This window comes from Gasterosteus aculeatus, chromosome 16 (genome assembly GCF_964276395.1).
Source record: "Gasterosteus aculeatus chromosome 16, fGasAcu3.hap1.1, whole genome shotgun sequence".
NCBI classification, from domain to species: domain Eukaryota; kingdom Metazoa; phylum Chordata; class Actinopteri; order Perciformes; family Gasterosteidae; genus Gasterosteus; species Gasterosteus aculeatus.
Window position 1 is genome coordinate 19,906,231 of NC_135704.1, and position 121,896 is coordinate 20,028,126.

The 121,896-nt window shown below is 46.9% G+C and overlaps 5 protein-coding genes and 1 long non-coding RNA gene across 35 annotated transcripts in view; 1 reads left to right on the forward strand and 5 right to left on the reverse strand.

The window, feature by feature from the left end:
• ttn.2 (titin, tandem duplicate 2) overlaps positions 1–47,503 on the reverse strand; it is a 171,725-nt gene extending 124,222 nt beyond the window's left edge. Inside the window, exons 1-55 of the mRNA XM_078091002.1 lie at positions 47,332–47,503; positions 44,201–44,304; positions 43,737–43,940; positions 43,348–43,635; positions 43,197–43,264; positions 41,155–41,366; positions 40,735–40,810; positions 40,460–40,651; positions 39,757–39,942; positions 39,586–39,666; positions 38,836–39,072; positions 38,505–38,564; positions 37,855–38,113; positions 37,372–37,441; positions 37,094–37,291; positions 36,220–36,362; positions 35,948–36,096; positions 35,634–35,861; positions 35,203–35,444; positions 34,887–35,119; positions 34,639–34,803; positions 34,348–34,516; positions 31,484–33,180; positions 31,105–31,386; positions 30,762–31,028; positions 30,180–30,452; positions 29,825–30,088; positions 29,478–29,738; positions 29,064–29,324; positions 28,696–28,959; positions 28,360–28,620; positions 27,957–28,217; positions 26,716–26,976; positions 26,298–26,442; positions 26,054–26,222; positions 25,726–25,957; positions 24,961–25,245; positions 24,746–24,871; positions 23,869–24,057; positions 22,381–22,431; positions 7,597–11,400; positions 6,655–6,933; positions 5,776–6,339; positions 5,319–5,600; positions 4,945–5,223; positions 4,581–4,862; positions 4,208–4,486; positions 3,683–3,970; positions 3,309–3,587; positions 2,948–3,229; positions 2,380–2,658; positions 1,739–2,017; positions 1,098–1,376; positions 713–1,000; positions 324–602 (exon numbers count right to left, since the gene is read on the reverse strand). Coding sequence (XP_077947128.1) covers positions 324–602; positions 713–1,000; positions 1,098–1,376; positions 1,739–2,017; positions 2,380–2,658; positions 2,948–3,229; positions 3,309–3,587; positions 3,683–3,970; positions 4,208–4,486; positions 4,581–4,862; positions 4,945–5,223; positions 5,319–5,600; positions 5,776–6,339; positions 6,655–6,933; positions 7,597–11,400; positions 22,381–22,431; positions 23,869–24,057; positions 24,746–24,871; positions 24,961–25,245; positions 25,726–25,957; positions 26,054–26,222; positions 26,298–26,442; positions 26,716–26,976; positions 27,957–28,217; positions 28,360–28,620; positions 28,696–28,959; positions 29,064–29,324; positions 29,478–29,738; positions 29,825–30,088; positions 30,180–30,452; positions 30,762–31,028; positions 31,105–31,386; positions 31,484–33,180; positions 34,348–34,516; positions 34,639–34,803; positions 34,887–35,119; positions 35,203–35,444; positions 35,634–35,861; positions 35,948–36,096; positions 36,220–36,362; positions 37,094–37,291; positions 37,372–37,441; positions 37,855–38,113; positions 38,505–38,564; positions 38,836–39,072; positions 39,586–39,666; positions 39,757–39,942; positions 40,460–40,651; positions 40,735–40,810; positions 41,155–41,366; positions 43,197–43,264; positions 43,348–43,635; positions 43,737–43,940; positions 44,201–44,291 — 17,122 coding nt within the window. The 5' untranslated portion in view covers positions 44,292–44,304; positions 47,332–47,503. The remainder of the gene's footprint in view (positions 1–323; positions 603–712; positions 1,001–1,097; positions 1,377–1,738; positions 2,018–2,379; positions 2,659–2,947; positions 3,230–3,308; positions 3,588–3,682; positions 3,971–4,207; positions 4,487–4,580; positions 4,863–4,944; positions 5,224–5,318; positions 5,601–5,775; positions 6,340–6,654; positions 6,934–7,596; positions 11,401–22,380; positions 22,432–23,868; positions 24,058–24,745; positions 24,872–24,960; positions 25,246–25,725; positions 25,958–26,053; positions 26,223–26,297; positions 26,443–26,715; positions 26,977–27,956; positions 28,218–28,359; positions 28,621–28,695; positions 28,960–29,063; positions 29,325–29,477; positions 29,739–29,824; positions 30,089–30,179; positions 30,453–30,761; positions 31,029–31,104; positions 31,387–31,483; positions 33,181–34,347; positions 34,517–34,638; positions 34,804–34,886; positions 35,120–35,202; positions 35,445–35,633; positions 35,862–35,947; positions 36,097–36,219; positions 36,363–37,093; positions 37,292–37,371; positions 37,442–37,854; positions 38,114–38,504; positions 38,565–38,835; positions 39,073–39,585; positions 39,667–39,756; positions 39,943–40,459; positions 40,652–40,734; positions 40,811–41,154; positions 41,367–43,196; positions 43,265–43,347; positions 43,636–43,736; positions 43,941–44,200; positions 44,305–47,331) is intronic.
• A 9,910-nt stretch (positions 47,504–57,413) lies between these two features.
• LOC120834351 (uncharacterized) lies at positions 57,414–76,371 on the reverse strand. Of its 26 annotated transcripts, none has more exons than XM_078091028.1 (26): positions 76,006–76,371; positions 74,587–74,757; positions 74,311–74,448; positions 74,168–74,233; positions 74,007–74,077; positions 72,276–72,441; positions 72,094–72,200; positions 70,733–71,545; positions 70,246–70,273; positions 70,076–70,167; positions 69,433–69,532; positions 69,257–69,358; positions 68,499–68,576; positions 68,045–68,191; positions 67,159–67,268; positions 66,946–67,087; positions 66,677–66,870; positions 66,466–66,593; positions 62,172–65,629; positions 61,323–61,739; positions 61,162–61,248; positions 59,018–59,170; positions 58,793–58,945; positions 58,650–58,706; positions 58,488–58,547; positions 57,414–58,404 (listed from the first exon to the last, which is right to left on the reverse strand). In XM_078091028.1, exons 2-26 carry the CDS (start codon positions 74,725–74,727, stop codon positions 58,177–58,179), a joined length of 7,236 nt encoding a protein of 2,411 aa, XP_077947154.1. In that variant the 5' UTR covers positions 74,728–74,757; positions 76,006–76,371; the 3' UTR covers positions 57,414–58,176. The 26 variants fall into 26 exon arrangements, with proteins under 26 accessions (XP_077947154.1, XP_077947152.1, XP_077947150.1 ...); XM_078091026.1 differs by having other exon boundaries at positions 70,619–71,545; XM_078091024.1 differs by lacking the exon at positions 70,246–70,273 and adding an exon at positions 70,463–70,546 and having other exon boundaries at positions 70,076–70,153; positions 70,619–71,545.
• LOC144388806 (uncharacterized) lies at positions 76,185–86,283 on the forward strand. The gene is made up of 3 exons (XR_013453067.1): positions 76,185–76,344; positions 85,247–85,430; positions 85,617–86,283. It is a non-coding gene; the product is annotated as an uncharacterized LOC144388806 (long non-coding RNA).
• Positions 76,557–93,628, reverse strand: LOC120833693 (thrombospondin-type laminin G domain and EAR repeat-containing protein). 5 transcript variants are annotated; one of them, XM_040201063.2, is made up of 16 exons: positions 93,176–93,628; positions 92,420–92,618; positions 91,509–91,573; positions 91,265–91,426; positions 90,952–91,184; positions 90,472–90,562; positions 88,341–88,494; positions 86,520–86,651; positions 85,795–85,912; positions 85,598–85,712; positions 85,222–85,402; positions 84,669–84,727; positions 84,351–84,527; positions 82,878–83,056; positions 78,542–78,643; positions 76,557–78,374 (listed from the first exon to the last, which is right to left on the reverse strand). In XM_040201063.2, exons 2-16 carry the CDS (start codon positions 92,493–92,495, stop codon positions 78,221–78,223), a joined length of 1,998 nt encoding a protein of 665 aa, XP_040056997.1. In that variant the 5' UTR covers positions 92,496–92,618; positions 93,176–93,628; the 3' UTR covers positions 76,557–78,220. The 5 variants fall into 5 exon arrangements, with proteins under 5 accessions (XP_040056997.1, XP_040056998.1, XP_077947169.1 ...); XM_040201064.2 differs by having other exon boundaries at positions 91,265–91,420; positions 93,176–93,455; XM_078091043.1 differs by having other exon boundaries at positions 91,265–91,420; positions 92,558–92,618; positions 93,176–93,316.
• Positions 93,629–94,500: 872 nt separating this feature from the next.
• ube2g2 (ubiquitin-conjugating enzyme E2G 2 (UBC7 homolog, yeast)) lies at positions 94,501–100,206 on the reverse strand. The gene is made up of 6 exons (XM_040201066.2): positions 100,013–100,206; positions 99,244–99,279; positions 99,092–99,137; positions 96,503–96,621; positions 95,527–95,667; positions 94,501–95,433 (listed from the first exon to the last, which is right to left on the reverse strand). Exons 1-6 carry the CDS (start codon positions 100,053–100,055, stop codon positions 95,321–95,323), a joined length of 498 nt encoding a protein of 165 aa, XP_040057000.1. The 5' UTR covers positions 100,056–100,206; the 3' UTR covers positions 94,501–95,320.
• Positions 100,207–101,509: 1,303 nt separating this feature from the next.
• mylkb (myosin light chain kinase b) lies at positions 101,510–121,641 on the reverse strand. The gene is made up of 19 exons (XM_040201062.2): positions 120,840–121,641; positions 118,334–118,450; positions 117,935–117,994; positions 115,777–115,824; positions 112,758–112,885; positions 112,221–112,374; positions 111,806–111,996; positions 111,622–111,733; positions 111,282–111,314; positions 110,910–111,000; positions 110,625–110,828; positions 108,708–108,925; positions 108,345–108,468; positions 108,072–108,224; positions 107,781–107,904; positions 107,439–107,529; positions 107,240–107,368; positions 104,415–104,527; positions 101,510–104,255 (listed from the first exon to the last, which is right to left on the reverse strand). The coding sequence occupies exons 1-19, from the start codon at positions 121,273–121,275 to the stop codon at positions 104,115–104,117; spliced, it is 2,667 nt and encodes an 888-aa protein (XP_040056996.1). The 5' UTR covers positions 121,276–121,641; the 3' UTR covers positions 101,510–104,114.
• Between the last annotated feature and the right edge of the window lie 255 nt (positions 121,642–121,896).

Below are 121,896 nucleotides of genomic sequence, written 5' to 3' on the forward strand. Positions count from 1 at the left end.
TGGACCATTTGAAAAGAGTGGGTGTGTTTCTATTCTATTTCTATTCTGTTGTTTTGTCAATATCCTGAAGCAAAACAAGATGCCTTGTTATGTGGCACATTAGCCTCCCAAGCTAACTAGCACAAAAATCCATAATTAAATGCCACTTTAGCTTCCCAACAATCACATTTTAATGAAAACACTAATAACTGTGAAGTGAATGCTCCATCAAAAGGGGGTCCCATCGTCAGGTCAAAGGAGAAGGACCCAATTCTGGATGCAAAATTCTGATCGAGAGATGGATGGGACATATTTACCGACTCAGACATAAAGCATATATTGACCTTTGACAAAGAGCGCTGCCTGGCATGAGGTGGAGCCCACGTCGTTCCGTATTTCACAGACATAGTCTCCAGAATCAGAGGTCTTAGTGAAGAAGAGCTCCAGTGAGCTTGAGGTGTTGTCTTTGACCACAGAGCAGTCGGCACTGGATAAAATCTCTTTCTTGTTTTTAAACCATCTGGTGGTCAGCGGAGGCGTGCCACAGACCAACACGTTAAACTGGACTTTGGAGCCAGGCAAAACGTTCATGGAATCAGGCTTTTCAAGAATGCATGGTGGTTCTAGGAGAGAAAACAATGTAATGAGCTTGTAATAGCTGCATATATAACAAAGGTCCTTTACAATGTGTAGCTGAACTTTGATGAGAGCCATCCCAATAAATACCACAAACCTTTAACAAACAAGTTCCCGGAGCACTGCACTGTTCCTGCTTGGTTTCGAGCGATGCACGTATAGCTGCCGCTGGCTTTACTGTCCAGATTGGAGATTTCCAGAAAAGCGACATTCTCAAAGAACGTGCATTTGTGTTTCTCATCAGTCTGCATCTCTTTCTCATCTTTGTACCACTGAATGGTTATCGGCAGGGAACCGGAAACGAGACACTCCAGATGAGCGAACGATCCTTTGATACCTTCCGTCGGCTTCAGTTTTCTCGTAAAAGATGGTGGAATTATTTGATCTAATATTATTGGGAGAGAATTAGGTAAGAAGCGACGTTCAAAGCATGCTGCATTTAAACAAAACCTTTGTTCCTGGCAACAGCATCAAGGACTGACCCAGAATGGTGACTGTGGCCTCGCAAGAGCTTTGTCCAACATCGTTTGACACCTCGAAGGTGTAGTCACCACTGTCCCTTTTCTCAGTTTTAATAATCTTGAGCACCGAGCTGGTGTCCGTGCCATGTACTTTATATCTCTGGCCTGATGTCAGCTCCTTGCCAGCTAGAAGCCATCTGGCCTTCAGCGGCTTTGTGCCCAAGAAGCGGGTCTCCAGCGTGGCCGGATCCCCCTGAGTCACACTGATGGACTTAGCCTCCTCCGTCACCTTGGCCGGCTCTGAGACGTCAGACAACACAGTGAGCACAGATTCTCTGATCACGTTTACTAACTAACGATGCTAAAGATGCGTTCGGTCATTATCAACTCATGAAAGGATCACGTGACAGTTGAGTCCCACGCTTGTGTTGAGGTGACCGCTGTTCGACGCTGAATCCATCCCCAAAGAGACACTGTGAGGAGCAATGGAGGCCAAACACTCCACGATGGACACATCACTGGTGATGAAGAGAACTAAGCCTTGTGGCCATTTGACTCACTGACTTCCAGGAATCCCACAATGTTCCATTTCATGAGTTGATAAGAATCGCCCGAACACCCTCCAGGAACTAGTCCTGAGTTCTCAAGGTAGCTCAACCAACCTTTGACTGTCAGCACTGCGGAGCACGTCTGGCTCCCGGCCTGATTCTGGGCCTGGCAGGAGTATTTGCCTCCGTGTTTGCTCTGCAAGCCGGTGAAGTGCAGCAGAGCTGCGTTGTTCTCGTACGTGATCCGAACGTGTTCAGCCTCTTTGACTTCGTGGTTGTCTTTGGTCCAAGACACGGTCATGGGCTCTGAGCCCTTCAGAGCGCACTGCAGAGAAACATTGCTGCCAACCAAGGAGCTGAGGTTCTCCAGTTTTCTCACAAATGACGGTGGTTCTACAGAGAGACATTTTGTATGAGTATTATTGGCATCTCTGTGAAGGTTAAGTCTCTACTGCAAGAGCGGTGCTCCTAAGAGACTTATGGAAACATTTTAGAAACAGTGCTACCGTGTTCAGCTGGTGAACAGCCAATGCACCAAGTCAAATTCCTTTATGTCTAACATATGTGGCAATAATAATATATGTGGCCGCTTCTGAAAAAATAATTTGTTATCAAGGAACTGAACAATCAGAAAGATTGGCTCCTATCAGCGGAATCAGGGTGGAATGGGGGTGCTGTTTTGTGTCGTGGTTTCGTTCCAGCTTCTAGTTTCAATGTAGTGTGTTCAGTGGGGGGTTAAAGACATGTAAACCAACCTTTGAGTGTTACTTGAAAATCACAGGAGGACTTCCCCACTTCATTCTCAACAGTGCACTGGTACAAGCCCACGTCTGCTGCCTCAACGGCTAGCACCTGCAGAGCTATGAGGTCGTCCTTCACAGTGATCCTGTGTCTCTTGTCGTTTCTGATCAGCTTTGTGTTCTTATAAAACAACACGGTGAAAGGGGAGGAGCCAGAGACCTGGCCCTCCACCATCATTTCGGTGCCTTTCACCACATCTCTGGGCTCCATGCTACGCACAAACAACGGCGGCTCTAGAAAAGATCAGCGGGTGTGTCAGCTTGTTACACTGGACCGCACGAGAGGGATCAAAAAGTGAAAGAATGCACTGGCATTTCACTGTGACGTTGAAAATGCTTGTGTTGATTTAGTTTTCAGCGCTAATGACGGTCAAGACCTCCGCAACGTTTACCCAACGGAGAGGCAAGTGGCATTCATGTCTCATGACAATAAATGCTGATGATTTGTCATTTAAACCAAAGCGCAGAAAGTGTCTTCAATGTCACAGTAAAAGTGGGAGTAGACTAAATCACAGGGACCAACCTTTGACCGTGACTGTGCTGCTGCAGCGGTCACTACCGGCCTCGCTGGCTGCCACACAGACGTAATCGCCACTATCCTCCACCGCACACTTCATTATCTCCAGAGACGCCACTGTGTCAGTGGAGGCCATTGTGTATTTCGGACTGGAGCTGATCTCCCTCTCGTCCTTGAACCATTTGAAAGTGACCACGGGGCTGCCCGTCGCTTTGCACTCCAGCTTGGCGGAGTCGCCGGCGGTGACGAGCTTGGTCGCCTCGAGCCTCGTCACAAACAAGGGAGGTTCTGAGAGAAGAGGTCACCAAGTCGTTATCAAAAAGAAGACATGTGTTAGTATCAAAAGAGTCATTTTCAGGACAGGCACCTTTCACAAAGAGGACCGCGGTGCAATCCACCTTCCCGGCATCATTGGACACTTGGCAAGTGTACTGGGATGAGTCACTGGGTTTCACAGAGTTGAGCTCTAGAGAGCTCGAAGAGGCATCTTTCTTTATGAAATATGAGCCTCCGCTTGTGATCTCTTTCTCCTCTCTGAACCACCTTACAGCTAAAGGAGCCGTTCCAGTGAAAGCTGTCCTGAAGGACACGGTGGTTCCCGGTATAGTATCCTGGTTCTCAGATGTCACTGTGAACACTGGCGGCTCTGGAGGCCACGAACGAAAACAGAGTGCATTTAATGTTAGCATGCAATCGGTGACACAAGAAACTGAGGCACAACATAAGCAGAGCATTGGTAACCTTTGACATAGAGCGTGCCGCTGCTTTCCTTAAAGCCGGCTGAATTGGAGGCTCTGCATTTGTAAACTCCAGAGTTGGCCTTCTCCAGCCGTGTGATTCTCAGCGAAGCAGAACTGTCTTTGAATTCAGGCTGGAATTTGGATCCTGGTGTGACTTCCTGGTCATCTTTGAACCAGGCTATGGTCATGGGCTGGGACCCAGACACTTTACAATCCATGGAGACGTCGTTACCAAGGTTACCGTCGACCCTTTTCAGGGACTTGGTGAAAGTTGGAGGCATTATCCGATCTGGTTGTTAAAGAAAAAACATCTCATGCATTAACATTTTCACTCAGCTAAAATCCAGAAGGAAACATCTTTAACTGCAATTAATGTCCTCTGCAATGTTTAGATGAAAATACTTTATATTAATGTTGGTCCCAAAAGGTGTGTTGAAGTTGATTTCCTTTTGGTTAGCAACATAAATAACTAGAGAATGTGGAAGTAAGATGTTCAGGTCCTAAGACTTGTCATGGCATAACTAACCCAAGATTGTGACTGAGCACGTGCACTGGTCTTTCCCGACTTTATTCGACACCTCCATCCTGTACTCTGAAGTGTCTCCTCTTTCTGCCGTTAGAATCTTCATGGTGGCCACATTGTCTTTGAGACTCATCTTGTATTTACGGCCGCTGATCATCTCCTTGTCGTCTTTAAACCACTTCACTTTCAGGTCTGGGCTTCCTGAGATAGTGCACTCCAGCGTGGCAGAATCCCCTGCAGTCACACTAATGGACTCTGCTGGTTCTAGGATTTTGGCGGGTTCTGGGATAAGACACGGTTATTATATTATGAGAGAATAGACACGAGAAGCTACAGAACTCCACACAGCATCTACGCATCAGAGACGTTAACTGACCTTGCACGGTCAAGGACGCTTCACATTTTTGCTGGCCGGCCTCGTTCTCAGCCTGGCAGCAATACTTGCCGCCGTGACTGATGGCCACTGTTGTTACGGACAAGCTAACAACGTTGTTCTCAAACGCAATCTTGATGTTTGGATCGTCGTCTCTGAGTACCTCAGAGTCTTTTGTCCATTTAACAGAGATGGGAGCCGAGCCCTTGACGGTCCCCTGCAGTTTCACTGTATTTCCCACCACGGCCGTGGCACTCTCAACCCTCTTTGAAAAGGTTGGTGGCTCTACAAGTTCATTTTGAGAGTTAAAAACCAGAGTTTGAAGAACAAGATTAAACCTCAGTGAATAACATAAACTCAGGTTTACCTTTAAGCTTAGCTAGGGCCTTAGTCGTGACTTTGCCCACATCATTGGATACAACACACTGATAATCTCCAACATCTGCACTATCAAAGGTCTGGATCTGCAGCCTCAACGAGGTATCCTGGACGATTATTTTATACTTCTGGTCGCCGGAGATGGCTTTCTTATTTTTCAACCAGCTGATTTCAAAGGGAGCTGTTCCTGAGATATCACACTCCAGTTGAGCAGCAACTCCCTTCACCGTCTCTACGGTCTGCAGCTCTTTCCTAATGGATGGTGGTTCTGGGTGTCAAAACAGTAAGTGAAGCGTATGAAATATGAAGCGTATCAAGTTCTTTGAATTGATCAGTTAGTGTAAGCAAAAACGTTTGACAAACCTTTAACAGCTATAAGAGTGTTGCAGCTCTCGCTGCCGGCATTATTCGACACCTCGCACGTGTAGGTGCCGCTGTCTGTGACCACAAGGTTCTTAATCTCCAAAGAGCAAACGCCGCTTTTTAAAGAGGTTGTATATTTCTCTCCATCGCTGAGCACTCTCTCATTCCAGAACCAGTGGATGCGAAGTTCTGGTGACCCTTTAATGGTGCACTGTAAGCGTGCAGCTATCCCTTGTTTCCAGGTAATCTTAGGTTCCAGTTTCCTAACAAAGGCAGGGGGCTCTGAAAGTGTTTAATACAGTGTCAAACGAGAAACAGGGAAAAAAGAAACCACAATAAGCAAGACAGAAAAGGGGAAAAAAGAAATTCAAAAGAAAGACGTTAGAGTAAGCTGGCAATCAGCTAAGAACAGCTGTTATCCATTTGCTCAATGGAAAGATCTTCTTGAGGATCTTACCTTGAACAGTTACCACAGCCTCACAGGACGAGCTCCCGGCCTCATTTGTGGCTGTGCACACATATTTCCCAGAGTCCTTCAGCTTGGACTTGGGAATGTCAACAATAGCCACCTTGTCCTCAAAGGACAGCTTGCAATCCATGCTCTGGTGGACTTTTTTGCCATCCCTGGTCCAGGTAATAGTCACACCGGTGTCCTCGTCCACCTGGCCCTCCAGCCTCAGAGGGTCGTTGACGGCAGCTGACACCGGCCCAACGGTCTTAACAAAGCTGGGCTTGTTGATAACCTTGAGCTCTGTGGTAAAGGTAGCAGTGCCAACGCTGTTGGATGCCTTGCACAGGTACGCTCCCTGGTCAGCCAGTTCAAGACTCTTAATGAGAAGGGAGTACTTGTTCTTTTCACATTTCATGACATAGTTCCCTCCCGAGGAGATGGCTATGTTGTCCTTGTGCCAGACAACTTCCATAGGAGAGGATCCAGTGAGTGAGCACTGCAGCACGGCTGGTTTGCCCACGTATAAAGTCATTGGGTCTGGATTTGATACAAATACCGGCGGGTACATTTCTATGGAGAACAGGTAGAACATACAAATAAGTTCAACAAATATAAAAAAGGGGACAACACACCAACCTAAAAAGTATCTCGAGCAGCCTCAACTTGATGATCAATGTAGGTTTAAACAAAACGTGATCCTCAACCTCTTCAAATCTCGCCCAACTTGACACAAGATCCAATTCATGTACAAGTCACCGCTTTTGAATTCCACTATCATGATTCAGGGAAAAACACATTGCAAATATATAATTCTCTCTCTCTCAAACATACCCATTTGTGATGCCAAGCTTTAAAGATAAAAACAATTGTCCCACTGGGTCTTACCGGTGACGATGAGCATGGCGGTGCAGCTGTCAGTGCCGTGTTGGTTTGTAGCCTTGCAGCTGTATTCGTTGCTGTCGGCTTTGATCGGGTTTAGGAGCTCCAAGGAGGAACTGGTGTGGCGGCTGAGGATCCTGAACTTCTCACTCTGCTTGATCTCGATGCCGGACTTGTACCATTTGAAGGTCACACTCGGAGCCTCCTCGATTTCACACTCGAACTTGGCGTGACCACCGATGTTTATCTCCAGAGGGATGATTTTCTTCCTGAAGACGGGCGGCACTGAGGCACACGCGGACAGAAAGGGTTAAAGTTACTCACGGAATCCACAAAGCTCATGATAAAGTGAACAACTGACAGGAACTGCAATGGTGAAATGTACAGCAATGGTGGAAATAGGAGTGACTGTGGAGGAGGAAGTAAAAGCAAGAACATTAGCCCCGTGGTTTCACAAAAGTCTGGTATCACTGTACGTGATTATCATGGGGCTAGGGTTCAGGCTAATAGGAGGAGAAACAAAGATGTGAAAGATGAAGCATTGTCATTCCCTGGAAGCATGCAGAGAAAGAGATGTGGGGAGGAAATGGACCTAAAGAAATGTGACAGACCATGAGTTTATCCATTAACATCAACATGCCAAAGTGACCATGAAAAAGAAACAAGAAGGTTGCCGTAGGACCAGGATCATGACAACCATTACTGGCTATGAAGGTCCCAGTCTTCGGCCAATATTTAACCACACAATGATGTGGAACAAACAAGACACAGTGAGTTAGTACCATCCGGTGCCCCGCTCAGGGGGTTCATGCCGATCTATGAAATGAATAAAGACACCAGAACGTCGGACGTCTTAAATGAACCGATTGGTGTGAATGATTAGTCATTCTCAGAGAAAGTGAAAGTGAATATGGATGAATGACATACTAAGTTTTACTGTTGTCAAACCTCTTGAGACCACAGTGAGTCTTGAAGACGTTGAAGTCCTGCCGGCATCATTCTCAGCCTCACAAACATATTCTCCTTGATGTCTCTCCTTGACAACTTTGTTGATAACCAATGTGTATGTGTCGTGGTCTTTGGAACACTTGAACTCTTTGCCAGATTTCACCAATTGCCCATTGAAAAGCCAGTTTACCTTTGCGACGTACTTAATGGTGGTACTAAAAGTTATCTCACTATCTTCCTCAATGGATAAGTCCCCGAGAGACGTGACTATTACAGGGTATTTTCTCTGCTCTGCTACGGTGATCTCCTCTTTAAAGGTGTCCTCCCTGTGCTCCTGCTGGATGCTCACATCCACCACCTGGGGGACAGTGGTTGGAGGCAAGATGGCCGTAACAACGGCCGCCCCTACGTCTTTCTCGGTGCTTTTCACCGCCACCGACTTCATTTCCTGCCTTGACGACTGCTCAAAAGACACACGCGACTCTGTGGAGACTTTGACCTGTGACAGAATGCATTGTTCCATCGTTGCAGCCTTAGATTCCTGCACCATAACCTGTTGCTCAGCTGCAGCACTTTGCACTGGCATTTTAGACTCTATCTTTAGTGCAGCAGACAGAGATTTGACAGCCGTAAAGTCAACCACACTCTCCGCCACGCTCACAGTCTCTACTGTGGATGATAGTATTTGCTTAGAGTGGGCCGAGGTGACCTGCGCCCTCTGAGGTCTGTCTAGCTGCATAGTGCCCGGCTGCTCCGAGGTAAGAACATGGGCTTCTTCATAAACCATAGAGTGAAAAGCTGCCTGCAGTTCGGTCCGAAGATCAGCTGTCTGGGGGTATTCACCCTCAAAAGCCAGAGTGATCTCCACGGGCGCACTTGTTGTTGTGATGAGGTACGTAAACTTGGCCCACTTGGGCTCCCTCTGAACCTTGACTTCTAGTACCTCTAACGCCTGTATCCTTCCCACCACGTCAGCGAGCAGCACTGGCTGCTCGCTGGCCGTGGCGGACTGGAGTGCATCTCTGAGCTGACGCCGAATATTCAGACCTAAGGGTTTGGGGATCTGAATGACAAAGGTCATCTCTTTGGGAAGAGCGGTACTGTCTTTCGATTCCGATGCGCCGAGGGAGAGTTTTGGTTGCGTAGTGACAACGACTTTGGAGGAATCACACGTGGCGATTTCCAGAGAGAGCTCACCGGTAAGCACTCGCTTCTCGTCCATTGCTATGGACTGCCTGATGGACTGTCCCTCCTGGATCTGAACAGCAAAGTCCTGCTCTGCAGCCTCTAGAACGACACTACTCTCGGTGGAAATCTCCTTCTCCTCCATCTGCACCGGCTCTGCAGGGAGTTTTGGCTCTACCGCCATCTGGCAGGTGAAATTATCCACGGCCATGAGATTCTCGGCGTGGCCCTCCTCTAAGGCCCGGCTGTCGGCCACACTGGGGACAAGCATTGCGTTTGAGCGATCCTCCTTCTGCACCAATGCTCGCTGCGGCTTGAGGTCAGCGGTAACAGGTGTCTCCTTTGGCAGCTGCAAGGGCTGGAAGGAGAGCTGGAGAATGTTCTGAGGCCTAGGCTCGGTCCGAAGTTGAGACTGAATGCCTGTCACGGACTGATCCAGCTCTGTGTGATAATCCGCCGTGAGCACCCTCCTTTCCTCCGAGGTGGCCGCAAGACTTCTCGTCTTTTCTTGTTTCTGTGCCGCCACCTGTTGGTCAGGCTCCTCAGTCACGAGGATGCCCTCCTTGGGTAGTGCCTCCACAGGTTGTGATAATTGGAGATGCAGTAGAGTGGGATCCACTTTCTGGGGCTGGATGGTCATGGTGCTGGCCTTGGCCTCAAACTCTAAGGTGTCCTCGTAAACCATCGTCGTCTGCTCATCTTGGGTGACAGTGTGCAGCAGTGTTGGACTCTTTCTGGCCCCTGCCTGCTCTGGTGTTGGTTTCTCACAGGTGAAGCTCTTCTCAGATGGGAGTAGGTCCTGGTCTGTGATAACCTGCAGGTGCAGCAAATGCTCTTCTTCTAGGTGGGACTGAATGGACATGGCGCTGTCCAGACTTGGCAGCTGCTGAGAAGGCTCAGCCTGCAGCATTTGCATCTCTTCAGCGGTCAGAGCTGTCTTCATTGGTTTGTCCTTACAGACATGGGCCGTCTCCTCACTTGGCCTGGTCATGGAGAACTTGATCTCCTTAGAAAGAGTCTGTTTGGACTCGCTGACTGACGCCAAGACGAGACGGTGCTGCTCTTTCCCTGCAGAGGACTTCACAGCAGAGTCTGCTGTTGCCAGTTCAGTTGTGTGGCACTCTGCGAGCACCCTTTTCTCTGCCGACTGGAGTGAGTATAAGATCTTAACGCCTTCTTTAACCTTATAACTCTTCTCCTCCTGTTGTTTGGGGATTTTGAGAGCCTCCTCTTTTAGAATGGGCAGCTGTGACTCAACCTGATGCCCGCTGACTAGATGTTTAGGCTCTGAAGTGGGCCTGACAGCGGCAGACTTCCCGGCCGCCAGGGGCTCTGTGCCGGCAGTAGAGAGTGAGGTGATCTCTTCGGCGACAGCCGACATCAGCACTGACCTCTTTTCTCTGACTGCCCGCAGCTCAGCGACCTCTGGGCTCTGAATGCGATCACAGTGCTGCTCCGTGAAGTCCAGGCTCTCCTCAACGGACGACGTAAATGCCGCCGCGTGGAGCTGTTTCCCTGGAACAGCCGAGATGTGAGGGGGGCGTGTGGGAACCACTGAGACCCTCTCCTCCACCTCGTGAGTCTGAAGCACCGCCGCCTGGTGGGTCAGCTGCTCGCGATGAACGGTGGCGGCGGAGATTTCAAGCTCTCCGATGGAGCCCACCTGCTCGCTGGGAATTATCTGCCGGTCTTCGGTGCCGATAGTGTAAACCATTGGATCCGACTTGCTTCTGTCCTGGCCCGGCAGGCTGACTTGGTACAAACGAGACTCTGTTGCTTGTTCCGTCAAGGAAACCTTATAGCTCTTCTTCTGAACCGTCGTCAGCTGCTCCTGTTTGTGAGAAACTGAGATGGACGCTTTGAACACATCCAACTCGGCACTGCAGGAGGCCTCCCCGAACTGGTTGGAGGCCTTGCATGTGTACAGGCCACTGTCCTCCTGTTTTACACTCTGAATATTGATGATGCCGGATCCATCCGGGTTGGCTGTAACGACACAGTTTCTACTTGGCTGGATCTGAAAAGCTCCCTTGAACCACTTCACAGCAGGTATCGGATCCCCGCTGACTTTGTAGTTAAAAGAAACCGCCCCTCCTTCTGAGCACCTGGCAGGCTGGATTTGAACTGGGAAAGTAGGAGGCTGACCTGTGACCTTAAACATCTTCTCTACCCATTTCTCTGCCTGGCTAATGTCTGACTTTTTCACCTCGAGGTACGCGGTGCACGTCGTCTGACCAAATCGGTTGGAGGCGGTGCAGCAGTACTCGCCCTCATATTCCGATGTGACCTTTGTGATCACTAGCGAGTACTCCTCCTTCTCCTCTATCAGCTTGTAAACGGAGGAGGTCTCGATGACCTTCCCGTCGCGAGACCACCGAACGGTCGGCTTCGGGAGGCCGGACACTCTGACGGTGAACCTGGCCGTCTCCCCAGCGGTCACAGCCGACGGGGAGAGCTGGCTGAGGAAAACTGGCTTTTCTTTTTTCTTCTCTAAAGAGGAAGAGTAACGTTTTGACTCTGACTTGAGCTCAAGTGTTTTAGTTGTCTGTGGTAACTGGACACCGGTGAAGTAGGTTTCCTCTTGTTCCTCCACAGTGGTGACGATGGTGCTACAACGTTCTGTCAGGAAATAGTGAGCGAGACTGATAACAATGTCCACAACATATAAGCTGTAAAATTAACATTTATTGATAAAAGCAACACTTGACGGCCGTCTTTTCCCACAAAAGGTCGACAAATAGACATCAGGTTTTCTCCAATCAATAATAAATGTCAACAAAATAGATCAATTTAATCTAGTTTATTTCTTATATTACTTAAAAGCTAAATGACCTGTAATGTAAAATAAACTCATCTCAGTTTAGTCCCAGATTACCTATTAGTTGACTAGGTGATTAAGAGATGACAGCGCTAATACATGTATATTAGAGTTTGTGTGAAGAGATGCTTTGATATAAACATGTTATGAGAATATAATTGGGGTTTTTCCCCCCAAATGTATAGATCCTTTTGTATTTTCTTTCTGGTAATATTTCAGAATTTAACTATTTTGCTATTCGATTCCCTTAGTCACCAATTGATTCAAATTAATTTTAGGACAAATGTTTGTCAAGTAGCTTTATTTCCCAAAACTGAAAGAAAACTAAATCCGCTAATACAGAGGTCTTCAACGTTTTTCACGCCAAGGTCCCCCAAACTGATGGCGAGATGGAGCAGGGACCCCCTATTCTACGCCGTTTGGTTCGCCATCTTTTATTTTTGAACTTCGCTCTTTAGACGTGAGCATGAACGCGATCTGATTGGCTGGTGCCTGTGATGTCGAGCTGTGAGTGAGCCGGTGTCCAGCTTGAGAGCTGCTGTGGGACTGAAGGACAACGTCTCCTTCATCAATTTATCCGTTTCTACAATATGTTATGGATTCATGTTAATATTAATGTGGCGACGGTGGTGCATGGAGTAGAGCGGGTGCAGAATTAAAAAAAAATAAAAATAGTCTTATCAACCAAAAAATTCGCAACCCCCCTGCAGTACCTCCGCGGACCCCCTGTTGAAGACCTCTGCGCTAATATATTGATGCCGGTATGAACAATGATATTAAGTCTCTTACAACAGTGGTAATTTTTGACACTTGCATTTTGTCTGTAAATACATCGCAAACTGAACACAATGAAACGGGTTAAACCATGTAATTTTTTTAACAAAAAAACATCAGACTTCAGCTTCTAATTATTCATATTTTATTGTATAAACTCTGAGACAAACTAACATGACGTCTGTACAAATAAACCATAAACTTCTGTCTCAATGGCATTGCTCAGTCAACTATTCCTACACTCCTAAAATTACACATATTTACAAGACATCAAGAAACATAAATCGAAAAGTATATTGAAAGTTTCACAGTATTATCAATTTTTACTAGTATATTATTAATTACCAGCTTGCTTTATGCTAATCCTAAAAATGGCATAAACACTTAAAACAATAAAGCCTTTCTAAAACACAGAAGGAACAATAAACTGAGCAATTTATGACGATAAAATCAGGGTTTTTAGATATACGATGACTGCTTTATCTTCCAATTATATTTGATAATTACTGCTTTGGCTCTCTTTCTTAATATATAAACACGGCAGTGACTTGTTCATTTAGAACTGATATTTGTTCCTTCTGCAAGCTCAAAGCTTTCTTTCACTTCCAATTAGTTTTAGTTTATTAGCGGAGTTTGTTACATAACAGTTTCTACATGGTGCACTTTTCTTTGCTGAAGAAAAAAAAATCTCGCCTAACTAACAAAAAGAAAAAATCTAAAATGTCAACGATGTGTATTTCTGTAAAGGTGTTTTTTAAAGACAATGTTGTGTCTAACATTCCCAGTTGTTTCTGTTACAGACCAGTAAAGGCATGTAAAAACATAATGTCATGCAAGTCAAAGCAGCTGGCACTTAAAGGGTTACCAGTCATAAGATAAAAAACAAATTTCCAACCAAAATAAAACTGTTATAACAAAACAATAATATATAATGTCAAACACAAACGGTTTTCCCACGTTATGAGGGCCCTGTTGCATCAAGACTTTTCCACTGTGTTGGATAAGCCTCGTTTTTGCTTTTAGACAAATACCTGCAACGTGTAAACAAAGTAAAGGTTTAAAGGGTTAATAGGAGTGACAATAGTTTGTTTTATTAAAGGTGTTGCCTATCTGTTGGCCAGTTGAGCATCTTGTAGAATTTTATTGGTCTTTGGGGATTTTTCTTAATCTCAAAGCAACATGAAAACAACCTTAAACTAGTGAGAATTGGCAACAGCCAAGTATCTTCGTTTAACCCGCCCCAAAACCTCTAAAACACCTTCAGCAGCGCCGCGGTCTCAATGCAACCGGCTGAGTTTTGGATCACGCACTTGTACTCGCCGGCATCACTCTGGCTCACGTTGGTAATGAGCAGATTAAAGTGCCCAGGGGTTTTCTCCTGGATGATACACCTGCCGTCAGTGACGCGGTCTCCGTCTTTGAACCACCCGGCGGTGGGACTTGGCTTACCGCTAGCCAGACACTGGAGGACAACCGGCGTCCCCGCGGCTGCGGCGACGTCGGTCAACGGGATGACGCACTTGGGGGATGTCTCGGTCACCTGGAACCGGAAGCTACACACGTCAGACGACTTCCCCTTGAACTCTATCTTGTTGTCTTTTGCAGGTTCAGCAAACACGTCGAAGTTAACGCTGACGTACCGCTCGCCCTGCTCACTGGTCTCACTGTCGGTCTTGGCCACGAGCCGGACCGCCCGCTGAGACTCCTCTGCCTCCTGCTCAAACTCAAACTCAAGCTCGATTTCCGACACCTGCTCACTGTCAAACGCCGTGTTTCCGACCACCAGGTCAAACTTCTGCGGCTGGACCTTGGCGCTCCCCAAGGACACTGCGGTCAGCTCCCTGCCTCTGGTCTTCCCGGAGAAAGCTTTGCCGTTTAACACCACCAAAGAGGCGCGACACAGAGTCTCACCGACCACGTTGATCGCCCTGCAGGTGTAACCCCCCCCGTCCTGTGTTTCCACTTTAAAGATCTTAAGGAAGTGGTTGTCTGCGTCTGAGAAGTGAAGGTATTTTTGGTTGTTGTGGGGTATTTTTTTGTCGCCTTTGAACCAGGACACAATGGGAGAAGGAATCCCCATCAGCGAGCACTCGAACATGACGGTGGTGCCTTCGGGACTTTCCATGTCACAGATGGGATTGATAAACCTCGGAGGCATCTCGGTAACCTCAAAGGCTATTTTCAAGTCGTCATGCTCCTGGGTGACAAAGTCCACGGCACATTCCTCGTAGATACTTGGCAACACATCCAAAGATATGATCATGCTCTTGTTGTCGGCCGTGTACTCTGGGATGGTGATGATCTTAACCTGTCGCTCAAATTCCTTCACCTCGTTTTCATCCAATTCCACTTCCAGGAGGATCTCCTGAGGGGAAGTAGAGCGAGAAGAGTCATCTTCCTCCACATTAAACTCCATCACGTGCTGGTGGGTGACGGCGGGTAGAGCCGGCATGAACCGCACTTCCTGCGACACAACCACCACTAAAGCAACACTCCTGGCTTCCCCGATGTAGTTTACTGCCTCGCAGATGTACTCCCCCTGGTCAGCCTTTTGGACCTGGTGAATTGTGAGGGAGATGCTGTCGCCGTCTCTCTCTATTTTGAGTCTGCTGTCTTCCACCAGCTGCGTTTTGTTGCAGAACCACTTCACCTCGGGGGAAGGCAGACCGAACACCTCGGCATAAAACGTCAGCGAGTCACTTTCAAACACTCTTTTCTTAACCAGAGGTTTGAGGAAGGCGGGGGGGATTCCCTGCACTTTCTCCTGAAGGGTTGCCAGGCCCAGAGACCCTATTCCTTTGGCATGATATCGGTTATCATCCACGTTCATACCAAGAGGTGTTGTTTCAACGCCCTCATCGCAGGCGGATGACAGGAACTGGACGGGAGAAAATAACCTCTTGCTAGAGTCTCCTGACGAGGGTCGTTTGTAATCTGCAGGCGAGAAGGGGAATTCCTGAGGAGTTATGAACCCACCAGGGATGTCAGAACTGGGGGTGTGGAAGGACATGTGGGATTTGGGAGTGTGGAAGGACTGCACTATGTGTTGTGAGACCTCGCTTGAAGAGCCCGGGGTGTAGAACCTCTCAGCTGCCTCGGCCAGTTCTTCGCTCACTGTGCTGCCGATCTCTATCGACATCTCAGACTCAGGGGACAGTGGCCTTCCCCAGTCCGCTGGAGGGTTGTAAAAGTCATACACAGTGTCAAAGGTGACCTCTTCTTCCTCCATGTAGCCAACTGCTGCTGCTGTTCCTCCAGCTTCAGCCGCTATGGCCTTGTCCACACCACCAGCTTCCTTTAAAGATGCAACCAAGCTTTGACTCTCTTCAGCAGCATCCTTAAAAACAGCTTCAAATTTGCTGTCTACTTTGGTGTTGACAAGAAGCGGTTTAGGATTTGGCTTCAGGTGGACCTCAATCCTCTCATCTTCACCCTCGATTTCGTAAGGCACATCACGAGCAGTGTCCTCTGCTACTTCTGCCCAATTGATTATGGACTCCGGCATATTGAGAAAGATACCGCTTTCCATGGAGGGCTCCGGAATTGAAATGAGCTCCTCCCCTGCAAGTACCGTATCTTTCGGTTTAACAACTTCTTCGGCCGGAGCTGATGTTCTAACAGAGCGTTTTATCGCAGGAACTTTTTCAGACTGGAAAGGAATGAAGCTGCTAGTTCTGTCAAATGTACGCAGGGCGTTGTCTCCCACCTCCACTTCAGCGACCCCCATTTGTTCAATTACAGTAGGTTTCAGTGCTTTGGGCCTGACCAGGTGTGGAGACTCTTGCACTTCTTCCACAAACAGTTTAATAATTCCATGGCTTGCAGCCAAAACTGGTTCCTCTTCAAAATCACCAGACATTACAGAGATTTTGCGGTCTCCCTCCTGAGAGGAAGTGGTCTGGGAGGTCACGGCAGCTACGGGACTCTTGGAGCAAACAGATTTTTCTGAAGCAGGAGTAGCAGTTTGGGGGAAACTCAGCAATGCAACTGGTGAATCCGGTTCAAAGGCTTGTTTGATCCGAGAAACCTTTATCACAGCGGAAGAAGCCGGCAGACCGCAGCCCGAAAAAGTTGGTGGCTCTTTCGAGATACAAGGACTGGCTTTAGAGGCTTCGGCCAACTCCGTTGGAGCTTCTAAACTCAGGGATTTATCTCTTGGCCCAGTGACGCCGTCTTCAGTGTGAGCGATGGCACCTTTGTGGAATGCAGCAGGATTCATAACATCCTTGGTTACGCCAACGCCGCACCCCCTCACTCTACCGCCCTCTGAGAATTGCACAAGCTCAGAGTAGGAGGTATTCTCTAATTCACAGGCCATCTGAGGAGCTTCACCAGACACATCAAAAGAGAAAGTAAATTTGTGTTTGACAGTCTGAGGGGCTCCTTCGTCACTCTGCACATCTGAGGTTTTCTCCGTAGGTTTGGCCTCACCAGCTTCCTCTCTTATCTCAGGCAGTGGAGTGGCAGCAGTGATTCTTATCTCCACGGGTGAGGAATCAAAAGATTCATCCGAGCAGCGGCGTCCGTGGATCCCCACCTGAGGAACCTGTAGAGTTGCTTTGGATGAATCCATGTAGGTGTTATGCTCAGCTTCAACCATGCTCGCCGGATTTTCTATACCTTTATCTTTCTCCGCTCTAACGATGACCTTCTGAGTGGAGACTGATGCTCTTGACACCTTCTTGTCAGAGATTGTCAGAGAGCCGTTGCATACAGATTTTCCGTGTTTGTTAGTAATCACACAGTCGTAAGATCCCTCGTGGTCTGTTGTTGGATAGAAGACAGTGAGCTTTGAGTTGTTGGATTTGCTCATGATATCATAGTCGGGGTTGTGGGCTAATGGGTGACCATTTTTAAGCCAGGTGACTGTGGGCAGAGGGTCCCCTTGGAATTGGCAGGTAAACTCTGACATCTCACCGATTTTTACTTCAAACGAAGATATTTCTTTCACGAATACTGGACGGGAGCCTCCAGTAATCCCTTCTTTCATCCACTCTGGCTCTTCCATTTGGGGAACTCTCTCTTTTGGATTTGACTGCTCTGGGACTTTCCCCTCCTCCTTCTTTTCTGCACTAATTTCACCATCCCATTTTGACCTTAATGAATCTCCACAAATTTTCTCCTTCCTCACACCTTCAAAATCCTTCTCTTGTTCCCATTCATTTCTCTCCGTAGTTCCCATCTCCTCTCTCCTGTCTACTCTCTCTGACTGGAAGCGTTGGCTGCTGAATTCATCTATCGTCACTGTGTGTTCATCTCTGTTTCGCCTCCCCTTTACCTTCCCTCCCAGATCCTCCTGTGGACTCCTGACAGAAGAACAATCTCTGGAAGCCTTGTCATCAAAGGACGAGGCAAGTCCATATCCCTCAAAAGGAACGCTACTGTGTAGGGTTGGAGAGTATCCCTTAATCTGCGAAGCTTCACAAACTAGTTTGTCTTTTGCAGAAATAGATTTGTAATCATCCGAACTTTCCATCGACACAGCGGCACAGTGTGGTAATCCGCTCTGTGTGGGAGAAGGCTCGTACCCAGAGGCGTGTGGAAATGGTGAAGCTGTTTTTGTTTGCGAGGCTCTACCAGCAAGATCAGCATGCGGTGGTGGAAGGTCACTGAGTTGGGCTTTGTGAGAAAGTACATCACGGTGGGGACCCTGCTCAGGAACATAGGACTCAAACAGAAACCCGGGGCAGAGCTGTTTGCATTGATTGTCCAAACCCCACTGGGACTCCAGTTCAGCTACTTCCTCCGGTTCGACCACATCTTGTTGCCATTTCAGAATGCGCTGGGCCATCGCTTCCTCCTCGCTTACAAAGTACTCACTGTCCCTCTGCAGCCTTGTCTCACGGCCCTCCGTCAGCGGGTCACCCTCCTTATCACGCCGCTGACCTGGAAAACCAGGAGGAACTGAGTCGCTTAGAAGGAACATCTCCTTGGCTGTTTTTCCTGAGATGCTCTTCTTGCTGTGGCCCACTTCGACATGTGGATCTGACTCTAAAGCAGACTGTTCCGGGACATTTCTTCCATCTTCCGTGGTCCTGTCTGCCCGGACGTTTGAGTAACCCTCCGCCCTGTCGGCCACTGGCTTCGCAGCTTGCTCTTGTTCAAACTGAACATTCTCTTGCCACTTCATTATCCGCTGGGTCAAGGCCTCCTCTTCGCTGACAAACTTCTCACTTTCATTTTTCAGCTCTGAGATATTCTCTCTCGACAGCTGCAGCTCACGCTCTTTGCTCGTCTTCTCAGACAACATCTTCTCTGCTCTGGCTTTTGTTCTAGGTGATGACTCAGCTTCCATTGCTCTGGATTTTAGTCGAGATGTGGGTACCTGTATTTCTTTTTCCAATTCTATTTCCGGTCTGGCTTTTATTCTGGTCTCGGGCAAAGGGGCAGGTGTTTCGTCCTGTTCTGCTCTATCGTTGGATTTGAGTGACTCTGCCGTTGAAGTGGTACCAGCGACCACAGTTGCTTTTTTCTCCACCTCCTGTTGGCTGAAAATGTGACCGTCAGGCTCCATGTACTGAGTTTGAGCTGCCGTGGGCTGATCAGCTTCGGGGTGGGGCACCTCCTCTTCTGACATCCGCATACCATGCTGCCATTTCCTGATCCGCAAGGCTAAGAGCTTTTCCTCACACTGCATCCGTTCGGCTTCCAGGCTCTTCTCGTACTGAGCCCTCAGAGACTTCCCTGCTCCCTCATCTTCATACGGGTCAGCTTGATCTGGTGTTACAGCCTCACCCAGGAACCTCTCTTTGTTGGATTTGACTTGTCTTGGTCTGGGGCACTCTTTCAGTCTTTCCTCTGCTTTGGCCTCTATGGTTCTAAGAGAGAAGAATGCTTCCACTTTTGCCACCCTAGGTTTTTTTCTGGGGGATTTTTGTTCCGGCATGAGCGCTGCCTCAACCTCCATTTGTTCCGATGTGGCTTCCACCAAGTCTGAGTTTGGAAGTAGTGAGGCAGACACTTTAACTTCTCCTCCTCTATCTTTTACCTTCCCTGTTGACACATTTACCGCTTTCTCCATTGCTTCCTGTTGGGGGTAAACGCGCCCCTCCGTCTCCATGTACTGCATCTCTGTTGACATGGGCAGATCCGCTTTGGGTTGAAACGTGTCCTCTTCCGACATCCTACTCCCTTGTTGCCATTTCCTGATTCGCAGAGCAAGGAGTTTCTCCTCACACTGCATCCGTTCGACATCCAGGCTCTTTTCATACTGAGCCCTCACAGACTCCCCGGCTCCCTCCACTTCATACGAGTCAATGGTTTCTGTTGCTTCTTCTTCTCTTGTCACTACTTCCCGGAGGAACTTTTCCTTGGTAGATGTAACCAGCTCAGGCGTGGCTGACTCCATCAGAGATGCCTCCTCTTCAGAGAACCCCACTCCATCGGAATCTCTGCTCTCAGGGCGTTTTGCAGTTTTGGGGTATGCTAGTGTTTCAGAGTATGCGACTTCAGGGTGACGCAGCTCAACCTCAACCTTTGTAGCCGCCCTTGTTTGGTCGGACACTACACTGTGATGTTCACTTACCGTACGCTTGAATCCATCATCTGCCCGAGATTCAACAAAACTCTCAGCTTTTTGATGCTCCAGTGTATCGGAGTATTTTACATCTGATTTCCTTTCTGTCTCAGGCACCAGTGTGTCAACCAGCTCCCCTCTCATGATCTGGATGGCCCTGGTTCTGGACTGAGGCTCAAACAAATGCCTCATATGAGGCCGAGAAGGATCCCTCTTTGAGCTCGTACCTGGAAACTCCCTGTGACTCTCCCCTGAATCAAAGGCTCGATTGAACTGCTGGACATCGGGCAGAGAGTCGGGCTTGACCCTGAGTCTCTCCACGTAATCTGCATAGCTCGACTCGCTGGCAACCGATTCTGATTCCATCTCAGAGGACGACATGGTGGAGATAGAGAGCCTCTTCCTCTGTTTGACAGCTTTTTGGAGTGTGGTAAGTTTAGTCCTCACCTCGCTGTGAAGGCTCTCTGTGTCACTGAACCTCTCGCTGTATCTGTCACTGCACCGGTCACTGAATTTGTCACTGAACCTGCCATTAGTGCGCTGGTCACAGTAGATGTCACTGAATCTGTCGTTGAAGCGCTCAGACCGGTCAAACATTGGGGGAGGCGACAGAGCGCGCTCAGACGCCGTCTCCAAACGTTTAGACTCTTTCTCTACCTCTTTTTCTCTCGCATGGGAACCGGACTTGAAGTACACGGTACGCACCAGAGAGCTCCTGGATCGAGACCTTCCCTGATGAACTTTGGACAGCTTGTCAAATGGTGACCCTACACACCTGAGGTCCACCCTGAACCTCGTCTCCTTCCTCTGCTCTGCCGTGGTGTCTATGCTTTCATTGGCTTTGGCAGAGCATTTCACAAAGCCTGGGAAGTTAGCCGACTGCTCTTCCCTCAGTGAAACCAGAAGTGAAGCCGTGGACTCAGCAGAACCCTCCGTGTTTATCGCCATTACCTTGTAACTGCCCGAGTCTTTCTCTTTGATACTATCGATAACCAGACTGGTAGCATGCAAGTGCATCTTGCTATTACTGGAGATCCTACGTCTACGCTCTTTGGAAATAGATTTATTATTATGAAACCATAAGATAGTTGGCTGAGGACATGCAACCAGTTTACACTTTATCTCTACTGGTTCTCCTTCCAGCACCGATTGGAACTTAAGTTTTTTGGTGAACGAAGGTTTGATGTTCTCCGTCGAGGAGCTAATGGAGGCGGTTCTATCGGAACAGCGATTGGCCGACACCAGGCTGTGATCGAGGAGGTCCTCAGTGTTGGATCCTCCCAGCTGCTGTGTGCCGGTAAGTTCTGTGCTGCTTTGCTGTGTTTCTTCTTTCTTCTTCTCTTGGTAAAACATTTCTGAGAAGAGAAAAGGAGAACGTCAACCTCCAGGGGTCAAACAGAAATAAAAGGATTTAAATGAATCATTAATAGAAATATTAAATGCATGCTGGGAGTCACAATGCCGTAAGAAGTAATTTCACTCACCATATTTGTTCGAATAAACGCAAGACTTGATTCTTTTTATTAGAAACCTGCAGGAAGTTTTGATCCTCGTCTGTGGAAATTTCTTCAGAACATAAATTATTTTATTATCATTATAAACGCAATATGTTTCCAAGATGGGCTGCTAGCATTCACTGGTTTTGCTTTGGGTAGTTGCTTGATACTTTAATATTCCTTACCTGACTTGCAGACAGGAGAATAAACGCCCTTTCTGATCCTTAAACTTAAGAGGAAATAAACGATGCAGTATCAACGAGAGGTGAAGCTCTCGTTGCTTGTACTCTAAATCTTAGACAAATGAAGCTGTAAGAGTCGGTGAGAAGGCGTTTATTCGAACTAATATAGTTTACTTGTGTTATTTAGTGCAAACCACAGGAGTCACATCCCACTATCTGCAAGCCAGGCTAAGAAATATTTTGCAGGAGGAGGGGCATCAGTTCTGGATGCAGCGAACCTCTCATATCTTTTAAAGGGAATTTCAAATCTGGAAGCTTTAAAAGATACGTGACCTGCGAAAAAAAAAGACCAGAAGAACCTTCATGCCAAAAAACAACAAACTGAAGTTTGGGATGCAAACCGTGTCAAAAGCAAAGTTCTATGAGTTCTCGCTTGAGGGGGAAAACCTTTGAACATTATCAGAACCTGAGCAGGAAGGACAATACAAAGAGTACATGAACCTTCTACTGAGACACTTAGAGATGACATGCTGCTGTGGAGAGACAGTTGTACCCTAAAAGCAGTCTGCAGGAGGACCAGAATCCAAATAATCCACCGAACATGCATCCGCACGGCTGATGGGTCACTTAATAAAACAGCTTCTTCACTTAAAAACCTCCTGCAGGGACTCAAGGCCTGCTGATGGACTCCTTTCAAATGGAAACATTTATAAGCTAAAGCAGATTCATTAAACTGTCCATTTTCCATCGGCCCAATTCTCCTGTGTAGAAACAATCATCTACACGATGGTCAGAAATAAGACAAAATGTTACCTTTGACTTCTTGCTCGATCTTCGCTTCAATGTGTTCTCTGACGTGAGTCACTGTGGAGCAAAGGGCAGACATTAGCTCATGAATGCTACTAACAATACATTTTGAAAAGTGCTAAAAAACAGCAACAAAAGAAGTGAGATAAAGATGATTCAACAAAGAGAATCAAACACGCGGTTTGGGTTTCCTTCAGGAGGAAGGAGAAGAGATGAGAGAGGAAGATAAGTGTGACGTGGAGATGAGGAAGGAGAAGAATCCCAGGGGTTTGTGAGTTTAGTTGTGCAGGAGCGAGGTCCCGACAGAGGGCGAGATAACCAAGCGGTTTCTCCCAAGACACCAGGAGGAGGTGGAGGATTAATGTCGCAGAAAGTGAGGCGTCTGTTTTAGAGCGCGGTTTTCAGCCGGCGGATCCAGCTGTTACCTTCTTCTCCCTCTTCCGCGGTGACGCTGAGCGTGGCGGAGCAGGAGGTCTCCCCGGCGGCGTTGGCGGCCCTGCAGGTATACAGGCCCGCGTGCTCGGGGAAGGCGTCGACCACGATGAGCACGGCGGCGCGCGTGGCCTCGTCAAAGTGGAACACCACGTTGCTGCTGGGGCGGAGCGGCCTCTGCTCGTGGAACCAGCTGACCTCGGGCCGCGGCGAGCCAGACACCAGCGCCTGGAAGCGAGCCACCTCGCCGTGCCGCACCGAGCGGCTCGCCAGCGGCTGGAGGAAGGCGGGCTTTTGGCCAACGGGGGGTTTGTGGATACCGGTGGAGCTGGTGGGGACGCGTCTTTCCTCTGTGTGTTTATGTCCTGAAAGGAAGCGTGTGCAGTGACTTCCTGTCCTGAGGGTCCTTAAGGTGAGAAACCTCCTCATGAAGCCAAACGAAGACTTCAGATTTCCGTTCTTCCGACATGTTGTAATTGATTATTATTTATTTATTACAAGAACATAAAAGAACATAACCCTGTCAATGAATCTAAATATACCAGCTCAATCCTGAAAACTGGATTTCTGCTGTGTTTTTCTGATATTTTATGTTGGGGACGTTGATGATTAAGTCCAGGACCAGACAATATTTTCTTCAAGAAAAATAAAGTATAATATAGTAAAATAATAACAATAAAATGAAAGAGAACTTTTAGTGAAGAAGAAGACAAAAATGAAAGGAAGAAGTAGGAGAAGAGACATGAACGCAGCGTCGTTACCATGGAAACGGAGCTGTAATTAAACCTTTGTTATAAATAAATCAACACCATAGAAGATACGTTGTATAAATATTTGAGGTCATGTTATCGATATCATGGATTATGAAATATTTTTAAAAAGGGTCACAGATCCGATTGGTGTCGCGCTCCTGTTTGTTGTCTGAGTCCTTAGTTTGTTCGCTCATAGATCCATCATTTAAAATACATTATAATATTCAAATTTCCTCAACCAGATAGTCGTACTATTGTTTTATATTTAATATGAGCGGCGTCTGGAGATGAAAATGTTTGGTTGTCTCACCGTCCAGGCTGAGCGTGGCGGAGCAGGACACCGTCCCTGCGCTGTTGGCGGCCACGCAGGAGTACTCGCCCTCGTCCTCGGGGTAAACCCGGGAGATCTCCAGCTGGCAGCTGTCGACAAACTGGGACATCCGGAAGAAGTCTGACTGCTTGATCTCCTTCTCCTTGTGGAACCAGCTGATCTTCACATCTGAAAGATAAGAACGCCGTCATCAGCGGTCAGACCGGCTCCTTTTCATTTCATGTTAAATTGTCGGGTTTATTTTGTGAATTGTGAGCATTTCAAAATAAAGGTGTGACTGATTGAGTTTAAAAAAATACTCAAACTGTGATGATAATGATGAGATGAGCCGATCAGGTGATCAATGAGCTGATCAGATGATCAATGAGCCGATCGGGTGATCATTGAGCCGATCGGGTGATCAATGAGCCGATCGGGTGATCATTGAGCCGATCGGGTGATCATTGAGCCGATCGGGTGATCAATGAGCCGATCGGGTGATCAATGAGCCGATCGGGTGATCATTGAGCTGATCGGGGGATCATTGAGCCGATCGGGTGATCATTGAGCCGATCAGGTGATCAATGAGCCGATCAGGTGATCATTGAGCCGATCGGGTGATCAATGAGCCGATCGGGTGATCATTGAGCCGATCGGGTGATCATTGAGCCGATCAGGTGATCAATGAGCCGATCGGGTGATCATTGAGCCGATCGGGTGATCAATGAGCCGATCGGTTGATCAATGAGCCGATCGGGTGATCATTGAGCCGATCGGGGGATCATTGAGCCGATCAGGTGATCAATGAGCCGATCGGGTGATCAATGAGCCGATCGGGTGATCAATGAGCCGATCGATAACCACTGGAGTCTCTCACCGTCTCCTCGGACTCGGCACTGGAAGCGAGCCACTTCCCCCTCGCGGGCGGACGTGCTGGCGATGGGAGTCATGACGACGGGAGGGGCAACGGTGGCAGCCGAATCCGGAGAAACCACCTCGGACACTACGAGACACACACACACCTCCATCATCTCCAGCCCTCGCAGGGTCCCGCCGGTCTTTGAGCTGCGCAGGTGTAGAAACCCTGCCTACCTTCCACGTGGAGCGGCGCGGTGCTGGAGGCGGCGCCGTACTGGTTCTTGGCCTCGCAGTGGTACCCGGCGGCGTCCTCGGGGAAGACCTCGATAAGCAGCAGCTGGTTCTCCTCGCCCTCCTGGAGGAACTTACACTTGAAGCCTGGAGTCAAGGCTTGCTGGTTCTTGTACCAGGACACCTGAGGCCGCGGGACGCCCGCCACTCGAACCGAGAAGCGGGCGGGTTTACCGGCCTCCACCGCCTGAGGCTCCATGTGACGGAGAATCTGAGGAGGCTCCGGGACTGAGCGGAGAGGAGAAGCGACAGGAGAACAGTGAGGAGAGAACAACTGGTTGTTGTTAGTTTAACCTGATGATGTCACAACATGTCATCACCCTGATGATGAGGGGGAGTGGCTAAGGGAGCTGTGTCAGGTGACGTTAATGGTGTGTCCGCAGAAGGTGGACTCACCAGGGCCAATGTACTACATTGTAACCACACTGGTTACTATGATGCTTTCAGGCTCTGCTCAGTGAGGATGAGAACATTATCACGTCATTGTGATGTGTTCACAAGTATTTTATCTAGATGTTTTCACATAGATAGAAAATAGATATTACTAAACTAAGCACATGATTAAAAACGACAAGATGATGATTGATGATGTCATGTGACCATGGAGGACGGCCAGGAGCTGGACGTGTCTGCGGAGAGGTGAGTCGCCAACCCTTCCTCCTCAGCGGAGCACCACATATCTAACGTGAGAAGGTGGTTCTGACTCACTGTTGACCCGGAGGTTCACGGTGCTCCGGTTCTTGCCGGCGATGAAGGTGTACTCGCCGGCGTCACTCCGGTAGGTCTCGGAGATGCTGAGGCGGTGCAGCTTCCGGATGGTGACGTAGTTGAACCTCTCCTCCGTCGATAACTGGATCTCCACCCCGTTCCTCAGCCAGCGGCCCTCCACCTCGTCCTCGTTCACCTCGAACTCCAGGGTGGCCCGGTGTTTCTCCAGAACCTGCCGGAGGAACAACGAGGAACCCGCCGTCACCGGACTTTGGACTGGCTAGAAGCCCGCCTGTTAAAGTGCTTCCTCGTTAAAGCGCCTCCTCACCTGGAGCTCCCGCTCGGCGGGCTCGGCGATGCGGACGTCGCGGCCCTCCACAGTCAGCTGGGCCTTGGACGTGCTGGAGCCGGCCACCACCGAGTACTCGCCGGCGTCGGAGAGGCGGACCATCTGGATCATCAGGCGGTGGGCAAACTTCTCTGCCGTCACCGTGTACCTGAACACAACACAGACGGCAGCCGTCAACTCCGCTGAGGAGGAGGACGATGAGGAGGAAGGGTTGGCGACTCACCTCTCCGCAGACACGTCCAGCTCCTGGCCGTCCTTCATCCACATCACCTGAGTGTTGGGCTCGGAGATCTCACACTCAAAGATGGCCTTCTTCTTCTCCGTGATCTTTATGTCTTTGATCTTTTTGGTGAATTCAATCAGACGAGCTGAAATGACACCAAGTGTGGTTTCTCTGATGAATGGTGAGCTTCAGGCAGCGAGCACGCAGCAGAATGCAGAGGAGAGCATGGAAATATCTAATATGTCAGAATTCGTTGCATGTGACGGCCTTAACGTGCTTTAAAAAGATGATTTATAGATTATACTGTAATTCAAATACTTATTTTCTTTTCTGATCTGTCTAGTTCTACTCTACTCTCTTATTTTGAAAAGCCGTAAAACAAGGGTTGAAGTGGTAAACTTGTGCGGAATCCCGTTACCTTCCACAAAGAGGTTGGCGGCAGAGGCGGCAGACCCGGCCACAAACTGGTACTCCCCCCCGTCCCCAAAGTGGACGTTCCGGATGCTGAGCGTGTGCGTGAGCTGCCGGCTGCGGACTTGACACCTGTCGGACGACTTGACCTCCACGCCGTTCTTCAGCCACTTGTACGTGAGGCCCTCGTAGTTCACAGTGACCTCGAAGGTGATGGTGTCTCTCTCCTGAGCGTTCAGGTCCTTCAGCATCGAGGTGATGAGTACAGCTGCAGACAAAGAACATTGAAGAATACAACAATGTATTTTGAATGAAAATAAGTGGACAAACAGTATTTTTAGATTGAATACAGTTTTGACTCAGGTCTGCTATTTTTTTGAATATACATTTTAAAAGAATGTCATTCTTCTCTCATATATATTTGCTGTGTTATATTTTTAGGTTGCAGATTTTATCATTTCAGATTTCACTTTCACGTTCGGACTTTTGACCCTGATGTGGCGTGGAGGGGGGGGGCATTAACTGAGAGGGGCGTGGCATCATGAGTGACACGCGAGACTTATGAATCAACCCTTTCTATACACTATATTTAGGGTTGGATGTAAAACCATTGAGCGAACTGTTTTGGATCCTACTCGCATGAATCGCAGAAGATCAACTATCTCAGATTGTTCCATTTACCAACCACACACGCATTTTTTACACGTCCCTGTCAGTTGATGCTCCGCCCCCCACGCCACACCGGGTCAAAAGTCCGAAAAGTGAAAAAAAAGATTTGAAAGTGAAATATAACTTGTGAAATTTGAAAATATCCGATTTAAATCTGAAAATATAAAATCTGCAAGCGAAAAATAGAATTCAGTGATTATCAAAAAATATATATTAGTGAAGAATGAAAAAAAATAGAGAGAAAGAGAAAAGAACTAAGTGAAAACTTTAACCCCAAAATACTTTTTTGAAAATGGAAATTAAGGATGGAAACTAATATATTTTATTCATTTAAAGTATTTAAAAAAATGTATGTTTGCTTCCTTATTATTGTTAATTATGACATCATTCAAATCAATTGTTGTAAAAATGATGTTCAATATACTGCATAATAATACTAAAAATAAAGAGAACACTTCTTGACTAAAACTATTTGGATAAAAGAAAAAAGAAATTAGAACCCAGAATACCTTACAAAAAGAGTCCCAAACATGTGATGTGATAAGAATGTGACGTGGTGGCAGCGAGACGAGAGCTTACGGCTGACGGTGAGTGTTGCTGACACTCGGTCGTTCCCACAGACGAAGGTGTACTCTGCAGAGTCGTCTCTGCTGGTGTTCATGATCTTCAGCTGGTGGAGTTTCCCCTGAACTACGATCCTAAACTTCTCGCTCATCTCGATCTCCACGCCGTCTCTCAGCCAGGTGGAAGGTACGTTGAAGTGAGAAACCTCGCACTCCAACGTGGCCACCTGGGTCTCTGGGAGCTGGACGCTCTTCAGGGGTTTGGTGACACGCAGGGCTGAAGAGACAAAATATGACGTATGAGAACCATCTCTATGGATTATTTTGATGAGGTTAAATCCTAAAAGACCTGTGAATCATCAGAATTGTTTGTTGTTTCATTGTAATCATGATAATAGTCATTAACAAAGGTCCCGTACCCTCCACGGTGAGCGTGGCGCTGCACTGCAGGTGTCCCACCACGGCGCTGTACTCCCCCGCGCTGCCTCCCTCCACGTTCTGCAGGATCAGCTTGTGAGCCTTCCGCTCCGACAGGATCTTGCACTTGTCGCTGGACTTGAGCTCCGCCCCTTTGAACATCCACCTGACGGGGATCCCGTCGTGCGACAGGCTCATCTCGAAGGAGGCAGTGCCGTCCAACAGCGACGAGGCGTCCTTTATCTTCTTGATGATTTTGATGGCTGCGGGACATAGAAAACAAGCAAGGGTTTAGCTCCTGGACGGCTCCCCGGATCGGAACACGTTCAGATACTCACTTTCCACGTTGAGCCGGGCGTTGGCCGACAGCTTCCCCAGCTTGAAGGAGTAGACAGACTCGTCCTGCGTGTCGCAGTTCCTGACCTTCAGCGTCTGCACCGTGCCCTCGGAGGTGATCTGGTACTTGTCGCTGTTCTGCAGCTCCACGCCGTTCTTGATCCACTGTGATCCCTTCACGTCCAGGTGTGTGAGCTCCAGCGTAAACACCGCCTCCTGGGTCTCCGTCACCGTCTGGTTCCTCAGAGTTTTCTTGATCTTCACCGCTGGAGACGGAAATAAACACGGGACTCGGATCACGTTGGCGGTTTGGTTTTAACGGTTTGAGTAGTAGCACACCACAGGTGTGATGCTAACGCAGATGACGTACCCTCCACCCTGAGGTGGGCGGTTGTCTTGGAGCTGGCCACTTGGTAGGTGTACTCCCCGACATCCTGCGGCCTGGTGATGACGATGACGAGGCGTCTGACGGCCCCGTCCGCCTCGCTCACCAGATTCTCGTTGAAGTCCACCTGCTGACCGTCCTTCAGCCACTTGCCCTCGGCGTTGGCGTTGGCCACTTGGCACTCGAGCTCAGCCGTCTGAGACTCGGCTACCGTCACGTCCTGCAGGGGCTGAGTGATGGCTCCACCTGGTGGTAGGAAGAAGAAGAGCCAGATGTGAACGGAGAGATTCAGGGTCACTTCCTTGATCAGAAGCAGACCATTGAGGAAAGGACAGTGTCTGCTAATCTTTATCCGTCAAACGTCTTTGAGATTGACTGATTGTGTAACTGTAGTCATACCGGAGACGGTGAGCTCGGCGCTGGACGTCTTTTCACCGGCGTGGAACATGTACTGGCCCTCCTCGTCCTTCATGGCGTCAATGACCATAAGGGAGTGAGCTTTTCCCTTGGTCTCCATCTTGTATTTTCCTCCGGGTTTGAGCTGCAGGTTTCTGAAGGTCCAGACTGGGTCGATGCCCGGGTGGGACACTTCAACGTTAAAGGTGACGTTCTGGGACTCTGAGCACACTTTGTTCTCCATGTACTTCACAATGTGTACCTCTGTAAAAAAAAAAGACCATGGTTGCATCACAGGACTGGTCCCGGGGTCCGGAGACAAGATCAAGGGAAGATGAAATCAGTCTTACGCTCCACAGTCAGGCTGCAGCTGGTATCGACCTTTCCAACCATCAGTTTGTAGCATCCTTCATCGGAGGCGAAGGTCCGGGTGAAGACCAGACGCTGCTTGGCTCCCTTCGCTACCATCTGGATCCTGTCGCTGGGCATCAGCGGTTTGTCGTTGTGGTACCATTTGACCGAAATGACGTCCTGAGCCGAAATCTTGGCCTCTAGAACCGCCTTAGTGCCTTCGATGGAGGACACGTCCTTCAGTGGCACCACAATGTCGATGGCTGTAAGGAAAGAGCAGAAAGGATGGGTTTAATTTCTTGTGACCATCAAGGCAGAGTGCCAATCAGATCTGGTTCTGACTCGTACACTCACTTTGAACACTGAGTTTCCCCGAGGTGGAGATGTCCTGGGCGGGAACCACGAAAGAGTACGAGGCAGCGTCGTCTCTGGTGACGTTCTCTACCAGCAGCTTGTGGACCTGCTTGTCGATCACGATGTGGACGCGGTCGGAGGCCGATATGGCCTGACTGTTCTTCATCCAGGTTCCCTCGACGTTCTCCTGGGAGAACCGGACCTCCAGCTGGGCGATATCCCCCTCGCAGATCGTGAGGTCGGTCAAGGGCTGCATCAGGGTCACCGGGCGCACTGGAGGTCGAGGAACAACATTACTCCCAAATCGCACTAGATCCCAACATCCCAACGTAAGGATCAGTGTCCGTCACACATCTCCACAAGCGTTCATCTCATTGACCCCACACTGATCCAGGGATGTTACCATTGTTTTATCTAACTATTTATAGATGTTAAATTAATTGAGAATTATAAATAAGATAAGATAATGATAAGAAAGCCTCAATTAGTGAACTTGAGCATTTCTTCAGTGGTTGAACTAGTTAAATAACTCAAAAGCAGAAAGAAAGGCCCCACATATTTTCTCTGCTTTAAAGTTCTTACGTTTCATCTTCAGCGAGGCACTCGTCGTCAGGTCGCCACATACAAAGGTATATTTCCCCTGGTCTCCTTTCTTGACGTCCTTGACGGACAGGGAGTGTCTTCCTCGGCGGGAGGATATAATATATTTACTGCTGGAAGAAAGCTCCTTGTCTCCGAAGAACCAGCTGCCCTCGGCGTCCTCGCGGGACAGTTCAACCTCGAACTCTCCAGAGTAAGTCTCTGGCACCTCAATGTTCTCCATGTGTTTGATGAGATCTAAGGCAGCACCTGGGTAACAAACCATAACCGTTATCCGACAATCAACCCAAACAAGACCAACGGGGGCCGCAAAGCTAAAGATTACCTTCAACGTGGAGCCTGGCACTCGTCCGGATGCTCTCGTCATCTATGATCACGCAGGAGTACTCGGCCGCGTCCCTCATTTCAATCGCCAGCACAGACAAGAAGTGGACCTTTCTGTCCGAGTGCATTCTGTATTTGTCTCCGGAGAAGATAGCCGCGTTGTTCTTGAGCCATTTCACTTTGACGAAAGGCTCGTTGGTTTCACACTCAAAGGTCACAATGGTGTCCTTCTCATTTGCACTGACACCCGTCAGGTTTTGGATAAAGCTGATCGCTGTCTTGGCTGCAACGAGAAGATATAAGTGAGACTCAAACAGAAATTAAGGAAGGAGATAATGACAATTTACCTGAGAGATTCTGTGTGTCTCTCATGTCTTTACCTTGCACAAGCAGAAAGGCGTGGCTGGAGGCCTCCCCGGCGACATTCACAGCCTTCACCATGATGCTAGCAGAGTCCTCTGCCGTCACATCTCTGATCACCAGTTCACACACGTGATCCTCAGGCCAGTACCAGTAAACGCGCTCAGACTTTTCCACCAGAATGCCATTCTTGAACCATTGGCACTCTGGCTCTGGTCTGCCGATGACTCTGACCCTGAAGTGAACCTCGTCCAGCGGAGTGACGGTCTTGCTTGTGATGCGTTCCAGGATCCTGGGTGCTTCCATGCTGGCAGAGAGCTGGACCCTCTCCGGTTTGATTGTAGGGATGGTGAGCTTTCCTTCTTCTTCCATCTTCTTCCTTTCAGCTTCTTCTTTCTCTTTCAAGCGATGGAGCAGATCGTCCTTAGTCTTCTTCAGCAGATCCTCATAGGAGTCGTCCCTCTTGCGGGACCTTGACTCCACAGCAGAGATGGACTCGTAGAAACCTTCCTCGGTCCTGCGCTTGAACTTGCCCTTCAGTTCGTCTGACTCCTCTGAGGTCTTCTCGTGAACGACTCTCTGTGTTTTGCGCAGCTTGACAACCTCTCTGTCCTGCGCAGACTCTGCAGACACGTCGACCTTCACCACGTCAAATCCGATTTTTCCGGGGTCATGCGAAGCCTCTGCGGCCTTCTGGTCCGGAGCACGACGCAGCACGCATCTGAAGTCCTCCTTCTGTTCGACCTCCAGCTTCACGGTGTGCTCGGTGGTGCCCAGAGGGTTGTCCGCAACCAGCCTGACTTCTCCGGAGTCATAAGACTTGACGTCGGCGATCTCCAGGTAGTAAATGCCGTCGTACTGTAGTCTGTATCTCTTGCTCTTGCGGATCAGTTGTCCGTTGAGGTACCAGTTAACCTTGGGGGCCGGATAGCCGGTCACTCTGCAGCGGAATCGCGCAATGTTGCCTTCCAGCACTCTGGCTGGTTCGGGACGGAGGACGATGTCGGGTTTGGTCTTCTCAAATTCGTTGTCAATGGTGACTCCCGAAGGTCCTCCCTCATGAGCCATGCGTTCAATCTCGTCGATCCGGTGTGCTCCCTTCCTGCCATCGGGAAGCTGCGTTTCCTCGACCAGACCCTTCTCGTCCTTGACCACCAAGGTGGCCGAGGTCTGGTCGACTCCGTACTTGTTGGTGGCTCTGCAGGTGACGACGCCGCTGTCTCTTGCGTAAGCTGCTTCGTAGTCCAGGCTGCAGTAGCCAAATTCATTGACCATGCGCAGCCTGTTGGCGGCTTCCAGGGGTTTGCCGTCGTGCAGCCACTCCACCACCATGGTGGGGTCACCGATTGGGGTCAGTCTACACTCGAAGTGAGCCGGACCACAACGCTTCATTCTAATGGAGGTCAGCTTCTTCCTGAACTGTGGTTTCTGCTGCTTCTCTTTGTCGTAGAGGTCGCCCTCCTCCCACTGGTCCTGGCCGTAGCGCAGATGAAGGGGCTCCAGCTCGGGAGGGGCGATGTCCTTGGCTTTGTAAGTTCCTTTGGTGATGATGAGCTTCCTCTCTGTGTGAGGAGCAGCAAAGTCCACCTCTACGTTGACTCTGCAGCGTGTGGTGTCCCTGCCGGCCTTGTTGATGGCTGTTGCAGTGTACCAGGCACTGTCTGAGCCTGAAGAAGATGGGATCTGGAATTTGGCCTCTCCTTTGGTTCCGTCAATCCTGAAATACATGAGTGAGATATATTGATACGCACCACTCATCCTACATATGTGTCAAAGGATCAGGGAATAAAATCTAGAGCCGCCTCTCTCTCCTCTGTCCTCGTCCTTCTGGACCTCTCTGCTGCATTTGACACAGTCAACCACCAGATCCTTGTCTCCTCCCTTCAGGAACTTGGTGTCTCAGGCTCTGCTCTCTCCCTTCTCTCGTCCTACCTCGACGGCCGCACCTACCGGGTAACCTGGAGAGGATCTGTATTCGGAACCTTGTCCTCTTACTACTGGAGTTCCTCAGGGTTCCGTCCTGGGTCCCCTCCTCTTCTCTCTCTACACCAACTCTCTCTGCGCTGTCATTCGCTCGCATGGCTTCTCTTACCACAGCTATGCCAATGACCCCCAACTAATTCTCTCCTTCCCTCACTCGGGACACCCAGGTGGCGGCTCGGATCTCTGACTGACATCTCTCAGTGGATCCGCCCACCATCTGAAAATCGACCCCGACAAGACTGAACTACTTCTCTTTCCGGGAAAAGATTCTCTGACCCGGGACCTGACTGTTAACTTTCGTCACACTTCGGTGTGACACTCGACAGCCGACTCTCCCTGACTCCCAACATCACTGCGACAACACGATCCTGTAGATACTCGCTCTACAACATCAGGAGAACACGTCCTCTTCTCACTCAGAAGGCAGCGCAGGTACTGATTCAGGCTCTTCCAGCTTCCATCCAGGACCTGGTCCAACCCGACACCCCGACCTCTGACCTCTCCGCTCTGCATGTGATAAACTGCTTGTTCCTCCTCACTGAGAGCAAAACACTCGACTAGATCTCCACTCTTTGCTGTCCTGCTCCTAAATGGTGGAAGGAGGTCTCTGAAGACATCAGGACCACAGAGAGCCTTCACATCTTCAGACTAAAGACACACCTCTTCAGACTCTACCTCCAGTAACACACTAACTACCTGTAGCACTTACATTGGACTTATAATGGTTCTTATCTACAGCAAGTTGTGAACATGCTTATTTGATGAAATTGCACTTTCTTGTTTCGTGTTCTCCTGAGTTTGTGTCCTGATGGTTGAAATGCACGGATTTTAGGTCGCTTTGGATAAAAGCGTCAGCTAAATGACGTGTGATGTAATAATGTAATCAATTAAAGGTACGTACTTGATGTGTGGGTGCTTGTGTGGGGAGATGATATCACTGTTTTTCAGCCACACGATGTCAGGAAGCGGGTTTCCAATGGCTCTGACAGCCAGTTCCACCAGAGTGCCCTGCTTCACACTGATGTTCTTCAGCTTCTCAATGAACTGTGGGCGCGTCAGGCTTTCTCGAGCTGTGGAAATACAATGACATATTTTAATAATGCAGGTTTGTATGTCTGGTGAACATAATCCACAGACTAGGTGCCGATCATGGCGATGACATATAAAACAGATCCTCACACACGGAACTTACCATCAACAGTAAGAGTTACAGAGACCGAAGTCCGTCCCGCTCGGTTCTGAGCGATGACCGTCCACTCTCCGGAGTCTTGTGGCAGGGCGGGGACGATGATCAGGGACTGGGTGCCGTCCTCTTTGACCACGATCTTGTGGGTGTAGTCGTTGACCACTTGTTGTCCTGGGGAGAACCACGATCAAATGGTTGTAAGTGGCAGAGGAGAGCGATAAAGTCTCCAGCAATAGAACCTTGTTTCTTCTCACCATTATGGAACCAGTATGTGTCAGGCATTGGTCTGCCAACGACCTTCAGGTCGAATCTGGCGGTTTGCCCCTCGGAGCATTTAATTGAAGAAGGTTTCATGACAAACACAGGCTTGTAGAGTCTTTCCAGCTGAGCCTCGTCCGTCTCTTCCAGTCGGCGGGCCGGAGAGCGTCCGGGGGAACGACTGGAGGAACGTCCAGGTGAGCGGCTCAGAGAGCGAGGAGAGGTGGATCTGAGAAACACAGTCGTCAGTATTGAGGTCTAAAAGCAACTGTTGAGCACAGGGGAGGCTCCAGGCCAAAACCTGATCCTCACCTGATCCTCTGCATTGCCGGCTGCGGTGTGTATCTCTGAGGAATCACGGCGCCGGACGGCTCCACGTAGAGCTTCCCGGAGCTGACGGCGTTTCCCTTCATGTTGGTGGCGAAGGCGGTGTACACGCCCTCATCCTCTGGCAGCACCACGGGCAGGCGGAGGCTGGCTCGGCCATCCTGAAGGACCTCCATGTGGTAACGGTCGCCGGCTCTGATGCGTTGGCCGTCTTTGTACCAAGCAATCTACGAGAAGACAAGACAACTTATTAAATGAACATAAATGTTAGAGAGTTTACTCTTCTAAACGAACTGGCTGAATAACTAACAATAATTGACTAAGTGCCGTCTCCCAGACTCCGAGCTCTGCTCTGAAGTTCAATCTGATCTTCGCCTGCGTAAAAACACACTTTGGTCTGATTTGCGGTCCAGTACCTTCGGCAGAGGGTTTCCACCCGTCTTGCAGTGGAAAGTGACACCCATCCCGTCCATGATTCTGTAGTTTTTGACCGGCGTTTCGAAGGCCGGCTGCACCGCCTCCACCTCCGCCACGGTAACCTCCAGCTCTCCGTCCTCCACCACCAGCTTTCTGTAGCTGATCATCATGATGCGGAGCTCCACCTCTTGGATGATCCGCTCTTCAAATGCAGAAATGAGAAATTCCTGCAGAAAGAAGAGCGTGTAAGGTTCAGCCATAACAACAAACTGAGACTGGTTAACAACGACTGCACGCATGTAAAGGGTGCTACCGTTTCTGAGACTAAGCTCATGGGGGTCGTGGTCCTCCTCTGCTCCAGCTCGTACTGACTCAAGACCACAGAGGGCTCTCGCACCACCGAGGTCGTCACTTCGGTTTTATACGTCAAGTCATGTTGCTTCATGTAGGCTTCATATTCCTCTGTGAAGAGACGAGTCACACCGTGAGTCACCGGGGCAACGAGGTCCTCTTCAATGTGTTCTAATGGCTTTTACTAAGTGGAAGAAACCAACCAAACTAAAAGAACCCAAAGGACAGTGGTACCTTCCTCTAGCAGGCGGGCGGAGGCGGAGGCCTCCCCGTGGGGGTTCTTCACAAAGATGGAGTATTCTCCGGCATCATCAGCAAACGTCATGGAGATCTCCAACTTACATTCTCCGGTCTCCTTCTTGTAGGACACTTTGTATCTAAAATAAACCAGAAAGATATTTTCTATCCAATCATCGTCTTATCTGAAGGAAAACTAGAATCATGTTGCAGTTTAGATCCACGTCTGTTCACGATGGCATCACATCATCATTTTATCTCATTAGACCAGGGATTCCCAAAGCGTGGTGCCTTGTGCAGCTAACAGCAGCTAACCGCTAACTTCATTCATTCAAATATGCTAAACTGGCTGAAGTCGGGAAACTGTCAGGTGGAACATCTGAAACCATCAGTTATGAGGAGACGGACGGAGAGACGAATCAGACACAGAGTTAATACTCACATTTCTCTCTCTGTCTCTCTGATGAGCTCCTCCCTTTTTATTCAGATCTGTTTCTGAGACTCTACGTGTCCCTGTGATGTGTAACTTTACATCTCTAATTTTAAATAATGTAACCGTTAATTGTAAATGAAATGCGATGCAATCTGCCTCATTTACCCTGTTGATGTAAAAACATACAGGAACACGTTCTCTGCGTTTGACCCCCCACACAGTGGGAGCAGTTGAGTGTCTTGCTCAGGGACATGGAGCTGCCGGGGTTTCGAACCGCCACGCGTTTCGCTTGTCATTAGTCTGTTGTGTTTCTCTGTGACCGGTTCATTACTCCATCCGGGTGGAGCTGGTTTTATGTGAAGCACTAAAGCTGTCAGATGTCAGAAGTATAGGAACAAGATGAAGCGGCGAGGTAGCGGAGAAGGCGTGAGCTCCTACCTGTATCCGGTGGTCAGCGCGATGCCGCCCTTCTTCCACATGACGTGAGGTCGGGGGCTTCCTCCCACCTGGCACTCGAAGAAGACGCCGCCTCCCTCCACCAGCTTCTGTGCGCTGGGCTTCCTGAGGAAGAACGGAGCGGCAGACTCTCCCGAGCTCACTTCCTCCACCCGCTGCTCCTTTGACTCCATCACGACGCTGAGGGGGAAAGCCATCGCTCCGTCACACGAGACATCTCGCGTCTCACCGTGGACCACTAAACACGTCGCACTGCTCACCTCTTCTCCTGAGCGACTGCGACCTCGGTGACGACGGTCGTCTCTTCTCTGCTCTCCATCTCCTCCGACACTACAGACACGTTGTGTGAGGAAACATCTCAGCTTAAAGACAACAGGATCGTGCACACATGCTAATTAAAAGGGTTTAGCAGAGACTTTGCTCTAAAATGTCTTTAATATACTGACAACAGACCTGGTTTTATTGAGACTGAAGTTCTCCTCAAAAACTTTGATGAGTAAGTAAATTAAATTGGAAAAAATGTGACACAATTGTCAACATCAGAGCGTCTACAAAGAAAAGATGCACAACTTTAAACATCTAAATCTGACTCTGAACGTAGCTGGAGTGAGAACAGGGCTTTAGACCAATAGAAAACTAAAATAATGAAATAAGCCTTTTTTCTGTCGTAGGGTTGGACGATCAAACATATTAACAAGAGAAACCTCTAACTGAACATGTCTGGATTCTGAACTAGAGGTCACCTTTGACCAGCAGGTAGCAGGAGGTGCTGACGGTTCCCGCCTCGCTGCTGGCGGTGCAGGTGAAGCGTCCGCTGTCTTCGGCGAAGGCCTCGCGGATCACCAGCCGGGCGAACCCGCTCACGTAGCTGATCTGGAAGTCGATGGAGCTCTCGATCTTGTAGTCCTCTCTGAACCACATGACGGCGGGCTCAGGGTGACCGCTGATCTGACATTCCAGCGTCACCGACTCGCCCTCCGTCACCGTCACGTTCTTCAGGCCCTGAGAGGGACAGACAGAGGCCTTCAGGGACCTTCATAGTCGTTGCGGGGGGGGGCGGGGGGGGCTCTCCGTCCACTGTGCCGTGCACAGCGAGTTAGTAATTAGGAGAGAATCCGGTCAATGTTCAAGATAAAACATTTTTCAGAAAAAAAAGTCAAATGACGAAAAAAAAAGATTCCTTCTGTGCTGCGGCCCGAGAAGGTCAGAGGTTCTCATGTGTCTGCAGGACACAGAACACACTGATAAACACATTAACACGTTGAATTGAATCGTTGTTGCACTAATTGAACGCCAGAGGGTTCATTAATTAATGTCTGACATGGATCAGCAGCCACAGAGCATCAGATGAAATGACTTATTATTGTGAAGGAAAGAGACAGGAAGTACTCACAACAGTGAGAGTGAGAGGGACGAGCGGCTCCTGAGCTCTGGTGGGAACAGCAGCAGGATCCTGAGGAGACAAGAAGGGAAACCAGCAGTCAAAGTGGGAACAGGGGGAGGAGCTTGTGGTCAGAGGTGGAGACCTGTGAGGACGATGGAGGAGGAAGCCGTTAGAACAGATAAAACCCTGCCGAGGGGACGGAGGGATGAAGGTCAACGGGAAGACAAGATGAGGAGGAGGATTCTTCGGGGGCGGATGAAGGGCGGGGTGTGATTGGTTGAAGAGGGAACGCAGTCCACACAGGGTTAAAAGAAGGAGAAGTGACAAGCGGAGGACCAACCTGAGGCTCCCAGTCCTCAAACTCCTCCTCACTCGCTGCATAAGCGCCGCGCCCCCGGGACTCAGACACACACGGCGGGGAGAGGAGCTCCGCCGCGGCGCGCGCCGCCGCTCTGCGAGACGGACTGGCCGACTTCACGGGCCTGATGACCTTTCTGTGAGCGGAGGAGGAGGAGGAGGAGCAGGAGGAGGACAGCTCTTTGTGCAGAGCGGCGATAGCGGAGCCGGCGATGGAGACCTAACCGAGCCAACGACAACACGTTAACGTCCAGCTGTGCCCTCTAACGGCGCTCACCTCATCCATTCACCACTACCACTACTTTGTATTCAACCACGCCAGGGTCAGCATTGCCTATCAGGCCTCACAGTTAAATGCGGTAAGAATAAATACAAGTAATAAATGATTTTCTCTTCTCTGGTTAAGATGTGTTTTTTGTTTGTCGTAATACTGATGTTGGACACAAGAGGTGCTGCATTGCCTCATTAAACATAGTTATGCTACTGACAATAACCAGTGTAAACTCCAGCAAAAATGATCGGTCAAACATTTAACATGTTTTGATTCTTTGGTCACACGAGAAGAAGTCAAATGGATATTTGTGTACAAGAATCAGCTGTGATCCAGTGTTGGATGATAACCGATGAGCAGACTAAGCGCCGTGTGAGAGGACTGTGAGGAGGTCAGAGGGGATCACAGGACACGGCGGAGGGTTAAAGGCGGAATGGAGGGAGGCTCCTCTGCTCCTCTTACCTCGTGGCCCTGCTCACGTTTAGGGACAGAAACTTTAGAGACTGTGAAATGTGGAGCTGCAGACGAGGCCCCGCTGGAGGTCTGAATGCAAAGAGGCCAACACAGCGGTTAGGAGCAGTCCCACTCTTACTGTCTGACATGGTGTGTGTGTCTGATATCGAGTCCTCCGACCTGAGGAACCCGGAGCTTCGGCTGCTCAGAGGTCGGTACGCTGGCGACCGCCGGCGGCTCTTCCTGCTGCTGTGCCTCTACGGCTAATTCCTCCTCCTCTTTGGCCTGCACAGGCCGGAGGACCCGAGCCAGGTCTACGGCGGCCAACACGGTGGCCACCGCCTCGGCTCTCACCCCCCCCTCGGCCTGGAGACACAGAGAGGAGCACACAGAGCTCAGGACTCCAAGTCGGGGGGGGGGGGGGGCAACACAAAGTGCAACACAAAGAAAGGAACACGCAGTTAGAAGAGAAAGTGAAGTGGACTTCTTCTGGTGGTTTAAAGAAAGCAGACGTATGGAGGAAAGTGACAAGGAGAAGGAGAAGGAGGCAGATGGAAATGAAGAAGAAGAAGGAGAGCGCGGTGAAGGAACACTAACACTGAGGTCTACCTGCTCCTGAGACAGGCCCCGACCTCGAGCCTCCTCCACAGCCGCAACGCTCTTATGGTCCTGGCGCATTTATCAAACATCAACACTCAACTCAAGTAACGCTTCATCACACAATTCAATCGGGCTCCATGCAGATTCATGCTTTTTAATTAATAATCAATTCATTTGTTTTTTTTCAACTCACTTTATGTTCATGTAAAGTATATTTTTTAGTCCCACAGTACAGTACCAATGAATTACCGGTCCTGTGCAGTCCCTAAGTTGCCCTGCTCACCTCTCTGGTGGCGCTGACCTGCTGCTCCCAGTGCTTCTCCATGTGGAGCTGGGCGGCGCTGCTCATACTGGTCATACTGCTCATACTGGTCATACTGGTCATACTGCTCATACTGGTCATACTGGCGTAGCTGGCCTCAGACACAAAGCCTCCCTGCTTCCATGGAGGGAGGACCTCTGCAGACGCGGAGAGCTGCAGGAAGAGGAGTGAATGTTAGGAGGAGGAGGCGCAGCTATGGAGGAGGACACCACCTGAAGGGTGGATGTAGGACTCACCTGTTTCCTGGTCATGAGGGGAGACTTCACTGGTCTGATGGGGGAGACAGACAGTCTGCTTGCGGGTGAGACAGGTCTGCAGAGGACAAACCAGAAAAGGTGATTAGAGTAGCCACAAAACTAATTATAGATCATTGATGATAGTTGATTTATTTGGTTTGAATCTGCTGCATCGTCCCAAAAATAATTTTTATGTCAATAAACCTTTGTTATAGTAAATCATACAATTTAAATGATGACTAAATAACAGATTGTATTTGTATTGCCATTTAATTTAATGCTGAATAATAATGTGCTCAGTTAGAGCTAAACAGATCATAATTCATCTTTAGTATTGATTTTATATTTGTGTGAAAACATCTGGATTCTAGTTCATCACTAAACCTGACGGTTGACGGTAACCTGTGGGGGGGGTCCTACCTGACGGGGGCGGGTGTCGGCCCCTTCACGTGGCGGACGGGTGAAGGCGACTGCTGCCGTCCTCCCGTCCCCTTGGACACAAAGGAGGAAGGCGACTTGGAGGCGGGCTTCGGCGGAACCCGCGGGGGGGTTTTGTGAGCTAAGTGCTGAGTCAACGTTCCTCCTTCCACATGCATCTCCATCATGGCAGATGTCTGGAAGCTGGACTCAACCTTGAAGGTCACAGAGAGTTTTTGATTAGATCTTAAAGGTTCATCTATAGCTGCGGTATTAACTGTCAGAAACGTTCATAAACAGTCACAACCCATTGCTAGCTGTTACAAACTCTTACCCACTGTAACCAGCTCTTACTGTTACTAATGGTTATTTACTAACTGTTACCAGCTGAGATTAGCACTTAATATCAGCTGTTACATCACATTACAGGTCATTTAGCTGACGCTTTTATCCAAAGCAACTTACATTACATTTTTAACCCGTGGCTTTTTTTTTTACATTTTTGCCCGGGGAGCAATTATGGGTCAGGTGTCTTGCTCAGGGACACTTTGACATGGGACATGGAGCAGCCGGGGCTCCAACCGCCAACCTTGTGGTTCCCGGCGCTCCCTCTCTACTCCTGCGCCACGTCGACTACTGTTACTGACAGTTACTAGCTGATATTAACTGATACTAGCTGTTACTATTACAAACTTTTACTAGCTGTTACAGTTACAAACTGGTACTAGTTGTTACTATTACTAACCTTTACAAGCTGTTACTAGCTGATATTAACTGATACTAGCTGTTACTATTACAAACTTTTACTAGCTGTTACAGTTACAAACTGGCACTAGTTGTTACTATTACTAACCTTTACAAGCTGTTACTAGCTGATATTAACTGATACTAGCTGTTACTATTACAAACTTTTACTAGCTGTTACAGTTACAAACTGGTACTAGTTGTTACTATTACTAACCTTTACAAGCTGTTACTAGCTGATATTAGCTTTTATTAACTGTTATTGTTGCTAACTGTTACTAGCTGTTACTATTACTAACTTTTACTACCCGTTACTTCTACTAGCTGATATTAGCTTTTATTAACTGTTATTGTTGCTGTTACTAGCTGTTACTAACTTTTACTACCCGTTACTTCTACTAGCTGATATTAGCTTTTATTACCTGTTGTTGTTGCTAACTGTTACTAGTTGTTACTGTTACTAACTTTTACTACCCGTTACTTCTACTAGCTGATATTAGATTTTATTAACTGTTACTGTTGCTAAGTTTTACTATGTTTTACTGGTCGTTGTGGTGCAGGGGTTAGAGAAGGTGTGCTGGGAAGCACAAGGTTAGTGGTTCGATTCCAGGCTGCCCCATGTTCCATGTCGAAGTGTCCCTGAGCAAGACACCTAACCCCTAATTGCTCCCTGGGCAAAAATGTGAAAAAGCCACGTGTTTAAAGTGTAATGTAAGTCGCTTTGGATAAAAGCGTCAGCTAAATGACCTGTAATGTAATGTACTACCTGTTACTTCTACTAGCTGATATTAGCTTTTATTAACTGTTATTGTTGCTAACTGTTACTAGCTGTTACTGTTACTAACTTTTACTAGCCGTTACTTCTACTAGCTGATATTAGCTTTTATTAACTGTTATTGTTGCTAACTGTTACTAGATGTTACTATTACTAACTTTTACTACCTGTTACTTCTACTAGCTGATATTAGCTTTTATTAACTGTTATTGTTGCTAACTGTTACTAGCTGTTACTGTTACTAACTTTTACTAGCCGTTACTTCTACTAGCTGATATTTGATTAAGATATTTATTAAGTGTTGCTAACTGTTGCTAGCTGTTATTAGCTGCTAGGTCATGTTGTTGGTCTCTCTGCTTGTAGTCACATAGGTTCTGTTTCCACTGAGAAGCAGGATGTTACACAGAGAGAAACGTGGGACGATCCTCCTGAGGGTGAATGGCATCCAGCTACTCTCAGTACTGATAGAACATCCATGATGAGCACCTAGTAAATACACATGAAGAAGAACAGAGACGTATCTCACCCTCTGCACTCCTGTCTGGGAGGAGGAGACGATGGTCTTGGTTTTCTTCACCTGAACGGCTTCTTCACCTGCAGCACAGTCACACATCGACTTGTGTCCATCTACATTGGGTATAGACATGTTTTTTATCTGATTTTTAAATGAGCCTCACCCTGAACCAGCAGCTCCGAGGTGGAGGTAGCGCGTCCACTGCTGTTGGTGGCGGTCACAGAATACGTCCCAGAATCCTCTGGGAAGGCCTCGGCGATCAGCAGGCTGTACAGGTCGCCCTCCTGGAGGATCACAAAGTCGGCCGAGCTCTGGATCTCGGCTCCCTCCCGGTAGAACTTCACCACGGGGGTCGGGATGCCGGAGACCCGGACGTCCAGCTTCACCTGGCTGCCCTGTCTCACTGTGGAGCTCTGCAGTCTCTGGAGGAAGTTCGGAGGGGCCGTCTCGGCTGCAGAGAAAAAAATTATAATTATTGATGTAAACGGAGAATTCTCAGTCAGAATCTGAATCAAAATATTGAACATGTCTCTCTGCTTGTTTCAGTCTCACCGGTGACCAGGAGCTCGGCGGTGCTCGTGGCTTGTCCGGCGCCGTTGGTGGCTCTGACTGAGAACCTCCCACTGTGTGCGGCGGTCACAGCGGGGATCCTCAGGACAGCGCGGCCGTCGCTGAACGAGATCTGTATACCGGGTAAAGCTGCGGAGGAAAGAACCTGGCCATCACGAAACCAGCTCACCTCAGGAAGTGGAGAACCTGCAGAGGAGAAAAGAACCAGACCTGAGACCCTTAAACACGGAGGACTAGTGGATGAGTGGAATCGGTTTTTCTCCAGTAGAATTCAAATTGGCAATTCTACCGGTAACAATGTTATTATGCTTCTGCTAAGAAATCCTAATTCTATCAATTCTGGCTATTTTATAAGCTAACCCCAAACCAGCAGCTGTGTTTCCATGTATTTGACCCGTTACACCAACAAATAAACAACAACAACAACGACATAGAAGCTTTCTTACCACTAACTTGAGCCTCGAACGTCGCGGCACTACCCTCTAGTGCCACGACGCTCTGCAGCGGCTGCGTGAACGTCGGCGCCCGTGTTGACATGTTGGTCGGCACCCTGCAGACAAATAAACAAACAAACAACAGTTGGAACAGAGCAACTTTAAAAAGAAAAAGACATATAAATAATAATGTGTAATATTCTTTCATGTGCACACAGTAATCACATTACTTCTATTTATGGCACCGATAAAGAGAGTAAACAAGGATCATCGGTGTCGCAGTAACCAACACCGGGCGACTGAGGCCGAGTGGGGAGTCGTCCTCCAACCAGAAGGTTGCTAACCCGCATGTCCGTGTGTCCTTGAGCAAGACACTTAACCACATGGCTCCTGTAGCTGTGACTCCAGGGTGTGCATGTTCTGTGTGTGCATGTTCTGTGCATGTTCTGTGTGTGCATGTTCTGTGTGTGCATGTTCTGTGCATGTTCTGTGTGTGGATGTTCTGTGCATGTTCTGTGTGTGCATGTTCTGTGTGTGGATGTTCTGTGCATGTTCTGTGTGTGCATGTTCTGTGTGTGCATGTTCTGTGCATGTTCTGTGTGTGCATGTTCTGTGCATGTTCTGTGTGTGCATGTTCTGTGTGTGCATGTTCTGTGCATGTTCTGTGTGTGGATGTTCTGTGCATGTTCTGTGTGTGCATGTTCTGTGTGTGGATGTTCTGTGCATGTTCTGTGTGTGCATGTTCTGTGCATGTTCTGTGTGTGCATGTTCTGTGCATGTTCTGTGTGTGCATGTTCTGTGTGTGCATGTTCTGTGCATGTTCTGTGTGTGCATGTTCTGTGTGTGCATGTTCTGTGTGTGGATGTTCTGTGTGTGGATGTTCTGTGCATGTTCTGTGTGTGCATGTTCTGTGTGTGGATGTTCTGTGCATGTTCTGTGTGTGCATGTTCTGTGCATGTTCTGTGTTGGTAGCTGCTGTCATCGCTGTCTGAATGGGTCAATGACATCAAAGTGTTAAATAGCTTTGAGTGGTCAGAAGACTAGAAAAGTAAAAGTCCATTAACCATTACTACCCACATGAAGGGAAATACTCCTTCAGCAAAGAGTGAGGTGGAGAAATAAAAATACATTTATAAAAAATTATCTAAAAAAGCATAAAACAACCACCAGCACTGAGAAACCACGCTATGTTTTTACCGAATCACCACACACACACACACATACACACACCTATATGTTTATACATACTATATATATATACATATACACTTATATATATACACACATATACACATATATACATATACACATATATATATATATATATATATACACACACATATATCTATCAATATACATACACATATATACGTATACTACAATAAGACACATAAGAGTTTCTATAGTTCCAGTACTACCTGCTGAGTATTCTATGAGATACTTCTTCATATAGAGGAAAACTAAAATGAATCTAAAAGGATAAAACCCAATTCTGCAGAATCAGAGAAATCCTTATTCTTCATAACTTGGCGCCTACATTACCCACAATGCAACGCGGATTTGGGTGGAAAACACATCACAATGTGATTCATTTAAAGATCAACCTCAACATCAAACGGTTTTGTTAAATGTGAAAAAAAGGGCTTGTTAAAATCAGGCAGGTGTAATATCTTTGATGGACTTGTGTTAAAAAGTACTAAAATAAATGTCAGAGATATAGAAAACTATAAACATAATAAAATAGAGAAGAACACAATTTGAAACAAGATAAACTTTTAAACCGATGAAGCAATATTTATTGTGTGATTTTAATGGATTTAAAGGGAACAGATGTAAATAATCTTTTCACATTTTAATTAAACCAGTTATATTTCATGCTGATAATATTCTTTTGTTACAATAACGTTAAACAATTAGTATAGTTGTAAATATGAAGTGTGTATATATATATATATATATATATATACACTGTATATGTATTGAGTGGGCGGCACGGTGGCCTCACAGCAAGAAGGTCCTGGTTCCACTCCGCCCAGTGGCCTTTCTGTGTGGAGTCTCTCATTGGCCCTGGTTGTCTCTCATTGGCCCTGGTTGTCTCTCACTAGCCCTGGTTGTTTCTCATTGGCCCTGGTTGTTTCTCATTAGCCCTGGTTGTTTCTCATTAGCCCTGGTTGTTTCTCATTGGCCCTGGTTGTTTCTCATTGGCCCTGGTTGTTTCTCATTAGCCCTGGTTGTCTCTCGTTAGCCCTGGTTTTCTCTCGTTGGCCCTGGTTGTCTCTCGTTGGCCCTGGTTGTCTCTCGTTGGCCCTGGTTGTCTCTCGTTGGCCCTGGTTGTCTCCCATTGGCCCAGGTTGTCTCTCATTGTCCTAGGTTGTCTCTCATTGGCCCTGCTTGTCTCTCATTAGCCCTGGTTGTCTCTCATTGGCCCTGGTTGTCTCTCATTGGCCCTGGTTGTCACTCATTGGCCCTGCTTGTCTCTCATTGGCCCTGCTTGTCTCTCATTGGCCCTGGTTGTCTCTCATTGTCCAGTGTATTTCCTGATTGTCCTCCCGGTCTGAACGTGGTCTCTTTGTGGTTATTCAAAGTATTAAAACGTGACTCATTAAAGGTACTTTATGGAGTCTGTTCTACTCATGAAGTTGGGAGGGGGCGGGCAGGCGGTAAAAACCTTCAGAATAAGACGACAGGTGCAAATCAGTCAGAGTTCCTCCACTAAAACCTAAAAATAAGAACACACCAACAGCTGTTCACGCTCCTTCAAAATAAAGGCTCCAGTGACACGTTGCTCAGCCAGACACTTGGTTTATCTAACACAGGACACCAAGCTCTAAAAATACCCCCAACCCCCCCAGCAGCACACCTCAGTTTGATTGACAGCCACCATGTGGCACATAGCTGGAAGAGCAACTGATATCTGCGCTGCTGATTCCCTTAAAAAGCCTGAGAGGGTCCAGTCCGGTGCTATCAGGGCTATTCTGGGAGGTCCCGTTATAACCTTCAGAGGGGAAAAGCACCAAAATCACCCCCCATGTGTCGGCTGGACTTCCTTAAAACAGGCTCTTCATACAACAGAATGTATGAAGTTGATTGTGTGAGTGTGTGTGAGGTGTCAGAAGTGTCCGTCAATACTGTATTGCACTTACTTGTCTGCACAAGGATGCCTTCACTGTCTCCTCTGGGCCTCAAGTCTCGTTATCCACAGCGTTTAGTCCAAAAGGTCCAGAAGGAGAAAAGAACCGTTGTACTTCAGTTCTTCTCCTCCTCACAGCAGTTCCTCCAGCCGAGGCATCCAGGCCGGGAACGCTGACTCCCCCGGGCGGGTTGCCTTTATACCGCCGTGACATCACGTGGGAGGCGGGGCCGCCTGTGGGGCATCATGGGGGGTTCAGGGAGCGGTTTTATGCAACTCTTTGTTAATCATACCTTTAATTAACAGAGTTGCCAGTTAGTACTTTTACTGTAACACAGTATTTATGAAGTGTGGTATTAGTACTTTTAAGGTAACGTAGTATTTATAGTGTGGTAATAGTACTTTTACTGTAACAAAGTATATTAACGTGAGGTATTAGTACATACTACTTATTAAGCAGATAATACTTGTGTACTTTTAGTAAAGATACACGTGTGTACTCATACCGCTGATACTGGGCTTAGCCCCAAAGTGAGTGGCATGTTAGCAAATATAGCTAAAGTTACATACTAACAGAACGCACACACATATGTTGGAGTTATAAGGACTAACGTTAGTAGTATAATTCGATGACATTACCAAACTAAAATCTTAAAACTAAAAATAGGTTATTTTCTTTAGAGCCAATAATAACTTAATATATCTTCTTACCCAGAGGTGTCAAGGAACGTACAAATACTTCATTACCTTTAGGTAGAAATTTTGGGTATCTATACTTTACTGGCGTATTTATTTTTCAGACGACTTTTTACTTCTACTCGGTACATTTTCCGGCTTGTCGTCGTTAAAACACGCACACAAAAAAACCCCATCCAGGTAAATGGCGCCATCCGGATGGAGTGACTTTGATTGTGGTTGGATGAGCAGTGTAAACATTTAGCATCCAGACGGCCGATTGGTTTTCTCCGCGATGCGCCGGCAGACACGCGACACAAATCAGAGTGACACCGGGTGCGAAAAGTGGTCGCTGGTCAGTTTCTTCTCCAGATGTCAGTTGGTGTTTAGGACGTGGACCAGTCGCCTCTGGCGTTGGACGGGTTCTGGAAACACCTTTAAATGAATCATTCTGGGTTTGCCTGAAGGTCTTTTCCCAACCTTATTGAGAACCTGGCGCGTGTGTCTGTCCTCTGTCTCGAGTCATTGAGCCTCAGTGGAAAATGGGTTCTGGTTTTATCTGTAGGTCGTGGTCTGAAGGCACTTTCCTGTCGTGGGCGATGCTAACTTTGAGCTAACGTTAGCTAATTAGCTCCCACCGACTGCGCTAGCTAGTCAGGGCAGCGGAGCTTGTAGAAATACTGGATTTAAACATTTGTCTTAAATCATATCAGCATTGTATCCATCTGAACGCAGACATAACGAGGTACACTGCTGCTAAATAACAGCTGGAAAAAATATGTCTGGACTTTCGCTAAAATTCGCGGAGCAAACGTGACCTAAACACGCAGTCACGTGCTGCGTGATGAGGTCACCAAACCACGGCCACGTGCCCAAGTAGGGAAATAAATTATGAAAATAAAATGTTGTAAAATAGAAAAGGTAGGGAAATAAATCAAAGTATATAAGCTATGAATAATAGGGAACATAATAGGCATTTAATCTGAATTACTTTACCTAATGTAACACGTTTTATATGATAAATAGAATTATATATTTTAGGTAGATTATTCTGTAAAACATTAACGTGGGTCCGGTTTTCACATATATGGCTGTCTTTTTGGGATTATTTTGACTTTATATAATTTTGACTTCAGAAACGGAATGACGTAAAAGAAGCTCTTGTAATCACTCCCAAATACTAAACTAAGTCTTCATCTGAACGGCTTCCTGATCTTTCCATTTATTGTTATAATCAATTATTAAATAATTTGAGTTGTTACTTTGCCGTTTTAAGATGGCAGGTGTTATGTCAGTGGGGGACCGGCTCTGTCCTGATGGACCTCAGCCTCCTGCCAGATGGAAGGGGCACAAACAATTTTTGTCCGGGGTGAGAGGGGTCGGCCACGATCTTTTTAGCTGCTTCAGAGACCTGGAAGGGAACAAGTCCTGCAGGGACGGCAGATTGCAGCCGATCAGCCTCTCTGCAGAGCGGAGGACACGCTGCAGCCTGCCCTTGTCCTTGGCTGTGGCTGCAGCGTACCAGACGCTGATGGAGGAGCAGAGGACGGACTCCATGATGGCCGTGTAGAAGTGAACCATCATCGTCTTTGGCAGGTTGAGTTTCTTCAGCTGCCTCAGGAAGAACAACCTCTGCTGAGCCTTCTTGGTGATGGAGCTGATGTTCAGCTCCCACTTGAGGTCCTGGGTGATGATGGAGCCCAGGAAACGGAAGGAATCCACAGTGGTGACGGGGGAGGGTGGGGCTCTGCTCCTCCTGAAATCCACAACCATCTCCACTGTCTTCAGAGCGTTGAGCTCCAGGTTGTTCTGCCTGCACCACGACACCAGATGGTCAGACTCCACCTGTAGGCGGACTCGTCCCCACCAGAGATCAGTCCAATGAGGGTGGTGTCATCCGCAAACTTCAGGAGCTTGACGGACTGGTGACTGGAGGTGCAGCTGTTGGTGCACAGGGAGAAGAGCAGGGGGGAGAGAACGCAGCCTTGGGGGGAACCGGTGCTGATGGTCCGAGAGGCTGAGACATGTTTCCTCAGCTTCACGTGCTGCTTCCTGTCAGACAGGAAGTCTGTGATCCACTTGCAGGTGGAGTCGGGCGGTGCAGCTGGGAGAGTTTGTCCTGCAGCAGAGACGGGATGATGGTGTTGAAAGCAGAGCTGAAGTCCACAAACAGGATCCTGGCGTAGGTTCCTGGGGAGTCCAGATGCTGGAGGATGTAGTGGAGGACCATGTTGACAGCGTCGTCCACAGACCTGTTGGCTCTGTAGGCGAACTGCAGGGGGTCCAGGAGGGGGTCGGTGAGGGTTGTAAATACACTTGATCACTTTCAATACACTTGTGTTGAGTGTAGTTGAGCATCTGTTTGCCTGCGCACTTTATTTTTCATTTAATTTTATATTCTTCTGTATTTTATTGTATATTGAAGATGTTATATTTTCTGCACTGTGTATATTTGTCTTGTTGTCCAATGTTATGCGCTCACCATGTCAAGTTCCTTGTATATCTAACATACTTTAAATGTCCCTGACTAAACACTCAGCTGCATCTCACCTTCTCAGACCTTCATCCTACAGGATGAAAAGGGTTCACGTGCACCGCTGTCAGAGATCTTTGAGTCTGGTTTAACTTCAGAGGAAATGCTACATTCTTCTGTAATTTACATGTCATTGTAAATTATTTCCAATTTTTTTCATTCTTTGAATGCCACTGAAAGCTTCTAATCCCATTATTTATTCCACCTCTAATGTATATTTAAACACCTGTGACAAACAAACCCTTCTACTAAACAAATAAAGAGAATTACTATTATGGGTCATTGCATCAGTTGCTCAGCGCACGTGAGGTGGAACACCACAGACCTTCAGACTCACCTGCAGCTTCTCCTTGTTCAGGTCCACCTGTTGCAGCTGGCACCTGGTGGCCTTCGGGTTCCTCGCCCCGTCGTTTCTCTTCAGGAAGTTGAACCTCAGGTTGCTGAATCTCTTCAGTTGGACCTGATTTATTATCTTGTATCTCTTTATCTAATGACACCTTCACTTCTCAATGACTGAATGGATCCGTTACGTGGGCAGGAAGCAGGTTTATGATTCAACAACTATACGATGGATCAGATTGTCATGTTCCCCAGAGAATGAACCTTTCTGTCTTCTCCTGTAGTGCCACCAACCAGCTTTTTGGATAGATGGTAATGAGATATGGTTTTATAATGATGTGATGATCCTGTGACGACATCAGGTCACCACTTTATAACTGACTGATTCCCAAACCAACAACCGGGTGGAGACGGTCAGTAGGAGTCATTTCATAAACCATCTCCTACACATCTATCCTCTGCTCTCTGGGCAGATTTAACTCAAGTAGGCGAGCCCCGATGAGATTATTTTTAGAGCGGAGGGTTTAAATCCAGAGGAACATTTGTGCCGCGGTGTCAGATGGCTGATCTTTCAGCTGACCAAAGCTGACGGAGAGACTGGGGAGTCTGGGGGAACCAAGGAGCACCAACACAACAAAGGGTACGTGGAAGATCACTCAGAACCACCAGGAGGTAATGCAGCGACTTCCCCATCAGGAGGGGGTATCAAAGAAGACCAAGTACACTGAACTACCCGAGAACCAAAAGAACCCCCAAGAGATCCAGTTCCAACAACTTCCACCGAGCAACACAGAAAACCATGAAGATAAAAAAGTACCATTAACTTCAACAGATTACCCTAAAGTACCTGTAAAGGTATTAATACCATAAAGTAGAATGGATTTAGGAGTAATAGTAGTGCAGCGCAGGGAGATTAGCATGAAGCAGAGCGCTCCACGGCCCCCCAGCTGCCGATCACACAAAGTAAGTTCATCTGGCAGACTCAGAGATGAAGGGGAGCTCCTCTTGGGAACCTGAATGAGAAGCCAAGACCCCCTGATGTCTGTGTTGAGCGCTAACGTCCCACTGGAGAACGTAAATAGACGAGCTGCACATCGCCATCACTGACTCTTCATTCATCTTCATCTCAAAAGAAGAACACATGCAGAGATGTGAAAGGAGGCTTCAACGTCTTCTTCTTCTCTTACAATCGTCATGTACTTGTACTCGGGGGTACTTCATGGTACCACTGGGAGTACTGGTGGATCACAAAGTAGTAAGATTACATGGACCAGCTCGTCAAAATACACACGTCAGAACTCCATTAACGAGATTCCTGTTAACTCAACAGGAAGATTATTATTATCATCAGATTCAACCTTAATGATAATGAATGATAACGGTAAATAAAGAGCAGACTTCTTTCACTGTGTTTCAACCTGAGAGGCTCTGGCGTCTCTCTCAGCTGCTGATGACATGCAGCACCAGGTGCATGATGGGAAATACCGGTGGGCTGAGTCTGTCTGTATTTGTGACCCCCAGACAGCTGCTGCTCAGTGACCCTCAGTAAACACTGTGAACGTCTTCTTCAACAGAGAGGATGTCCGTTCAGTGACTGATGGTCCATTTAGAGTCAAACTGACCATAAAGCAGGGGACGCTTTAGGGCGGGGCCTAACGCTGATTGACAGGTCTGGAAGTCTTTCAACTTTAGCCATTTAGTGTGTTTTCACTTCAACAAAAGTTACCGGTCACAATGTGGTGGGACACTTGCAGCCTGGTGGACATCAGAGGAACTGCAGCCGAACAAACCGACCATCTGCAACTTTTTCCACTTTGAACTCGGACTTTTCTTCATGGATTTCATTGTGAGCGAAGCGCTGAGGGGAAGCGGAGCACGAGGTCCGGTTTCAGAGGCTCTTTATGGACTCGGATCTAAAAGAGTCCTGCTGACTTCAGTCATATTCTTAGACTGTGATAAACCGAGAGGCAGCCGCACACATCCGTCCTCACGAGGACATTAAGGACACGTCAACTCCAATCTGCATCCAGTCTGCTGTCCTTTATATGTTTAACAGTAACAATAGAAACGTGTAGAGTCACGAAAACCTTTCACCTGGAAAGAACTGTAAAATAATTACTATTTAATTCTGTCACTATATTGAAGTTTAATTTAGGGTTATATAAAACGGTTTATTGATTATAATCAACAAACAAAGAATATAATAGAGTGTTTTTGATTATTTTCATCAACAACCATCCTATCCAGGTAGCAGCCGTATGAGTAATATAATGTATTCTCACCTGTGTGATGTCATCGAGGAGGAGGCGGGTCTCTAGGGACCAGCTGCTTCACTGTGAAACACGTCACACCCCGGAGGTACACAAAGTACTCACACACTGTACTGCTAGTACACAAAGTACTCACACACTGTACTGCTAGTACACAAAGTACTCACACACTGTACTGCTAGTACACAAAGTACTCACACACTGTACTGCTAGTACACAACGTACTCACACACTGTACTGCTAGTACACAAAGTACTCACACACTGTACTGCTAGTACACAACGTACTCACACACTGTACTGCTAGTACACAACGTACTCACACACTGTACTGCTAGTACACAACGTACTCACACACTGTACTGCTAGTACACAAAGTACTCACACACTGTACTGCTAGTACACAAAGTGTGCATTTTGAATACTGGGCCTTCATCACATCACATGTCATTTATCTGACGCAATAAGAACATTTCCAGAACATCAGGAAACAAACTCAGAAGAACAAGAAACAAGAGTGTGATTTCCTTAAATAAGCCGCTGTACAACCTTCTGTAGATAAGAACCATTATGAGTCCAGTGTCAGTGGTGCAGTATGTTAGTGTGGTAGTGGAGGGAGAGTCTGAAGAGGTCCAGACGACCTGAGATTGGACTGAGGTCCTGATACTGAGGATGTTTCTCCTTAAACTAAGCTGGTCTGGTAAACTTGTCTGTTTGACGTTAGCCAGACTCTTTGGGTCATTTCTTGGAAGAACTGGACATTCTCCTGTCCAACCTGAAAATGTCCCCCAGCTCGTCCTCCTGGGTGACTCAGACATCCAGACAGACGTCATCTGACCTCTAACGCCTACTTTCTTCCTTCGCTCTGTCACTCCGTCCCTCTCCTCCTCCTCACAAAGCCGCCAATCACCTCGACTACATCTTCATCAGAAACATCTCCAACATCTCTGTGACTCCATGTGTCCGACCACTTCTTCATCTCTCACTCTGTAACTGACAGTGTACCTGTTCTCTCCTCCTCTGGTCTATCAGCTCTCCTCCTCTCTCCTCCTCTGGTCTATCAGCTCTCCTCCTCTCTCCTCCTCTGGTCTATCAGCTCTCCTCCTCTCTCCTCCTCTCTCCTCCTCTGGTCTATCAGCTCTCCTCCTCTGGTCTATCAGCTCTCCTCCTCTCTCCTCCTCTGGTCTATCAGCTCTCCTCCTCTCTCCTCCTCTGGTCTATCAGCTCTCCTCCTCTGGTCTATCAGCTCTCCTCCTCTCTCCTCCTCTGGTCTATCAGCTCTCCTCCTCTCTCCTCCTCTCTCCTCCTCTGGTCTATCAGCTCTCCTCCTCTGGTCTATCAGCTCTCCTCCTCTCTCCTCCTCTGGTCTATCAGCTCTCCTCCTCTCTCCTCCTCTGGTCTATCAGCTCTCCTCCTCACTCATCTGTTGAACTGCAGTCCCTTAACTGTCCACTAGAGGCTGATAGGATCCTCGTGGAGTTCATCATCTGTTTAGTCTCTTTGGATCCGTGTTTTTCAACCTGTTTTGGGTCAAAACACCCTGAAGACACAGAACAGATCTCACGGCAAACCAACAACCGGAAATGATATGAAACTCAATCCCAAACATGGTTGCAGCATGAGCATAATATACTAGAAATGAGGTAAAGGCGAGTTCTGTTTGTTGTTTTATTAAACTTAACATCATCCTAATGCCAAGATGGCGCCGGCTTTATGCCCAGTATCTCTTAAGCCTGACTTATGCTTCTGCGTTTTCACAGCGACGCAGACGCAAGACCGCGTGTCCCTTCACACCTCCTGCGTCCTCGCGTGTGTCGAGACATCAGCGCACACGGCTGTGATCGGTCCGCTAACTGCGTCCTTTACGGAGTCTCACATTCCCGCTTTCACAGCCCGATGCCGACGTCATTAAAACCAAGAATGTTTACGAGAGAACGGAGCAGATGGAAGAACTTTAGTCGGAAGAAATGCGTAAATATGAGCGCTTCTACAAGCCGCCATTGGCGGGTTTAGAAGCGGGTTGGATTCACGGAGGGAGGTCGCCGCAGACGCCGGTTTGCTGGTCGAGAGGAACAAAGTCGTGGAGGAAAATACGGGACAAATGTGTCCGCGATGAAAAGCAGCAGTGTGATGCACGGGGCAATAAAGTCTATGATACATAAATAAACAAACAAATAAACAGACGTGACTCTCCAGGTCGTCTTCAACAGAACACGTGACTCCGCCTGTTGTTCTGGAGGTGAATCGCTCTGCAACACGCGCACGACTTTACAACCAGGAAGTGAGACGACGCAGAAACACGTGGCGGCCTGAAGTCTCACTGTTTTAAATTGTCGCCTCAGCAAATCTGCCTGTTAATTAGGCTGCGTAGCGCCACCCACAGGCAGAGGGGAGTATTGAGCCTTCACACCACCAACAGCGCCACGACACAAACACACAAGTTGGCTCTTTTTTTTTTCACCATCGAAGTGACAGTTTGTAAAAAATGATTTTTCAGGCACACTGGTTGGAAAACACTGGTATAGATAACATCTGTCTCTATCATCATCAATCACGTTGCACGTGTCGTCTCGCTGATGTCAGCTGTCGGTGGCGGCTGGTGGATTTTTTTCGGTGGGGTCAGATAATCCGTTTCTGTAAAAAGTCTCGTAGACCCATCGAGGTTAACAACAGAAACACATCATTCTCCTTTACAGCCCTTCCTGCTTGTATTCATTTACTGAACCAAAGTACGTCAAGGATCCAGTGGTCCGAGGACCCTCAGGAGACTTTGACCAGCCGGGACGTCCGAAAGAGCTTCAGCAGCTGCAGGTTGGATTCAATTCTTCTCTTAAGACTCAAGGGAGCGAGTGTCGGCAGCAAGAGGGACGTGGGACAGCTGGGACCTGGTCTCACTGCCTGCAGATTTCTAATCTGATCCAGGATATCTTCATCTTCATCTTCAAGAAAGACCTCAGGGCTCATCATGAGTGAAGGCTCAGCTTGCTTCTGTCAATATAAAACAGGGAAATGCTTTCAAACTTTAAATATGTCGAAGGTCTTTAAGAGTTAAAAGAAGTTATTGGTGATCTAATATTCAGATTCAACAAACCAAAGAGACAGACGGTTAAATATTGGAATCAGTTTAAATGAGATGTGAACAGTTCATTTATCAGAACAAATAGTTAATTTGATAAAGTTCTGCCCTCAGGTCTAAACATCTGACCCAGAACCAACCATCAGGTTTCATTTACATCCACACTGCAGGTTCTCAGTGGTCTCTGGACTAGACCAGGACGTTACCTCTGATCTGGATCCCGACACAAAGATTCCGGCCTCCTGTGATCTAGATTCAGGCTGAAGGTCTCCTGCACTGGTCCATAGCCTTCACACACCCCAGACCCCCCTCTATGCCCCCCAACAGCCCCCCATATCCACATCACGTCATGTTCCAGTCTGCTTAAAGACCATCGTCCCGTCCCCAAATCGGCAGAACAGACGTGTGACATCGGAGGGAATAAACGGCTTCTGGTTCTGATAAATAGAACAAATAACAGCGACCTCTGATGACCTCTCCTAGAGGGGGAGAGACAGACAGGGGGAGAGACAGACAGGGGAGAGAGACATACAGACAGGGGAGAGACAGACAGACAGGGGAGAGAGACAGACAGGGAGAGAGACAGACAGACAGGGGAGAGACAGACAGGGGAGAGACATACAGACAGGGGAGAGAGACAGACAGGGGAGAGAGACAGACAGGGGAGAGAGACAGACAGGGAGAGAGACAGACAGGGAGAGAGACAGACAGGGAGAGAGACAGACAGGGGAGAGAGACAGACAGGGAGAGAGAGTGCGGCCTTCATCAGGACTTCCTGTCGTCTCTGCAGCCGGCTGAGGAGCAGCGACGGAAAAAAAAATTATAATTTTTGTTTATATTAAAAAATACATTTTACAAATAGTCAATATTTGTGTTTTTGGACTCGGGCCGGTCCCAAACCAGCAGGTCTAAGAAGCAGTCCATACCAAAATACATTCCATACCACTGCGAGTCTCGCGCCCATTTAGCGACATGACGATGGCGAGCTGAATCCCTCCAACTACTCCGTCCATCCTCTCCTCAAAGAGCCGCTCGACAGGAGAACTTTGGCACAGAAACTACAAGTAAAACATCTGGACCAGATCAGACGGACCTCATGATCAGACAAGGGACCGGCTCAAAGGGCTAGCATGTAGCTAGTTAGCTACATGCTAGCCAGCTGCGACGCACACATGACTGCGGTGAGGAAACACAACCAGGACGTGGAGGAAAACAGGCACATTTTATCCAAAATAGTTCATTGTGTGAAGTTTGTGGGGCTTTTGAGTATTTCCTCAACACACTGACAGTGACATTCATTATATATACATATATATATATACACATATATACATATCCTTGAATATATTCAGAATATTGTTGTTATATATATTTCATTGATTGTTGTAATAAATGATAAATATGTAACTGCAAAGTAATAATGTTTGATACCTTTGCATTGAATCTTATTGGGATGTTTACAGAAACGGACCCTACCAAAAAATGAAATCCACCAGCCGCCACCGATCCCAGCTGACATCAGCAAGAGACGGGGGACAGAGACAGAGATAAACAACCATTCGCTGTCACGTTTTACACCTCTATTGAAGTAGAATGTGTTTTACCAGAGTTCTTCCATCTGATGCTACATCGCCCTTTGGAGGCTGCACAGAGCATCACATCGAAAACTACAACCTCTTATCAAAGCCTTGGTTTTTATTGAGCTTCATAAAAACCCACAGATGACCTTTGACCTTCACATGAGCCAGGTTAGAGGATCATAGGAAACGTAGTCAAAACAGAATATAAATACAAAACAATAATAAACTCATTGACCTAAAATCGGGCTCAAATATAAACGCAGAGTAAAGAGAACTTTGTACTCTGTATAAAACTACAGTAAAACCGTTGATGTATATATTCCATGTATATCAGGTCTCACAGTTCTGTTCATTTGGTCCCCAGTAGTGTTTTTAGTATTCAGGGGTTACGATTGGCTAAGGGACAACCTAAGCTCCTCCTCCCTGAGGCTGCGGTCCAATCGCTGCGTCTCAGACACCAGGACGGATGGGATTGGACGACGTGTGACAGCGTCCAGTGAATCCCTGAGGTCGTGTCTGAGAGAGAGCAGCTGTTGGCTGTTCCTGGACGACCGCTGGATGAACTCCGCCCTCTGCTGCTGGTCGGCAGCCAATAACAGACGTAGCCGGCTGACCTGAGCGGCGGAGACATGGTGACATCATCAGCATCCAACTGACAAAAGCAACTATGTGGCGCCGTCCTCTGTGGTGCTCTCACCTGCTCCTCCAGCTCACCGACTCTTTCCCTCAGGTGCTCTTCTGTGGCGTCTGCAGACTCCTGAACAAACACCACAGCTTTACACACACACTGGTACCTCTTTGTGTGTGTGTGTGTGTGTGTGTGTGTGTGTGTGTGTGTGTGTGTGTGTGTGTGTGTCACCTGAGATCTGGTGCTGTCAGTTAGCTGCTGTCTGAACCTTGAACGCTCCGCCTCCACCTGAAACACACAAACAACACACCTGTCTCACTGTGTGTGTACTGGTCTCAGTGTGTGTGTGTGTGTGTCTCTCAGCCCGTCTATACCCGTCTCAGTGTGTCCCTCAGTGCCCGTCTGTCTCTCTTCAGCCTGTCTCTCTGATGTTCAAGGTGACAGGTCTTGTGGTGGACTCGTCTCTGATCCAGCTCCAGTTGAGCCACCAGATGCTGCAGCACCATCAGTCTATCTCCGCCCGCCTGCTGAGACAAACCTCCTTCACTTGTCTGTTCACACTGATCCTACGCCAACCGGCCAATCAGATAGAGGCTCACCTGATCTGGGATAGACCCCGCCCCCAGGGTCTGCTGCTGTAGGTCGGCTCTCTCCCTGTTGCCAATCATAGCAACTTGTGTTTGTTCCAGAGCCAATCGGACACGATCTCTGTCTTTCTCCAGCTCGTCTGTCCTCTGAGTCAGAGAGTACACCTTCACCACAACAACATCATCAATATCAATGACACCAGCAACCACATCATCATCCACAACAATCTCATCACAATAACATTATCATCCTCATCATCCGCATCATTATCATCCTCATCAATAACACAATTATCATCATCAATATCAATTATCAGCTTTATCATCATCATCAACAACCTCATCATCATCTATATCAATTAGCAGCTTTATCATCAACAACCTCAACCTCATCATCTATATCAATTATCAGCTTTATCATCATCATCAACAACCTCATCATCTATATCAATTATCAGCTTTATTATCATCAACAACCTCATCATCATCAATAATCTCATCACAATAACATTATCAGCAGCAGCAACCTCATCATCATCATCATCTATATCAATTATCAGCTTTATCATCATCATCAACAACCTCATCATCATCTATATCGATTATCAGCTTTATCATCAACAACCTCAACCTCATCATCTAAATCAATTATCAGCTTTATCATCATCAACAACCTCATCATCTATATCAATTATCAGCTTTATCATCAACAACCTCATCATCTATATCAATTATCAGCTTTATCATAATAATTAACAACCTCAACCTCATCTATATCAATTATCAGCTTTATCATCATCAACAACCTCATCATCATCTATATCAATTATCAGCTTTATCATCATCAACAACCTCATCATCATCATCTATATCAATTATCAGCTTTATCATCATCAACAACCTCATCATCATCATCTAAATCAATTATCAGCTTTATTATCATCAACAACCTCATCATCATCAATAATCTCATCACAATAACATTATCAGCAGCAGCAACCTCATCATCATCATCATCTATATCAATTATCAGCTTTATCATCATCATCAACAACCTCATCATCATCTATATCGATTATCAGCTTTATCATCAACAACCTCAACCTCATCATCTAAATCAATTATCAGCTTTATCATCATCAACAACCTCATCATCTATATCAATTATCAGCTTTATCATCAACAACCTCATCATCTATATCAATTATCAGCTTCATCATAATAATTAACAACCTCAACCTCATCATCTATATCAATTATCAGCTTTATCATCATCAACAACCTCAACCTCATCTATATCAATTATCAGCTTTATCATCATCAACAACCTCATCATCATCTATATCAATTATGAGCTTTATCATCATCAACAACCTCATCATCATCATCTATATCAATTATCAGCTTTATCATCATCAACAACCTCATCATCATCATCTAAATCAATTATCAGCTTTATCATCATCAACAACCTCATCATCATCTATATCAATTATCAGCTTTATCATCATCATCATCAACAACCTCATCATCATCTATATCAATTATCAGCTTTATCATCATCATCAACCTCATCATCATCATCTATATCAATTATCAGCTTTATCATCATTATCAACAACCTCAACCTCATCATCTATATCAATTATCAGCTTTATCATCATCAACAACAACCTCATCATCATCTATATCAATTATCAGCTTTATCATCATCATCAACAACCTCATCATCATCTATATCAATTATCAGCTTTATCATCATCATCAACCTCATCATCATCATCTATATCAATAATCAGCTTTATCATCATCATCATCATCTATATCAATTATCAGCTTTATCATCATCATCAACAACCTCATCATCATCTATATCAATTATCAGCGTTATCATTATCATCAACAACCTCATCATCATCTATATCAATTATCAGCTTTATCATATCATCATCATCTATATCACATCTGTCAAACTAGCGGGCCGCCGGCTGACTTTGTTATTGTGAGAATTTCGTAACGTCCATCGATATCATCATCAACAACAACATCAACCACATCACAGTATTTTATACAGAGATGCATTAGTACACGTTTCCCTGCTGTGAGGAATCGTTACTACAGAGAGTCGTCCTTAAATGACGTGTTAAATGTTTTACCTCGGCTTCTCTTTGTTTCAGCAGCTTCCTCATCTGCTGCTCCTCCTCCTGCTCTGGCTCCTCCTCCTCCTGCTCTGGCTCCTCCTCCTCCGTGGGAAACAATCAACATGTAAATGTGTGTCTCCTTCCATTGTGGGGAGACTTTCCAGAAGTAACCTTACCTCTCCTCCTCCTTCGCCTCCTCTCTCCTTGTGGTTTGCTTCTCGGTCTCTCTTCCTCCTCCTCCGTCCATGCTGCTCCTTCATCATGGCTGTGACATGGCTCTCCCCCGCTTCCTTCCTTGCCTCTTCCACCTTTGATCGCCACTCCTTCTCAATCTCCTCTTCTCTCTTCCTCAGCTTCTGGATTTCTATTGACAGAGCTTTCAGCTTCACCTCCTTCTCCTCCTCCACCTCTTCCACTCTACTTCTCAACCTCTCCTCGGCATCTCTCCTGTTCTCCTCTGCTTTCTCCTTCGCCTGTTGGGCCTCCTCCAGCTCCTCCATCATCTCTCTTCTCCTCCTTTCCAGGGCCTTGGCTCTGGCTCTCAGCTCCTCCACCTCTCCTCTCTCCTTCTCCACCTCCTCGGTGTGGCTCCTCTGAATGATCAATGTTCAGAGGAAAACGTGAGCATCCTACTATCTGTTTCCTTTTGGTTCACTACAGAGCGAAAGGCTGTCATGTTAGCGTAGCTTAGCATAGCATCTGGAAACAGAGGAGAACTGCTCACAACGTTGTTGTAACATCCTGGAGCTTCTATTAAAATACTAAAATAAATAATTTATCTATTGACTTTATTGAGGAGTGACAACACACGGCCATTCAGGTTTATCACTATTAATCTCATCGTGAAATTCATTAATCGCAATCACCACAAACATCACACATTCTGCCCCCAAGATGATCAAATGTGTTTATAAGATTTATTTAATCGCAATTAACGAATTTCACAATGTGAGATTAATTAGTTCCTTCTTTATTCTATTGACAGCTCAAATATATTAATATATTGTGTACTAGTACAACTGTACCTGACTCTGTGGGGAGCTCCCCTTCCTCCACCTCTGCACCTCCTCTCGGAGAGCATTCACCTCCTTCTCTTTCGTCATTAACATCTCTTCTGCATGCTCCTTCTCCTTCTGCACCTCCTCTCTGAGAGCATTCGCCTCCCTCTCTTTCATCATTAACATCTCTTCTGCATGCTCCTTCTCCTTCTGCACCTCCTCTCTGAGAGCATTCGCCTCCCTCTCTTTCATCATTAACATCTCTTCTGCATGCTCCTTCTCCTTCTGCACCTCCTCTCTGAGAGCATTCACCTCCTTCTCTGTCTTCCTTAATGTCTCTTGGGCATGCTCCTGCTCCTTGCGTTCCTTCTGCACCTCCTCTCTGAGAGCATTCACCTCCTTCTCTGTCGTTATTAACGTCTCTTCTGCATGCGCCTTCTCCTTGCTTTCCTTCTGCACCTCCTCTCGGAGAGCATTTGCCTCCTTCTCTTTCGTCATTAACATCTCTTGGGCATGCTCCTTCTCCTTCTGCACCTCCTCTCTGAGAGCATTCACCTCCTTCTCTGTCTTCCTTAATGTCTCTTGGGCATGCTCCTGCTCCTTGCGTTCCTTCTGCACCTCCTCTCGGAGAGCATTCACCTCCTTCTCTGTCTTCCTTAACATCTCTTGGACATGCTCCTTCTCCTTGCATTCCTTCTGCACCTCCTCTCGGAGAGCATTCACCTCCTTCTCTTTCGTCATTAACGTCTCTTCTGCATGCTCCTTCTCCTTCTGCACCTCCTCTCGGAGAGCATTCACCTCCTTCTCTTTCGTCATTAACGTCTCTTCTGCATGCTCCTTCTCCTTGCGTTCCTTCTGCACCTCCTCTCGGAGAGCATTCACCTCCTTCTCTTTCGTCATTAACGTCTCTTCTGCATGCTCCTTCTCCTTGCGTTCCTTCTGCACCTCCTCTCTGAGAGCATTCACCTCCTTCTCTGTCGTTATTAACGTCTCTTCTGCATGCTCCTTCTCCTTGCTTTCCTTCTGCACCTCCTCTCGGAGAGCATTCGCCTCCTTCTCTTTCGTCATTAACGTCTCTTCTGCATGCTCCTTCTCTTTCTGCACCTCCTCTCGGAGAGCATTCACCTCCTTCTCTTTCGTCATTAACATCTCTTGGGCATGCTCCTTCTCCTTCTGCACCTCCTCTCTGAGAGCATTCACCTCCTTCTCTGTCTTCCTTAATGTCTCTTGGACATGCTCCTTCTCCTTGCGTTCCTTCTGCACCTCCTCTCGGAGAGCATTCACCTCCTTCTCTTTCGTCATTAACGTCTCTTCTGCATGCTCCTTCTCCTTCTGCACCTCCTCTCTGAGAGCATTCGCCTCCTTCTCTGTCTTCCTTAATGTCTCTTGGACATGCTCCTTCTCCTTGCGTTCCTTCTGCACCTCCTCTCTGAGAGCATTCACCTCCTTCTCTTTCGTCATTAACGTCTCTTCTGCATGCTCCTTCTCCTTGCGTTCCTTCTGCACCTCCTCTCTGAGAGCATTCGCCTCCTTCTCTGTCTTCCTTAACGTCTCTTCTGCATGCTCCTGCTCCTTGCGTTCCTTCTGCACCTCCTTCTCCGTCTTCCTTAACATCTCTTGGGCATGCTCCTGCTCCTTGCGTTCCTTCTGCACCTCCTCTCTGAGAACCTTCACCTCCTTCTCTGTCTTCCTTAACATCTCTTGGGCATGCTCCTGCTCCTTGCGTTCCTTCTGCACCTCCTCTCTGAGAACCTTCACCTCCTTCTCTTTCTTCCTTAACATCTCTTGGGCATGCTCCTGCTCCTTGCGTTCCTTCTGCACCTCCTCTCTGAGAACCTTCACCTCCTTCTCTGTCTTCCTTAACATCTCTTGGGCATGCTCCTTCTCCTTCTGCACCTCCTCTCGGAGAGCATTCACCTCCTTCCTACTCCGCCACAGTTCCACTAATAGTCCCGCCTTCTCATCTTCCAACTCTTTTGTTCTGGACCTCCCTCCTTCCTCTAACAGGAGGTGCTGACTCCTACCAGTCTCCACCAGTCTCCCTCGCTCTGCTGTCCTGCTCAGATGCTCTCTATTCTCCTGCACCTCCCTCTCCATCTCCTCTAACCTGTCATCCAGCCTCCTCCTCTCCTCCCTTGCCCTCCTCAGTGCCTCCCTCGCTTCCTCCCTCTCCTCTTCCACCTCTCTCACTTGCTCCTCAAGTCTTCTCTGCTCCTCCTCCATCTCTATCAGCGTAATATCCAGTCTTCTCCTCTTCTCCAGCTCAATTCTCCTCAGTGCCTCCCTTTCTCTCCCATCCTCCTCCTCCCTCTCCTCCAGCATAGCTTTTAGGTACTGTGCCTCCTCCCCTCGCCCCTTCAGGATTTGGTTCAACTTTGTCACCTCCCTCATCCTCCGCTCAGCCTGCTCCCTCCACTCCTTCACCTCCTCCTCCAGCCTATCGCAGGCCTGCTCCCTCTCTCTGGCTCTCCTCCTCTCTCCCTCCCTTTCAGCCTGGGCTGCCTGCAGCTCTGTGGCCTGAGAGGAGAGCGTCACCTCCCTTTCTCGTCCCTCCCTCCTCTCTGTCTGCAGGAGGAGCCGGGCTTCTTTCAGCAGCGCCTCCAACTGCTCCTCCTTCCCTGCGCGCTGCTTCAGTTTGAAGTTGGCCTCCTGACGCTCTCTTTCTCCCTGCTCCTTCTGCTCCTCTGCCAACCTCAGCTGCTCCTTCAGCTCCTCCACCTCCTCTTCGCTCTCCCTCACAGCGCTCATCTGTCGCTCCAAGCTGCGCTCCCTCCGCTCCACCTCCTCTTTCATCTCCTCGCATTCCTCCGTGGCCACATTCAGCCTCACCCTCAGCAGCTCCACCTCCGCCACCTTCTCCATCAGCCTCTCCACCTCCCCTCTGAGTTGGTCCACCTCCTCCCCTCTTCTCCTCCTCTCATGCTCCTCTTTGTCTTGCAGTATCTCCTTCTCTCTCTTCTCCTCCTCTAGCTCAGAGGTTTCTTTTCTCAGCAGGTTTATCTCCTCCTCCATCCTCCTCCTCCATCTATTTGCCTCCTCTGCTTCCCTCCTCAATCGCTCCATCTCCTCCTCTCTTTTCACCTCCTCCTCCCTCTGCCTGACCTCTGTCCTCTTTGCCTCCTCCTCCAATCGCGCCTTCAGGTGACTTATATGCACCTCCCTCTTTGTCACCTCCTCCCTCAGCCGCTCTAACTCCTTTAGTCTGTCCTGCTCCTCCACTATCAGCCCCTCTATGCGCCTCCTCAGCACCTCCACCTCTCCGTCCCTCGTCCCCAGCGCCTCGTTTAGAGCCTCCCTTTCTCTCTGCCAGACCTCCAGTTCCTCTTCATCTTCCCTCCTCCTCCTCCTCCTTGAGTCTTCCACCTCCTTTGTCAGCCGCTCAGTCTCTTCCCTCAGTGCCTCCTTCTCCTCCTCCCCCCTCTTCTCCTCCTCTTCTCTCCCGGCTGTTGTTCTGTCCAGCTCGCCCCGTAGACACTCGATCTCCCCTTCAGAATAAAAGCACAGAAAACTGCAGTTAATGTCCAAACAAAACAAACTGTGATTTAAAGCCTCGTCCAGCTGTTTGCTGATGTTTGTCAGAGAATTTAAAGGCAGTTTTACTGTTCCCTAGTTTTGTTTAATGTAGTTTGCAGGGCGGCGCGGTGACGTGGTGGTTTTCACTGTTTCCTCACAGCAAGAAGGTCCTGGTTCTCCTCCGCCCAGCGGCCTTTCTGTGTGCAGTCTGCATGTTCTGGCCGGTCCAGTCCAGAGAGCCGCTCTGGGGATCAGGGTGAGGACTCTAAACGGCCCGTAGGAGTGTGGATGGTTGTGTGTCTGTCCAGGATGAACCCGTCTATCACCTGAAGTTGGCTGACAGACTCCAGCCCCCGTGTGCAGGCCTGAGGTATGTTACTGGTGTAATGCTGCTAATGCTTCTACTTTCTCAGTACAAAGAAAATGGATCTCATTTACTAAATGTTCAGCATAAGAAAATATCCTCCTGTGTTTATTTCATTATTCATTTTATGAATCATGTTTCCTTATTTTGATGTCAGAAACAGTAAGTAAGGATAAAGTGCTGCTTCAGTAGCACACGGCCTTGTTTTGTCAGTTATTCATTTATTTATTCCATTAGATAAATGGTGTTAGTTTGAACAAAAATAAACATACAAGTTTTAAAATATCATGTGTTTATTAATATTATTTTTAATTTCATAATAGTTTGGGCAATCAGTACCTTTTATTTTGGTTTGAGCAGCTGGCACGTGGCCGATGATACGTGATGAGTGAATGCGTGAACAGCTGATGGTGACGATGAGGACGATGAAGGCGCCTCACTGACCTCTTAAAGCCTCTTTGACCTGCTGCACTGTGAGCACGCGTGTGAGCAGCTGGCAGCGCTCCACCTCCGACTGGGAGAACTGCTCCTGCTGCTGCGCCAGCTGCTGCTGGAGAGACTCAGAGAGCCTCCTGCAGGGCCAGAGAGACGCTGGTACAAGTACACAAGTAGTACTACCTCATATATATACACGTTTATATTAAACACGCACTACCTGAGCTCCTGCACCTCCTCCTCCAGCTGATCCCTCTGTCTCTGCAGACGCTCCTGCTCCTCCTGCAGCCTCCTGCTCTCCCTCTGCTGCTCCTCCTGCTGCTGCTCTCTCCTTCTACGCTGCTCCTCTGACTGCCTCAGCTGCTGCTGCGCCTCCTTTAGCTCCGAGCACACCGAGGCATGCTGGGAGGACAGCTAAGGATCACACACGCGTCACCAATGACGCAGCAGACAGGTGTAATGCTTTCTCATCACCTCCTCCTCTTTTACCTCCTCCAGCTGACCTCCCTTGCTCCCGCTTTCCTCCATAAGCAGGAGCAGCTGTCTCTCCTTCTCCTCCAGAGTTCTCTCCATATCTCTCTCTCCTCCTCTGAGCCGACGCACGACGTCAGCCTGCTCGTCCCTCTGAGCCCTGAACACATCATTGTTTACATGGAGGATTAAGGATTCAGGTACATGCGTCGTCATGGAAACCACACGCACCTGAGTCGGCTGCAGTCCAGGTTGACGGTGTTGACCTCTCTCTGCAGAGACGTGACCTCTGACCTCAGCCCCTGCTGCTGTGATCGGCTGTCTGACAGCTCACGCTCCAGCTGCACACGCACACACACATATACATCAGACAGGTGGAGGCAGACAGGTGGAGGCAGACAGGTGGAGGCAGACAGGTGGTGGCAGCGTCAGACAGGTGGAGGCAGACAAGTGGGGGCAGACAGGTGGTGGCAGCGTCAGACAGGTGGGGGCAGACAGGTGGAGGCAAACAGGTGGAGGCAGCATCAGACAGGTGGAGGCAGACAGGTGGAGTCAGACAGGTGGGGGCAGCGTCAGACAGGTGGAGTCAGACAGGTGGGGGCAGACAGGTGGGGGCAGACAGGTGGAGGCAGACAGGTGGAGGCAGACAGGTGGAGGCAGCATCAGACAGGTGGAGTCAGACAGGTGGAGTCAGACAGGTGGGGGCAGCGTCAGACAGGTGGAGGCAGACAGGTGGGGGCAGACAGGTGGTGGCAGCGTCAGACAGGTGGGGGCAGACAGGTGGAGGCAGCATCAGACAGGTGGAGGCAGACAGGTGGAGTCAGACAGGTGGGGGCAGACAGGTGGGGGCAGACAGGTGGAGGCAGACAGGTGGAGGCAGACAGGTGGAGGCAGACAGGTGGTGGCAGCGTCAGACAGGTGGAGGCAGACAGGTGGGGGCAGACAGGTGGTGGCAGCGTCAGACAGGTGGAGTCAGACAGGTGGAGTCAGACAGGTGGGGGCAGACAGGTGGAGGCAGCATCAGACAGGTGGGGGCAGACAGGTGGGGGCAGACAGGTGGGGGCAGACAGGTGGGGGCAGACAGGTGGGGGCAGACAGGTGGGGGCAGCGTGGTTACCTCCAGTAGCTGCTGGCTCAGCTCCTTCTTGTCTAAAGCCAGACAGGAGTTCAGGGCGGCCATCTTGTTCACAGCGTCACATGCGTCCTCCAGCTCCCTCCTCAAGACGCACTCAGAGGAGGAGAGACTCAACACACGGTCTCTGGACTGGGGGGGGGGACATGACGGGGGAGGCATGACAACTCAATGTGCTGGAAGCAATGCATTCTGGGTACATTTGTGTAAAATACTATTGAGTGTTAAATTCAAACTACAAAAACTACAAACATTTTATTTTTTTCACAAATCGCAATGTTTGTTGTCGAATCTAAAAGCCAATCACCCATTTCCCATCATGCACTGCATCATGGCGCCTCGCTCCGGTGATATCATCACAACATGTTTTTGATCAGAGCACTTTGGACACAAATGTACCCAGCATGCATTGTGGTGAGATTTCATCAGACTCTGGTACCTTCTGCAGAGCGTCTCTGATGTCAGCAGCTTCTTCTTCTGCTCTCTGTTGGTCCAGCTGCTGCCTCTCCAGCGCCACCTGCAGAGCACAGACACAACTACAGACTGCGCCTCCCCGAACACACCACCATATACATACATACATGTACATACATACATTCACACATACATACGTACGTACATGTACATACATACATACATGTACTGTATACGTTTTTATAAATGATGCCTCGTCTGCATCATTCTTAAATGTTGTTGTTGTTTTTTATGTGTATGCATTCTCTATGGACCTCTGTGTCTGGAATAAAGTTGATTGATATATACGTGTATGTATGTATGTATGTATGTATACATATACACACATACATACATACGCGTCCCTTGCGTGTCTTTTCACACCTCCTTGCGTGCGTCAACACATTTTTCTAGGCCTCCTGCAGCACCAGGCTGTGGCTGGTCTGCTGACTACGTCCTTTACGGAGTCTCACGTCTCCGGTTTAGGGCTCCGACCCTCAGCTGACCATAACCCTGTTTACGGGAGAACGGATCAGACTGAAGAGCTTTTAAATACGAGCGCTTGTACAAGCCGTCATTGGCGGACTATGAGGACGCCGGACGGCCTCTGATTCGTGGAGGCAGATCTCCACCAACGAGGGGGACAACGAGTCTCAGTCTCACGCATCACGGCTACACATGAGATGCATGGTCTCTGTGGTGACCTTTGACCTGCAGTGGGCTTCCCGCTCCATGTGCACTGACCTGCGGTTCCTCGCGCCTGCAATGGAGGGCGCTCTCAGTGTGGGACAGGTCCAGGCTGAGGACGTCTAAGGGCGCACACGGACTGCTGCTCTGGACTCTGGACTGGGGACAAAAAGAAAACCACACTGACCTCTGACCTCTGGGGCCTCTGACCTCTGAAGGCAGATCCAACTCACCAGTTTGGCCACAGCCTGTTTGACCGATTGAAGACACTCTGTTGTCTGTGTGTCTCCTCGTCTCCGGTCCTCCTCCTGAGAGCAACACAGCTCCTCAATGCTGGACAGATAGGAAGACACAGACAGACAGACACAGACAGACGGTAAGACAGACAGTAAGACAGACGGACACAGACAGACAGACAGACAGACAGTAAGACAGACGGACACAGACAGACAGACAGACACAGACAGACAGACAGACAGACAGTAAGACAGACGGACACAGACAGACAGTAAGACAGACAGACACAGACAGACAGTAAGACAGACGGACACAGACAGACAGTAAGACAGACGGACACAGACAGACAGTAAGACAGACAGACACAGACAGACAGTAAGACAGACGGACACAGACAGACAGTAAGACAGACGGACACAGACAGACAGTAAGACAGACGGAGACAGTAAGACAGACAGTAAGACAGACGGAGACAGTAAGACAGACGGACAGACAGACAGACAGATTATTCGTCTCGAGTAAAGCTGATGATCAGCAGTAAAAGTACAAAGTAGAAGCTAAAAACAGAACAGAAAACAAATAGAAGAGAAATGAACCAGGAAGTGACCCAAAGACAGAAGGAGAAGAATGAAGATCTACCGTTCTTTCAGCTCCACAATCCTGGTCTCATGAAGAAGCTTCAACTCTGTAATCTCTTCTCCTTTCTCCTTCTCCAACCTCTTCTTCCCTTCCTCCAGTTCCTCCTTCTCCAGTTCCTCCTTCTCCTCCTCCAACTTCTTCTTCCCTTCCTTCAGTTCCTCCTTCTCCTTCTCCAGTTCCTCCTTCTCCTCCTCCAACCTCTTCTTCCCTTCCTTCAGTTCCTCCTTATCCTTCTCCAGTTCCTCCTTCTCCTCCTCCAACTTCTTCTTCCCTTCCTTCAGTTCCTCCTTCTCCTCCTCCAACTTCTTCTTCCCTTCCTCCAGTTCCTCCTTCTTCTCCTCCAACCTCTTCTTCCCTTCCTCCAGTTCCTCCTTCTTCTCCTCCAACCTCTTCTTCCCTTCCTCCAGTTCCTCCTTCTTCTCTTCCAACCTCTTCTTCCCTTCCTTCAGTTCCTCCTTCTCCTCCTCCAACCTCTTCTTCCCTTCCTCCAGTTCCTCCTTCTCCAACCTCTTCTTCCCTTCCTCCAGTTCCTCCTTCTCCAACCTCTTCTTCCCTTCCTTCAGTTCCTCCTTCTCCTCCTCCAACCTCTTCTTCCCTTCCTCCAGTTCCTCCTTCTCCAACCTCTTCTTCCCTTCCTCCAGTTCCTCCTTCTCCAACTTCTTCTTCCCTTCCTTCAGTTCCTCCTTCTCCTCCTCCAACTTCTTCTTCCCTTCCTCCAGTTCCTCCTTCTTCTCCTCCAACCTCTTCTTCCCTTCCTCCAGTTCCTCCTTCTTCTCCTCCAACCTCTTCTTCCCTTCCTCCAGTTCCTCCTTCTTCTCTTCCAACCTCTTCTTCCCTTCCTTCAGTTCCTCCTTCTCCTCCTCCAACCTCTTCTTCCCTTCCTCCAGTTCCTCCTTCTCCAACCTCTTCTTCCCTTCCTCCAGTTCCTCCTTCTCCAACTTCTTCTTCCCTTCCTTCAGTTCCTCCTTCTCCTCCTCCAACTTCTTCTTCCCTTCCTCCAGTTCCTCCTTCTCCAATCTCTTCTTCCCTTCCTCCAGTTCCTCCTCCTCCTCTTCCAACTTCTTCTTCCCTTCCTCCAGTTCCTCCAACTTCTTATTCCCTTCCTCCAGTTCCTCCTTCTCCTCCTCCAACCTCTTCTTCCCTTCCTCCAGTTCCTCCTTCTCCAACTTCTTCTTCCCTTCCTCCAGTTCCTCCTTCTCCTCCTCCAACCTCTTCTTCTCCTCCTCCTGGTGCTGCAGCTCTCCTAAGGAGACGGTTCCCAGGGTGGAAGAGGAGATGAGAGGAGGCAGAGGTGAAGAGGGGTCCTGAAAAGGGGGCACCAGTGTGGAGGACAGAGGAGTGGGGGGGACAATAGGGGGGAGGGCGCAGGAGAAGGGCTTGATGAGCCTCAGAGAAGAGGAGACAGAGTCACAGCTGGACAGGAGGGAGGAGGAGAGACGAGAAAACTCCGCCCTCAGCTGCCACAGATCCCTGAGGACAAAGAGACAGGTTAGTCCACTCGGAGCGGCATCCTTTAGCTTGCTGGTGAAGTCCTCCCTGCTCCACCTTCTACCTCCACCTGCCACAATAACCACAGAGCCACTGAGAACATAAGAGTGTAATAAAGTACGCGCTTTCAAAACAACAAAGAACGTTTAGACATTACAATCAGAATGTGAACAAATATGAAGAAATAGTGCACTTGAGCGGTGATAAAATGTGTTTCATAAAAGGGAAGCGATCCAGGGAAGGTTGGACGAGGTGCTGGACGTAGATACCGGGGGGGGGGGGGGGGGGCTGCCAATTCAATCCTTTGTGTCATATAGAACAGATTCACTTCAGTCGGCACACATGTGACATCCTCACATCGCCAATGAAACCCGTCGATGGGGAACAAGGGGGGAACCTTTGAGAGAACAAACTGCCCGACTGTTGACCAGCAGAGAATGCTGGGTAACGTTCATTAAAGGAGGCACGTCTGTATCAGAGTGTGAGGAGGTACAGGAGTTGAGGTGTGGGATGAACAGAGCCCATCATACCGGTCGGCGGCGGTTTTAACAGTGTGACAGTGTCTCCTCAGGGCGACCACGGACATCCAAAGTGAAAGTAACTGGGCCTGCTGCTGACCCCATTGACCTGTGAGACGCTGCAGACACACACAACACAGTCAGGAAATCAGCCTGAAAAACCACAACTATCAGAGTAAAAGATAATTGCAGACCTCCCTCTCCGTTCGCCATTCATTCTCTTTCTGCCCCGCCTCCTCTAACGCTCTGGTCCAGTCAGACGTCAGCTTCTGGCGCTCCTCCCTCAGTGCCTGGTTGGCCTCCTCTGATTGGCTGAGTTGCTCCCGCAGGATAGTGTTTATTTCCCCCAATCCAAGAGACCTGGAAAGAGACACACACAGGTGACACACACAGGTGACGCGCTCAGGTGACGCGCTCAGGTGACGCGCTCAGGTGACACGCGCACAGGTGACGCGCTCAGGTGACGCGCTCAGGTGACACTAGCTGTGTCTCAAAGTCGTTAGGCTGCATCCTTGCAGCCTGCAGGAACCTTTGGTAGACCTGGTCTGGTCCTCCAACAACTGCAAAGGCTGGACCGAGCGGTCTCTGTCCTACGTGGTCCTGCTTGCTCACCAGCTTTACCTCCGCTGCTCCTGTTGCCTAGCGACCTGCTGCTCCTGTTGCCTAGCAACCTGTCTTAAAAGCCCCAAAAATTACAGTACAGAATAATCTTATAAGATGATAATCTTATTTTATTTTATTTTATTTAGAAAGATATGCTGCTCCTCCGGAACATGATATATTTCAGGCTGAGAGAAGGTGTTTTGGTTATTTTAAAATAAAATAAAATGAAATCACTCAGGCCATGTAAAAGTAATAATGCAATCTCAAGACATCAATAAAAAGCACAACACATTTATTAACTGGTACTTCTTATTTTTCTACAGCAGAGGATACGAGCTATTTTAACTGTAACTTAAGATATTACACAATATGTTACATTCCATTCATCATTTAGCTGAGACAGATATTATCTAAAGAGACGAACACTGATTTTTAACTTTAACATTGAACTCCAGGAGGATCGACTTGTCAGCAGCCTCTAGTGGACATTTAAGGGACTGCAGTTCAAAAGTTTAAACCCTCATAGAGGGTGAATCTGACTGAGTCAACATATTGATTACTAGTGTGTTGTTGTTGTTGTTGTTAGAAAAGGCGTCAACGCTGACGACACAAATCTGGTCCGCCATCACCCGCTGTGTGAGTACTTGTACTGCAGTATTCACTCTTTGGATGTGATGTGAGTACTTTGTGTACCATCAGCACAGGATGTGAGTACATCACATGTCATTTATCCGACTCGTTTATCCAAAGAGACTTACAATAAGTTAATTTAACCATGAGGACACAAACTCAGACGAACAAGGAACAAATAAGCTAATTTACAACTCGCTGTAGATAAGAACCATTATAAGTCCAATGTAAGTGCTACAGTTATTTAGTGTGTTAGTGGAGGTAGAGTGTGAAGAGGTGTGTCTTTAGTCTGAAGATGTGAAGGCTCTCTGTGGTCCTGGTGTCTTCAGAGACCTCCTTCCACCATTTAGGAGCAGGACAGCAAAGAGTGGAGATCTAGTGGAGTGTTTTGCTCTCAGTGAGGAGGAACAAGCAGTTTATCACATGCAGAGCGGAGAGGTCAGAGGTCGGGGTGTCGGGTTGGACCAGGTCCTGGATGTAAGCTGGAAGAGCCTGAATCAGTACCTGCGCTGCCTTCTGTAGATATTGGAGTGAATTCTATTACTTAACGTTACATTTAAAAGTAATGCATGCTGGGACGTGGACAGATCAGATGTGTCCTCTGATCGGCTCGACCGCGTTCGAAGGAGCCGACAGAACGGGACAGACGAGTCGCAGGCGAAGTGACGACACACACACACACACACACACACCTCTGTTGTTCCTCCTCCAGCCTGATGAGGGCGCCCTCCAGGGAGTCACTGTGTTCATCCCTGATCCTCTGCTACATCCAACACAACACACATCTGGATTAGTGCAGTAGTCGTTTTAGTACTGCTAATAGCAGAGTACTACTAGTACTACTAGTACGGACCTCGGTGCTGCTCACGTCCTGCAGCTGAAGGTCTGATCGCTGACATCGATCTCTGTACTCAAACACCTGAGACACAAGCAGGGCCATCAGTACTCCCACTAACAGGTACTAGTACTCTGAGGTACTACGGGAACACTACTCACCTTGTTCTGCAGGCGGTGGATGAGCAGAGCCTGTCTGGCCTCCCTCTCTCTCCCCTCCCTCACCCTTCTCTTCCACTCCCTCTGCTCACTCTCCCCCCGCAGAGAGAGGGCGAGCGAGGGAGACAATGACTTGATAAGCTGGAGAGAGAGAGAGAGAGAGAGAGAGAGAGAGAAACATAATGGTTAGCTTCACCAGATGATCATGTGACCGCCTCCCCTCCCCCTTTCCTCCCCCTTCCCCTAAAGCTTAGCTCTTGGACTTCTCCCCCTCCTCACCCTGTCCTCCAGAGCTCTGCTCCTGGACTCCAGCTCCTCCTTCTCTGCTCCGCTCTCCGCCAGCTCCTCCTGCAGACGACACACTTCCCTCTGAAGCTCCGCCTTCTCCCTCTGCCATCCAATCAGTAGCTCTGCCTGCATGCTGACAGGTGAAGCTGTTCCTCAGGAATCCTGGTGGAGCAGACAAGTAAATGAAGAAGAAACTTCACAAACTGGTGTCAGGTCTTTCATACATACTGTATGTCGTTTAATTGGACTTTCTTATATTGGATTTATTTTCCTGCTTATATTGACGTCACGTTTGCAGCAGGTAGATGAGCTGATGAGGCACTAGTGCAGTTTTTCTACCGTGTGACGGAATGTACTTTTTGTGTATTTGGTCAACGCGTTTGCTGTGGAAATAAACACCAAACGAAAAAAATTGAAAGGTCTCCAGTCATTCGCGTTACGGAAATGGACTTGTGTGTCTGCAGCTCAATTGAGGCTCAATAATGTTCGTGACCGAGAACAGCTGCACATAAAGGTTCAGTTCCAACCCGGATGCAGCAGTTTACTGTGGGGCCAAGACAGGTAGACAACGCTGACACAAGCAGTAGGACAGGGGCCCTCGCCCCCTGAACACCTCTGTGCATTGTGTATTTAGTGTGCTGACAGCTTCACCAATGGAGGAGCATCATCTACATACACACTACATCATCTGTAGACGTAGTATCCATTCAGGGGGGATACTTCATCCAACAGTTGTCAACTTTTCTGCTCTCATTAGTGTTTGTGTCACAATAAAGAGGTATTCTGCTCCTTCAGAGTATTATGCATGTTGTGTTGATCAAATGGGAAAAGTTATATTTAAGTCTATTGGAAATCCAGTTTGTAACAGAACAAAATGGGAAAAAGTCCATGGAATACTTATGCAAGCTAGACGAAAAATAAAATAAAAAATAGCTACAAGTCTCTAAACTTACATATGATACACACATGTGTACCGTGTAATTATATCGCAGTAGTGGTAGTAATATTAGCAGCATAATGTATAGCAATTACTAAGCAAGGACTGTAAGGTTCTTATCTACAGAAGGTTGTACATCGGCTTATTTGAGGAAATCACACTTTCTTGTTTCTTGTTCTTCTGAGTTTGTGTCCTTATGGTTGAAATGTTCTTATTGTAAGTCGCTTTGGATAAAAGCGTCAGCTAAATGACATCTAATGATAGTCTTTAATCAGCTTGTATTAATCTGTTTAACAGCAGAGCGAGCAGAAGATTAACATCACCAACAGACTGGTTCTAACGGCTGAGCTAACGGACAGAAAGACGAGGAAACCAACCGGGTCTGGTGGAACTAACGGTGCCGTTAACGCCAATACGGATGTAGCATGTTAGCATGTAACCGACAAACGGTGAATTCAAGTCCGTGACGTTACCTGCTGGAGCTGCTGCACGAGCGCCACACACAACACGTCCCGAAACATTTCATAAAACCCTCTGGAAACCAAAACGGTTACGCGACCCGTTTGTTTGTTGTCGTTAGCATTTTCAAACCAGGAAACATGACCTTTCACCCGGAGGTGGCTACCTCACGTGACCGGAAGCGAGCCTGTCTAACGCAGACAGCCGACAGCGGCCAAATCACTTGCAGCGAGAGAATTTACAACGGGCGGCGCGAGGACGCGAAAGACGCGGCGCAGGGGACGTGAAAAAGCACACGCCCCTCCCAGTTGATGCCCCGCCCCCTACGCCACATCAGGGGCAGATGTATGAAGGTAGATTTGTGTCTTTATTATGCAAACATACAAAGTCTGAGTGTGAAAAAAGGTCAAAACGCGAAAAACAGATCTGAAAGTGAAAATATAAGTTTTAAATCAGAAAATATCAAATCTGCCACCCAAAAATATAATACAAGTGAAGAATGAAAAAAATATATTTTATTCAAAAAAATGATAAAACTGAGTAAAAACTATATTCAACCCAAAAATACTTTTTGTGCACCTATTTTTATTTTACATTTTTATCATACATTGTTTTTTTCAATGTTCAAGGACAAAACTGTCAGAATCAGAATCGGCTTTATCGGCCATGTTTGTTTGCACACACATGGAATTTGTCTCTGGTTACACGTTGCTCTCAGTCATACATAGATGTACAAATAAACAACAGAAATATAAGAAAATATGAAAAACAACATTAACGACAAAAAAATAGAACACAAAAACTAAGCATAAACATTTATTTGTTTTTCAAATGAACAGAACTTTGACCTGGATTTGGCTCCATACACTTCAGGCTAACTAACTATTCCCTTGTTTTATACTAACCCATAGCCTTATTCTACTAACCCATTGCATTAGCATTTCATTTTACTTTATTTTATTACTTGTGCACTGTTGTCTTGTCTGTCTACTGTCGCGCACTAACCGCCAAGACAAATTCCTTGTATGTTTGGCATATTTTGGCTAATAAATGTTTCCTGATTCCTGATTCCTGCTAAGCAGCCAGTTTGATGACTGAGTTTAATGACCTATTGTCGGATCGGTGCCAGGAGCTCTTCTTACAGGCGTTCAATCTCATCTGTGGAGCGGCTGTCTCTCTGTCCCCAGAGTGTGGCAGTTACATAAAATATGTTACTAGGTACTTCCGCTAACTGCGTGAGGGTTTGGTTCTCAAGTGTTTGAGGCTCTCAGGCAGACATGTTGAGTAGGGATGGCGAGAAGAAGCTTCGTGAAGCGTTGAGACTTTCCATCCATGGGTTTCCTCGTCTGCCGAAGCTGAGGGGAGGAGGACGTTGATGTTGAGGCGATGCACAGTCTGCATCCAGCCTGTAAATATTAAAGCCACAGCAGAGGACGCTCAGTACCTCTGCTCCAGGGCCTTTCATCTTGTCACAGTGTCATTCAGTATATGGAAAGCATTGCTCTTGATCAATTCATTGTTACATCTTCACGGGAAAGTTGTATTGTTTTGTTTTATCGTAATGTATGAATATAAAATACGCAACATCAGATAATGTATTATCACACAAAGATATAAACGTTTTTTAGACTCATATAAACTGGAATATTATGAACTAGAAGTTCTGTCACGGACAACAAGTTATTTATCATGAAAATAATATATTATTACTATTGTGTACTGGTATTTACAAGCAAACACAACACGTAATATAGTGGCTACATGATGATATTTAAAGGACACCAAAGGGCCCCACATTGTCTCCAGTGGTGTAAAAAACAGTGAAAGCAGCAGAACTCTCAACATAAAGTAATATTAAGATTAATACCCAGCTTAAACAATTGACCTGTTTGTACCTTTGGTTTAAAAGAAACAATATTGCAATTAAATATATCACAATCATCTGAAGCAGCTTGAATTAACATTTTCATAATAGCTTATCAGTAATTGTCATCTATAAAAATACAAACTACAATTACAGTAAAACTGCTGGTTTGACAAATATAACAGAAATTAACAAAATAACAGAATTCATTGCGTTGACCAATAAGAAACATACAGTTTTACAGTTTTGAAAGTCAAACTGCTGATCAGACACGGAGCGACTTCCAATAGGACTGAAGTAGGCGTTCAGCTAGCATCTAAGCTAGCTGAACTTGTAGTTGTCTTTAGCTTTCCATATACTTTCTTTCAGTAGGTCTTGAGTTTGAAGACTTTGCTGAGCCTGGAGGTGGCGCTAGAGTACACAAGGAAGGAGCCTCCATCGATGCTAAAGTATTCCCAGTCTCTGCAGCCAAACGTTGGCAGACTGTGCACCGGGACAAAGCCCTCGTAGCCCTGCCACCTGAAAACACAAACCGCCATCACCAGCAAATACAGCCAGCGTCAGACTCCATTACACACACAGAGACTCCAACAGGAACCACTGAGCATCAACAAAGATCAACAAATGCAAACAAACAACAAAAAACAACACGCACCACCAAACACCAACAAACAGGAAGTACGCACCTGTAGACAACACTATTCAGAGAGTAGGAACTGCCGTCATGAGAGTTGGCCACAACCAAGAACTTCTCCTCTCCGATAGTGAAGAACTCCCAGTCCACAGCACTGAGCGCAACACCATCAGAGGAACACCGTCAGAGAAACACCACCACAACGTTCTGTTGTTTGTCCCTATGTAGTTGGTGTTGTTTTCTATAGTCCAGGGATCCTATGTACACCTGGATTGACTAAGCTCCTCCTTCTCATCCCGGCTCAGAAAACGTGCAACCGATTAACATCAGTCACTTATCCTGGATTCCCTTCTTTCTGGATTTCTGGATTCTACTTTTGTGCAAATCCCTTTGGTTATGTTCACAGGCTCAGTTACCATGGCGACTGACCCCGAGCTTTAGTTACCTCCCTTTCTGGAACAGACAAGCCAGAGTTTCTCTCATCGCACGGTGAACAACTGAGTTTCCACTAAACCCGCTTCTTGAAATGGACCCTAGGTTGTGTGTTGTTGTTGGTTTCTAAGGTGTTGTTGGTCTCTATGGTGTGTTGTTGGTTTCTAAGGTGTTGTTGGTCTCTATGGTGTGTTGTTGGTCTCTATGGTGTGTTGTTGGTCTCTATGATGTGCTGTTGGTCTCTATGGTGTGTTGTTGGTCTCTATGGTTTGCTGTTGGTCTCTATGGTGTGTTGTTGGTCTCTATGGTGTGTTGTTGGTCTCTATGATGTGCTGTTGGTCTCTATGGTGTGTTGTTGGTCTCTATGGTGTGTTGTTGGTCTCTATGGTGTGTTGTTGGTCTCTATGATGTGTTGTTGGTCTCTATGGTGTGTTGTTGGTCTCTATGGTGTGTTGTTGGTCTCTATGATGTGTTGTTGGTCTCTATGGTGTGTTGTTGGTCTCTATGGTGTGTTGTTGGTCTCTATGGTGTGTTGTTGGTCTCTATGGTGTGTTGTTGGTCTCTATGATGTGTTGTTGGTCTCTATGGTGTGTTGTTGGTCTCTATGGTGTGTTGTTGGTCTCTATGGTTTGCTGTTGGTCTCTATGGTGTGTTGTTGGTCTCTATGGTGTGTTGTTGGTCTCTATGATGTGTTGTTGGTCTCTATGATGTGTTGTTGGTCTCTATGGTTTGCTGTTGGTCTCTATGGTGTGTTGTTGGTCTCTATGGTGTGTTGTTGGTCTCTATGATGTGCTGTTGGTCTCTATGGTTTGCTGTTGGTCTCTATGGTGTGTTGTTGGTCTCTATGGTGTGTTGTTGGTCTCTATGGTGTGTTGTTGGTCTCTATGGTGTGTTGTTGGTCTCTATGGTGTGTTGTTGGTCTCTATGATGTGTTGTTGGTCTCTATGGTGTGTTGTTGGTCTCTATGGTGTGTTGTTGGTCTCTATGGTGTGTTGTTGGTCTCTATGGTGTGTTGTTGGTCTCTATGATGTGTTGTTGGTCTCTATGGTGTGTTGTTGGTCTCTATGGTGTGTTGTTGGTCTCTATGATGTGTTGTTGGTCTCTATGGTGTGTTGTTGGTCTCTATGGTGTGTTGTTGGTCTCTATGATGTGTTGTTGGTCTCTATGGTGTGTTGTTGGTCTCTATGGTGTGTTGTTGGTCTCTATGGTGTGTTGTTGGTCTCTATGGTGTGTTGTTGGTCTCTATGGTGTGTTGTTGGTCTCTATGGTGTGTTGTTGGTCTCTATGATGTGCTGTTGGTCTCTATGGTGTGTTGTTGGTCTCTATGGTGTGTTGTTGGTCTCTATGGTTTGCTGTTGGTCTCTATGGTGTGTTGTTGGTCTCTATGGTGTGTTGTTGGTCTCTATGATGTGTTGTTGGTCTCTATGGTGTGTTGTTGGTCTCTATGATGTGCTGTTGGTCTCTATGGTTTGCTGTTGGTCTCTATGGTGTGTTGTTGGTCTCTATGGTGTGTTGTTGGTCTCTATGGTGTGTTGTTGGTCTCTATGATGTGTTGTTGGTCTCTATGGTGTGTTGTTGGTCTCTATGGTGTGTTGTTGGTCTCTATGATGTGTTGTTGGTCTCTATGGTGTGTTGTTGGTCTCTATGGTGTGTTGTTGGTCTCTATGGTGTGTTGTTGGTCTCTATGGTGTGTTGTTGGTCTCTATGATGTGTTGTTGGTCTCTATGGTGTGTTGTTGGTCTCTATGGTGTGTTGTTGGTCTCTATGATGTGTTGTTGGTCTCTATGGTGTGTTGTTGGTCTCTATGGTGTGTTGTTGGTCTCTATGATGTGTTGTTGGTCTCTATGGTGTGTTGTTGGTCTCTATGGTGTGTTGTTGGTCTCTATGGTGTGTTGTTGGTCTCTATGGTGTGTTGTTGGTCTCTATGGTGTGTTGTTGGTCTCTATGATGTGCTGTTGGTCTCTATGGTGTGTTGTTGGTCTCTATGGTTTGCTGTTGGTCTCTATGGTGTGTTGTTGGTCTCTATGGTGTGTTGTTGGTCTCTATGATGTGCTGTTGGTCTCTATGGTGTGTTGTTGGTCTCTATGGTGTGTTGTTGGTCTCTATGATGTGCTGTTGGTCTCTATGGTGTGTTGTTGGTCTCTATGGTGTGTTGTTGGTCTCTATGGTGTGTTGTTGGTCTCTATGATGTGTTGTTGGTCTCTATGGTGTGTTGTTGGTCTCTATGGTGTGTTGTTGGTCTCTATGATGTGTTGTTGGTCTCTATGGTGTGTTGTTGGTCTCTATGGTGTGTTGTTGGTCTCTATGGTGTGTTGTTGGTCTCTATGGTGTGTTGTTGGTCTCTATGATGTGTTGTTGGTCTCTATGGTGTGTTGTTGGTCTCTATGGTGTGTTGTTGGTCTCTATGGTTTGCTGTTGGTCTCTATGGTGTGTTGTTGGTCTCTATGGTGTGTTGTTGGTCTCTATGGTGTGTTGTTGGTCTATTTAGTGTGTTGTTGGTCTCTATGGTGTGTTGTTGGTCTCTATGGTGTGTTGTTGGTCTCTATGGTGTGTTGTTGGTCTATATGGTGTGTTGTTGGTCTCTATGATGTGTTGTTGGTCTCTATGGTGTGTTGTTGGTCTATTTAGTGTGTTGTTGGTCTCTATGGTGTGCTGTTGGTCTCTATGGTGTGTTGTTGGTCTATATGGTGTGTTGTTGGTCTCTATGGTGTGTTGTTGGTCTCTATGGTGTGTTGTTGGTCTATATGGTGTGTTGTTGGTCTCTATGATGTGTTGTTGGTCTCTATGGTGTGTTGTTGGTCTATTTAGTGTGTTGTTGGTCTCTATGGTGTGTTGTTGGTCTCTATGATGTGCTGTTGGTCTCTATGGTGTGTTGTTGGTCTCTATGGTGTGTTGTTGGTCTCTATGGTGTGTTGTTGGTCTCTATGGTGTGTTGTTGGTCTCTATGGTGTGTTGTTGGTCTCTATGGTGTGTTGTTGGTCTCTATGGTGTGTTGTTGGTCTCTATGGTGTGTTGTTGGTCTCTATGATGTGCTGTTGGTCTCTATGGTGTGTTGTTGGTCTCTATGGTGTGTTGTTGGTCTCTATGGTGTGTTGTTGGTCTCTATGATGTGTTGTTGGTCTCTATGGTGTGTTGTTGGTCTCTATGGTGTGTTGTTGGTCTCTATGATGTGTTGTTGGTCTCTATGGTGTGTTGTTGGTCTCTATGGTGTGTTGTTGGTCTCTATGGTGTGTTGTTGGTCTCTATGGTGTGTTGTTGGTCTCTATGATGTGTTGTTGGTCTCTATGGTGTGTTGTTGGTCTCTATGGTGTGTTGTTGGTCTCTATGGTTTGCTGTTGGTCTCTATGGTGTGTTGTTGGTCTCTATGGTGTGTTGTTGGTCTCTATGGTGTGTTGTTGGTCTATTTAGTGTGTTGTTGGTCTCTATGGTGTGTTGTTGGTCTCTATGGTGTGTTGTTGGTCTCTATGGTGTGTTGTTGGTCTATATGGTGTGTTGTTGGTCTCTATGATGTGTTGTTGGTCTCTATGGTGTGTTGTTGGTCTATTTAGTGTGTTGTTGGTCTCTATGGTGTGCTGTTGGTCTCTATGGTGTGTTGTTGGTCTATATGGTGTGTTGTTGGTCTCTATGGTGTGTTGTTGGTCTCTATGGTGTGTTGTTGGTCTATATGGTGTGTTGTTGGTCTCTATGATGTGTTGTTGGTCTCTATGGTGTGTTGTTGGTCTATTTAGTGTGTTGTTGGTCTCTATGGTGTGTTGTTGGTCTCTATGATGTGCTGTTGGTCTCTATGGTGTGTTGTTGGTCTCTATGGTGTGTTGTTGGTCTCTATGGTGTGTTGTTGGTCTCTATGGTGTGTTGTTGGTCTCTATGGTGTGTTGTTGGTCTCTATGGTGTGTTGTTGGTCTCTATGGTGTGTTGTTGGTCTCTATGGTGTGTTGTTGGTCTATACGATGGCTCACCTGTGTGTGACGATGTCCTGGAAGCGGATGAAGGTCTCGGTGAGGCGGTTCAGCTCGTACACGGTGGAGTTGAGGCTGTAGAGGTTCGGTCCGCGGTTGGAGACCTTCTGGCTGTTGGCGACGGCAAGAAAGAAGCGTCCGTCGATCTGAAACGTTTCCCAGTCTGTCGCTCCGACCGTCTGCAGAGGATCAAATGTATGTTTCATACAGACCTCATAACACTGTTTGAAGGTCTATTACACAAGACGTGAGCAGCTTTAAGGCTTGGAGGACCTTTGTGTCAGAAGAGGAATTAAAGATTCATCAAGCTTTAACAGCTTTTTTGTGGTTTTTAAAAAATCTAATAAAAGTCTTCAGTGAGATGATCCGCCCTGAACGGACGAGTCTAAACAGACTACTGGAAACCCCCCACAGACACACCCGCACGCACACACATTAATTACACCCCCCGGTTCCTGTGTTTTAATTGGAAGGTTTCTTTCCCATTTTAATCAGAGCGTCATTAACTAACTGAGCAGGAAAAATACTAAGCCACTTTCACACATGTATATTTTAATGAGCTGCTTAGGAGTCTCACCTGTACAGTTAGAGACTCCTATTTACAGGTAGAGTCTCACCTGTACAGATAGAGACTCCTAATTACAGGTAGAGTCTCACCTGTACAGATAGAGACTCCTATTTACAGGTAGAGTCTCACCTGTACAGATAGACCCTCCTATTTACAGGTAGAGTCTCACCTGTACAGATAGACCCTCCTATTTACAGGTAGACTCACCTGTACAGATAGAGACTCCTATTTACAGGTAGAGACTCACCTGTACAGATAGACCCTCCTATTTACAGGTAGAGTCTCACCTGTACAGATAGACCCTCCTATTTACAGGTAGAGTCTCACCTGTACAGATAGAGACTCCTATTTACAGGTAGAGTCTCACCTGTACAGATAGAGACTCCTATTTACAGGTAGAGTCTCACCTGTACAGATAGACCCTCCTATTTACAGGTAGAGACTCACCTGTACAGATAGAGACTCCTATTTACAGGTAGAGTCTCACCTGTACAGATAGACCCTCCTATTTACAGGTAGAGTCTCACCTGTACAGATAGAGACTCCTATTTACAGGTAGAGTCTCACCTGTACAGATAGACCCTCCTATTTACAGGTAGAGACTCACCTGTACAGATAGAGACTCCTATTTACAGGTAGAGTCTCACCTGTACAGATAGAGACTCCTATTTACAGGTAGAGTCTCACCTGTACAGATAGAGACTCCTATTTACAGGTAGAGTCTCACCTGTACAGATAGACCCTCCTATTTACAGGTAGAGACTCACCTGTACAGATAGAGACTCCTATTTACAGGTAGAGACTCACCTGTACAGATAGACCCTCCTATTTACAGGTAGAGACTCCCCGTTGGGCAGAAACTCACTCCTGTAGGTAGAAACTCACCTTTACAGGTGGAGACTCACCGGGATGCTCTGGAAGGTCTGGAAGCAGCCATCCAGCCAGATGTAAACAGTGGAGCTGACAGAGGTGGTCTGACCGTCGAAGGTGTTGGCGACAACTAGGAAGTGATACGGCCCCACGGAGAAGAACTCCCAGTCATAAGCTCCTGAGGTGGACAGAGTCTGGTTCACCTCGAACATCTACGGGGAGATGGCAGGACAGAGGACGGGAGGAAAGGAGGACAAAGGATGAGAGGACGGAGGAGGGACGCTGGATCAGAAGAGGAAAAGTGAGGAGACAGCGTTTATGAGGACAGAGTGAGTTAGTGAGGACATTCTTACCTTTGTCGCTGCGTCCCACCTGTAGATCACACTCTGGATGTTGTGATTTGAGTCTCTGGCTGAAGACACAGAAACCTTTGAATCACATTACTACTGTTTTTATAAATATTGTATCATTTATTTGACTAATTTCTCATTTGAAGTTTGAGGCGACACATTGGACTGTTTCTTTAAATGTGTGTGTGTGTGTGCGTGTGTGTCTAACCGCAGCACACCTGCATCAGCTGACTTTCTTTCTTTCTATGTTTTCTTTCAGATGGATATCGTCATAAACAATATTTCCTTCCTTTCAGCTCAGATCAATGAGTGTTTTATCTTTACAGGACGCACACACACACACACACACACACACACACCACAGTGCAGGTGGAGGAGTGTTTGATGTTAATGAAGAGATGTGGACCCTCTGAAGTCTTCCTTCTCATCAGACCCTTTAGTAGTTGCTCCGGAGCTTTGGATCCTCTTTCTTCTTCAGCTGAAGATTCCTCCCATTTGATCCGTTGAATATTCTGATTGGTTGACACTTATTGATTGATGGATTATGGATGTTTACCTCGTCTGTGATTGGCCACCACCAGGAAGCTGTGGTCGTGGATGTGGAAGGCTTCCCAGTCCAGAGCGGCATGAGTCTCCAAAGTCTGGTGACGGAGGAACCGCCGGCGCCGCTGGTTCCACCGGTAGATGACTGACAGCTCGGGCTCAGCCTCCCCGGAGTTCGCCACCACCAGGAAAAACTGATGAGAAGAGGCAAGACGTGTTAAGGTACAAATATATTGGAAAGAATTCCTATGGTGAACTTAGATAACAACCATATGGTAACACAGCTAAAGGTCAGCCAGAGGTCAAAGGTCACACTGCTAGAGATCAAAGAGCCCTAACAATAAGAGAAAGTAGTCTGGCTAGTAAAGAGTATTTCTTTTTTATTTCACCTGCTCTCCGACGGTGAAGTGTTTCCAGGCTCGAGCCTCCTGAGTGCTGATGTTCTGGTAGAGCTGGAAGGACCCATTCCTCCATTTGTAGATACCCGAACCGGGACGGGAGTCCCTAAGGGACCAGAAGGTTAGTCCCCCACATCCTCTAGACTGTCACCAGGTCAACCACCCACTTCCTGTTTGTAGATCAGTACCTGTTGGCTGCAGCCAGGAACAGACCTTCAGACGGGATGGAGAAGACCTCCACATCAAAGGTCTCTGAGCTGGTGTACAGATCCTGGTGGTCCTCCACGTAGTCCAGACGCTGCTGATCTGCAGAGGACGAGTAATACGGCGGAGGAGACACTTCACTGGTCTCCTTCCGTTTGCTGGATCAAGAATATCTACTATTTACTTCAGCCATGGAGACTGTGGAGTTCCTTCATATTTTCACTTTTTATATATTTTGTGCATTACCTCGAGGCCACAGTCCTCATCGCAGGCACAATGTGGAAGCGTGGAACAAACGTCATTTTTTAATAAGATTTATTTTAGGCCTCACGTGGCCTTGGCCCTAACCCGCTGAAATGGATTGTTTCAGACAGAAGGTGAATACAGGGATATTCACACAGGCAACACGAGAAAAAGCATATTATTATTTATGTGCTAGTGGAAAGTCTGAATACAAGTATGAGTCTTGAAATGCATGATGTGTCTTCTTTAAACATTAGCATATTTTATAATAATCAGAGGGTCAAATAATAAATGTGGAATCAAAATAACGGATTTTAGCAGATCAGCTTGACTATTTTTGTCAATATATGACTTACTGACTCAAAGACTTAAAATGAAAACTATATTGTGGTGTGGTTATTTTTATTGTCCTATAAATCTATATGATCATCATGGATGTAAACATGTGACAGATGTGGAGACTCACGCTGCAGCAGAGTCCTCCAGGAGAGCCCCTCACAGATGAACAGGCCTTTCCTCTGAGCGTTGAACCACAGCTGACCCTCTTCTGCACCAGCGCACGGAGGAGGATCACCCAGGGTCACTCTGGCCTCCGCTTCTAAAGCACGACAACAACATGGTTCATCAAACCGCTATGGAATCATTATTCTGCCTGATATCCATTCACCACTCCTAAAAACTAGGAAAACACATGTTGTGGAGTTTCATTGAAATCACATTCTTACCGCTAACAGGAGTGATGGAAAACTCCTTTTTTACTCTGGAACAATCCTTCAGCGACACAGAACCACAAACGGACTAAATCAGTAAGCGTATCTGACTGAAGGTCAGACGGAAGGTAACCACCTGTGATGTATCATCATTACACATGAACCTGCAGGGACAACAGAGTGCTGAGCTCTTTACACATGGCCGGTTCTTAGCGCTGTAAAAGGAGGGCCTGGTAGCAATATTACAAGCCCGCTGAGCAATCTCTCACCTGTTAGCTTTAGCCTCAGCTAGCTAACACGACATCACCTGAGATTTCAAATCAGGTCACTCACCTCACATAAATGAAACAGAAAAGACAGATTAGCTGATTGAGGCGTATTTAAGCTGTGGGTCGCAGAGGGTTTAGTCTGCTGAACTGTATCAACGTTACTTCTGTGAGCCTGAGGCTGCTCAAGCTCCACCTCAACAAACGTCTCTCTTCTTCTTTCAGCTTGATATCAGTTTCCTCACTGTGACACAATAATCACATGGTGGGGGCTGCCGATCAGTGCTATGGACTCACAAAGCTATGCTAGCATTAGCGGGGAGGATATCGTGTTCCTCATACTGCCCAGTCCTTGTGCTAAGCTAGGCTAACCATGGGATCTGCAATGGACAGATAGGTGAATCTGATCGCCTGAAAGATGCAGTGTTGCAGTGACATTTCCAAAGTAAATAGACTGTAACAGGAAGAAGAAGACACCTGTACCAGGTAGTCAGCACCTGTTATGTTGGAAACGCACATCAAACAGTAGGGCAGACACCTGCTGTCCATCACACACACACACACACACACACACACAGGAAGCAGCTCAGGTTGCTGAATCCCTGATACCATCACAACCTGAACCACCTGCAGTCACAGGCCACTCAGGTGAAGCCGTCCACTGGTTCTGATCCAGGTTTCAGGATCCGGGCTGAATATATAATTGTTTTAGAGTTTTGAGGAAAAGGACTTTCTTTGTTTTATTCAGGCATGTTTCCCACGGACCAACGCGTATTAATCTGAAAGCCCAATAGTTCAAAGGATAGAAAAAGTTCCCTTACTCGCTGTGATTCAACCTAGACTAGTGGTCCCCAACCACCAGGCCGCGGACTGGTACCATTCTGTGAGCCAATGATACCGATCCGTAGAAAGAATAAATAACTTATTTTCATTTGACTCTTTTTTTCTAAAAACTGTTTTCTTTTTAAAATGACCAATTTCTCTCCCAGTTACATGCGCTTGTTCCTCTTGACATGTCCATGTCCACTCATGTTTATGGCCACACCATCAAGACAACATGAAGACAGAACAATGAAACCAGTCCGTGAGGCAAAAACAGGATGGGGGCCATTGCCGTGGACAAATACACAACACCGTTTTTTTCACCAAAAGCAAAAAAACTGAAATCTGTCTGATGTGGTGAAGAAGTAAGGCTAGCTGTCAGCGGTTGGCTTAACCAACCATTCTTCACAACAAAAATAGACTAATTGTGTCTCTGGTGTTTCACTAGCCGATGAGCCACAGTTCAGTGTGAGACAGCCCCCTCCTCACCGTATGGGTATACTGGGCCTCGCTGCTCAGGCTGCAGAGCCGGGGACTTTAGGACCTGGGGGATGGACAGCTCAGCCAGGCTGGGGTCAGAGGTCGGGCACAGTCTGGGCGTGGCATCTGAACCAGGAAGCAGAACTAGCTGACGCAGAAGACCCTGAAAACAGAAAGTTTGAATGTTTTATCGGATAACGGTAACGTTTGATGCTAACTTTACATTAACACATTAAGCACACAATATTCAAACTAATCACACTCAATATTTGATACTAACATTACTTAATCCGTGAACTAATCTGACCTGATGTTTAATACGTTAATAACGTTAACCACACAATGCATGAACCCCAGTGTTTGGTGCTAACGTTGACCACACAATGCATGAACCCCAGTGTTTGGTGCCAATGTTAACCACACAATGCATGAACCCCAGTATTTGGTGCTAACGTTAACCACACAATGCATGAACCCCAGTATTTGGTGCTAACGTTAACCACACAATGCATGAACCCCAGTTTTTGGTGCTAACGTTCACCACACAATGCATGAACCCCAGTATTTGGTGCTAACGTTATCCACACAATGCTTGAACCCCAGTGTTTGGTGCTAACGTTGACCACACAATGCATGAACCCCAGTGTTTGGTGCTAACGTTAACCACACAATGCATGAACCCCAGTATTTGGTGCTAACGTTAACCACACAATGCATGAACCCCAGTGTTTGGTGCTAATGTTAACCACACAATGCATGAACCCCAGTTTTTGGTGCTAATGTTAACCACACAATGCATGAACCCCAGTATTTGGTGCTAACGTTGACCACACAATGCATGAACCCCAGTGTTTGGCGCTAAAGTTAACCACACAATGCATGAACCCCAGTGTTTGGTGCTAACGTTAACCACAGAATGCATGAACCCCAGTGTTTGGTGCTAACGTTAACCACAGAATGCATGAACCCCAGTGTTTGGTGCTAACGTTAACCACACAATGCATGAACCCCAGTGTTTGGTGCTAACGTTAACCACACAATGCTTGAACCCCAGTTTTTGGTGATAACGTTCACCACACAATGCATGAACCCCAGTGTTTGGTGCCAATGTTAACCACACAATGCATGAACCCCAGTGTTTGGTGCTAATGTTAACCACACAATGCTTGAACCCCAGTTTTTGGTGCTAACGTTCACCACACAATGCATGAACCCCAGTGTTTGGCTCTAATGTTAACCACACAATGCATGAACCCCAGTGTTTGGTGCTAACGTTAACCACACAATGCATGAACCCCAGTGTTTGGTGCTAACGTTCACCACACAATGCATGAACCCCAGTATTTGGTGCTAACGTTAACCACACAATGCATGAACCCCAGTATTTGGTGCTAACGTTAACCACACAATGCATGAACCCCAGTGTTTGGTGCTAATGTTAACCACACAATGCATGAACCCCAGTGTTTGGTGCTAATGTTAACCACACAATGCATGAACCCCAGTATTTGGTGCTAACGTTAACCACACAATGCATGAACCCCAGTGTTTGGTGCTAACGTTCACCACACAATGCATGAACCCCAGTATTTGGTGCTAACGTTAACCACACAATGCATGAACCCCAGTGTTTGGTGCTAACGTTAACCACACAATGCATGAACCCCAGTGTTTGGTGCTAATGTTAACCACACAATGCATGAACCCCAGTATTTGGTGCTAACGTTAACCACACAATGCATGAACCCCAGTGTTTGGTGCTAATGTTAACCACACAATGCATGAACCCCAGTGTTTGGTGCTAACGTTAACCACACAATGCATGAACCCCAGTGTTTGGTGCTAACGTTAACCACACAATGCATGAACCCCAGTGTTTGGTGCTAATGTTAACCACACAATGCATGAATCCCAGTGTTTGGTGCTAACGTTAACCACACAATGCATGAACCCCAGTGTTTGGTGCTAATGTTAACCACACAATGCATGAATCCCAGTGTTTGGTGCTAATGTTAACCACACAATGCATGAATCCCAGTGTTTGGTGCTAACGTTCACCTTGTACGTAAACACACAAAACATCTCTCAGGTTTGTAGCCCGAATGAACGTCTGAGGTCTCAATCCTATATTCCAACTCACAGTGAAGCGCCCCCTCAAACTCCTCCTACTGCCGATGAAGAAGCTGGACCCTTTGGTGCTTAGAGTGCTGGGGAACGACTGGACCTGTTTACTGGGAGACAGGAAACCAGTTAGATTCATTTCTACTGGTCTCAACTGGTCTATGTGCTGGTGTACTCATCTGGAAAATACCAGGGATGTGCTGTTAATTGTATTTACCAAACTGAACCAAAGTTAAAAGCAGGCTAAGACAGACTTACTCAGTCTAAATTAAAGCAGGCCGAGCTGGACTGAACCAGGCTTCAGTTAACAAAGGTGCACCAGGATGAAGCAGACAGAACCACGTGGAACTGCCTTGAACTGAGTCGGACTGAAATGAACTGAACCAAACCCAAAGAAACCAACCAAGCTCAACTGGACCAAACCAGTATGACTTGACCAGTCTGAAGTGGACTAAGCTGGACCAGGCTAAACCAGTCAGGTGGTCTGATGGCCACTCACAGCTCAAGAGAAAGTCCACAGTCGATGGTCAGCGTGGCGTAGAGTCCGGTGACAGCTAGCACCACTGTGTGCCAGCGGTTGTCATCAAGTCCAACATCCTTGAAGCTCAGTCGGCTCCGTCTACCGACACCGAGGGCCGCAGACAGGAAATAGAGGCGGTTCCCTGAGACCCGCAGGCCCAGCAGCAGCGAATCAGATGCCTCTTCCACCAAGGAGAAGATGTACTCATTCCTCTGGAAACAGAGAGGGGGCAAGTAAAACCAGTGTGAACCAGAGCCAAGCGGGCCAGGCTCCATCAGTTCTACGGGTTCACCTTCGGTTTCAGTCTCTGTATCTTGAAGGTGACGACCAATGAGAACTCAGCAGGGAAATACTCGCAGTTGCTGAAGATTTGAGAGGCGGGAAAAGTCAGCGTTGTTGCCACAGTGCCGACCAATCGGAGACCTCTGGACCCTTTGGACTGAACCATCTGCAACTGATGGTCAATTCACTGATCATTTGTTCATCCAGCAGTCATTCATCGCTCCTCTTCCCATCTCTCCCCCCAACTGGCCTACCTGTGGGGGCGGGACTTGTCCCGGGTGCGGCAGGGCTCTGGCCAACAGGTCAACAGGTAGCAAGTCTGAGGAGGACAAAGATACTATGATACAAACACTACGTACAGAACATTTACAGAGAATAGTAAACTATGTCTTTTAACGTTTGTGTTGTATACATTTCGTCATGTTTTACCCGGCGGAACAAGACCTTCACCCTCAAGGTCACGTATAATATTATTATTATTATGTCAATGGTGTCAGAAATTAATTGAAAGAGACATAGAGGGAGTTAGTTTTGGGGCTGGAATTCCCCTTTAAGCTCCTGTAAGGCGGTCTGTGTGTTCTGCTGCTGCAGAAAGATCAATGGAGGATGAATGGAGGATGAATGGAGGGAGGGGGCGACATGCACAGAAACCGATCTCACATTTCAACAAAGCACAAAGCCGCTCAACGTTGTCTGTATCACATGAAACACAGTACCCACATATACTGTACACAATGTTAATATCAGGGGTTTAGTAAGAGGGGAAAATCCATCAATGGAGGAGGGATGAGACGTCACTTTCTTTCAGATGCTGAACTTATTCCTCACAGTTCTAGTCTTATTAGCTCTGACTTAGCTCTGCTAAAGGCATATTAGCGTTAGCTCTGACTTAGCTTCCACCTTTTGACCCTCTCTCCAGTCAACTGAAGGCAGCGGACAACAGGATGCGTTGATGACTAACTTGTAAATAGGAAAGACTTCACAGTTGAAGTAAACTTCCTTTCCCTCTTTTTATTGTAGCAGGGCTTCTCTGCCCTCCGGTCTTCATACTCGGTTAGGACAAACACATACAAAGTGTCTCATTCGTATTGCTTTTTGGTGAAGGTTTTGTTAAGGTTTCCAGTGTCTGTTCTAAGCTAAGCTAGCTAAGCTAGCGTCGTGGTACCGGTGCAGGGTCTCCAGCTTTGGACTCCAGTGGTGAGCATCACCCAGGTGAGCAGCAGGGAGCGACGCGCTAACATCACACCAGCCACGCAGGTCTGACTCGCCCTCACTGCGCTGCCTCTGGTCCGGCGCCGCTCACCGCCATCGTACGGCCGGACTGGATCCAGTCGGAGGTTCTGATCTTCTGTTTATTCAAATGTCTGTTAAACAGATGATGATTATTATTGTTGTTAGTGAAGCGGCATTTGAGGCACATTAAACGGCACGGCAGCGCTCTTTGAGGAGAGTCACTAAAAGTCTTAAAGCAGAAGACGTTGTATACATAGTTGCTTTCATATATATATATATATATATATATATATATATGAAAGCAACTATGTATATAACCACACTATATATATATATATATATATATATATATATATATATATATATATATATATGTATACAGTACCAGTTAAACGTTTGGACGTTTTTCTCTTTGAGTGTGTCCAACTTTTGATAATAAATGCTAATAAATGAAACATATTTAAAATATTAGATCTGATCTGAAGGAGCTGATGATGGTTTTCAAGGTGACAGTGGACACGCCTCCTTTAAAGTATGGATTTCTATCTGCACCTTTATCCATAATTATAATCTTTAAATCTTCAGAAGATCTTTAGAATACTCAATAATCAAATAATTTAGATATTTCAACTGAAACCATCAAACTTATTTTCTCTGAAGCTCATTTTATTCAAATGGAGAATCAAACCTGGTCAAAGGGTCAAAGGTCATCCAGCCGTCTGCGCTGACCCTGGATCAACTAGTGGTCCAGTGGAGGTCGTCCCTTCCTCCACTACTCATTGTTCTCTTGAGTTGTCCTTCTGTCCACAAAATATAAAATGATAACAAAAGATGTCCAGTGAAAATCAGATTCATTAAACTCCTCAAACGATTCACTTCTGATCTTTAAACTTCTGTCCATCCGTCTTCTGCTCCAGCCGCTGTCCTTTAGGTGTGAAGGAGAGACAGACAGCTCACCACAGGCTCGCTCGCCCATATTTAAATATACCTGAGGGGGAGGAGCTGGAGAGAGAGAGAGAGGAGGGGAGAATATCTCTCTGTCTCTTAATGTATATATATATATATATATATATATATATATATATATATATACACATACATACACAAGTACACACATATACAAGTATATATATACACATGTCAATACAATATGTATAAGTTTATATAAATATAGTGTACTATATATGTATACGAGAGACATATATATACTATACATAGCAGTACATATTTACTCATACTATATATATGTAGTTGGATATCTGACTAGTTTTATCTTTTATTAGGAACTAGGACATGCTAAGCTTACCTTAACCTGGTATATCCATATATGTACTCATATTTACGTTTATATATATATATTTTACTATATATAAACCTATACATACGCCTATGTATATATATATATATTAAGTTAAGCTAACCGTACCATATCCTGGTTATTGATAAAAGTTGTCAGATATCAAATTTGACTGAAGAGCAAAATGTTGCGAGTAAGCGAACGGTTAATATTTCGATTTAAATGTCTCACACATAGTGGTCTTTACAGTTTAAGTGGCATTTTTTGATTTGCCTTTTATTTTCCGATAACACGCACGCACGCACGCACGCACACACACACACACACACACACACACACACACACACACACACACACACACACACACACACACACACACACACACACACACACACACACAGCATCTGTGCAAACATTCTCTGCCTGATGGCCTTTGATGATGTTTTTGTTGAAGGCAGGTTGAGGCAGGAAGCTGTTGTAATCTCACACGCACAAACACACACACTTTAACCTCCTTTGATGTCTGAACATTACCCATGATCCTCTATTGTCAGAGACGCGAATGACAACCAATCACTGATCGTCTTTAGAATGTTGTACTAGTACCTTTACTACCGATAGTAGTTTAAAAATCTCGTACTACTCTTCAGTGTTTGAGTTCAGGTTGTTTTGTCCACCTGATCAACGAGTAATCAATTAGTGATGATCAGAGACCGTTATGGTTTCCACTCAGTTTATTCTTTCAAAATAAAAGACAAACGCTCATTGTCTTGAACTTTAAAACCAGAGGTACACATTTTTTAAAAGCGAGCTCAAAGCAGCCGAAGCTTCTCTGAACCTGATAAAGTGCTTCGAGTCCAACTAAGAGGAGCTGAAGGAGCTTCTACCCTCCTCCTCCATCAGTTTCATCATCTCCCCACTCCTCCATCAGCATCAAACTCAACCCTCCGATTGGTGCATTAAGGTTTCTGAAGACGAGATCACACTTCACTACCATGTGTTACAAACCTTTATTGTGAAAGGGTTGCCATTCACTTAACTGACTTCTTTCCCACCAGGCCTTTCATAATAAAAGACACCTTTGGACTTTTATTTTCTAGTTCTGGAAAGAGTTGCTCATTTTAATCTTCTAAAGTAGGGAGCTTTTTTATTCTTCATTGGTATATTTGTTAGAATCTTTATTGATTAGTGTGATTGGTTTAGTCCGGATGTCATGAGTGTTTTGCATGTGACCTGAACGCATCACCTAATAATATTGATAACGATGATAATAACAAAGAACCTGCTGGTGTCAGTCCACTCGGGTCTTCTTTTGTCCACCTTTAGCAAATTCTGCCTTCATCCAAAGGTCAGCAAAGTCCGTCCATCAGTTTATTGATCCGTCCGTGTCAGCAGCACTCAGAGTGTGTGTGTGTGTGTGTGTGTGTGTGTGTGTGTGTGTGTGTGTGTGTGTGTGTGTGTGTTCCATGGCGACGCTGCAGCGTCAAAAAGGCAGCAAGTGTTTGTGAGCCACAAACAGAGAGGCGTCCCTCAGCCCTAAAGACCCAGAGACTTCCGCACCACCTTCTGAGCCAGTTTGTAGAACTGCTCCCGGTCATCCCGCCACATCTTGGAGGCGTCCACGTTGGCCCCACTCTCATCGTTGGGCTCTGGGAGTAGAGGAGTGAGGAGACGAGAGAGAAAGCATCAGAGCTAAACGTCAACATGAGTCGACATCCAGGTGTGAAGTTGTGTTGTTGTACCTGCCAACATGCTGACCACAGACAGCAGGATCTTCTCCACACTCTGGACCGGACTCCACCTCTCTGCACTGCTCTCATAGCCCATCGGATCATCTCCTGGAGCGTGAAGGATGGAGATGCACACCCGACCGTCCGGATAGACTACGGGGGGAGGAGGTAGGTAATGTCACAGAGAGAAGTCCGGGATGTCGCACTTCTACACAGTCTAGAAACGGTTGGAAGAAGAGAAGTCACCGTCACACTAAAAGTCCAGAGGCTTTTACTTTGAAAGCTGAGAAACTTTAATGCTGAAAGTGGAGACACTTCGACAGTGAGCGTCAGCGTGTTGATGTGGACAAAGGGTACTTATTGTAAAGTGAATTTGTATTTATCGCGTATTTGTTGGAGTAGTTTCAGGGGGCGTGTTCACATTGACTTTAAAGCTCCTGTACATTGAGGCAGGAAATGAGAAGATCAGTGGATCTGGAGTCACATCTGGTGGTGTGTTATCATGCGGAGATCAGCTTCCTGTCATGGAGGTGCAGCTTTTAACAGCTGCTGCTACTGCGGAACAAAAGGGCGTGTTTCAAGTCCAGAATGATCCTCCAGTTGGTTCTTTCAGACAGTTTGAGTCTCTGCAGCTCTGCTCAGTGTTTTCTTCTTCAAATGTTTCATCTTTATCTGCAACAGTTTGCTGATGGAGATCCAGGAAGCTCGGGTCCATGCTGGCGTCTGTGATGATGATGATGAGGGGTCACCTGCCAGTGTCCCATCCTCTAATCAGTATAGAGCCCTCTCAGACAGTCTTCTTTCTGGGACATCATCGCTCCGGTTGCAGTCCACTAATCACAGCGCTAATGACAGCATGCTAACTACATGCCAACGGCGCGTCTCGACAGGTCAAATGACGGGTTTACAGTCAAGCGCAGGGTCAGCAGGTTTCTGTAGTCATGGCGACTACAGAACTGTAGGAAGGGAAATCAATCCCGGGACTTACTGTTGGGGTGAAACATGTCACAGGTGAACCTCATCTTCGGAGGACTGAGAGGATAATCGGACGGGAAACTGAGGACGGCCGGAAACACGCCTCCTTCAAAACAGGTATCCTGAGGACCCCTGAAACACACGGTGGAGAACCGGGTTAGAAGCCTGCGAGGTTCCTGTAAGAGCCTCAAGAGAATAAAACCCTTAACAAGAGACGCCATGTAGGGTTCTAGTGGTCTCTCTCATGGTACCGCAGGAGGCTGGTTTTTGGTAGATACTTCTAGCTTACTTTTGGGAGACTAAGAATGGTTTGAGGTTCTTGTGGTCGCTTGAGAGGAACCATGGTTCCTCTCAGAGGTTCTTAGGGTCTCGACTACACTGAAGGGGTTCTAGTGGTCAAATAGGGAGTTCTAACAGGCCTTGGGCCTTTGAGTTATCGGATTCCTAGGAGGTTCTCATAGTTCATTAGGGAGGCCTAGGTCCAATCCTGCCCCTAAACCCTAACCCTGACCCCTCAATATGAATGGGAACGCACTTTGCTGCCACATGTCACCATGACAACGTCAAAAATATGATTTACAATTGAGGCCATTTATTTACGTTTTACTCTTATTTTAACGTCTTTTAGGTTCTTATGGGATCAGGTCACGTTTGACATTTTTTCTTGTAGAAGTTGCTTCGATGACCAAGTATTAGGGCTGCAACAACGAATCAATGAAATCGATAAAATTAGATTATGAAAAGCATTGGCAACGAATTTCATTATTGATTTGTTGCGTGATTATTACGTCATTCAATGAGTTGCGTGCAGAACAAAAAATGAAAAATAAAAGCGGCGAGCCGACGTAGAGGAAAGAGGAGACGTCTTAGACTTCCAACGGCCGACGGGGCGGTTGATGAGGAACCGAAGTCAGTTGTTTTTTTAGCGTGAGAAATTGGACGTGTGGCGGAGTGCGTTACTAAAGACCGGAATGAGTGACTGTCACGCTCGATGCGTGACACCTGAGAGCCCTGAAAGGCCCCGTGTCAAAGGCAAAACATGTAGCATAGACGGAACCTGGCACGGGAGCAACACGCGGTCCGTGTATGAGTGAAGAACGTAAGGAGCCTCCAGCAGCTCTGCTGCTGCTGCTGCTGCTGTTTACTCGTCATCCAGCTGATCAAGCTAGCGTTAGCGTATTTTTCAATCTGTGGTCTTGTATATATTTTGTGCTTTGTCCCATATCGGTTATTGTTGACATATATATATATATATATTGTACTTTTTAATGCGGTCATATACGGTAGTTAGTGCGCTTGTGCACATATTGTGGGTTATTCGGTAGTCGATGTTATGCCTGTAAAGGGACACACACACACACACACACACACACACACACACACACACACACACACACACACACACACACACACACACACACACACACACACACACACACACACACACACACACACACACACACACACGATGACACAAAGAAGCCTCTAATGCATTTATTACAAATGCCATTTTAAATGAATCTCATAGGACTTGGATGTTTTTTAGCTGTGCTTAGATTGGGTGTGTACGTTTACTTAACTCGCACTACAATAGTAATAATTTCATGAATAAGCTTCAAGTTAACATGGGGGTGTGTTTGAGTGAAGTTCTGACTTCAAAACAAATCCTGTTAAATTTTCAGATTTGTATTTTTCTTTATAAATGATTATGTTCAAGGGGCAACCTGTACTTTCTGGAGTATTTTTGCAATGTGAATTTGCAGTTCTGCCTTAGAAAAAAGGGTTGGAAAGCTTTTTAATGCTGTTTTTTAAATCTGATTCATCGATTAATCGAAGAAATAATCGACCGATTAATCGATTATCAAAATCGTTAGTTGCAGCCCTACTAAGTATATTTTATATCGATGACATAAATCAATAGTTAATTAAAATAACCAGATATTCATATTTTTGGACGTCTTGGCTCTAAAATGTTGTTCGACTGATGATTAGAACTTTTTCTGATGTCACCGTTGCCAAGGGCGACGGAGCAGAGAGCCAGGTAGCTCCACCGGAGTGTTGTCCCAGGTAATTATGGGGTGTAAAGACGTTATGTCACACAGTTGGGCTGTGGATGAGCTGCGGGTTAAATTGAAGGGCAGCTTGATGCAGACTGCAGCATTAAAAATAACAAGTTTCATAACAACGTAAAGTCAGACACGTTCATCCAGCCACAGTTGCTTCACTTCAGTAATGTGAGAGATTTAATCGCAGAGACACAGGACAGCGTGATGGCCACGTGTAGAAAGGGTGAATTCATCGTGTTCCACAGCCAGACGACAATCAGATGACTTTTAAAAAGCTTGTTTTCTGAATGGTGTCTGGGTTTATGTGTGCTAGGCTATGCTAACAGTGTAGCTGTGATACAGCCGTGACGTCATAATTTACCGACAGCCAATAGGTTCTACATTTGGTTCGCTTCTGCAGTGGGAACCCCCAGGCTTCAGCTATTCTCACTCTTAATCCTTAGCAAAGCAACTACAGAAGCAGAAGGGTCGTAGTCAGCATTCACTCAGTAATCCGTCATGTTTACATACATGTCTGATCACATGTTTATACTCACATAATAAGAGCCTCCCATTCAAAGAAGTTCTCCTCATTTGCTGGACCTGCAGAAACAAACACAATCGTGTTAATCTATAAGTGTGACACACACATAAAGTCTGATGCCGTTATCTACAGGTAAAACACACTAAACTCTCGGTTGAGTCTCACCTGCAACGATCCCCTCAGGTGGGTTCAGAGTCAGCTCTGCAACACATGTAATCGGGGGTTAGCTTCGGGTTAGCATGCTGGAACGCAGTGGTGACGTCTGATCGATCCCACACTCTGAACGTCACCTGTACAACTACGTTATTTATAACAACGAGAGAAACACACGCCGCTATGCTAACACGCTAACAGCGATGTGCTACATAACAAACAACCCGACTAACTAACATGTTGAAACAGGACTCCATGTTTTTCCAAAACTAACCTGGTAGCTAGCTAACAGGTTAGCCACCTGGTAGCTAGCTAACAGGTTAGCCATTGCTAGCTAACACCCGCACGCCAAGCTCTCGTTAGTAATCAAACAAACGTGGCAGTCGCAGCATTGAAGCTCCTCGAGCTCCTTCCTTATTTTGGAACACAAACAAACAGCTTCCCGCTACCGTGTTTGGGTCAAAGTGTTCTTATTTAATGAGTTGGCGGTGTACGAGGAACCGGCACAGACGAGCTGCTCCCACCGATGTTACATAATGAGTCCTGTAACCGCGTTATTGCTGCTGCGGGTCAGAAAAAAACATGCCGAACTTAAGTTACACGTCAGCTTTATATCACGCCTCAGTGCTCGACACACAACAACGAAGCCCCGCGGAGGAAGGGTGCCGCTATATCTGCTGTTCGTTCAGTCGGTGCGGGAAGATCACAGGATCTCATGGGACTGTTAGCTTAGCTGCTAGCCAACGTGGTTTCCCGTTTGCGGAAGGTTCCGTTAACTCACGTTTGTACTCCGCCATGAGCCTCTTCAGCGCGGTGCCGGCCATCGCACTGTAACGGAGGAACACGAAGCAGAGATCAGCTCCAAGTTTCACTGTTGTTCTTTTACCCCGCAACGAGTCACGCGCTCAGCGCATGCGCATTTAGTGATGTTTGCGTGAACTTGTCAGCTGACAGCGTCCCCCACTGGCGCACCGCGACGACGTCATGACGTCAGTGTGTTATTATTATGCAGTTCTATTGAGTTTTCTTATTTATGTGTATATACAAAAACCAGACACATGTATAAATCGTTTATTATAGAGAATGTGTGTCTTTATAAGTGAAATTTATCATTAATAGTGTTGATCTGAAATTTGGACATATTTATGTATATCTGTATATATATAATGTAAATAAATGTGTTTATTTTATATTTTTATATATACAAATAAAATTACCATACATGAAGCATATTACAATACATGAAGAGTTTATTACTACCTTAATAAAATCCCAGCACTATTGTAACGACTCAATGTTGAACTTGGAAGAGAGACAATATACAAGCTGTGTCCCAATGTCGCTAGGCTGCACCCTTAAGGACGCATTCGTCAACCGCATACGTCACTTCCGCTACGACTCAGCTGTCCCGTTTGGTCGGCTCCTCTGAACGTGGTCGAGGGACGCAGCCCTCCAGGAGCCGGTTTGGAGAACACATCTGATCTATCCTTTGCAACCAAGCTTTTTACTATCAAGTGCAGCAGGTTGCTAGGCAACGGGAGCAGTGGAGGTAAAGCTGATGACCCAAGCAGGCCAGACCGTCCCATTTCAGAGACCGCTCGGTAAAGCGTATGCAGTTGTTGGAGGACCAGGCTCGACTAGAAGGCTGGGTCCTCCAAGGATGCAGCCTAGGGAATTGAGACACAGCTACTGAGTTGGAACAGCAAGTTACAGACACATGCACCACTCACTCTGTCACCATGACGACCACACAGACTCACACCAGGGCCCCGTTCCTGGCTAACTGAGTTAGCCGGATCATTTTCAGTATAAGATTACAAAGATCAGGCTTTTCGGTTCCACAAAGCAAGTTTGGCTAAATCACCATAGCAACACATCCAAAAAGTTGAACCTGCTCCTGCGCAGGTTCATTTGAGCCAGCTTTATCAGTTTGCCACTACAGCTGAGCAAGTACAGCTGCTGCCAGAAGCTGCACTTACATCACATTACAGGTCATTTAGCTGACGCTTTTATTCAAGGCAACTAACATTACATTTTTAACCCATGGCTTTTTACATTATGGCCTGGGGAGCAATTAGGGGTTAGGTGTCTTGCTCAGGGACACTTTGACATGGGACATGCAGAAGCCAGGGATTGAACTGCCAACCTTGCAGTTCCCAGCAGTTGGGCACATTCTCTCTACTCCACGTGCCACCGTCAACCCCAGGGTTTTTACAGATCACATCTGTAATCCACATCCAGATGTGCTAGTTTAGTAGTAATCAAATGACACAACAGCTTGTTTTGTGATAGATTTATTTCTGTGTTCTCGTACATGTCATCTGCAGCTCATCAAACCGATATATATGTTTATACAAGTATCACGTACGTAAATCTAATACAGAACAAACTGGTCCACGCCGTTACCACAGTGACAAACTAAGTGCTGGAGAGAGAATGATAATATCACAATAATACATATGTGCATTAAATAAGTCTAGAAAATAAAACCTTCTGCAAACACAACAAAAACAGTTCAAAGGTTAGATGATCGCAAACACAATCTCGCACACACACGCGCACACACACAACACACACATGTGAACTATTACGTTTCTTTGGTTGAAAACTTTTTTTAAAAACATACACATATACATATACATATATATATATATATATATATGTGTTTTAAACCACCAACACAGAGCTTGAATGTGAAAAAGGAAATAGTTTGCCTGATTGCTTCCCCAAAGGATCAGAGGTCACTGGGAGCGTGTTCCATTTCACCTTAACTTATTTAAATGAATTCACTTTCTAGCAAAGTTATTTACCAAAATCATATAGACAATATGTTATTTTTAGGAAGGGAAAATCTGTATGAAAATGACTCTGCATATTAGAAATATATTTCTTAATCATAAATACGATTTGTATCTTATATCTTGTAAAGTTGAGATTTCAAATATTTTTTTGAAATAGTTAATAAGCAAAAACAAGAAATCTAAGTAGAAAATACATATTTATTAAGTTTTTTAAGTTTTCTTTCCTTGAAGTGAGTTTACGAGTTAAGAGTTGTACCAAAGAGTATTACAGCAATATTTTGAACTAGCGTTCTGTGAAAACACGCTAACTAACGTGTTGTCAAACCACCAGGAAGGAAACATACTTTTATAGTCCCAAAAGGTCTCAGAAGTGATTTGATAAAAAGTTGTTCCATTTGGCTTTAAGGCCAATAGCGTGATTACATCCACCAAAAAGTTTAAAATACGAAGAAGGGAATAAAAATGATCAAAAGGAAGAAGCAAAGCGCCACGTTCAACATTACCTGATTACAAACAAAAATGTGGTTTTGTGATGTCATTGTTTTCTCTCCCTGAGTCTCACAGTCACAGAGTCCGGTTCGTTAAGGCACTTATTTTATGGGTCATGAGCAGTTCAGAGCCACTAGAAGATTTCATCACCAAGAAATCCTGCCCGGCATTGTAAAACTCATTACTGTGCTATGTTGTTATGTTGAATGCTAGCATCAGTACGCCTCCGTTAGCTAACATGAGCCACTGTCAGCTAATATGCTAAGATCACTGAGCCAATGTTAGCTACAAATCTAGTTTCTGCTCACATTATGCACACACTGTATTCTGGTGGTTCAGAACAGACTCAAATAACTCCTGACGTTAGCTATTTTTTGTTAGCTAACGGTGACCCAAACTATGTTCTTATAAACTAATGCTTGCGCGTTACCAAGCTAAAACATTATTGGAGTGGAACTAGCTAACAGATGCTAGTTAGCTGTCAATAAGAAATGAGTTCTAGTGAGGTTTATTATGCAGTTGTTTTCAGTTGCTTTTGAGTCTTTACCACTCCATCTAAAACCCCGCTAACGCCATGCTTAGGGTCACTGTTGACCACCTCCTCACCCGGCCTCCCACAGGAAGACGGTTCCCATGCTCCAACTCGGCAGGGTTTGGTTCTACAAAGGCCCACGCCCAAACAACTACAGCTCCCATGAGTCTTTGGGGGAGAAGCCCTGGGAGCTGCACACAACAGGAGTAGCACCTCCTCATCAATGTGTTTCTGAGTTGGCACTGGGATGTTTTGGTGTTGAACAACGACATCTCGGCTTTTTAACCCTCCAAGCTGTAGTTGTATTTTTTTAGGAATATTTAGGACCAGTCGTTGTGTTTCTATAAACATTTCTTCATGCTCATTTGCTCAAACACACAGTTCCATTGATAGATTTAGGAAACGGTTATGAATAAGTAACAAACTCTAAGGCCACATGACTGAAGTGACCGTAGTCACCCTTTGCTTTCTGGACCTTCTAAAGCCTCGAGGTTCTAGAGTCTAACTGTCATCATCTGTATTGAAGAAAACTTGAAACTAGAGATTGAGACCACAATCTCATGTTTACAAAGTTTTTTTGAGGGAATAAATTAAAAGAGAAGAAGAGTTGTTTTCTCACAGACCCTGGTGGTCACTACGGATAATGACTGTTATCTCTGTTATCTTTACTGGCAGATCACAAAGATTTAGACAAGTTTAATATATCCAGACGATGATGGAAACGGTCATAATTCACATCTTTTTGTGACATATTAATGGAAAAACAACTGTGTCTCTGAACTCACAAGCGCCACCTGTTGATTAGTGGATCTGTGTGTTTGTACAAGATGTGAATCATGAACTTTTTATTAATATAAGTTTATATTTGAATGTGATGTAAGACCAAAAATGCAATGCAATTAACTGTCAGAGGAAATCCACCAATGGATGGAGGCTAACCAGAGGGGGACAGGGCTTCTGTTCTCCAGCATAGCATACAGCGGTGACACATTACTGGTCATGACGAAACCACACCCATCTTCTCCTCCTGTTTCCTGTGGGAGTCCAGACCAACACATGCCCTATTCCTCCTCCTCCTCCTCCTCCTCTTCTTCCTCTTCCTCTCCGGCCATCACCTCCACCAGCAGCTCGGCGGTGCAGGTCGCCTCCCCGAGACTGTTGACAGCCTTCACCGTGTACTTGGCATCGTCGTCGCCCGACACCTGCAGAGGAAGTGAGGACCAAGTGAGGACGAGGCAAAGAGGAAGTGGAGAGAGGGTGAGGAGGAAGTTAGGACGTGATAAAGAGGAAGTAGGAGAAGGTCAGGACAAGGTGAAGAGGAAGTAAGGAGGAAGGGAGGCATAAGGGAGTTGACCTCTGACCTCTGAAATGACCAGACTGCAGTTTCCATCCTCGTCGTAGTCGATCTGAAAATGTCGCGTCTCTTTGATCGGCTGCTCATCTTTGTACCAGACCACCTCTGGATCGGGGAAACCTTGAGAAACGTTACCGTATTATCACCGTTCTTTGGTGGCTATTCATTCACTTTATTTAGTTACTGAGATATTTATTTTAAGGTTGTCAATAGATAAAATACATTTATTAATAACACATCATTCATTCATTAATTAAAAGACTAAACCTTAAAAGTAGGGCTGTAAACATCAATGCATTAATCTGTGCAATTAATGTGGCCTAGATCAATGCAACAAAATATTTGAATATAGTTCATGTTTGTTTGTTCCCGGAAGTAAACCGGAAGTTGACCGCGGAAATGAAACGGCCGCTAACTGCAGTCAGTTACATGAAGATGAAAAGAGCTTTTTGCATTGGAAGTAAAACAAACAGAGGTGCGACACACAGCAGATCACTGAGGAATTACTCCATGTGTCAAACAGAAGGGAGGTGAGCGACAACTACTTAAAGCATTGCTATGCTAAGCTTGCTGCTAGGCTAAGCTAGCTGCTATGCTATTTCCATCTTAACATCTAACGTTACCCTGCACAGCACACATTCTACAGAGGACCACCCCTATGTCCCTAAAAGACCACGGTTTGAAAACGTCCTGCTAAATGTGGGGACACTTCAAAAACAGCCGTTAAATGATGGGAGGGTTGAGAGCAAAGTGCACAAGGACAGCAGGAAGAGTCGCTAGATCAACATGTTCCACCAGGTGCAATTCAATTCTTCCCCTTGTGTGTCGGTCTGATTGTCCGTCCTGCCCCTGATTGTTTCCACCTGTGTGTATGCAGGGCTGTAGTGGAGGGTAAACGCACGTAAACGCTGTTTACGCACCTATAAATAGCGTTTACGCACCTCTAAGTGGCGTTTACGCACCTCAACGTTCCCTGCGCCTTGTATTCTTCCGTTGGAATAATCCGAAATAAACTTGGTGTAATTTTAAAACAGCTAAGACTACGTTTCCAATTGTTGAACATATAAACGCAGTGAATCATGTTCATCTGCGCTGTATTACGGTCTGTGAGCATCCAATCAGTGCCTTGCGGCTGCAGCAGCGACCAATCAGGATCCAGGAGGTGTGTAAACACACGTTGTGGATCAGCCCAGTGGTCCCCAACCTTTCTTACCTCACGGACCGGTTTCATGTCAGACAATATTTTGCGGACCGGTCAAGAAGGTCCGACGGGGGGGTAGTCGTCGTTGCGGGCGGAACGACCGACGGAGGGGTAGTAGTCGCGCGCTCTGTGTTCGCTGGTCGTGCACGGTAAAAGGACAAGAAAAACGCCTGGTGACGCGTAGATTAGAAAACAAGTCAGTTCTCAATGTGAAAAAAACCTGCTGTATAGGCTATTTATGATGACATAGGTAGCACATGAGTGTTCCTTTAACTTATGTTGTCAGTGTAATTGACAGGCTGCTTAACTGCTTAACTCTTAAATTCAACATATTTGTTCAGGCAGTGAGAGGACAGGCAATCATGCAGAGAGCACAGGGAGAGGAGAAACACCAGGTCCAATAGAGAGAGAAGCACAGAGGAGCCATGAACGTGTTCTGGGGTTCATGGCTCCTCTGTGCAAGGCAGGACCTGACGTGGAGGACAAGGAGGCCCTCTGGGCACTACTGTGAAAAGGAGACTCCGTATGTAGATAGTTCTTAATCTGCAATTGTCTTGTTGTGTTGTGTTGACATACTTTTCTTCACTGTTTTCTTAGATTTAATAAACTACAAACTACTAACACATGTATTCATTGTCATTGATTGTATATGACTTTTACTGATAACATAATGCAATATAGCCAGGACAGCCTTACAGAGTCGCGACGCTTTGTGTTGCGTTGCTTCGCATCGCGTCGACGTCTGTATGATCACAAAATTCAGAGTTTACCCACCTCTAATTTTACCACTACAGCACTGTGTATATAGATTGTCTGCGTCTCCCTTTGTCCTGTGCCAGTTCGTCTTGTCCCAAGTCAAGGAACCAGTGTATACTAGCGTCCATTTGCCACGTTTTTGCTTGTTTCTTGTTCAGACTCGACTTCTCTGTCATTCCTTTTCTCAGCCTAGTGTTTATGTTCTAGATCCCTTTTTGTTCTTAGTATAGTATAGTGTTTTTCCTCGACAGAGTGATTTTCATTTTAGTGGCATTTGACTTTTAAACATCGTCTGTGTAGTCGTGCATTAAGGTTCAGGGCCATTGTCCGGTCATATGATCACCTTAGAGATGGAACATGTTGAACCAGCGACTCTTCCTGTTGTCCTCGTGCACTTTGCTCTCAACTCTCCATCATTTGATGCGTTTCAAGTGCCAACAATGTCCCCACATTCAGCCAGGACGTTTTCCAAACGGTCTTGTAGGGACACAGTGGTGGTCCGCTGCAGGGTAGGTGTTGAGATGGAAGTAGCCTAGCAGCCCTAAAGTGCTTCCAATGCAGTAAGCTGCCTACAGTCTGTCCTGTCTATCTAACTGACTGCAGCACGCGGCGGTTTCATGTCGTTTGTTTACTTTCGGTGTGCCGGAAGTAAACATCAAAATATTTTATCGCAATAATGTCGGCCACATTGATTGCATAGATTAACATGTTCATTTTGACAGCCCTAATTTATTTGTAGTTTTTAAAACTCGATTTGTGTCCACAGATCAAAAGTGGTTTTTAATTAATACCAAACAAATATATCATGTGACCCCCTGAGAGAATCACTAAGAACCGGTATAATGATCAGCATCAATAATCGGTATTGATGGTACCTTCAATCTTGCAGTCAAAACGGGCCGCGCTGCCCTCCACCACCTCCACGTCTCTGATCACGGAGCTGAAGGTGGGCTTACACTCCGTCTTCTGCTCCAGCTCCAGACACTCTAGGAACTGGTTGTCCTCTGCACGCACACACACACACACACGTCAACACACCAGTTCCAGGAGGAGGTTCTGTGGGTGCGGGCTGACCTTCGGTGGGCGACCCCTTCTTGGCGCTGACCCCTGCCATCATCGCCATGGACGACAAGCGGCCAATGGCCCGCACGGCGTGACCCGTTTTCTACCCGGGGAAAGAAGGAAGCCCGTCACTTCCTGTACAGCTCCAGTGGGGTGACAGCTTAATAATCTATTAACTCGTTACCATCTTTGTTACAGTAGCTCTTTATTCTTTGTTGTTTTTCTACTGATGTTGTATTAAATGTTGGTGATAATCACAAGATGAAAAACAGCTTTCACCTCGTCTGAAACCAACACGTGAGATGTAGCTAGCTGAACGTTTGGGGAACATGTGCTTCATGTTTCTATTCTAACCTGCCATTTCCTCCTCAGGATGTACTTCTTCATCCTCTCCTTGGAGAGCTTCTTGGCCTTCATGGTGGTGGTGTCCTGCTTCAGCCAGGTGTGCTCGTAACACTGAGCACAGGTGAGCCTGGCCCTGACGTGCGCGCACACACACACACACACACACACACACATTATGTCTGTAGCCATCCAGGTATCTCCTCATTACCACTTTGGCCTGATGGTGGCGCTACACTCTAAGTCTGCTGGTGGTTGAACAAGGAGCTCCAGCCAACAATCCTCCCATAATCGTTTGCTTACTTCATGTCTTTCTTCAGCAGGTTGGTGATGAAATCTTTTCCGTTGTCCGAGATCTCGTCGAAGGCGTCGTCTTCGAAGTCCCAGGAGGCCGAGGTGACGTTGGACAGAGTCTCGTTGTCGTTGTCGCCCATGAAGGGGGATAGACCGCTCAGACTGAGGGGGCAAGGACACAGAACTGAGCTCAACCAAACGGAATGAAGCCGAGGTAAACAGAGCTAAAGTCAAGGGCGGCAGAATAAAAGAAAATGGTGCTTAACTGAGCTACAGACTCACAGTATGTAACAGATGACTCCTATACTCCACATGTCGGTGGGATAACTGATGGCCTCGTAGTTGATTACTTCTGGAGCCACAAACTCTGGAGTCCCAAACAACACCTTAAGAGTCCCGGCATTTTCTGTTGAAGAGAAAATAGTTTGATTAAACAATAATCAATCAATAATGATCATTTTAGCATCTTCGGCTAAACTGTTAATATTATCACATGCTTCCTGAAAAGGAGCTCTGGTTTGTTGAGGAAGGATAGTAGCTTAATGTAGCATAATGTTAGCACACAGTTAACATAATAGTAAAGAAGCATCACTGATATCTGAGGTATCAATGTATTTATTCACCAAAACAATAAACAATGATCACCTAGTCTCCTGGCCAGTCCGAAGTCGATGAGTTTGATTTTTCCACCGGTTTTATTAACACACATGATGTTCTCGGGTTTGAGGTCCAGGTGGACGATGCCCTGCTTGTGGATGAAGCTGACTCCATCGATGATTTGTAGCATGTATCTGATAACCTCCCTCTCTGTCAGCTCAAAGTCTTCATCAATGATCCGCTCGAAGAGCTCGCCCCCCGAGATCCTACGGGAGAGAACATCTGTTCTGTGAATAGAACTGCAAAACACACCTGTGACAGCGTACAGGACAACAAAACACACCTGTGACAGCGTACAGCGCAACAAAACACACCTGTGACAGCGTACAGGACAACAAAACACACCTGTGACAGCGTACAGGACAACAAAACACACCTGTGACAGCGTACAGGACAACAAAACACACCTGTGACAGGGTACAGGACAACAAAACACACCTGTGACAGGGTACAGGACAACAAAACACACCTGTGACAGCGTACAGGACAACAAAACACACCTGTGACAGCGTACAGGACAACAAAACACACCTGTGACAGGGTACAGGACAACAAAACACACCTGTGACAGCGTACAGGACAACAAAACACACCTGTGACAGCGTACAGGACAACAAAACACACCTGTGACAGGGTACAGGACAACAAAACACACCTGTGACAGCGTACAGGACAACAAAACACACCTGTGACAGGGTACAGGACAACAAAACACACCTGTGACAGGGTACAGGACAACAAAACACACCTGTGACAGGGTACAGGACAACAAAACACACCTGTGACAGGGTACAGGACAACAAAACACACCTGTGACAGCGTACAGCGCAACAAAACACACCTGTGACAGCGTACAGGACAACAAAACACACCTGTGACAGGGTACAGGACAACAAAACACACCTGTGACAGGGTACAGGACAACAAAACACACCTGTGACAGCGTACAGGACAACAAAACACACCTGTGACAGGGTACAGGACAACAAAACACACCTGTGACAGGGTACAGGACAACAAAACACACCTGTGACAGGGTACAGGACAACAAAACACACCTGTGACAGGGTACAGAACAACAAAACACACCTGTGACAGGGTACAGGACAACAAAACACACGTGACAGCGTCTATGACGACAACACTCGCATGGCTTCTCCTACCACATCTATGCTGATGACACCCAACTAATTCTCTCCTTCCCTCACTCGGATCTCTGCCTGTCTGACTGACGTCTCTCAGTGGATCCGCCCACCATCTGAAAATCAACCCTGACAAGACGGAACTACTTCTCTTTCCGGGAAAAGATTCTCCGACCCAGGACCTGAGGGTCAACTCCGTGTTAACGCCCACTTTGACTGCAGGAACCTCGGCGTCACACTCGACAGCCGACTCTCCCTGACTCCAACATCACTGACAACACGATCCTGTAGATACTCGCTCTACAACATCAGGAGAACACGTCCTCTTCTCACTCAGAAGAAGGTACTGATTCAGGCTCTTGTCGTCTCCCTCCTGGACTACTGTAACTGTCTCCTGCAGGTCTCCTGCTACCACCATTCCACCTCTGCAGCTCATCCAGAATGCAGCAGCTCCACTGGTCTTTAACTTAACCTTAAGTTCTCCCCAAAGCTGTAGACCTAGGGAAACACACTGAGGTTTGATTCCCGGCTCTTCCTGACCCAGTGCCCTTGGGCATAAAACGTTTTTTCATGCCAGTTTAGTTTAATGTTACCTTAGGCGTAACAATCTGCTACTAGCTTCTGCTGGCATGTTCCTGGCTTCACAATTAGCTCTCCAGACGCCGCTACGTAACCACCAGAAGAACTCACTTCTGTCTGTGGCTCTTCATGATATTGAAAGTGGGCTCGTCAGTGAATGTGGTAAAGTGCAATAAGAACGTACATCTCGAGCACCATGACGATGTCAGACTTGCCCTCGAAGGCGTCGATGCACTGGACCAGTTTGGGGTGATGGAGGCTGTTCATGATGCCAATCTCGTGCCGGACGTTGTCCTTTTCTTTGGCCGAGTATGCCTTGATGAACTTGCCTGCCCAGACCTTCTTCGTGGCCTTCTCCACCAGTTTGAACACCTGACCGAACTTCCCCCTGTCACACAGGCACAGCGGGGGTTTCACTCCCTTCAGTTGGACAAACAGGTGCATTGTGGGTGAGTGGGCAGAGCCTTACGTTCCCAAACGCTCCTCCACGTCGTACAGCTCCTTCACCTTCACGTCCGTCCTGATGGACACATCTCTGTAGTCTGGCTCCTTGTCCACGTCTGAAAACACAGAGATCAGAGGTCACCGGAGGGGTTGGCTAGGGTTGCCACCTTTAGTACAGAAAAATAAGGGACGCTACGGGCGACGGGGGGGAGGGCGTACGCTGCGGCCCACTCTCGTCGGTACTTTTGCATCCGCTTTCGCTTCAGAGCTGGAGGCCGGGGGTATCTGGTGCTGCCTCCGCCATTCTTTCACAACGCCAAGAGACCCGGATAGTGGCGACCCGAGGGTGGGCTGGTGTCATGTTGTGTTAGCTTTTAAGGAAATCTGAGCATCGTACCTTCGTCCTCCTCCTCTGCCTCGGCCTCCTCATCTGTGAGACGGACCGAACAGCAGCCGTTAGTTCAGTTGACATTTAACTTATTTAATTTGATAGACTTAATGCTGGTTTAGTCCTCAATGCACCACAGAAAACAGGACATCTGCAACGTAACGTTGCTGATAAATGCTGACATGATGATACTAGCTAATGTTCGGTATGATAGCTAAATTAGCCAACATTAGCTGGCGTTGGCTAACTGATAGTAACTACCGTTAGCCAACATTAGCTATGCTCGCTGACGTTAGCTGATCACTGACGTTAGCTGATAACCGTTAGGAAGGAGGTCATCTGGACTCACCATCATCCGCCAGGCCGACAGTCACCGGCATTGACTCAGCGCTTGGCTCTCCCACTCCGTAGATGTTCTCAGCCCGGACGCGGAACTTGTACTGCCGCTCTGGGAGAAGGTTCTGTAGGCGGAGGCACAGATGTTAATCCTCTATGGGAGGTGCGCCCCTGCTGAGGCTGCTGGCGACACTCACCTGTACGTTGTAGGAGGTGCTGTTGCAGGAGGCCAGGAGCTTCCACTGCGGCTCCACTGAGTCCCACATCTCCAGGTTGTAGGACTGCACGGCGCTGCCTCCGTCGTAGGTGGGCCCGTACCAGGACAAGGTAAGACTGGACCGCCGCACATCTGAGGCGGCGGGGACCCTCGCTGGGGGATCAGGTTTGTCTTAGGGGGGGACAAGGTTAAAGGTCAATGGAGCACACTGACCCCTTGCTACACACAGAGGCCGATCGTTTGTGTTGGGCGTTAGAGAAGGATCAGGATGGAAGACATTATGTCACCATCCATCCCATAATAATTATTATAAAGGACACCTGGCACACCTGCATGTGTGTTTCACACATGCAGGTGTGCCAGGTGTACTGGTACTGAAGGACTTGAGTACTTACCGACGATGGTGAGGTTGAGGGCGGCCTGACGGAGGCCCACGAGGTTCCTCAGCTCGATAGTGTAACACCCACAATGCTCCTGCTGCCCACTGCTGATGGTCAGCCTGCTGCTGCTGTCACTGCTCTCTATGGAGATATCACCTGAGCCCTGGATCTGATCAGAGAGAGTGTGGGTGGGGGGTTCGGGGGCGAGGCAGAGACAATTATTAATGCGTTAAGCTGGAGACCTTGTTGTTTCACATATTTCATCACATATGAAAATGTCCAACTTATATGAAACATGTGACATCTTAACAGTTGACTGAACACTCTATGTGGAGACAAAATAACATCATAATAATAATCTTAGTCTCATCTGACAGATCACTGAGTGACATCAGCTGTGTTCTTAATGGAGTCTCGTTCAGTGAAGAAATGTACAACATATTATCAGTCTTCAGCATCATGAGACCACCTGCTGGTCAACAACCAAAGGCTGTTCATGTGTGTGTTTGTGTGTGTACGTGTGTGGTATAAGTGTACGTGTGTGTGTCTCACTGGTTTCCTGAACTTCAGCCAGGTGCAATTTATGGGCGGAGCTCCAGAGAACTTGCAGAGGATCTCCACCTTCTCCCCCGCCATGATCTTCATGTCCTCGGGGAACTGCAGGATCTGAGGAGGCAGCGCTGCAGACCCAGATCGATAATCAGTAATCAATAACAACAACATCCATCCATCCATCCATTGTCAAACCGCTTATCACACAGGGTCGCGGGGGGGCTGGAGTCCATCCCAGCCAACTTCGGGCGATAGACAGGGTACATCCTGGATTGGTCGCCAGCCAATCGCAGGGCTACACAGAGACATACAACCATTCACACTCACATTCACACATCTACGGGCAATTTAAAGTCCCCAATTAACCTGATCCCCAGAGCATGTCTTTGGACTGTGGGAGGAAGCCGGAGAACCCGGAGAGAACCCACGCAGACACGGGGAGAACATGCAGACTCCACACAGAAAGGCCACTGGGCAGAATCGAACCCAGGACCTTCTCGCTGTGAGGCAACAGTGCTGACCACCACGCCACCGTGCCGCCCCATAACAACAACATGCTAAAGAGAAAATACATACATACCACATATATTTATGTTAAGATATACATATATATATATATGTATATTATGTAAATAGGTATATATTTGTATGTATAAGCAGGGCTTAACGGTAGCACCGGCCTAACGCGGGTAGAATCTGCCTGTGGCGGGTAAAGCAGTACCTTCCACTGGAATTCCATATATGTCTCTCTCTATATTTTTTAATGTAGTGTAACGGACTGTCTCGTGTTTAGTGTTTTGCGTTTGAGATAGTTTGTCCCTTCAGTGTTGCCGTAGAGGCAACAGGGGTTCCCGACCTGTGGGCTGAAGGGTGAAAGTTGAATGATAAATGATGTGTCATGAGTGCATCACCCACTCAGAACAGTCACATCGGTGCGGCGGTGGTTCTTGTGCACTGACTACAGACCGCTTCCTTAGCGAGTTACCGTAGTGTTCTCCAATCACATCTAAAGTAATAAACTCATTGCAGGGTTCTCAGGCCTCATTTGGCCGTGAGACACACGCATTTCAACAAGTTCACATGCCACATCTTAAGAAGGCGACGCACAACGAGTTGTCCCGCTATCGTTTTCCCCTCGGCCACCGTGCGCTTGTTACTGAGCAACATAGACGAGCGAGAACACGCTTTTAAAACCACGACCGGCTCAGTGCAAAGCGGGCACGCTGCGCATAGCAGGTTCAGGGAAACCAGGAGGGCAGACCCAAAGGACAAGAAGTGGTTATGAAACTGAAGAAAAGACTGTTCATCAAAAAGTGGAGGTCCATTCAGAAATGGCTGGTTTCTGATCCAGACAAGAAAAGAATGTATTGCACTGATTGCAGGACGTACGGCAGTGAAAAGGTTCAGGAGGTCTGTTTTGTAGTTGGGACAAGCAATGAAGGTTCCGTTGGCCGTGTCAAAGCATTGCGACTAAACAGACCCAGTGTGACGTGGCTCAGCTTAAACGGCATAGTCGCAGTTAGAGGTGATGCCAATGAATCAAGCTTCTCCCAAAATGCAAACAAGTGGAAACAACATGACATTAACAGGAAACACTTGGCCAAATAAAACAATAGAAGAAACAATAGGTCACCATTTCTCCCGCCGACCACGGCCCACACAAACCAAAAGCCAAATAACCCGCCCACCCTTCACAGGTGCTAAGCCCTCCTATCAGGCTACTGGAGGACCTCCGGCTCCAGACTGCAGAGTTTCCTTTGGAATGTAACGTTAAGTAATAGAATTCACTCCAATATCTACTGATAGAAATGTTATAATAATATAACATCGTAGTTTATGACATGGCTTAAGTTATGTGACATGTCGTGTTGTTAAGTGCTAACAAACTGCTCTTAGTGATGACGTTATCTCCGTCCCCCCTCAGGCCCCTGAGCCAGACCCTCACCTCAACCCCCCTGAGTCCATGTGCTGTTCTTATGAACATCAATGTACTACACACATTTGTAACAAACACACAACGAGCAGCTCGTCACTACTAGAGGCTGACTGACGTCTTACTGAGGCTCAGACGCTTTATATGTACTTTGTACTTCATATTATCAACAGAAATATCACTTTCTAAGTCAATGACGTTACAGAAGAAAGTGATCTTGGAGGACCAGAAGACTGCGAGGATGCAGACTGGCGACTTTGAGTATCTCATTGCATCTTATATGCTTTGTCTTAATCAGTTGCATATGTTCTCATACAAAAGGAGCTTTACACCATTATGGAGCTGAAGGTTTGGTGACTACACGTTTACATTTGATGTAGTCTTGATTTGTTTACAATGGTCATTTACATTTGAAAGGATTGTAAATCTAGTTCTTCAAGTAAACCGTAGTCAACTTTATTTTAACAAAACGTAATTTCCCAACAACAAAATTGTGGCATTTTCTGCTAGTAACTTTAAAAAACCACTAGTAGCAACAACAACAACAACAACAGTGGCTGGTGAGCAAAAATGTTAATGTCAAGCCCCGTATGTATGTATGTATGTATATATGTATGTATGTATGTATGTATGTATGTATGTATGTTTATATTTATGTATATGTTAAAAGAACCGCAATAATGTTCCACCTCAGTACGACACATCGGGGCACGCGTGTTCTGGGTCACCCGATAATCCAGATGTGCGTCGATGTTCATAATCTGCTGGTGCCAAAGATGATCGTCTACATCCGAGGTGGACCACCAGCACGGACCCCCCCTTATGCATGTTTACCCTACAGCTGTATATTCCTGCTCCGAAGATGACTTGTATGTGTGTCAACTCCTGTTTGCAGACATTAAATGTCCTGTTTTTGATCATTTTAAACCCATGTCAACAATATGTATATGTACATATATTTATGTGTATGTACACATTCATGTATATATATGTGTGTGTATTTATGTACAAATGTACATATTTATGAACATATGTATGTGTATATGTGTGTATACATACGTATGTATACAGATGTAAACGTCTCACCTTGTTTGGGAGGAGTCTTGGCTGTCGGTTTCTTTATTCTTGCTTCACCTAAACACAAAAATAATATTTCTGGATTTAAGCTCATTCTTATACTTTTTAAATGTATTTTAATTAGGTTACTGTGATTTAGTTATTGATCAGAATGAACTGTGACCCGCCTGGTTTAATTATCAGCAAATTCCTTAATGAATCACAAAATGAAACTCAGTAACAGTCAGAAGTACAAATACAGGATATTTAACTTCTATGTTAAATCGGTTCAGAACTTCTCAGACGATTCAAACGTTTTACGACAGTTTGAGGGAAATCAGCGTGAAGACGAGGAGCTTCTTAGAAGGAGGGAGAGAACCGAGAGTAAGAGGGAGGAGGAGAGGAGGAGATGAGGAACCAGGCCTTAAAAGGAAGTCTGTCCTCCATCTCCTCCCCTCGGCCCCATTCGCTCCCTTAAACCAGCCTCCTCACTACGGACACTAAATACTACAAAGGGATAGAAAGGAACACAACATCTGACAAAGAACAAATAAGAACACTACTGCAAAGCAGATGGAACTGTTTCCAACTTCAAAACGTTAGCATCTAACAGGACAAGGGCATTGTTAGCCTAGCTTAGCACAGAGCACATGGGAAAACTGCTAGCCAGCGTAGCAACAAACAGCTAGCTTATTCATTTAGTAATCAATGGCAGGCAGCTACTAAGATGTAGCATAGCTAACGTGAAGTCTCAGTGTGTGTGTCAGTGTGCGTGTCTCAGTGTGTGTGTTAGTGTGCGTGTCTCAGTGTGTGTGTCAGTGTGCGTGTCTCAGTGTGCGTGTCTCAGTGTGTGTGTTAGTGTGCGTGTCTCAGTGTGTGTGTCAGTGTGCGTGTCTCAGTGTGCGTGTCTCAGTGTGTGTGTCAGTGTGCGTGTCTCAGTGTGCGTGTCTCAATGTGTGTTAGTGTGCGTGTCTCAGTGTGTGTGTCAGTGTGTGTGTTAGGGTGCGTGTCTCAGTGTGTGTGTCAGTGTGTGTGTCTCAGTGTGCGTGTCTCAGTGTGTGTGTCAGTGTGCGTGTCTCAGTGTGCGTGTCTCAGTGTGTGTTAGTGTGCGTGTCTCAGTGTGTGTGTCAGTGTGTGTGTTAGGGTGCGTGTCTCAGTGTGTGTGTCAGTGTGTGTGTTAGTGTGCGTGTCTCAGTGTGCGTGTCTCAGTGTGTGTGTCAGTGTGCGTGTCTCAGTGTGCGTGTCTCAGTGTGTGTGTCAGTGTGCGTGTCTCAGTGTGTGTGTCTCAGTGTGTGTGTTAGTGTGCGTGTCTCAGTGTGTGTCAGTGTGCGTGTCTCAGTGTGTGTCTCAGTGTGCGTGTCTCAGTGTGTGTGTTAGTGTGCGTGTCTCAGTGTGTGTCAGTGTGCGTGTCTCAGTGTGTGTGTTAGTGCGTGTCTCAGTGTGCGTGTCTCAGTGTGTGTGTTAGTGTGCGTGTCTCAGTGTGTGTGTTAGTGCGTGTCTCAGTGTGCGTGTCTCAGTGTGTGTGTTAGTGTGCGTGTCTCAGTGTGTGTGTTAGTGCGTGTCTCAGTGTGCGTGTCTCAGTGTGTGTGTTAGTGTGTGTGTCTCAGTGTGCGTGTCTCAGTGTGTGTGTCAGTGTGCGTGTCTCAGTGTGTGTGTTAGTGTGCGTGTCTCAGTGTGTGTCAGTGTGCGTGTCTCAGTGTGTGTGTTAGTGTGTGTGTCAGTGTGCGTGTCTCAGTGTGCGTGTCTCAGTGTGTGTGTCAGTGTGCGTGTCTCAGTGTGTGTGTTAGTGTGCGTGTCTCAGTGTGTGTCAGTGTGCGTGTCTCAGTGTGTGTGTTAGTGTGTGTGTCAGTGTGCGTGTCTCAGTGTGCGTGTCTCAGTGTGTGTGTCAGTGTGCGTGTCTCAGTGTGTGTGTTAGTGTGCGTGTCTCAGTGTGTGTCAGTGTGCGTGTCTCAGTGTGTGTGTTAGTGTGTGTGTCAGTGTGCGTGTCTCAGTGTGTGTGTCAGTGTGCGTGTCTCAGTGTGTGTGTTAGTGTGCGTGTCTCAGTGTGTGTCAGTGTGCGTGTCTCAGTGTGTGTGTTAGTGTGTGTGTCAGTGTGCGTGTCTCAGTGTGTGTGGGAACCAGTGGTCCCAGCCTGCAGCTCCTTATTGGGACAAAAGGAAAGAAGCTGCTGCATATTTCGGAAACTCACTCTCTGAGGTCGGAGTCGTCTTCTTGGATTTCTTGTCAGCCGGAGAGTTTTCTGATGGATCTGAAGGACATGAGACAGATACGCAGAGTCAGCCAGAAAGAGACAGAGACAGATGTAGTGAGACAGTGAGACAGACAGGAAGAGAGAGAGAGAGGGAGAGACAGACGGACAGGAAGAGACAAGGAGAATGAGAGAGACAGACATGAAGAGAGATGGAGAGGAGGATAGAAAGAGACAGACAGGGACAGGGACAGACATGAAGAGAGATAGAAAGAGACAGACACAGGGACATTGTGTGAATGTTGTGAGTGTCTCTTCCATTGATATCAGCTGAAATGAGCTCCGGTCCTTTAATTTTGGGTCAATAATAATCATATAATTTCAGAATAAAGTTCTTACCGTCAATGAGAACCATGCAGGAACTTTCCTCTTTGCCTCCTGAGTTCTCCGCTCTGCATTTATATTGTCCTTCATCCTCTGGCAGAGCTTTGTCTATAGTCAGAGAGCAGAGTCCTCCTGCAACAAAACATACTATTAGTACTATTACTATTATATATACAAATATTTACATATACAGAGCCGTGCTGAAGTATTCATCTGGCTTGGACCCATTTTGACCCATTTTGTTCTGTTACAAACTGGAATGCAAATAGAATTCTTTCTGTTTGATCAACACAACATGAGAAGTACTCTGAAGGTGCAAAATTGCTTTTATTGTGATACAAACAATGAGTCAATACTTTTGCTGCAATCTAATCCAAACCATTCCATTGCAGGTCTGGCTGTAAGTTGAAGGTCTTTGTCCTGCTGGAAGACGAAGCTCCGCCCCCGTCTTAAGTCTTCTGCAGACCATCATGTTCTCTTCAAGGATTGCTCCATCCATCTTTCCCTCATTGTGACTAGTTTCCTGTAGCTTTTCAAGAGACGCATCCCCACAGCATGATGCTACCACCACCATGTTTCCCTACTGAGATGGTCCTCAGGGTGATGGGTGGTGTTGGGTTTCCTCCACACAGCTATTTGCACCAAGGCCAAAAGGTTCTGGCCTCTTCTGAGCAGAGGAACCTTCTTCCAACTGTTGGCTGTGTCTTCCACGTGGCTTGTGGAAAACTCCAAACAAGACTTCTTTTGGTTTACTTTCAACAGCTTTCTTCTTCTTCTTCTTCTTCTTCTTCTTCTTCTTCTTCGTCTTCTTCTTCTTCTTCGTCTTCTTCTTCTTCCATAAAGCACAGATTAGTGGAGAACATGCTAATAGTGGTCCTGGTCAGCTGTGGATCTCTGCAGCTCCTCCAGAGTTCCCATGAGCCTCTTGGTTGCTCCTCTGATTCATCTCCTCCTCGTCTGGCTGCTCACTTTTGGTGGACAACCTTCTCTTGGTGGGTTTGTGGTTGAGCCGTATTCTCTCCATCTTGTGATGATGGGCTTTATGGTGCTCTGTGAGATGTTCAAAGCTTATTCTTTCATGAGCTAACCCTGCTTCATACTTCATCCCTGAGCTTTTTGGTGAGCTCCTTGGTCTCCACGAGACCATGGTTTCTAACACACACTGAGGCCTCCACAGAACACATGTCTTCATCCTGAGATTAAACAGCAGACAGTGGGATTTTCACTAATTATGTAAATGTTGCTTATGAAGGTGATTGGTGGCACCAGATCTTTGTGAGGGGTTTCACATTAAAGGAGGTGAATACACTCAACACAGATTGTTATTGGTAAAACATATAACTTTCCCCGACTTCGTACTATTTTGTACATTTTGTGCATATTTGGTCCATAAAATCCTAATGAAATAAATTGTCGTCCCTGTGTCTCACTCTTCCTGTCTCACTCTCTCCCTGTCATTGTCTCACTCTTCCCTTGTCTCACTCTCACATAGTTTCACTCTTGTCTCACGCTTTCCCTGTCCAACTCTCTCCTTATTGCTGTTTCACTCTCTCCCTGTCATTGTCTCACTCTTCCCTTGTCTCACTCTCACATAGTTTCACTCTTGTCTCACGCTTTCCCTGTCCAACTCTCTCCTTATTGCTGTTTCACTCTCTCCCTGTCATTGTCTCACTCTTCCCTTGTCTCACTCTCACATAGTTTCACTCTTGTCTCACGCTTTCCCTGTCCAACTCTCTCCTTATTGCTGTTTCACTTTCTCCCTGTCAGTGTCTCACTCTCAGCCTGTCTCTCTCTCTCTCTTCATCTCTGTCTCATTCTCTCATTTATCGCTGTCTCACTCTTTTGCTGTTTCACTATCTCCGTCTCTCCCTGTCAAAATCTGTCCCCTTGTCTCACTCTTTTGCTGTCTCATTCTCTCCGTGTCTCACTATTTGACTGTCTCACTCTCATCTTACTCCCTGTCACTGTCACAGTCAATGATAAATAAAGTTATATGTAAACAATGATGTTATAATTCATTGTTGAGCCCCTGGGGTGTAAACAAACAAGGTCAAAGGTCAACGTGGGGCTTTATTCTCTCCTCCTTACACCTCGAGGCTCTATTGTATTATTATTATTGATTAGACTGACGCATGATGGACACGGTGCCTTCAGGGACCCTTCATGAGATCACAACCACGGACCAGGAAGTAGATCGATGAAGAGATTAACAAGGTAACTGATTAATCAAACGTCAATCATTTAATAATGATGTTTAAAATAATAATGATTCAGCTTCTGAGAGGTGTGAATACATGCTTCTTTAAATCTGCTTATAAGTAACAAATCTAAAGTGAATCAAATGATTAATAAGTAAATAAAAAAAGAAACACATCTGACGTAAGTGTATTAATGTGTGTGTGTGTTGGTTTGTATTAATGTGTGTGTGATATAAAGGGATCTGATCACTTCCTGTTGTCTATGTCTTCTATAAATAGAGTCTGAGTCCTCTGAGCTTGTGTGTGTGTGTGTGACCTCCGACCTTCATTGGAGAGCACGATGAACTTGGACGACTTGATGAGCTTCCCGTCCAGCGTCCAGCTGACATCGGCGTCGGAGGCGGCGAGGCGGCACTGCAGCCGGAGCCTCTGTCCGTCCAGCACCGTCACGTCGCTCAGCTTCTCCACGAACTCCGGGGCCTTTCCTCCACATCCTCTACCTCCTTCTCCAGCCTGCTCCTTAATCCCCCCGTCCACGCAGTTATTCTCCCCGTTCTTCTCGCCGCTCCCCGACTTCTTCTTGTTGGTGAGGACGGAGCGGAAGTCCTCGGCCTTCTTGCCTTTTGGCTCTTTGCTCCCGTTGCCGCCGGCGACCTTCTTGCCCAACACGCCGCGGAAGTCGACCTGCGGGGGGGAGCTGGCCTTGCGCTCCTCCTCCGACTTGGCCTTGAGGCCTTTGAGGTTGGCCTTAAAGTCCATGGGGGGCGTGGATGCTCCTCGCTGGGCTCCTCTCCTCCTGCTCTCTGGGAGCTCGCCGGGCCAGAAGCGTGCAGAAGTTGAGCTAATGCGCCTCCTCCTGTCGGAGCTCCACTTGCCCGCGCTGCTTGAGGAGCCCTCGGGGAGCGTCCTGGTTGCCCTTCTTCTTCTTCTCCTTGTGCAGGTTCTCCTTCTGCTTCTGGTTGGCCTCACGCCGACTGACACTGCGGCTGCTGCTGCTCCACTGCTCCACGCCTCCTTCTCTAGAACCTCCTCTCAGGACCACCGAGCCACCAGCTGCTCCTCCTCCTCCTCCTCCAGCTGCTGCTGCAGGTCTGGACCGCCGATCAGAGAGACAGATGGAGAGAGGGGGGGTGATAAACAGAGCCGGGTTAAAGCCCCTCTGGAGGCCCCGCCCCCTTCAGCTGTGTGTGTGTGGGGGGAGGAGGAGGCGAGAGGGGGGTTGAGGGGGGTTGAGGGGGGAGGGGGGCCTGGAGGAAGTGGACCTCGACTCTAAATGTCCATGTTACATCACAAGTAACTGGACTGCCCTTTAATGGGCATAGACCCAGAACGGCCTGAACCCCCCCCACACACACACACAATCCACGCACACGCATACTG

What these genes read in the sequence shown, in the direction of transcription:
- mylkb (XM_040201062.2), bottom strand. Translation starts at nt 121,275, where the DNA reads ATGGACTTTAAGGCCAACCTCAAAGGCCTCAAGGCCAAGTCGGAGGAG. An exon ending in ATCGTCATGGTGCTCGAGAT is followed by an intron (nt 108,926 to 110,624) that starts GTACGTTCTTAT and finishes TCTCTCCCGTAG; the next exon opens with GATCTCGGGGGGCGAGCTCT. An exon ending in CGGACTGGCCAGGAGACTAG is followed by an intron (nt 108,469 to 108,707) that starts GTGATCATTGTT and finishes TCTCTTCAACAG; the next exon opens with AAAATGCCGGGACTCTTAAG.
- LOC120833693 (XM_040201063.2), bottom strand. Translation starts at nt 92,495, where the DNA reads ATGTTAGCGCGTCGCTCCCTGCTGCTCACCTGGGTGATGCTCACCACT. An exon ending in ACTTCACCGTCGGAGAGCAG is followed by an intron (nt 85,403 to 85,597) that starts GTGAAATAAAAA and finishes TCTTCTCATCAG; the next exon opens with TTTTTCCTGGTGGTGGCGAA. An exon ending in CAGGACATCGTCACACACAG is followed by an intron (nt 78,644 to 82,877) that starts GTGAGCCATCGT and finishes TGTTGCGCTCAG; the next exon opens with TGCTGTGGACTGGGAGTTCT.
- ube2g2 (XM_040201066.2), bottom strand. Translation starts at nt 100,055, where the DNA reads ATGGCCGGCACCGCGCTGAAGAGGCTCATGGCGGAGTACAAAC. An exon ending in GCTCATGGCGGAGTACAAAC is followed by an intron (nt 99,280 to 100,012) that starts GTGAGTTAACGG and finishes CATGTGTTGCAG; the next exon opens with AGCTGACTCTGAACCCACCT. An exon ending in GAATGGGAGGCTCTTATTAT is followed by an intron (nt 96,622 to 99,091) that starts GTGAGTATAAAC and finishes CGTGTGTTTCAG; the next exon opens with GGGTCCTCAGGATACCTGTT.
- LOC120834351 (XM_078091004.1), bottom strand. Translation starts at nt 74,727, where the DNA reads ATGCAGGCAGAGCTACTGATTGGATGGCAGAGGGAGAAGGCGGAGCTT. An exon ending in GGAGCTCCCCACAGAGTCAG is followed by an intron (nt 61,740 to 62,171) that starts GTACAGTTGTAC and finishes TTGATCATTCAG; the next exon opens with AGGAGCCACACCGAGGAGGT. An exon ending in CGGGGTCTATCCCAGATCAG is followed by an intron (nt 58,946 to 59,017) that starts GTGAGCCTCTAT and finishes GGTTTGTCTCAG; the next exon opens with CAGGCGGGCGGAGATAGACT.